Source organism: Lygodium microphyllum, chromosome 19 (genome assembly GCF_053477565.2).
Source record: "Lygodium microphyllum isolate KBCC chromosome 19, Lygodium_microphyllum_v1.1.10, whole genome shotgun sequence".
NCBI lineage: Eukaryota > Viridiplantae > Streptophyta > Polypodiopsida > Schizaeales > Lygodiaceae > Lygodium > Lygodium microphyllum.
This window is the reverse complement of record NC_141153.1, coordinates 102,638,128-102,782,306: the sequence shown is the minus strand read 5'-3', so window position 1 is coordinate 102,782,306 and position 144,179 is coordinate 102,638,128. Positions and strand designations below refer to the sequence as shown.

General features: G+C 41.3%; 3 protein-coding genes across 3 annotated transcripts; 2 read left to right on the top strand and 1 right to left on the bottom strand.

The window, feature by feature from the left end:
• Positions 1-1,726: 1,726 nt before the first annotated feature.
• LOC148020224 (nitrate reductase [NADH] 1-like) lies at positions 1,727-6,157 on the top strand. The gene is made up of 4 exons (XM_087700543.1): positions 1,727-3,142; positions 3,252-3,392; positions 3,491-3,723; positions 4,028-6,157. Exons 1-4 carry the CDS (start codon positions 1,942-1,944, stop codon positions 5,363-5,365), a joined length of 2,913 nt encoding a protein of 970 aa, XP_087556669.1. The 5' UTR covers positions 1,727-1,941; the 3' UTR covers positions 5,366-6,157.
• Positions 6,158-34,134: 27,977 nt separating this feature from the next.
• On the top strand, positions 34,135-110,141 carry LOC148020222 (uncharacterized). The gene is made up of 9 exons (XM_087700542.1): positions 34,135-34,454; positions 34,553-34,748; positions 35,323-35,834; positions 35,994-36,066; positions 61,435-61,515; positions 61,602-61,665; positions 95,532-95,619; positions 109,498-109,582; positions 109,662-110,141. Exons 2-9 carry the CDS (start codon positions 34,650-34,652, stop codon positions 109,725-109,727), a joined length of 1,068 nt encoding a protein of 355 aa, XP_087556668.1. The 5' UTR covers positions 34,135-34,454; positions 34,553-34,649; the 3' UTR covers positions 109,728-110,141.
• Positions 89,093-94,949, bottom strand: LOC148020223 (uncharacterized). The gene is made up of 3 exons (XM_087700789.1): positions 94,794-94,949; positions 90,366-90,639; positions 89,093-89,826 (listed from the first exon to the last, which is right to left on the bottom strand). The coding sequence occupies exons 1-3, from the start codon at positions 94,947-94,949 to the stop codon at positions 89,093-89,095; spliced, it is 1,164 nt and encodes a 387-aa protein (XP_087556915.1).
• Positions 110,142-144,179: the final 34,038 nt, after the last annotated feature.

The window sequence follows — 144,179 nt, the reverse complement described above, 5'->3', positions numbered from 1 at the left end:
AATTCATGAGCCTCCATGGAATAAGGATTGAAACTAATGTCACTTTCAAATATGTGATTGTGACACATAATTTTGCTAAGAACATGGTTTTGGAGAGCTCAACATCACTTTTTGTATAAAAAAGGGAGAACATGTATGTAAGGGAAAGGGGGTATCCAAACATGTAGCTTTGATATGTAAGCAACTGGTGGGAATGGAGAACAATGGATCACAAGAAGTTATAGAGATACAAACTTTGACAAAAAAGTTGAATACTTCAATACAGTCATACCATTTTACCAAATGGAGAGTGGAAATATATCATGAAAAGTACAGGAAGGTATTGGACTCTTAGGAGATTGAGAGGGGCAAAACTTGATGGATTTCGTGTAGTGCTCTATCTAAAGAATGGATGTAGTCTTCATTGAGCACTTGGAACTAGTTACAATATCGTTTTCTTTGAAAAGACAAGCCATAATCTAGGGCATAACTCAAGGATATATGTTCGAACTTTTAAGTAATCAATATTCTTTTGGTTAGTATTAATAAAATAACATCATTATGGGAGGGAATCTTGAACTTTTCTTCACACGAGAGTTCATATAATCTTTTACACTTACTGATCCATGTAGATGTGTGTTCAAATATACATGAAACAACATGGTTAAGGTTTGACACAATTGTAATGAGTCGACGTGTTTGAAAAGCACATCACTACACACTTGCATGACTTATTGCAAGGGGCCCAACAAACAAAGTTCTTATTGCTAAAATTTTCTTACAGGAAGACTATGCCCACAATGACAAACACAATGGTGATCAAACAACCAATCTAAAATATCCATGTTGCTTAGGTATGATTCCAATTGTTTGTGACATACGCACAAAGGGAGGTCCACATGAGAAGTTTCCTGATCTAGGGGAAAATAAATAATATGCAATGCTATCTATTGTGTTGGGTTGGTGTAAACTGGACAAGCACAACACGATAAGTCCTTTGGCCAACCTTTGAGGCCATGGAAACATCTATGTTGTCCTCTTGTCATGGACCATCTTGTGCCCATCCCCTTTCATATCCTTAGTAGGGAGGACATGTCCCCCCCCCCCCCGCCTGGATGGGGTAGAGGACATTCCCACCAATTTGGGACGCGATTTTGTTTTGGGATGATGTTCCAATGTTCGAGGCACATGTACTTTGTGAGGATGGTGGAGGCTAAGATGGCTTTGAGCCAAGTTGAGGTAAAGGAATGGAGAAGAGAGTGCATGGACCGGGTGTGTAGTGAGGGACCAAAGCGAAACTAGCTAGGATGGTCTTAGGCCGAGGAGTGTGAGCGAGAAGAGTGCATGGAATGGGAGTGTAGGCTCTGCCGAGGGACCTACCGAGAGCCTTTTGGGCAGGAGAAGACAAAAAGAAAACATGAGATGGGAAACGTGCCACGTTTGCCGGCGAGATTCTGTGGCAAGGGAGAGAGGGGGGTTAGTTACTTGGTTCCATACCGCCGGCTGGAAGGAGACGCGGTGACCGGAAGCCGTTTTGCTTGCCCGGCTGTGCACCCGGGAGGCGGTTTTGCCACCCAGACTTTAGGGGCCAACCTGAGGTGATTGCATGCGGCGGTGTGGTTGGCCCCGTGCGTGTGGGCCAGGACTCGCCCGTTGCACTGCCCCAAGGGCCGTCAGTTCGCCGCTGCACACCGGCTCCAGCCCGTACGTACTGCCTTGCGCGACAGCCTAGCGCAGGTCGTCCCGGTTGCCGAGCTATAAAGGCTTGGGCGCTCTCCCCGGGAGCTAAAGACTGGATCGTGATATTGACGCAGGGAGCTAGTGCGTCCCCCCTTGAGAAGAAGAAGCTTGATTCCATTGAATCGGATTCGCTCTTCTTCAATCGCACCAGCGTCTCTCAGGTACTTCCCACCCTCTCTCGAATCACGTTCCGTTCTTGTTGGCCATGCATGCAAAGGCTACATGAAATGTATCAGACACAGTGAATATACACATGCACAGTCCCCCGCCTCCAAAAAAACAATAAAGAAGGGCCTGCATCCCCTGTCCTCTCCCGTCAAATTGAATACCCAATTGCCCATCATGGGTCTCTCCCTTGCTGAGAGTCACGTCATCCCTCCCCCCCTCCTCCCCATCAATGGTGAGCACATCCAGCACTTCCTCCCTCCGGAGGATGTCAAGTCAATTGCGGCTACGGCACTGCCCCACAAGGACGACACTGTTGCTGCACCAACGCCCGCCTTGCAGAAGGAAGTATCATCAACTGCGGAGCCAGTCACTCAAGTCAAATTGGATGCCTCTCACGGCAATAATGATCATGATGGGCTTGATGATGATGATGATGATGATGATGATAAAGGCTACATGGGTATTTCCTACCCGGAGGACAGGACTGTCTTTGCAGTTGATCCAAGGGATGAAGGAACTGCAGACAATTGGGTCAAGAGGCACCCTGACCTGGTCCGGCTCACGGGAAGGCATCCATTCAACTGTGAGGCACCATTGTCACGCCTAATGGAGCATGGCTTCATCACACCTACCTCTCTGCATTATGTCAGGAACCATGGCTATGTACCTAAGGCTGATTTCGAGGATTGGACCATCGAAATATCGGGCTTGGTCAAAAGGCAACAGCTTCTGACAATGCATCAAATCATGAACGACTTCAAGCCTCGGCAGCTCCCTGTCACACTGGTTTGTGCAGGGAACCGAAGAAAAGAGCAAAACATGGTTCAACAAACGATTGGCTTCAATTGGGGTGCAGCTGGAGTAAGTACTTCTGTATGGAAAGGAGCGATATTGTGTGATGTGCTTAAGAAATGTGGAGTTTACAGCAAAAAGAAAGGGGCACTGTATGTCTGCTTTGAAGGACAGGAAACACTGCCTGGTGGAGGAGGGTCTGTGTATGGCACCAGCTTGTCAGCAGATGTTGCATTGAATGAGGCATGTGATGTCTTGATTGCTTACATGCAAAATGGGAAGCTCCTCGAGCCAGATCATGGCTTCCCTGTAAGAATGATCATTCCTGGACACATCGGAGGCCGCATGGTGAAATGGTTACGGCGCATTATCGTTACAAGTAAAGAGTCAGATAATCACTACCATTACAAGGACAACAGAGTATTACCATCTCATGTAGATGCAGAAAAGGCGAACGCTGAAGGTGCGGTAATGGAGATAGAATAATTGTGTTTTGGCATGCCACTCCTTTGTGTCAGCAAAATAACACACAGTTCAATTACTTATTTCCTCAATCATATTTTCTGAGGCAGGGTGGTGGTATCAGCCAGAATACATTATAAATGAGCTGAACATCAATTCTGCTATTTCAACCCCTGCACATGGTGAAGTGCTACCCATCAACATGTTCACTCTGCAAGTGCCATACACCATCAGAGGATATGCTTATTCAGGTAACTACAAGTGAAAGCCAGGAGAAAACCAGTGACTTATGACAATAGCTTCAGTAAGACTATAGATCCATGCATGAATCTCTGTCTCAAATATGCAGGTGGTGGACGGAAGGTGATAAGGGTCGAGGTCACTATTGATGGTGGTGAAAGCTGGAGGTTGTGCAGGATAATTCACCCAGAGACACCAACCAAGTATGGAAAATATTGGTGCTGGTGTTTCTGGGAGCTGGATCTGGAAGTAATGCAGCTTATTCAAGCAAAAGAATTGGCTGTTCGGGCATGGGATGCTTCTATGAATACACAGCCACAAGAATTGACATGGAATGTCATGGTAATTGTCTGCAACTTTCCCATGTGTCTCCAGTTGATCACTCCACAATGCTGCATGGTAGACCTTGGAGTGCCTATGATGTTAGGGGGCCAACGACATGGTATTTTTGCAGCTCCACCGCTTATGTGTCTGTGTGCTAATACAGTATTGTATTGTTATATTCCACCCTCTTTATATTTGTGTGTTTTTAGAGTTCTGTGTGCAGTACGACTGTGCTCTGTGTTGTGACTACGACAGGAGTGAGTTATCTATCTTCTTGTACCTTTGTATTTGTGTTTACATAATGTGCTTGGAAATATTGCAGGGCATGATGAACAACTGCTGGTTCCGAGTAAAAATAAATCCATGCCAGCCTAAAGAAGGTGGCTTAGGACTGGCGTTTGAACACCCTACCAGGCCTGGGAACTTATCAGGAGGATGGATGGTACCTCAAAAATCTGAGCCACAAGAAAAGGCTCCCACCTTGTCCAAGAGCTTCTCCAGTCCAATACTGAACCGAGCCATTCGCCAGATAACGACTGGGGAATTGAAGAAGCACAACACAAGAGATTCACCTTGGATTGCTGTTCATAACAATGTGTATGACTGTACAAACTTTCTGAAAGACCATCCTGGTGGATCAGATAGCATCCTGATAAATGCAGGGACAGATTGCACGGAAGAGTTTGATGCCATTCATTCTGCAAAAGCAAAAGCCATGCTTGAGGATTTTAAGATAGGGGAGCTGGCTAGCTTTGGGTCTATGTCCTCTGCAGAGTCAACACCTGACAACTCCATGCACGGTGGGAACAGAGCATTCACAGCATTGCATTCCCTATTCCCCATCAACGAGTTGCAACCAGCAAAGTTGGTTGCCCTTGACCCCAAGCGGAAGATCAAATGCAAGCTGATTAGCAAAAAGGTACTGAGTCATGATGTCAGAATATTTAGGTTTGAATTGCCTAGCAAAGACCATATATTAGGTCTCCCTGTAGGAAAGCATATATTTGTATCAGCCACTATTGATGGGAAGCTATGCATGAGAGCATACACCCCGGTCAGCTCGGATGAAGAAGATGTGGGCTATTTTGAGCTGCTCATCAAAGTCTACTTCAAGAATGTGCATCCTAAGTTTCCAGGTGGTGGTCTGATGTCCCAGCATCTAGATAACCTGGAAATTGGGGGAACTATTGAAGTTAAAGGTCCACTTGGCCACATAGAGTATGTAGGAAATGGACATTACACGATTGAAGGCAAGCCTGGGTTCATGAAAAAATGTGCCATGCTTGCAGGCGGCACAGGCATAACTCCAATGTATCAGTTAATACGAGCCATTCTCAAGAACCCTGATGACACGACAGAGATGTCACTCGTATTCGCAAACAGAACCGAGGATGACATCATGCTGTGGGCCGAGCTTGACAAGTGGGCAGAGGAGCACTCCAATTTCAAAGTTTGGTATGTGATTGAGCGCTCCAACAATCCTGATGCATGGAAGTACAGCACAGGGTTTGTAAATGAGGACATAGCCAGGGAGCATCTGCCACCTGGATCTCCAGAGACAGCCGCATTTATGTGTGGTCCACCACCTATGATCAAATTTGCTTGCCTGCCTAATCTTGAGAAGATGGGATATGACATGAATAGATGCTATCAATTTTAGGCTCCTCATATGAGTAATGTAGAGTTGATTCAAACCTCATATGAATAGATGCTATCAGTTTTAGGCTCGTCATATGAGTAACGTAGAGTTGGTTCAAACCTCAGGGGAAGAAAGGCATTGATGCACATAACTGCACATTCAGGAGTGGTGGTGAACAGAGTGCATTGATGGGCATAACTGCTCATTCAGGAGTGCTGGTGAACAGAGAGCATCCAAGGTAGTTCTGTAAATGCCGGGGGGCAACACTCTCTCAACATTATCTGCCCACATGCCTGTTCAGAACCTTAATTAGTTGATATGGGCAAATGCCACTACATATATATATATATATACATGTAGAGACATTCATATATGCTCGGAAGTGATAAGATGGATCCATGCTGGTAGTTTATATACATGTAGAGACATTCATATATGCTCAGAAGTGATAAGATGGATCCATGCTGGTAGTTTGTATAAATGTTTTAGCCTTCTTAATCATGAAAGGCGAGGAGCAAATTCTTTGTAAAGCAAAACGCCCATGCAGCGCTTGCTGCACTAAAGGGTCATATTTTGTCTGGTCCTAAACCCCTACATATAGTTCAATGTCAAGACTGGCATGGCCAAAGCAAGTGGTACTGGCCTGTTCCATAATTGTATGTGTATACCTACCTGCAGGTATAGCCACTGTAGATGCAATGGAAGATATCTGCACATGTAAATATAATATTATTGCCTCCCGTGTCAAAATGATTACCACACTCACCACAATGGCTGTGTAGAATTGCGATTGGGGCTGTTGAGAAAACGCAAGCAAGGCTTTCTTTTGAGAATGGGCAACCACGCAGGAGCATACATACATGATACTCTGTGTGTGTGTGTGTTTGCAAGGTCCCAAAGTACTTCCAACCAGGCGAGCGTGAAGAGGCGAAAGGCTGTCCTGCCCGAGCGCAACGCAGGATAATTACATCCCAATGGGACACGTGGCATATGTTCAAGCTGCCCATCGCCTTTCCGGTGTCGTGTGTGTCTGTTGGGAACTTGCAGCAAGCACGTCGTGACACGTGTCCAAACTTCCATTTCGACAATCTCGACACGAGCACCAATCATAAAGAATACGGGTTTGTCAACTTGGAAGTTGGAACTTGAAAGCGATCACGGACGACGAATCGGGATGCGGAATACACCTTTCAATGGCGCCTTGTGATAAGGTCTCCACTCTCCACCAATTAACCTCTCTCTAGACGGGACAATAGGATAATGGATGATTGCCCATTGGTTAGCACACACACACTCTCTCTCTTTACACACACACAAACATTTCACGCTATTGGGGCACCTATCAAGTGATGGTATTTGAAACACCCCCCCCCCCCCCCCTCTCTCCAAGCGGAACCCTAGACTGTTGTCGCGCTCTTATTTTTCTCTCTCATCTTTTTCCTCTGTTTTAAATTTCTTATTTACTCTCTCTCTTTTCAAATTCCATATGTCTATTTTTCTTTTTTTTCTCTTTCTTTCTTTGCTTTTTATTTTAGTTTATTTTTTATCTTCTCGTGGTTCTCTCTCCTTTTATTCTCTCCCTTCTCTCTCCTCTTTTTTCATTTTTTTCCTTCTCTCCATTCTCTTTATAAATTTTTTCTTTTTTGCTCTCTCTTTCCCCTCTATATTTTATTTTCTCTTTTAAAATTTTATATTTTCTCTTTATAATTCTCTCTACATGTTCCTTCTCTCTCTCTCTCTCTCTCTCTCTCTCTCTCTCTCTCTCTCTTCTTCTTCTTCTTTCACTTTCTTTCCCTCCCCCCCTCAGTCTCTTAAAGTATGTAAATTTTATCTTTTCTCTATATATAATTCTTTCTTTATGTTTATATTCTCTCTCTTTTTCTCCTCTCTCCTTATATTCTCTCTCTCTCTCTCTCTCCCCTTTTCTTCTCCTCTTTCTTCTAATTTTCTTTTTTTTCTTCTCTCTCTTTTAGATTTTATCTTTTTCTTCTCTCCCTCTCTCTTTTAAATTTTGTATTTTCTCTCTCTCCCTTCCCCCCTCTCTCCTTTCCTCTTCCTTACTCTCTCTCAAAAAAAATATTTAAATTAAAAAGACTTTTCTCTTTTCTCTTTTTTCTCATATTTTCCTATTTCATCATCTTCTTCCTCTCTCTCTCTTTCTCTCTCTCTCTCTCTCTCTCTCTACCTTCTCTCCCCTCTTTTTTTCTTTTTTTTCTCTTTAAATTTTTTTCTTTCTTTTTTTTAAAATTTTTATCTTTCCTCTTTCTATATTTCTATCTCTGTGTTCAAATTCTCTTTTTTCTTCTTTTCTCTCTTATTTTCTTCTCTTTGTCTCTCCCTCCTTTTCTTCTCCTTCCTCTCTCCTCTCTTTTCTTTTTTTCTTTTCCTCTCTCTTAAATTTTATATTTCCTCTATAATTCTCTCTCTATGTTCCCCCCCTTTCTCTCCCTCCCTCTCATCGTTTTTCTTTTTTGCTCTTTGTATATTTCTCTCGGTGTCTCTCTCCTTCTTTTTCTTTTCCTCTCTTTCTCTTTCAAGATTTTTTCTATCGCTCTCTTCTATATATATATATATATCTCTCTCTCTCTATTTTTCTATTTTCTCTCTTTTCCTTTCTCTCCCCTTATTTTCTCTCTTTCTCTTCCCCTATTTTCTCTCTCTTTCAAATTATATATTTCCTCTCTATCTCTCTCTTAAGTAAAAAATTATATTCAAAAATTTTTAATTTAAAAAAGACTATTCTCCTTTCTCTTTCTCCCCTCTCCATCTTTTTCTCTTTCTTCTTTTTCTTTTTTTTTTAAATCATTCTTCTTCATCCTCTTCTTCTTCTCTCCCTCTCAAAGTATGTGAAAACTATATCCAAAAAAAAATAAGTTAAAAAAACTTTTTAAAATATTTATTTAAAATTTTAAATTAAAAATTTTAATCTAACTGTGAGAGAGAGAAAGAGAGAGAAAACCTAAGCCTTATATATGAGAAAGAGGGGGGAGGGGGAGAAGAAAATTGTTTAATGAAAAAAAGACTATTCTCTTCCTCCTCCTCCTCCTCCTCCTCCTCCTCCTCCTCCTCTCTCTCTCTCTCTCTCTCTCTCTCTCTCTCTCAAAGTGTGTGAAAAACTATGTTCGAAAAAACTTTAAATTAAAAAAAGCTTTTTAAAATGTTTAATTAAAAAGTTTAATCTCACTCTGTGTGTGTTTGTGTGTGTGTGACTTTTGATTTAAAAAGAAGTTTGATTTAATTAAAGGAGGGAGGGAGAGAGAGAGAGAGAGAGAACCTATGCCCTACAAATGAGAGAGAGAGGGAGGAAGCGGAGGGGGAAAAGAAAGAGAGGGATTATAAGTGAGAGAGGATAGGGGGTTTTAATTTTAAAAAGGGAGGTGAGAGAGGGCTTTAATGAAAAAAGGGAGGGGAAGAGAAAAGGAGAGATTACACATGAGAAAGACGGGAGGGGAGGGGACAAAGATTTGATTGAAAAAGGGAGGTTTGGAAAAGGGGGTGGGTTCGAGAAGCCCTCTGGAGGTTCGGGGCTTTCCGAACCTACAACGAAAATAATATAGTAGTAAGATATTAAGTGACATGTTATAATATCATTGGCTCCAATTTTTACGTTGATTGACGTTTCTGGGTGGGGGAATCTCCTTTGTCTAGAAATCAAGGCGCACCCAACTCAAGAAGACAACACTTCCACTTAATTGAAGTTAACAACTGTTTTTTTTTTTTGCACCTACACCACCTTGTAACTACACCATTGTATAAGCATATGCCTTAAAGGGCAATGATAACAAAATGAAATGTCCCCATTGATTAAAACTCTCAAGACAATTAGACTATGAAACATACAATATTGAATTGGAGTCGAATTCCTCTATTGTGCTTGCTTCATCAAAACACTCCTTGGGGATGCAAGCGAGGGAGAATTTGAGGTGTCTAATCACTAGGCTCAAGTAGCTTGTAATGATCTTTGTAGGCCATCATGCCATGGTGGTCCTTGTAGTGATCTTGTAAATAAAAAGCACCCATTCATCTTACATAAGCATTAATCACACACACACACACACACACACACACACACATTGTGTGTGTGTGTGTGTGTGTGTGTGTGTGTGTGTGTGTGTGTGTGTTTTTTACTTCAAAGCAAAACAATGTCCCATGGAATTTATAGAAGAAAAGGAGGACCCAAGTAAAGTTCAAAAACTTTAAATTTAAATTTAAATTAGCATCTGAGAGTGTCTACACAAAATCTAACAATAGGAAGCTTCATAGTAGAGGAACGTTGTATTTTGAATACAATACAATAAGGTAAGATAAAAATGTGTCCAAAAGAGAGAGGGACCAATAGTTACCTACAAGCCAAACAAGTGGGTCATTAATTCGAACTAAAAGATCACAATCACTAGTTGTCTCCCATGTCACCTTTGCAAATAAAAGTTTACCTTGTTTTGTTCCATTTGAAAAACACAAGCATCTACTAGTTGAACCATAGATGGAAGATTATAAAAAGGAAAACAAAGTGGTAGAGCAAAATTACAGAATTTCCAAGAGAGGTGTGAGAGTGAATAGAAGATATACTTGCATGGTGGCAAGAATGTGTAATTTATAGCCATGAATATGCTAGTAGCCTCCAATCTAGTACAGTATTGTTAAAGCAAGAAATTAGATTCTCAATCTTCGTCATATCTTATTAGTTTCAACTCAATAATATTATTTATTCAAAAAATTTATGGTGGATGATGTAAACTTAGTTACATCTAGTTGCAAGCAAGATTAGAAGTACCTTCAAAAATCATGAAGATTGTAATCTTATGCATACTTAATGCATTGTTAAAGCGCAAAATCAAATGTATTTTTTGTGTATAGAGTTGCTCATGGTGCCATACACAATCTAGTCTACCCAACCTTAAGCAATGAAGAAGCATTTGATGAAAAGTACCATACATTCTACTATATTAAATGCTTAGAATAATTTTCCCTACACTCGTCAATATGAGCAGGTGCTTAATAGTAGACTTAGTAAGCATAAGTTATGAAGATGTGCATGTATAAGACCATGTACGCATGCCCATGTGTGTGTTTATTATTGGAGTTCCCATATACTGGCCTTGCTCTCTTGGGTTCAAACATCCATAGCCATAGCTCTTGCTCCTGCTTGTGCTCTTCTCACTCTCACTCCTACTACCGACCCCTTTCAATCGATATCAGAGTAGACATTCGAGGAGCTTTAGCCATTCTACTTCAACCTGAGAAAGAGAGCTTCAACCAAGCTTCCACAAGTCTTCATCCATTTGAGGTAGCATCAACTCCCCCACCTTCCCAGCTTTCTTCTCAACTTCCAAAAGACCTAATGGGTGGATTGATCTAGGAAAAATGACAGAATCCTAGAAATTTAAAAAAAAAACATAAGGTCATGGTTGCACAAGCTCATCCAAGTGGACGTAGCAACCTATGACAATACAAAGCATCACAAATCATGGAACAAATGGTATCAAGTTTAAGGCTTGCCGAAAAGCCTAGAACTTTGGTTGAGAAAGAGCCTTCCACGAAAGATCTACCAAGTTGTCATCCGTGGGTATGTAAGACAACTCTATTTCTCAAATTGACATCTGCTCACGAACATAATGATAATGAACTTCCATATGCATTGTGCGAGCATGGAACACTAAGTTCTGAGCAATGGCCAAAGCACTCTAGTTGTTAGAGTAAATAAGTGTCGGAGCTGTCTAGGCACCCATAGGCATCATCCACATCAAGTAAAGTAATAAGAAAACAACAAACATGTTGAAACAACCATGGATACAAGAGGGAATAATACGCCACCAAGAACACTCAAACAAATGCAAGTGAGCAAGAAATTCCTAGGAAAGCAAACTAGAACATGGACAAACCTAGCAATAGGTCTCATTGCTTGAACACAAATACACAGGTAGAAACAAGGGAAACCCACACCTAAACAAAATGAAATAGAGACCATAGAATAACCACATCAAGGGAAAATAGGTCATGTAGGAATACCTACACATTGTGGTCAAACTATACTCAATCTAAACAAAATAAAATGCCATCCAAATTTGAACAAAATATAACACCGTCCATAGAGGAACATGAAGATGGATAGACTCAATAACCCTCACCTTCAATGTGTGATGAGCAACATTGCAGAAGTGAACCATGATTCCAATATGTGAGCATACCCCATAGTGCACCAAAAAGTTCAAATATTTTCATTTGAAAGGTTGGATTTATAGACCTAGACCTCGAAGACAATAAGCTAATGCCTCCTACCTATCTCAAGGTCAAACTTACTACAAAAAGAAAGCATGTTATTGATGCCCTGATGATGGAGTAGACTTCAATATTATGGCCTATGAAGCATGGACTGAAATAGGCCAACTAGAGCTTACATCAACCAACATGATGCTCAATCCCTAAGGGAGAAAATCGTATTCTCTCCTAGGAAAATGTAAAATCATCACAATTATAAAGGTTAAAAGCCTACCCATCTTATTCCATGCACCCCCAGTTTGTGAGGATGTGGTAAAGGATATACTTCTTGGTAGATCCTTCAAGTAAGCAAAAACATGTGGGGTTGATTATGTGGTAGAAGGTATACATTTAACACTCTTGAATGTGAGAATGATCATAACTTTCAACAAGATTAATCTCACCGGCCCCCAAGGGAAGGGGAAGGAACAAATCTCCAACTCAAATGAGATACCAAGTAGTGAGAAAAGTAGGAAAATGCTTAAGGACTTTCTTCAAGCACACGATGAAGAAAGAGAGCCTATCAACACAACCATTCTTCAAATGAGAAACCTAGGAAGTGAAGCCAAGGTTACAATATGGACTTACAAAACTCTTAGAAAGCCACAAACAAGGCCCAAACCCCATAATTCAAGACATTGGCAACAAGGAGCTAGTATGTAGCAATGGGTTCCACAATCCCTTCTCCTCAATCAAAGGATACTATGTACAAAATCATAGGTTATGGCTATCCAAACCACCTACATACATCTCCATCGCACCACACATAAATGCTCCTCAATGGATGAAAAATGAACCTAAACGTAAAATAAATCCTAGAAAGTAACTATTGAAGGAGGCAATACTAATCAAGATCCTCAAGGACAAGTCAACTACAATCAAATAGGATAAAGTCCTAAAGCCAAAAACTAAGCAAGAGCAATCACAACATCCACAATTAATGCAACAATTAAAGAAGAATTTGTTGAAAGGCTAGGCTCTTCAAAAGAAAAGTCAATTGAATCATTACAGCCTAACAATATTACTCAGCATGACCTAGGGCAGGTCCATAAGGAGAAAAAAGAAAAACAGATCCCTAATGAGTGGCCCAATGATGTAGTTGCCAAACCAATGAAAGGAACACAATCTCCAAACTCCAGACCTTCATTATCCAAGATAAATAAAATGAAGAAAAGAAAACAATGGTAGAAATGAGAAACCATGCAGAAGCCACAAAAATGAACCCTAAGGAGAAGAGGGAGAAGTCAATAGCCTTGACATACAACCCATCCATAGATATCTTCATGTTCACTTCTACTAAAAGCACCAAGTTTGTGAATGCTTCCAAAAGTCTCAAGGATTTCAAGCAACAGTTACATCCAAAACTTGGCCCGCCAATAATGAATCACATGATGCCCAATCAAATGTGAAAATAGAACATTCACAAACCATTAGTTCCAACTACATGTCACATTTGATAAGAAACAAGACATCATAGCCATAGAGCCTTTGGATAAATATTTAAACCTCAAAAGCACAAGCAATCTTGCACTCATTCAATCTTGTCCAAAGCCCAAAGAAATGGTCAAAACCCTAAAAGAAATGGCAATAGAACAAGCTCAATTAGAAAATAGGTATGCCACAAAGTGCCTTATGAAATCAAATGCTAGGTTGAAGCTATGAAGCTACTTGCAACACCTACACCCACAAAAATATGGGCACCTTGCCTAAAGAACATGAGGAATACCTAGCATACCCACTAACATTGGAGGAGCAAGAATATCATGACAAGTACTACGATGAGCTTCTAGGCAATCTTATGTGGGACATCTCAAATGAGGAAGCCAAAGAGCAGTGCTTAACTATTACATTCAATGAAGTGCTTGCCAACCAAACGTAAGTGAGATAGAGGAGTTAAAACAACAAGCTAAGACACAAAGCCAAAATAGTTTATATAACTTTCTATTGTTGTGAGGGAATCTCCAGCTACCCTTTGGTAGGTGGATGCTCTATAGAGTGGGCGACAACTCTTCTTAACACTCTAGCGAATAGGTGGATAGGTGTAGTCCTGAATTTTAGTAATTAGGTAACCATCCAAATTCATGGTTGTATAAAATAATGTAGAAGTTATATCTAAAAGATTCCTCTGTTCATATTAATGTGCTAAAAAAGATGAATACTTGATCCTTTTATACCTCCCAAAGTTATTGGGTAGGTTGAGAGATATTAGCCCTACAAAATTGCTTTCTACAAAGGTGGTAACCAAAATTTTATCCTTGATTGAAGGTGACTTTTCCATTGTTCATGCCCACGTGTTAGTACTACCAAAAAGTGCTTCCATAGGTCAATTTTATGACCTTAGGCACATGCTTTTACATCATATTTCCATCGTGATATCCTTCTTGACCTTTACTATCCCAATAGCATTATTCACACATTAGTGAAGAGATGGTGTGAGCTTGCATACTCTAATAATATGGCCCAATTCCTTCTAATCAAGTTGGAAAACACATGTGCCTAGTGAGAACAAGCCAAATTGTCCCTAGTAGCTAATCAATTTGATAAGTATCATATGAGAGATTATCCATACAAGTTCATAGAGAATTTTGAGCAAGTTTGTGACACCAATAACCTCACTAGAAATGCCAAGTAGGCTCTAGATTGTGGGCTTTCTATGAGTGAGAAAGGTTGTGCTTGGTCTACTAGTCTTGATGCAACTAAGAAGCCTTCTCTTTTAGTCTTTACGACTCTCTTCATCACGAGATTTACAAAAGAAAGCTATGAGGAAAATCTCATTGTCTAATTAATAAATAATAAGTAACAAAAGGAAGAGAGCATGCAAGATTATGTATCCAAATTGAGATAACATGAGGTTTGGTTCCATAGAAGCCTTCATATGGTGTAATACCTCTTAACACTTTAGTGGTTGACTAGTTCATTGTAAGTAGGTGGCATTAATTTTCTATTCATATATGTTCTTCAAGGTCTCCCAAGCTTTCTTAGGAGTTGTCACATGCATTATATGGCTAAGAATGTCATCGTGTGGGTAGCAAACAGTCTATTTACCCATTTGGCCAATTCTTCTTCAGTAACCTCATCTTCTTTATGTCGATCAATTGAGACAAGCTCCTAGCAATCTGAGAGAGAGAGAGAGAGAGAGAGAGAGAGAGAGAGAGAGAGAGAGAGAGAGAGAGAGAGAGAGAGAGAGAGAGAGAGAGAGAGAGAGAGAGAGAGAGAGAGAGAGAGAGAGAGAGAGAAGAAGAAGAAGAAGAAGAAGAAGAGGTGTGACTCCATCCTCACTTTCCAAGTGTCATAGTTGGTGCCATTAAGCTTTTTTAACTCTCTCTAAATGTAAATTATGTTAACTAGGTGCCATTTCCAGCTTCAAGAAAACAATGCATTGGATGGGGATTTTCACACAAACAAGGCTCATCCTAGGCATTCAAAAGGAACATGCTTTGATACCATGTGTAAAAAAAAAGGGGATGAGGAATAAGAGAAAAGATGAACCTCAATGAATCAGTTAAACTATGATAACAATAATGTGGAAAAGTACTTTTTACAAAATAAAAATGCTTTTTCACAAAGACAAAAGTGCTCTTACATAGAGACAAAAGTAACTTTTTAGATAGAACTGTACTTTTGACATTGTCAAATGTTTAGTAAAGAACAATATTGAAATGTATTGGGATGAAAGCAAGACACTAATACAAGTCTTAATAAAGCCCACTGGATATAGAACACAAGATTGATAATAACACTCAATTCTTTATTCATAACAGAAGGGTAGTTATCCTTACCTAATATAAGTGATGGGGTAATCCCCAAATCCAAAACTAGTAAAAATGAGGAAGGAACAATTTAGAGAGTGTAGGCTACACTCAACTTCTACTCAATAATACACTTTTTGGTGTCTATTGTCTACACAAAACTAGACTATGCTAGGATTGTACTAAACTAGGCTATGGCTACATTGTGTATGCTTTGGGATTACAATTAAGCTACTAAGAATAGCTTATATAACTTTGTGAGCAAATCTTGAGCTTCAATTTGGTAGATGAATGCTCCATAAAGTGGGAAACAACTCTTCTTCATTGTCCAACACAAGGTTATGGCTATAGCTCCAAATATTCAACTTCCAATGCAAGTAGGTAGGTGTAGTCCTGAATTTTAGTAGTTAGGTGACCAACCAAATTCGTGGCTATATAAAATAGTATAGAATTCAGGTCTAGAATATTCCTTTAGTCACATTGTAGTACTCAAAAAGATGAACATTGTATCTTTGAATACCTCCAAAAGTTATTGGTTGGATTGAGAGATATCATCTCTATAAAAATGCTTCATAGAAAGGTGATAACCAAAGCTTTCTCCTTGATTGAAAGAGACTTTTCCACTAATCATACCCACATGTTAGTACTACCAAAGCGTGCTTTCATAAGTACATTGTACAACCTCAAGTACGTGCTTGCTTTTACATCATATTACCATTGTAATATCCCCCTTGATCTTTGCTATCCCAAAATCATTGTTCATACCTTAGTGAAGAGTGGTGTGAGATGGCGTACTCTAACAATATGGCCCAAATCCTAATAATCGAGATTAAAAATGCATCTACCTATTAAACCATGCTAAAGAGTCCCTAATAGCTAAATAACTTGATAAGTATCACATAGAGATGATCCATACAGGTTCATAGAGCATTTTGAGGAAGTTTGTGAGGTCAATAACCTCATTGAGGATGCCAAGTGGGCTCAAGCTTTTGGGCATTGTATGAGCAAGAAGGGTCATACTTGGTGTACCAAAGTTGATATATCTAAGAAGCCTTCTTTTGTAGTCCTTAGGACTCTCTTCATCAAGAGGTTCATAGAAGCATGCCCTGTGAATAATCTCATTATCTAGTTAATAAATATCGAGTAACTAGATGAAGAGAGCATGCAAGATTATGTGTCCAAATTGAGATACATCAACTTTCACTCCATAGAAGGCTTCATATGGTATTATACATTTTAACACTTTAGTAGCTAACCAATTCATCACAAGTAGGGGGTAGTATTGATTGCTTTAGCCCAACAGCAATTTTCAAGTTGTATGTCTTTCAACATGCATCTAACTTCCTGAAACAAGGTCTTATTCTTCCTCTCTATAACATCACTCTATTGAGGTATGGGGCTACAAGTAACCACCTTCTCATTCCATGTTTTATGAGCTAGTTGAATTCTTTGGATAAGAATTCTCCTCCATTATCTATTCTAAGCAATTTGATTCTTCCTCCATTATCTAGTCCCATGTTTTTTGAGGTATTGGATAAGAATTCTCCTCCATTATCTAATCTTAATAGTTTAATTCTTCCTCCTATCATAGTCTTAAGCACAATAAAAAAGTGCTTAAAGATATCAAATACTCCTTGGATTTCATGAAGAATACCCAAGTATACCAGGAAAAATCATCAATAAAATGGACATAGTATATATGTCCACCTATTGGTGTATGGGTTGTTTCACATACATCAACATAGATGAGATCAATGACTTTTTTAAATCTATTTATACTTCTTGAGAATCTAGTTCTTGACTACTTCCCAAATGCACCATGATTCACAAAACTTGGAATCCTTTATAATGATGGTATGCACAAAACGATACCTTGAGTCTTCAACATACACATGCTTCTAAAGTTCAAGTTTCTATACCTTTTATATCAAAATTCAGTAGGAGAAAGAGGGGCTATCCTTTCATCTTGTGTGGTTGCAAATGTTGAAGGTGATCCATCAACTTTGAAGAACTTTCTATGCTTCTTTCCTTTGGCCTCTACTTTGTAGTGATTCCATCTATATTTAATAATGCATTGTTGCCCTTTAAACTCCACATTCAAGCCTTTTGTAGTCATGGCTCCAATTGACAAGATTTTCTTAGCTAATGAGGGTACCAAGAGAACATCTCCAAGTGTCTTTCTCAGCCTGTATTGAGCTGCATAAGTATATCATCTTTACTTGTAATAGCACTAGGAGTACTATCTACAATGTAGATACTACCATTATAAGTAGAATCCAATTTAGAGAAATATTTAGCATGAGAACTCACATGGGAGGTTGCCCCACTATCAATACACCATGGCTCTTCTTTAATTCTAAAATCTACAATATTGGCTTATGTAGTCACCTCAATAGAGATTAAAGAGTTGTCTTGAGAGAAGTATCAAGAACTTCCTTCTCCATCAACAAAGCTACCATATATTCCCTTCCAATTAACTTGCTTCTTCACAATCCTTCTCAAAATTTCCATATTTTGAACAATAATGATATTGAATGGAGTATGATAAACTCTAACTTTGCATCTTCCTCTACCTATGGAGGAATGTCCTCCTCTTCCATAAGAAAACTCATTACATTCTTGATGTAGTTGATTATTACTGTGGTTGGTTGGGCTCGCTTGTTTGGTGTCTTCCTCTTTCTCTTTGGGTGTTGAATCATCCTCTTCCTCTTTTTAAAAAGAGGGATTTGTCTATTGTACTTGTTGAAGTACTTTTAGAGCTACCATTATAAATATTATTCATAGCTACTTGCCTTTGATCTTCGTCTCTAATAATCTACTCCGTGTCATCAAGTGTGAGTTTTTGACTCAAAATGATAAGGCCTTGGACAAGTTCTTCATATCCTTCCTTCGAATCATGAATGATGATTGTAGATAGCTCATTATCCATCATTTTATCTTCCATAGTAATCAATTGCTAATGTAGATCTGTGACTTTCTTGATGAACTTGGCAATCTCTCCTTCATTTCTCTTTGTGTTGGTTAACTTAACTCTCAAGGCTATTTGCCTTGATGTAATTTTTTATTCATATATGTTATTTGAGGTCTCCCAAGATTTCTTAGGAGTTTTCACATCCATTAGATGGCTAAGAATGTCATCCTTGACATTTCGCTTTATCATGTGGACAGCAAGCATGGCCTTTTTGTCACATTTGGCCAATTCTTCTTCAATAACCTCATCTTCTTTTTGTCTATCCATTGAGACTAGCTCCTAGTAATCTTGTAAGAAGAGGAGTGACTCCATCCTGACTTTCCAAGTGGCATAGTTGATTTCATTGAGATTTTGAGCTCCCTCCAAATGTAGATTGTGTAGAGTAGGTGCCATTTCTAAATTCAAGAAAACAATGTAGTGAATGGAGATTTTCGCACAAATAAGGTTCACACTAGGCAAGATTCGAAAGGAACCTACTATGGTACCATGTGAAAAAAAAAAAGGAGATGAGGATTAAGAGAATAGATGAGCCTCAATAAATCAACAAAATTTGTGACAAATGTACTATAACTGTCCTAGGACTATATTAGACTATACTACTATGGCTATGTTGTGTCTATTGGGACTGCAACCTTGGCTATTTAGAATAGCTTATACAACTTGCCATTGTGAGTGGATCTCAACTTGCCCTTTGGCAAGTGGATGATCCATAAAGTGGAGAAAAACTCTTTTTCATACTCCAACATGTAATTATGGTTGTAGCTCGATATATTCAGCTCCCAAAATAGGTAGGTGGGTGCAATACTGAATTTTAGTAGTTAGATGAGCAACCGAATTTATGGCTATATAAAATAATGTAGAAGTTAGATCTAGAAGATTCCTTTGTTCATATTATAGTACTAAAAAAGATGAGCATTTCATATTTGTACACCTCACAAGGTTATTGGCCAGATTGAGAGATATTAGCCTCACAAAACTATGTTTGACAAAGGTAATAACCAAAATTTTCTTCTTTATTGAAGGATACTTTTCTAATATTCATACCCACATTTTAGTGCTAGCAAAAAGTGCTTTCATATGTCAATTTTATGGCCTTATGCACATGCTTTTACATTGTATTACCATTGTAATATCCTCATTGACTTTTGCTATCCTAATAGCATTGTTCACACTTGATGAAGAGAAGAAGACGAAGTACCCCTAATAGCTAAACAATTTGACAAGTATTGCACGAGAGATGATCCATATGGCATCATAGAGCATTTTGAGCAACCTTGTGAGGCCAATAATCTCATTGGGGATGCCAAGTGGGCTCAAGCTTTTAGGCTTTCTATGGGCAAGAAAAGTTACACTTGGTCTACCAATCTTGATGTAGCTAAAGCCTTCTTTTGTAGTCCTTAAGTCTCTATTCATCAAGATACTCATAGAAGCAAGCTATGGGGATAATCTCATTGTCTAGTTAATAAATATCAAGTAACTAGAGGAAGAGAGCATGCAAGAGTATGTGTCCGATTTGAAAGACTTATAGAAGAGAATTCTGCTAGCTGAAAAACTAGCCGCTAAAGCCATCACAAAAGCTTTCATCAAGGGAATCCATAATGAAAATATCTATGAAGCATTGCTAGCATCTAAGTCCTCGGCAACACCAATCTAAATGAAGTCTTAGAAGAAACAACCATAATAGTGGATCTACACAATAAGAGAAGTGGAGATAAAGACAATAAAGAAAAAAGCATAATATCCAAATCCCAATCTAGTAGAGAGAAACTTAAGATAGAAAATATTCAAACTCAATAAATCATGGAAAATGTTGTAAATGTGCAGTGCAAACATTGCAATGGTGGTGATCATTTTTCATCATCTAAATACTCCAAATAAAGTAGGACCTACACAAATTATGGTTGGTTCTAGCATGAGGCATCCACTTGTAGTGCACTTGGGCAGCTCTGATACTTTTTTCACCATATCCAAATTGAGGAGTCACATATCCAAGACCACAATAGATGGCTTTACCTACTCCCCCAAATTAGAGATGAGCAGCTCCTAAAGCCCATCAAACATCCTACAGCCTCTATGCCTAGATCATAACTCATCCAGCTATTGATACCCCAATTTACTATGTTGAAGAGACCACCAAGAAAAGGATCACACAAATCTATATCTCTTATGATGAGGAACAAAATGCAGTGCTCATGGATTACCGACCAGTACCAATCATGATGTTAGCAAGAGGTAAGGATGAGGCGTGATGCAAACGTGAGAGACTATTGCCTATTGGACTTGTGGCCAACTTGAGTACATCTCCACTCAATTCCCTGAAAAACAAGATTAATCCAAAGAGAATGAAGTTGAAAAAAAGTTTCTTGAATGTGAATTCAAATTGTTTGAAGAGGAAATCTAGCACCAGTAAGGCCATAGTATCCATAGTACCCTTGAGTCTCTTTACTATAGAAATGCTAAAAGATGAATATGTAATTGTGATTTCCCATCAATGCCATTACCAAAGAACAGGCTAAGCAAGGTGAAGTTGGTATCCCTCTAAGCATGTTGCTCTCAAGCTAGAGAGTAAAGGAGTAACCTCACTTCCATAGTTAGGCTCAAGTGTTGAATAAGCTACTTTTACTCCACACATTGAAATGGCAACCTCAACCAAAGTAGTGTACAGAAAGAAGAGGAGAGAGAGATGGAGCAACTAAGATCACATACACACAATGGAGACTTGAACATATAGAGAAGTAGGGTTGAAATCTTCTTCTTCTTCTTTCACACGAAAGAACTTAGTCTATAACATGATAAAATACTAATATGAAAGTACTAGGACATATGTGCATGTAATCACTAAGTGTGAACCCACTAAGGATAGATAAGGCGGCACAATAAATGTGCCACAACAAAGAGTGGACTATGTGCTTATAGTCCAATTGTAGAATCACTGGCATAACCTCCATGTTGATTACTTAACATGCTAGTGAGTAAAGCCATGCCACATCACCAAGGCATATAGTGGATGCTAACTCATAGGGAGCTCAACATCTCAACACTCCCCGTCAAGTTCAGCATTGGCTCATGTACTCCAAGCACATTCCTAATTTGACAAAGCTTCTTAGCTCCCAAGGCCTTGGTGAAAATGCATGTAGCCTAATCCTATGTGCTTACATGAACCAAGTCGATATCACCTACTAGTCCCCGCTCTGAAATGAAATGGTAATGGACCTTTATGCATTTTGTCCAACACATGATACATTCAGTTCTTGGCTAGCTAAATGCTACTAAGGTTATCATAGTGATGATAACCTTCTTGTCCACCTGCACCCCCAAATCATCAAGTAGCTTGCGTAGCAAAGCTACCTCACATGTTGCAAATGCAACATCTCTATACTCTAGTGTAACTATAGGCTATTTCTTGCTACTCCAAGTAACAACATCACTCCCAAAGGAAAATATAAATCCACTAGTAGACCTCTTATTTGAAATACTATTGGTCCAAACCTACATCTATGTAATCATGCAAGTCCAAGGGTATACTTGATCATAGAATAAAGCATAATAAAGTGTAGAGCTAACATAGTGCAATGTGCACCACACTGCATTCAAATGTGGCTTCCATGGAAGTTGCACAAATTGACTCTCTAAACCAACTATGTAGTTTAGATCTAGCCTAATGACCATCAAATAAATAAGGCTACCCACAATCTTTCTATACATAGTGATATCCTCAATCACATCACCTTCATGTACACTAAGCTTAGCATTGATATCCAAAGGTATTGAGATTCAACCAACCATATCATGCATATATGGATATATGAGATCATTGCTTGGGCTAGAGCTAGGCCATATGCACCTCCATGATACTCCAAGTCTTAGATTTTGTACATCAAGTTTTATCATTATCAATTGTCTTAGCTAGGATCTCTTGTTCTATCATTAAATATCATTAGCTTATAGCTTTTAACTTTCTTCTATTGTTCATTTATGTTTATTATTCTTTTTCTAGTTGTATCATTATATAGGTGGTTGTAATTCATGGTCTCATAGGTCATTTTTGCCTTTTGTAAGTGTTCATATATCATGCCATATCACACACGTGCACGCACGCTTCATCTCATTTCTCAATAACAAGCAAACATGCAGGAAACATGAGAAAGAGAAAGCTTGAGAGAAATTTGCACACACATAAGAATGATCTTCTATACAAATTTTTGAGCTTTTATACATAGCATTATTTTTAGAGCTACCCCTTTTTTATGTATCCACTCCTTAAGCCTTTGAAATGACCCTCTTTCATAAGCACTTTGTTGTTCCCCGTAACTTTGCCTTGGATAGCCTACATGATTCTGTAGCTCTACCACTAGTTGTTGATATTCCTCAAACTCAAGTGTCTCTTGGAGCTCTTTGTTGAGTACCAGAGGGAAATGCTCTCGTGGCCAATCAACGGACCAAGAAGTCTCCTAAATAGGCAATAAGCCTTACCCTCCTCCCCACACACACATACGAGGGGGGGATGGAGAGAGGAAGGGAGGGAGGCATAGAGAGAGAGAGAGAGAGAGAGAGAGAGAGAGAGAGAGAGAGAGAGAGAGAGAGATATATATATATATATATATATATATATATATATATATATATATATATATATATATAGAGAGAGAGAGAGAGAGAGAGAGAGAGTGTGTGTGTGTGTGTGTGTGTGTGAATGATAGCCAAGTACAAAAGCAACCCAAAACTAAATAGAAAATAGGGGTACATACAACCATGCCCAATAGTCAAACTCCAAATCCTAAACTTAGCATCAATTGAAGGCCATTAAGTGCTGCGACACCAAACCATAGCACAAACAAAGCTAGAATTTGCAATGCTACAACATGCTTATATAATGATAAGGGTTGGTGCATGGAGCTCACTACTACTAAAGAGTCACTAACTAGGAGTTATTGCTCCTCTAGCTACAATAACCACTATGTGGCATCTCTAGCAGAAAGTAGCCACGTAAGAATAATGGCAACTATAGTGGCCTAAGGATAACCAAATATTTCACTTTGTAGCCAACTTTGTCTATTGCTATAGGGGAGTAGTGTGCACCTCCCTCTCAAAAGTAAAAAGACCCTTTCTCAAAATACTTGTTTCCATGCCTTGCATGTGGTCTGTAAACGATCCATGACCTTGCTAGATCTATGTTACAACCTTGCCTGCAACTAGTCCATGACACTACTAGAGCTACATTATAGCAAACCTCTAGCCTTGCTATAGTGTCCAGTGGATATTATATACTAACATTTACTTTAGCTTTGACATAAAAAGTAATTCATCAAAGTATGTGGTGCACTATCTAGGCTGCATATCACATGTCCCTAAATTGTTACCATATTTTGGCAATGATGTGTATAAAGACATTTAATATCTTTAGGGAATCGTTTTTCCTTCATTGGGAGGCTTTTTCACTCAGTTACATATTTTTATATTTTTTTGTCCATTCATTCTAGGAAAAACTAAGACTTGTTAATCTTATATCGATACTTCTTGATACACTTTTGTGTTGTGTGCTCTCAAGCTTCTTCTCAAAGCTATGTGTGTGCATTCACGCAATCTTGAATCTAACATTTGACATTAGAAAATTTTTGGTTTCATGGTTCATCAATACCTATGTAACATTGCAAAAACTAAATGACAAGGCTATGAAATGTGTCTTTGTTGGTTAGAACTTTGAAAGCAAAGGTTACATGTTATATCATCCACAAATTGAGCATATGTTGGTAGTCATGCTATCATATTTGAGGAAGATGCTATGAAACCTTTACTTTCATGTACCAAGGAGATAGAATTACACTTATAGGAAGTAATTGACAATTCCTTGCCTCTTTCTAGTAGTGGTTAACCAAATGTAGCACCAAATGGGGTACTTTTTAGCCTATGTAGGTTTTGAATGAATCCACAAATCACCCTATTTTTTATGTAGTTGTGAATGATACACTTGTTAATGAGAGAGCAAAGATTGAGGAGTCTAGGATTATGCCAAAATGGCTAATGTAGATGTTTTAAGATGGTAAATTAGATGTACTTTTTCCTAGTTGCACTTATTTGGATCTTCATAATGTGTCTAATGCATCATATGGTTAATTGCCAACATAGGACAACTTTGTAAAACCTTTTACAAAGACTTTTCATTGCAAGAAGTTTCAACCTTATTCACAAAGATTTGGGCATACTTCCCTTTGTGTATTGACCGTGAATGTTAGCTCTTTTGTTTAGCACACCACTCTAGAGGGAGATTTATTACTATATTTTAGTAATAGTGTATGCAAAGACATTTAGGACCGTTGAGTCACTTCTTTCCATCATTAGGAGGTCATGTGCCACTAGATTTGTGTATATGTATCCATTAACTCTAAGGAAAACCAAGTCTTATAAATGTTCTACTTTTTGACACACTTTTGTGTTATGTGCTCTCAAGCTGCTTCTTCTCTAACCTTTGTGTGTATCCTTGCAACCTAAATTTAACCCAAACAAACTCATGCATAGTTATGTAGACCTAAGGTAGTCTCTTTTTGAGAATATAAGGGCTAAATGCGTCCAAGTGTGTGGTTCATTAGTATGGCAAAGAAATAGCCCCTTAATCTTTACATGTGACTCTAGTGTAACTATCTTCATATAATGTAATTAACATCTAATCCTAACCTTGAAATCATTAAAATTATTATTATTATTATCTTTTTTGGTGGTAAATAATTGGCAAAAGGATGTTTGGCAAAGCAAATGTAATAGTGATTGCCTTGCTTGGCCTTTTCTATAAATGTAAGGAGTGATTGTGACATTTCTTGCCTAACTTGGCCCTTTAAATATGACCCTCTTGCTTTTTTAAAAGAGAGCGCACTATTTAAGTTGATGTTACCCTCGACACAAGAAAACTCTTGTTGATTCGACATTTGTAAATGAATGCCTACTTTATAAGCTTTACATAGGGTCTAAGGTAAATTAAGTTGCACCTCAATCTAATGTTTTTCTTGCAATCCTCTCACAAAACCTAAAACCCTTTGAAGCACATTGACTCATTAATAATTGTGAGTGACAACTTTCCCATCTTATAGCCCAAGCCCTCTTGTGCTCATTTATTATTGAAAACTCCATCATATGTTCAAGCTAAAAGTCTTCCTAAGCATAAGATATTGATATATTTACTCACCCACAATTTGCTAAGCTAAAAACCAGAACTGTAGATTATGTTAAGTCATTAATAACTTAGTAGGTGTGCCCTTTAAGTTATAAACATTCTTTGACTTCAAAAGAGACGTGTTGAATGCATCATTATTTCATTCTTTTCCTCTCCATTAAAAGAAGAGGGTTTTAAGTCCTTTGAGACAACAATTTGAGCTATCTCAACCGTGGATTGTCGTTATCTTGTCGTTGCCAAGCATTATTTTAGCATGGCTAGATCCCTAGGAGGATTTAAGCATGAACTTTCATGGGAATATAAAATAGTAGCAGGGGGTTCTTCACTGCCAGGAACACGCTGGTATTGACAGATTGCCACGAGACTGATTGTAGAGCTCGATTGTTCCAGGAGCTCCGCCTTCGCGTGAGATGGTAAGCAATTGAAAGCCCTCGATCTCAGCTTCGCTCTGATACCACTGGTGCACATATCGGATGCTATATGCATGTGTACCGAGCGCCGGAAGGTCCCCAAGAACAAAAGAACTCTAATTTTGCACAAAAAACAAGAGAGAAGACTTGCACGACATGAAGCAAAAGACTAATTGGGTACAATCCCCCCCCATGCCTTGTGTGAGCGCTCCACAAAGCATGAATTTGATATATTATTCATCTCCAAGCTCACAAAATAGCCCAATTTACAATTAGCACGCTTTAGCTTTTGTGTTTGCTTTTGTCCCACTAAAGAATTAAAGCTATTGGGCGCCCAAAGAGTCGAGCTGTGTCCAGTCCAAATACAATGTCCAATAACAAATATTTAAATCGTGCGCCCATGCACATACAAAATAATAAATAAACGTCAGGCGTTTCAATAAATAAGCGCGCCAATAATAAATATTGGCACCATGCCTAAGATGTGCACCCATAAAAAATGATAATTTCTTCTAAATAACTTGAATACACGCTATCGCCCAGTGCTTCCCAATGCCACCGCTGCCTGCTCTACACATCAACTGAAGCATTCACAATTGTTAGAAAATAATAAAATTAAACTAACAAAAGTGAATACCTAGCAGTCTTCAACTACAAAATAAATAAATTGGTTAGAACTCAATTCTAACCTTAATTTATTATGAGTGTGTACTCTAAACTCATAAACGTCTATTAATTTAAATATGTATTTTGCAGAATCATCTGCTATGGAATCATCCACTTGCATATTAAATTAACAAGATGCCCGAAAAGGACAGGCGTCCCCATCGACTTTTCGCACAAGGAATCCACCTTGTGTATGAGCCCGGCAATAAATATAATTTTACAGAATCCACCGCAAAACCTCACGGAATCCATTGTGGAATATGCCTCCTGGCATCATACCCCTGGGGTGGGATAGCAATTGTCCTCAATTGCTATTAGCTCAATGTGGAGCCAGTAGTGAGAGGTAAGCACTTAGGTCTCTAGCGTGCATCCATTGAGCCTCTTCAACAGGATGATTTTTAAACTTAACCAAATATCTAGAATATCTACGTCCAATTCTAGTGGTCATAAAGTCAATATCTAGAATAGTTTTAGGTTCAAGGGTTTCAGTTTCTTCTTCTAGCAAAGGAGAGTTTTCATAAACAGGATGTACAGGTAATTGGCCTCTAAAAGGTCGTAACAAACTGATATGAAAAGTGTTGTGGATTTTCCAATGTTGTGGTAATTCTAGTTTAAATGCATTATCATTGATTTTGTGAATGATCTTGAAAGGTCCATAAAATCTAAGAGCTAACTTTACAACAGGCACTTTGTAATCTTCGCTTTTCAATATGTAACCAAACATAATCATCAACTTTGAAACTCATAGCTTTTCTTTTCTTGTTGGCTTGTTTTGTATATGATTGCTGGGCTTTCGCAATCATATCTTGAACTTCATCAAAAATAGTAGCATGCATGTTAGCAATATCATGAGCAGCTTGAACTTTGCTTGACAATGATATAACAGCTGTAGGTAATCTATATCCATAAATAATTTCAAATGGTGCTTTCTTTGTAGCTGTATGTGGTGTGTTATTGTATGCAAACTGAAGTAAATGTAAATGTGTATCCCAATATGTTTGTGGTTTTGAAATTGTGTATGCATGTAAAAGATCTAAAATGGTACTGTTAGTAGCTTCTATTTGCCCACTTGTTTTAAGATGAAATATAGATGAAAAATCAATCTTGGTTCCTAAATTAGCAAACAAAGTAATCCAAAAATTATTGTAGAATCTAGAATCATGATCAGAAATAATAACTTTTGGCAAACCATGATTAGTGAAAATAGTTTTCAAGAATAATTGAGCAGCTTGAGATGTAGTTAACGTTTTCTTGCATGAAATAAAATATGTTTGTTTGCTAAACCTATCGACAATAGTCCAAATCATATCATGATTAGCTTTAGTGTTAGGCAAACTAGTGATAAAATCCATTGAGATCTGTTCCCATGGTCATTCTGGAATTGGTAAAGGCATTAATAAACCATATTGTTTACCATGGTGTCATTTAACTCTTTGGCAAATTAAGCATTCAAATACAAAGTTAGATACATCAGATTCCATGTGTGGCCAATAAAAATCTTCAATCAGTGTACGCAAAGTAGAAATAATTCCTCTATGGCCTTGGTATGGGGGACAATGAATTTCATGTAAAACAAATTATCGAAATGGAACAATTACACATAATCTTTTTTCATAAAACATAAATCCATCAGTGTAAGACAATGCATCAATGGGAATTCAGTTATTTGCAACTAATTTATTCCAATCAGCTTGAAAACTAGGGTCTTGGTCGTAGGTATCTTTCATAGGGAGAAGAGAGTCAAAAGATATCACAAAGATATTATGGATAGTCAGTCTTCTACTTAAAGCATCGACAACAACATTCTCTTTTCCGGTTTGATATTGTATGAGTGGATGAAAATTTTGAATAAAAGTAGCCCATTTAATGTGTCGGTCAGATATTTGTGGTTGACTAAGAAGATGTTTAATGCTTTGTTGGTCAGTTTTGATCATGAATTCAGATCCCATTAAATAGTGTTTCCATTGACGTAAAGATTGTACTACAGCTAGCAATTCCTTATCATAGGTATAATACTTAAGTTCAGAGGGTTTAAGTTTGCAGCTAGAGTAGGCTATGGGATGAGAATCTTGCATAAGGACTGCTCCTATTCCAGTTCCACTAGCATCAGTGACTACTAGGAAAAATGGTCTATTGAAGTCAAGTAATTGCAATAGAGGAGCATGAGTTAAAGCATGTTTCAGTAAATCAGAGGACTTTTGTTGATTATCGGACCAATGATACACAATGCCTTTCTTTAATAATTTTGTCAAAGGTAATGCAAGCAATGAAAAATTTCTCACAAATTTTCTGTAAAAGCTAGCAAGACCTAAGAAAGAACATAATTCGTGCACATTTTTAGGTATCGGGCACTTCAAAATTGCTTCTATCTTTTTAGGCTCAACTTTAATACCTTCAGATGAAACAATATGTCTTAGGTATTCAATTTGTGTTTGAAAAAATTCACTCTTTTCAGGATTAGCATATAATTGATTCTCTTTCAATAATTTGAAAACCAAAGATAAATGTTCATAATGTTCATTCTCATTCTTACTGAAAACCAATATGTCATCAAAGAAAACAATGACACAATGCTGATGCTTCAAAAATATGCAATGCATCATACAATTGAATGTGGCTAGTGCATTAGTTAAACCAAAAGGCATAACAAGGAATTCATAGTGTCCAAATTGTGTTCTAAATGCAGTTTTGAAAATATCTGATGTGTCCAATCTTACTTGATGGTATCCAGATTTAAGATCTATCTTGCTAAATATTGCAGATCCTTGTAGTTTGTCCATAAGATCATCTACCTTAGAAATCAGATATCTATTCTTAACAGTGATCTTATTTAGGACACGGTAATCAATGCACATGCGATAGGTATTGTTTTTCTTCTTCACTAATAGGATAGGTGCACCAAATGGAGAACTACTAGGTCTAATGAGTCCTCGGGTTAACAATTCTTCAACTTGGGCTTAAATTTCTTTCTGTTCAATTTGGTTATGTCTATATGGTGCTTTACATGGTGGTTATGATCCAGGAATTAGGTCTATTTTGTGATCTTCGAGAAGTATAGCTGGTAAGCCAGGTGGTAAGTCAGCAGCAAAACAATCTTGAAATTGTGAAAGAAATTGTGCGTGCCTAGGATGCATCTGATTTTCTTTAGAATCAATTTCATTCACCCATATTAAATATGATTTGCTACCTTTTTGTAATGCACATTTAGTCTGTGTATGACTAAGCAATGGAAAATTATCGAAAGTGTGCATACCATGCAATGTGATTTGTTTCCCATTAGAATAAATCTTCATTGAATGCGTGGAATAATCTATATTGGGATTGTATTGATGAGGCCAAGGCATTCCTAAGATAATGTCACTAGATTGCAAAGGCACAACTAAGTAATTTCTACGTTCAACATAATCACCAATTTGAATTTCTAAGTCATGCACTTCTTGTGTCCCATTGTATCTAGTGCCTAAGAATGTAGCCTTAATGCGATAATGTGTAGAAACAGTATGTAAATTCAATTCTTTGACCAATTTTATATAAATAAGGTCGTGTGTGCTCCCATCATCATGTAAAACAGTCTTTTCTTTACCATGCACAAGACATTTCGTCGTTAATAAAAAATAAAGATTTGACATACCTGGTAAAGTATCTGAAGTAGTATCGATATCGTCATCGTCTTTCGTAAAATCTGGCATTTTTTCATGTTCTTAATCTTCTGTCGCTTCCAAATAGTTGATGTGAATAGTTGGCTTTTTGGATTGACAATTCGTCGCTAGATGTCCAGGTTGATGACATTTGTAACAGACTATGGGTTTGGCTTTAGATACATTATTGGTAATAGCGGGATGTTTATGAATGTTGGGATTTGGCTAGAGAGATGGCTTAGGGTTTGGATTTGTGTTTGATGGTAAAGCAGATGATCGTGTCCAACATTTACAGAATGAAGATGGAAGGAAACGATTTTGATTGAATCTTCAAAAATTTGAATTGAATTGTTTTGAACCAAAGTTACCATTCGTTTGAAATTGTTGTGGTCGCTTCTCTCATCCTCGAATTTTGTCTTCAACATCATGGGCCAAGGAAATTGCATCTTCGAGAGTCGTTGGCTTGAACGTGTTTACATCCGCATAAAAATGTCCAAGTAAGCCAAACATAAACTTGCATTTATGGGTTGCCTCAGGTACATCTTCGAGCATTCGAAGTTGCAATAAAGCATTTCAAAAGCGCTTGGTATATTGTGAAATAGGCTCACGATCCCTCTGTTGCAGAAGATCCCATTGTTTGATTGCTTTTTTGTGGAATTGGGGTGGAATGAGATTCTGCAAAAATTTCTTTTGGAAAGTCTCCCAAGTAGTAGTACAATCAATGCTCTTGCGGACAACAGTCCACTATAGGGATGCTCTGTCCACTAGATGATTAGTGGCACACTTAATTTTGTCTTTCTCAGCATATTGTTCTTCATAGAAATAATCATCAAATTGACTAATAAAAGCAAGTACAATCTTTCCATCGCGTGACCCATTGAAAGTACGAAAGTTGAAATTTCTTTTACTTATCTTTGTTTCTTTTCAAATAGATTGCGCTTCAAGTGTTGCATTGATCGTACATCGTACAAGATCTTCGGATTGTGGTCCATCTTAATCGGCAGTAGATCGTTGCAGATTGGTCAATTGAGCTTGCAAAGTTTATCCTACTCTTCGTTCCTCTTGAAGCTGCATCATAATCAAATCCAGTTTTTGCTCCGTCGTTGGTTTGGGTAAGTCACCTTTAGCCATGAAATCTTCCATGGTTTGATTGGACATCCTGCAAAATTCCAAAAGACCTCACACACTCGAAATCTTGTTAGCGGGATGAGCATAGCCCAAAGTCGGGTTTACAAGGCTTATTTCTTTTTTTTTAAAAAAATGGCTTTTTGTAGCATTTCTTCTTTGCGGATGCAAAATTTAATATCACGGTCGTCTTCCAAGAAGATAATTCGTGCGTGCAGACTGTGTATAGCAATCTATTTGCTGGAATTTGGCTCTGTTAGTCCATATGTGTGAACATGGGGCTTCGATGGAAGTCAAAACCCGTTCAGGACTAACTATATACGAATAGCCGCTATGGGAAAGGTTGAATCTTGAGAATTTAACCTTTGTAACTTAGTAGACTTGAAACTTTAGTAAGCTTAAAGCTTTAAGCTTTAACTTTTTTGAAAAGAAGCTTAATCAAATAATTTGATTTGTGCCAGGACGAGAGTATGTTGACGTCGACGTCGCTAGGGAGTACACACTTCCGCCACAACGATTGAAATCCCATAATTTTAAGCTTTTTAGAAAGCTTATTAAGCTTTCTAATGAAACTTTATCAATTTGACTTATTTGCTTCTCTGGTCTTGAAAAAAAAAGCGTTGATGAAGAAGCTTCCCGTGTGGTCCTCTGCCTGTAGAGGCCGGTCCTTCGCATCCAACAGTGTAGCAGGGGATTTTTCATTGCCAGGAACACGCTGGTATTGACGGATTGCCACGAGACTGACTGTAGAGCTCGATCATTCCAAGAGCTCCGCCTTCGCACGAGATGGTAAGCGATTGGATACCCTTGATCTCAGCTTCACTTTGATACCACTAGTGCACAGATTGGATGCTATATGCGTGCGTAGCGAGCGTCGGAAGGTCCCCAAGAATAAATGAACTCTATTTTTGCACAAAAAACAAGAGAGAAGACTTGCACGACATGAAGCAAAAGAGTAATTGGGTACAATCTCCCCCCATGCCTTGTGTGAGCACTCCACAAAGCATGAATTTGATATATTATTCATCTCCAAGCTAAAAAAATAGCCCAATTTACAATTAGCACGCTTTAGCTTTTGTATTTGCTTTTGTCCCACTAAAGAATTAAAGCTATTGGGCGCCCAAAGAGTCGGGCTGTGCCAAAATACAATGTCTAATAACAAATACTTAAATCGTGCGTTCATGCGCATACAAAATAATAAATAAATGTCATGTGTTTCAATAAATAAGCGCATCAAAAATAAATATTGGTGCCACGCCTAAGATGCACGCCCATAAAAAATGATAATTTCTTCTAAATAAATTGAATGCACGCTATTGCCTAGTGCTTTTCGACGTTACCGCTGCCTGCTCTATACATCAACTGAAGCATTCACAATTGTTAGAAAATAATAAAATTAAACCAACAAAAGTGAATACCTAGCAGTCTTCAACTACAAAATAAATACATTGGTTAGAACTCAATCCTAACCTTTATTAATTACGATTGCGCACTCTAAACTCATAAACGTCTATTAATTTAAATATGTATTTTGCGGAATCACCTGCTATGGAATCACCCACTTGCACATTAAATTAACAAGACACCCGAAAAGGATAGGTGTCCCCATCGACTTTTCGCATAAGGAATCCACCTTGTGTATGAGCCCCGGCAATAAATATAATTTTACAGAATCCACCGCAAAACCTCATGGAATCCACCGTGGAATATGCCTCCTGGCATAATCTAGTTTGTTGCCATAAGGGCATTTTGATAGGTTGATGTGCACTACCCAATTGAAGCAAATTAACTAAAGTTTATTGTGCATGACATTGCTCCTTCATCTTCTTGAGAGACTTGGATACCTAGACATGTATGTGCTGCATGAGATGTGAGTAGCCATAGGCCAACTTAGGGTCTCCTTTCATCAACTTAAGATTGAGACAGGGAGAGTAGTCGAACTCCCTAGAGCTAAGAGTATCTATAGACTATATGAGGAGGAGGTGGAGAGTGAGAAGACCTACATTTGCAGAGGGCCTAAAGTACAGTATAGGCTAGATACCCCACTCTGTTTAGAGGAGACACCAGCATTAGACAAGTCATGGAATCTCCAAACCAATAATGCTTGGGTTAGTCTGTACTTGACATTTAGAGGCTTTGCACATCATTACTCTAAGTAGGCACCCTACAGAGAGCGGCTAGACAATCACAAGTCATTAAATTTTCCTAGATAGTGACCATACATACTACATCTACATAGAGAGGGGTGACAGTCTTGAAGAGATTAGAGCGGCACGATGATTGAGGATGCAAGGGTACTAGACACAAAGGCTACACCAAAGAGAGATGAGAGAGATTTATCGATGACATGAGCACTACTTGAGAGAGTTGAGGATCAGTTCAAATGCTACTCACACATTATCTCCTTAGGGATGTGCGATGTATTAAACCCACTTGATCGGATGGAGCTAGTCATCGATGTACCATGATTTAATCACATAACTAGCTATGTATTACTCCATAAACCCACAGCACCTTCTTGTTGTATCCCCATATTGGGCATTGCACTATACACCAGTTTATATTTCTTTGCTTTGCATTGCATATCATTTAGCATGTCACACTTGGATGCCGAGTGATGATTATTGTCATACAAATAGGCCATTTTCAGCCTTAGCAACTGTTAATATAATACCTTTATGTTCTCTCTCTCTCTCTCTCTCTCTCTCTCTCTCAGAGATTCATTTAATACGATTGATATAAACCAATGAAAAGTAATAAGAATAAACAAGAAGGACCCTTCAAGTTCGGGAGTATGACGTGTCAACCGCTGCATTTTGCCATTGAAGTCCTCGATTTCGCGTTTCAGGTCTCATCTTCACTCAACATTCAATGCTCATCATTCGTCATCCACAGTCGATCCTTCCAATGAAGCCTCCGAGAGACCATGCGTCTGGTCCCCAGATCAATGTCGTTTGCAATCACATCGATTAAGCGGACCTTGAAAAGCCTTCCTCGGAGCAGAAAAGGTTTTGTCAGAGCGCTTGGATTTTTCTCAAGGCAGATCAGGACCGAGACGGTGAACTTCGGCAGTACAGCCAGTTTAGCAGTCACGGCCGATTGTTAAGCTCGGTGCTTGTCTAAAGCAGGTATAGATTCGATGCACGATAATGCTACAGATATCCTTGATTGGATTGGCCATTTTCCTGTGTTGATCTGTGCTTGGATGGCAAAAATGCTGGCGCAGGGTTGTCATGCCATCGCAAGTTGCGATGATTATCCTCGAGTCGATGTGAAACTGCATTTCTGTGAAAAGGAGGCCTGAAGGGATTTTACGTGTAGTCATGGGATGGAAGGGCAAGATCGTTGGCAAAGTAGGGAATTATCTAACTCAATCATTGGAAGCTCCTCTCAAGACACTCTACAATTATGCGGCTCCAAAAGTAAGCCTATATATTCATCACAAGCTTCAATCACATGTAATGGCATTATCACTATGCTAAGCTGATGTTCCATTCCATGCTGTAATCCTGAAAGAATGACAGAGAGAAAAGGGGCCTGGGGTGGGGGATTCATCTCCATGACGCCAAAACTTGAGTAAAGTTCATGGTAGCTTTCTATGATCGACTGAGAATACATCTACATAGACCACGAAGTATGATTTCTTTTAAAATACTCAAGGCCTGGCTTGCTCACACATGGCCTCAAACTAGTTCTAAATAGCACCTGTCTGCATTGTTTTCCTACACGTCAACATCATCCAGAATAAAAATTTTTAATGCTTGATTCCATGTACGCATAGTTTTTGAAGGTGAAATTCAGCGTTCTCTTTTCCATTGTCCGTATTATATGGTGCTGGTGCTCATGGTTGCCCTGAATCTGTACGCCTCTAGCTTGTTACTGTTCTTTTATTTCCTTTTTGATTTGGGTAACTATCAAAACAATAGAGCTGGGGATTCTTGCATCCTTTTGTGGCATACAGGTCTAACCAATATCTTCTTTGTCCTTAAAATACAGGAGCAAGTTCAAGAACATGCACAGGGGATTCGACTTTGTACAGATCAGACAAATGAAAGTCCCACCAATGATTATGAGCCTGACACCTCCTCTCTTACGGCCTTTCTTCTCTCATTACTTTCCAGTTCTGACACCAATCAGTCGGTGCACATTGATAACCCTGAGGCTTCGGATGATGCATCACATTGTGATTATGGTGCTTCCACTTCAGGGTCATGGGAACCTCATACAGAAGGGGACTCGTTGGGGAATCAAGAACATGGAACATCCAGTGCAAGATTGCATAATTCATTATATGATTTGGAAAATGAGGAGACAAGGATTGGTTCACCGAAGCAGAGTTTGTCCAAGTGTCAATCCTTTGTAGCTCCATTGCCAGCATCACCAATTGCATGCAGAAAGCTTCCACCATTGTCAGATGAATCGTTGCTTCTTTCTGATGAATTTCGTGTTTTCTTATATTCTGCACTGCCAACATTAGTGAAGGATCGACACTGGATCTTGTTGTATAGGTATGTCTTTGTAGATAATATCTTATTTAGCAAAAATGTTAATGCTGGATCTTGCTGTGACGTCTCATCTTGTTGCCTTTTCTTTTCTGAAAATAGCTAGCATATTATTTTTGTTCTATAGATTTGTTGATGAATTATTTTGTTGTCTGTGAAGGGCAGCACAGCAAAGCATGGTATATCTCTTAGGACACTCTATCGGCGAAGTAGTGCCCTTCCTCCACCCCTCTTGTTGGTAATTGAATGTCCTCCCTCTTGCTTCAAGAATTCTATGTAATACAATACACATGTTAATTCAATCACCCAATAATAAAGATTTGATTTGTAATATGCTTGTGAGGACACATTGTGTACAAAGGTCTGCTTAATAAGCATTTTGGATGTGGCTGCTGATTGAGTGGTGATATGAGCACTTGATGTAAGGCCTATCTGACAAAAACGCAACCAAGGAGCAAGACCCCATCTCCATATAAACAGCTGATCAAATGGAAGGCCACCAAAGGGCAATGGAAATGGAGAGGCCTTGAACGGATCACTCTTGAAAACTCTAGTCGGGGATGGGCGAGCCATATAAATAGCCGATCAAATGGAAGGCCACCAAAGGCCAATGGAAATGGAGAGGCCTCGAACGAATCACTCTTGAAAAGTCTAGTTGGGGATGGGTGAGCCAAGCCTCTAACTCAACTATGAGACGATAGTGAGGAACTATTGAAAGTGCCATAAGTTGCATAGAAACACTAGGGACCAAGGGCTAAGGAGCAAATGACGAAGAAAAGGGGTAGCCGCATAAAAGAAGGCCCAGAATAGACTAGAAATCGTGAAGCAACTTCTCACGATCCTAGGAAGCCCCCTTTGAAACACAAAGGGCCAGAAAATCCATAGTTGCATCACCAAAATCGCCCCCCTTTGAAAGGGATGGGAGGTATGAGGGAACCACGGAGATGGCGGTGGGGGATGGGATGGAACCTATGGGATAAATGGAACACAATCAAGATTAGGTGTGGCAAGAGAAAGTTTCCTTCTTGGAGGGCCTTGCACAAAGAAAGGGGAATGGAGCATAGATAGCCCACTCTCTTACCAACCTGTCACAAAAGGAGCTCTTTAGAAGAACCCTCAACAAAGACTGCTGGCTCGGTGTAGAGAACATGGGTGCTGAGACCGGGAAGACTATGAATTGAGACGAGAGGGAAGCCCAAGTCGAGAACAAGTAGAGCCTCAGAAATGGAGCTTGATGGACGGTCTGACAATAGAGGCAACGTACCAACATCACTAATAGGCACCGAAGGAATTATCACCAACAGTGATGATATCCTCGAATGAATGGAGATCCTGTAGCAAATGGAAATAGTGGGCGACAAAGTAGAGGTAGACGAAGCCTTTGATGTGGATCCACCCTTCGCTCCTGGATAAAGGTGAGGGTATATTCTTTAGTACTTCTCGTTGAGGTACGAGGTCTTCTTACAATGAGGACATGTGGGATATCCTCTATGCTTCCCCACAAAAATAACTCCAACTTCTTCTTCTCTTTCTTCTGCTTGGCTTGTCTTGTACTTGTAGATAAAGTTGCATAAGCATGGCCATGTGCACGAGCTTCGCAAGAATTTGTCTCACTGTGATGTGCATCTTGCTCAAGCAACAATGGAACTAGCTCCTCCCAAGTGATTGTCTCCTGACTATGAGAAGTGAGAAGACTAGTGTAGAACATATCATATGTCGGTGATGGAAGATGTGTGAGAAGTGTCATAGCTAGATTCTTCGAAGAAATGTTTGTATCAAGGAATAAAAGCTCATCTCGAATCTCCTCCATCCTTTGGATGTGATCCCTCATCGTAGGGGAATCTGCGACAAAGAGCTTTTGTAGCTTCTTAGGGTAGTTTCCATCTAGCTTATCGGATGCGGAGAGAGAGGGTAGGACTAGCACCTGCTCAAGAGATGCCATTAATGCCAATCAGGAACTAGAAGCCGCAGAAGAATATAACGGGAAAGAGTAATAAGATGTTGGTTAGTCTGAATGATCCCAACCCACACGATCCCTCATAGCATACACTTCGGCCCATAAATGTCCTTCAATAAAGTACCTACAAGAAAACAAAGATGTTGCCATTGGAATAAAGGTGACCAATAAGAGGTGTCCTTTGGGATAATCAGGGTCTGTCGGGCCATGGTAGAGAAGAAAACTGACAAAGGCAAGAAAGACGGGGAGTATCTGATGGTGAAGGGAACACACAATGTTGGGTAGAGAAAGGGAGCAGTAAATGGTGAGGAAAACATGGCTTCAACCTAGAAACACAGCCAATCTAGGGGGTGGTAAAGGACCAAGAGTGCCTGGAAATGGTGCACATGCAACCAATAAATGCAAATTTGCCCTGCTATTGGCTCTGAAAAAAGAGGTTGCTCAGCACCGAAAAGAAGTCACCGTGGTCAAAAGAGACCGGCCAGTTTGAAACACAGCAGAGAAAGAATGCTGTTGACGTGTAAACAGGCCACCCAACAGAGAATAGTGCCACCCAGCTGAGAAGAGCTGCTGCGAGCCTTAAAGGCTGCTGCCTAGTTGAAAGGAGGTTGCCCAGCAACAAAATGCAGATTTAAGGGGGTTGCTTGTAGAAAACGTAGGCATGCAAGGCCTATTCTTGCAGCAAGTGTGCAGGGGGTTGTCTGCATAAAAATGCAGATGATATAGGGCATGGTTCTACAACATGCGTGATGGGGGACTACTTGCAGAAAACGTATGTTTGTTTTGGTGTCGCGCAGCCGATAGAATGGCCACCCAACCTGTTTGAGGTCACCCGGGTGCAGTAATGGTGCTGCCCAGCTTGGTAGATGAAACCAGCCTTCCTTCTTGGAATGGGTGGTGACCTGATTTAAGAGTTAATTACAGCAATAAATAAATGCACATAAACTGAAATACACACTTTACCATAACATTCTTGGACAGTAGACTCCTTGTTGGCCCCAAAACTGGCGCCCCTTTTAGTATTTCTTTAGCTTGATTCAATTGGCAAGAGTACAACTTGAGATTCTTCAGTCTCCTCTTGCTAACCAATTGCTCTTGCTGTCATAAATGACCAGCAAGCCTTTTGGGTCATTTGCCCCTTGATTCACCTAAGACTTCTCCAATTTGACCCTTGGTTGGCCAAATGCTGCCCCAAATCAATTCGGGATGGGCTGGCTCGTGAAATCCCTTGATAATCTTCAATTATCAGCTACTGATTTCAATCCCTTCAGCCTTCAATCTTTGGAATGGATCCCAAGGTGGCTGCTAATATTTCTGCTGTAAATTAGGGTTTACTGCAGAAATTACAGATCAGCCCACCAAAAATGGCTGAGATCTTCTCCGAATGGCTAAGAATTGCTGAGAATGGCTGAGCATAGGTTGAAGGAGATGAGAAAACGCTGTAGAGAGAGAAAATTCTGAGATTTGTCACGAAGAACTGATCAAAATCAGTTCTGCCCTGTTGTACCAGCCCCAAACGGATGCACCAACAACAATAGGAGCATCAGAGACTGTGATCTTCAGGAGAAAGTGCATCAGCAGCAATTGCCAGCTTCCCAAGGTCAACAATATGCAATCTCCATCACCAAAATGGTCTACAATGGCTGGGAAATGGCCCCAAAAGCTGGCAGCAACAATTCACCTCTTTCCAACAGCTCCAAAATGAAAAAACGAGATTTTCCTCTCCCTTCAGCCCTATTTAACCTTTCCCCCACTTGCATGGGAAAGTTTTGCCAAGTGGCAGCTATCTTAATCCATTTTCAGCAATTTCCAGCCATTTAATTAATTTTCAGAATTAATTAATTCTGAAAATTAATTCAGCCCTTAATCCATGCCCAGAAAATTAACCTTGCCCATCCAAAAATTAATTGGCTAGGCCATTTGCAACCCAAAGTGGTCCCATGCATTAATTGACCCTTGGACAAGCATTAATCCATTAATTAATGCCTAGTCCCTAGTGTCATCACTGATACTTAATGGCCAATTAATGGTCCTAGGGACAAACTGACACCAAAATTCACCTAGAATCTAACAAGTCTAACTTGTTACAACTTTTGCCTTTGACACCCATCTTTTTCACAGGGTCCTTCGGCCTTCAACTGTGAAAAAGTAGCTTGCACCTCACATGTGCGGCAGATGTGCATCTTTTAATTGCACATTTGATTAATTCTTTAATCAAATGTTAATTAAACATAAGCAAAGCATCAAATTTTCACGTCCTCGTGACAGTAGAGGTCGCCTAGGAGCGAGACGCAAATCTGCCCTAGTAAATGCAACCTAAAAAGGGCTAGAAATAGGTTGCCCTATCTTGTTTGACTCCAAGCACAAGGTTAGTAGCACGTGGGGATGACGCCTGGCCAGTTTTGTTGTGAACAACACGCTTCTCTTCGTGATCTTTGGCTCCCATACGTGGCTCTGATACCATGTGAGAGTGTGCAATGGAAAGAGGAAAGTGAATATGGAGAGGAGGAGACAAAGAGAACACAGGAGGGAGAAGGAACAATGTGATTGCATTGGTTGAAGGTACAAGGCTACAATAGTCAGCCCCAATACACAACTCAATGTGTTAGTGTGGGTACTAGATAGTAGTAAGGGGACGAGAGAATGAGGAGGGATGGCTGATCATGAAGGATGGGGTGAACATTACAAGCCTTTCCTTTGACAGTTTTGGGCCTAAGAGAGGGTGTTGATCTAAAATACGCTTTACAGCTGATTAGCATTTTTAAATAGCCCCAAAACATGCTTAACTAATGAAAAACACAAATTTGGTGTGCGGTTTGAGAGAGTTTCATTGGTTTCCCAAAACCCTAATTTTTTGGGGTACCTTTCAACATCTATAAATAGGCAGGTTGCCCACCATTTAGTCTCATTCTTTGGTGCAGGTTTTCCACTCTACGGTGTAGATTTCAGCTATTAGCCACCTACCATTTGCTGTCTAGTCATCATCGACTGCAATCCATCACTATCTAGCTCTAGGAGGCTTGTTTTCAGTCATTGCCCTACTATTTGGAGGTCTCCATCTGTTGCATCATCATAACACCTGATCAGCTTGCGTTTTCAGCATCTGTTGCTAGGCGATAAGCTGCTGCCATTTATCCTACCAAGCAACTACTACAGTACCTGCGTTTTTGTTGTCCAATAGGTCTACATCAGCAAACACCTCTCTTGTTGTCGCTTGATAGTTCTCTGCCTCGGGTGATCAATTTTCAACCTTCTTTTGGTAGTACACTGCCGTGTTTACCAGATTTCAGTCTTTGATTGTTGTGTTTTGGTGCTAGCCCGGTGCCCTTCAATATTCAGCACTCTCTTATCTTTGATTGGTGGTTACTGCACTTGGGATCCGTCTTCAGTGCATGTCACTCTTCGATCCTGCATTGCTTTGTCCTTGGTGCTGTACACTCTCACATTTATTTATAACATTCATTCACTTCAAAGTTTCTTCTCTCTCTCTCTCTCTCTCTCTATGTTTCTCTGTGTTTGAGTTTTGAGTTTTTGCGTTTTGCATTTTGCGCAAACACAAAGACAAACACAGAGAGAAGAAACTCTAAAGCGAATGAATGTTGTAAATGAATGTGAGAGTGTACAGAATGGTCAAGGAATAGAGCAATGGAGTGTTGGAGAGCGACGTATACCGAAGACAAATCCCAAGTGCTATGACCACTAGTTGGAGTACGGAAGACGAGGAAAACACCAAACACTGATCACCAAAGGGTCAGAAGACTGAGGTGATAGTAGTGGATAATGCATGATGCAGTGTACTGTAGTAGAAAGTTGCAAATGCAACAATGATGCAGCCGCCAAGAGGATGGAGATGGTCTCCAGCTATTGCTAGGTAAAGGGAGGGATCAATGTTGACAACTAAAGTCGCCCGGAGTTGAGGAAGGGTTGCCACCAACTGTCGCTTGGCTAATGGAGTGTTGAACGCAAGCAGGAGGTAGTTTGTGAGTTGGTAATGGTAGATGGACCAAACATAGCAAAGAAGTGAGAACTTGCATAAATGGGATGAAGTTGAATGGTGGGTAGCTTGTCTATTTATAGATGTTGAAGGGTGTCCCAAAAATTAGGGTTTTGGGAGACCACTAAAACTCTCTCAAACCATGCACCAAGTTTGTGTTTTTCGTTGATTAAGCGTGTTTTGGAGCTGTTTAAAGGTGCTAATGTCACGAGGACGTGAAAATTTGATGCTTTGCATATGTTTAATTGACATTTGATTAAAGGATTAATCAAATGTGCAATTAAAAGATGCACATGTGTTGCATATGTGAGGTGCAAGCTATTTTTTCACAGTTAAAGGCCGAAGGACCTTGTGAAAAAGATGGGTGTCAAAGGCAAAAGTTGTAACAAGTTACACTTGTTAGATTTTAGGTGAATTTTGGTGTTAGTTTGCTCCTAGGACTATTAATTGGCCATTAAGTATCAGTGGTGACACTAGGGACTAGGCATTAATTAATGGATTAATACTTGTCCAAGGGTCAATTAATACATGGGACCACTTTGGGTTGCAAATGGCCTAGCCAATTAATTTTTGGATGGACAAGGTCAAATTTTTTGGGCATGGATTAAGGGCTGAATTAATTTTCAGAATTAATTAATTTTAAAAATTAATTAAATGACTGAAAATTGTTGAAAATGGATTAAGAAAGCTGCCACTTGGCAAAACTTTCCCACACAAGTGGGGAAAAGGCTAAATAGGGCTGAAGGAAGAGGGAAATCTCGTTTTTTCAGTTTGGAGTTGTTGGGAAGAGGTGTTGGACTGTTGTTGCCAGCTTTTGGGGTCATTTCCCAGCCATTGAAGACCATTTTGGTGATGGAGATTGCATATTCTTGACCTTGGGAAGCTGGCAATTGCTGTTGATGCACTTTCTCTTGAAGATCACAGTCTTTGATGCTCCTATTGTTGTTGGTGCATCCATTTGGGGCTGGTATAGTAGGGCAGCAGCTGATTTTGATCAGTTCTTCGCGACAAATCTCAGAATTTTCTCTCTCTACAGCATTTTCTCATCTCCTTCAGCCTATGCTCAGCAATTCTTAGCCATTCGGAGGAGATCTCAGCCATTTTTGGTGGGCTGATGTGTAATTTCTGTAATAAACCCTAATTTACAGCAAAAATTAGGGTTTAGCAGCCACCTTGGAATTCGCGCCAGAGATTGAAGGCTCAAGGGACAGAAATCAGCAGCTGATAATTGAAGATTATCAAGGGATTTCAGGAGCCAGCCCATCCCAAATTGATTTGGGGCAGCATTTGGCCAGCAAAGGGCAAATTGGAAAAGAAGTCCTGGGTGAATCAAGGGGCAAATGACCCAAAAGGCTTGTTGGTCATTTATGACAGCAAGAGCAATTGGTTAGTAGGAGGAGATTGAAGAATCTCGAGTTGTACTCCTTCCAGTTGAATGAGAGCTAAAGAAATACCGCAAGGGGCGCCAATTTTGGGGCCAACAGGGTGTCTACTGTCCAAGAATGTTATGGTAAAGTATGTATTTCATTTTATGTGCATTTGTTTATTGCTATAATTAAGTCTTAAATCATGTTATCACCACCCATTCCAAGAAGGAAGGCTGGTTTTAACTAATCAGTTGTAAACCATGTTTTAGCTTTGACAACTAGAAGCCCATATAATGAGTGGTTTCAAAAAGTGAAACCAAGTGCTCATGATTAAAGAAACAAACCATAAATTGGTGAACACTGAACCTATATAATGAAGCTCTCTAGAATCTAAATTTGGCGACTTCTAAATTCAAGAGGTTACTATTTTTGGGAGTTGCTCAAATGGAAATTCTGTTCGTGTCAAAAGCTCCGAAATTTTGCAAGGAATAATTTTGTTTTCTCTGTAGCTATCTCAAATTCTTAACCATTTGAGAGATTTTAGAGTAGAAGGTTTGGAAGCTTCTTTCTCTAGAAGAGTGACATGTGGCATCTAGAATAGGACATGTGTCATTTTGAAGAGAGAAGTGGTCATGCACTTGTCATTTTCAGCAAACACTTGTCATTTGTAGCCTCTACTCTCGACTTTTGAGCACCCAAGTCCTATATCTATATATTGGAGGTCTCTCTCTTCATTTGGAACAAGCCATCATACTGAAATTGTAGCCATATGCTTTCTAGTCTTCTATTTGTTAGAAGTGGTGTTGCAATGAAAGTATAAACAAGTGCTGAAATAAACTATTGAACACAAGACAGAAGAGAAAGGAAACAAAAGAATAAAAGAACAAAAGAACATTTCAAAGGAAGAGAACTTAGAGATGTGCTCGGGAAATGGAATCTATATACCAAACACGAGAATGACTTATACAACACTGAGTCATTGGCTGCGTGGGCATTGGCATTGGCTCCTCTCTCTAACGGGAAGACCACTTGAAGAATGATGATGATTAAATGAGAGGAAAAGTCGCCATTGAATAAATAGGCCCAAAATATACCAAATATGACAGCTCATCGGCCGGCAATAAATGCCTAAATAATCACTAAAAAGACTACTATGAAATGCCTAAATTAGCTAGTAATGTCAAGCATAGCCTAGACTCGCACATGAGCTAACTAGACTGCTAACACTATTTATCCCTCATCCAAGAAGCACTTTCTACTTAGCTTGATCTAGTCCAAGCACTAAAGAAGAAAATCAATTTGTTGTTGGGAGTTTGTAGAAATCAAGGATTGTGTCATGAGAGGACATGTATTTTTGAAACCTCAATTAACATGTGGATTAATTTTTAATCACATGGTTAAGTAAACATTGCACGTGTGACGTGTAATCGGGGTTAGAGTAAATTTATGAGCCCGAGACCCGAGGAAATCATAGGATGTTAAAAGGAAAAAGTTGCTATAAGTTATACCGCACATGTGCTTGGTGGTACCTGGTGCCAGTTCGTGGCCTAGGTCATTCATTTGGCCATAAGTGTCAGTTGGTGACACTAGGGAAGCAGCGTGTAATGGTACCTAGCACCAATTTGATGGTCAAAGATGGCGCAGAGACACTCGAGAATAGAAGTTGCCTTGCCAATTTAATTATTGGCTAGTCAGATTATTTTTTAGGGCACTCAAATAATTATTAGATTAATTTTTAGTATTTAAAACTGAAAATTAATATTTAATTATGGATAATATTGAAAAAACCATTTAGGAAGGCTGCCACTTGTCAAAAATGCCCATGCAAGATTGAAAAACGTCTTTAGATGCTGGAGAGAGGCATTTTTAGTATATTCAGCTTGCGAGAGAGAGTGAGGAGATGCTGTTGGACTGATTTGCAGCAATTGGAGGACCTTCTGAGGCAGTCAAGGGTAGGAGAAGACCAAATGACAGCATCTACAGGCTATTGAGACAGAGCAGCATCAATAAATGATTGATTTTCTTTAGTTCTTTGCATCTACAAGCTGTTGAGAGAGGGTAGCAGCAGTAAATGACAGATTTTCTTGAATTCTTTGCGAAGAAAGTCTGAATATTCTCTCTCCTCAGCATTCTCTCTCATCTCCTAGCCTTTCTATAGCCTTGCTCCAAAGATTACAACATTGAGATAACTAGAGACTGAGAAATTTCAGATTTCTTTGTTGTAAATCCTAATTTGCAATAGAAATTAGGGTTTACTAGCAGCTTCGGGAAGCGTGCCAGAAATTGGAAGCTGCAAGACTGGCATTCGATAGGGCTGAAGCTGTTTTCAGTCAAATTTAGGTGGAGGGACCAACAAATCAATGAATTGGGGCATTTTCCATCTCCATCAATGCAGGTGAAGGCTAATTGATTGCTTGAATTAAGGAGGAAATTAGATTGAAGACTTGCTGGTTATTTTGGATAGCAAGGGGAGTTGGAATACCGAAAGGGATTGGGAGAATCCCATTGTACATCAACTTCTTCAATTAAGTTAAATAAATATTGAAAGGGACGCCAATTTGGGGGCCAACAGGGTGTCTAATGTCCAAGATTATATGGTAAAGTGTGCATTTTAGTTTTGTGAATTTGTTAATTTCTGTAAATATTGTTGAATTAGGTTATTTACCAGCCTATCCGAGGAGGAAGGCTGGTTACATATTGAGAACCATAATTTTCAGAATTGTAGTAAATTAGCCCTTTTGTATATGGCTCAGTTACTCATGCTTGTGGTTTGTTTCAATAAATTTGTGTAAAGGGGGAGGGGTTGGTTCCCCTCTCAACGTGGTGTCGACTTCTCTCTCTCTCTCTCTGTGGCGTGACGCTGGCGTGAGGGAGGCTGATGAGACTGACGTGACGCTGGCGTGACGAGATGGATGCTGACGCGACGGGTGTGATAGCGATTGGCGTGACACTTGTGTGACGGAGACTGACGAGACTGGCGTGACGGGCATGATAGGATGGATGTTGACGCGACGGGCGTGACGGGACGGATGCTGACGAGACAGGCGTGACGCTGGCATACATGTCTGACGTGCCTGGCGTGTCGAGGACGTGTCTAGCGTGTCGGGGACGCTTGTACTGACCATTGATAGACGTGCTGTGAGGACTTGACATGACGTACCTGGTGTGAGACAGACCTGTCGTTCGCAGTTTAGTGTTGCAGAGATGTACTGAATGCATTGACGCAGGCGTATTGTATGCAGTAATGTATTGACAGCAAGGTATTGACACAGACCTAGATGCCAATGTACTGAGATTGCAGACGTAATCAGATTGATATGTCACGAATGTACTCAGAATGACATGAATGTAGACCTGGGTGAATGTACTGATGCATTGGCTTGTGGACTAGGCAATGATGCATTGACTTTGATTTTGATCATGTCCTAGAGTATGCAGTAATACACTGATTGGGGCTACAATTTGTATTTCTGCAGTTACTGTAAACAGTGTGAAGGCATTTGGGCTCGTAAAAGATTACTAGGACTACAAAAATTTAGTGAGGGGTTAGGGAAACCTTGGAAATTTGCAGGAATCACAGAAATTGCTTTGATTTGACAGTACAAAGTACAAGTTGAGTGGCTTTGCACACAATGTGTGAGAGATGGATAATGTAGACAAATGCAAGTATTAAACCGCAGAAAATGAATATTTGGGAGATGAATCTGATCAAGAACTAACATAACCGTACATGGAAGCAATGTTCAACACCCCTTCTAAGAACACACGGTACAAGACGTATGGCCGTAGGGTGCCGTGATTGGACCGTCTCCCCAGCATATCATAGGCATGGAAAGACCTCACGCACCATGAATGAAAAGAAGTACGAAGAAATTCATCTCATGATTTGCTCTGAACTACGAATTATGAGACAAGAATTGGAGAAAGAAATACGAGAGTAGATCAAAGCCGAACTGATGGTAAATCAAAGGGCAGAAATGCAAGACATGCACATAAATATTAAGAATGACTTACAGGCACAAATGCTGTCCGAAATGCACACGCTAAAAACTGAAATGCTGAATGTTGTAGATGCCTACAAATCTGGAATCTTAGAATTGAGGGAAGAATTGAATACATTTAAGAAAAAAGAAATGAACGTGCAAGAAGAATTACAAAAAGAGAAAGAGGCTTTGAAGGCATGTGAAAGGGAGGTTCACTCATGGGCAGAAGTGGCAAAGACAACACAAAAGTAGATAGAAGAAGCCAGCCCATAGATTGAGGTAGTAAAAAAGAATAAGGGAACATTAGTGAACAAAACTGAAGTAATGAATGCTACCTTGGAAGAAGAGGCTAGGAGATGGGCTAGGGTTTTACATGTACGGGTAGTAGGATGGAAGGAGAAGAGCAGCCCACAAGAAGATGCTAAGACTGTAAACGCCCCGAACAATGTAGTATGCTTAACAATTATGATATTTGCTTGTTTTCGAGATTTAATATAAAAGAGAATGAACACTTAAAGCTGAAAATGAAAATTACTCACAAAATTACAGCCATGAAAATGTAAAAGTAATGGAGACAAGATTGAGGATTGAAGATGGGCAACCCCCCCCCCCCCCCTGAAGGAATGTATTTCTGCTCAACCCAAGTCCCTTAGGGAAGAGCTCAGTTACAATCAACCTGAGAGTGAGGAGAAGTAATTCTCACTCTCACAAGATCATGCAAAGATGTACAAACACACATGCATTATCTATTATACAATGATAAGAACTGATTTCTTTACAGTATGAGAGAAGAAAGAGGGGAAATCAGCCTTTCTCCATTGTTGATCAGCAGTACATGGATAGGGCTTGCTTCTTGTTGCTAAAATGGAAGAAAGAGCTCGAGAAGGAGGTACTGTAATGAATTTACAGGCTTGCTGTCCTGTAAAACAGCAGTGATAGAAAAGGGAATATGGAGGAATTTGATAATGGAGAAGTGGCCAGTTTCTGGCTATCTGTGGGTGCTGTACATGAGTTTACAGCAAAGAAAAATGATGCTGAATGAAGAAAAACGAGCTCTTATTTATAGGAGAGGGAAGAGCTAGTACAAAAGGGGAAAGTGGAGTAGCACAAGACAAGTGTCCAACCACATTTCATGAGATGTGACAAGTGGTGGGACACTTGGAAACTTGTGTGACAAGTGTCTTGACACTTGTCTCTTCTCTATGGCCTTCCTTTTTGGGCTGAACACTGTCAAGAATAGAAACAACCAAATTTAGTAAGCACAGTCAGAGTACAGAATTTACTATTTTTAGAATGACATCTCTATTTTTTAGGACTAGCATTTTTAGGCTAATTCGAGGCTCCTAAAATTTAGGGACCCCCCAATATGGGTGTCATATGAAAGCTTTTTCCGTGTACATCGCAAAAACGGTATCAAAATCTTCATGTGACTTTCCTATGCAAAGAAATGTGCATTTCAAGCTTTCAACCCACACATGCACATTGTACAAGCATTTCATAATCACGTCATCTTGTAGATTGTAATTGTCTGTTTTGGCGGATCTAGCCCACACTTCAAGGCATCAATCTTTTCTGTGTGCGAGTCTAACCCTGATATGCGTGAGTTCTGGTCATAGGTGCCCAATCGGGCCATATAGATGGAAGTGTGAACTATCTTTTCTCTAACCCACCGCGTGGATCCACCATAACCTGTGACCACTCATCAGTGGCCAGCTCCAATGCACTTTTCTTTATATCTAATTAGTGCAAAGGAAACAAATTTAATAAATCATTATATAGACAAATTAATGAAAAAGGATACAAATTCTGTTTCTATAGAGTTGTGACAACCCTCTGGCTTTTATTCAGCTGTTCTCAGCTGAAAAGCTTCTTGATATGGTTGAAGAATGTCTGGGTAATCCTTCATGAATTTTTAATCTACCCACTGTGCATTTGTTGTGGGTAGATTCTTGAATTTTAGTAAGAATTTTCGTGTCACAAGGCCACTTCTCGTGGTTCGATCCTTGTGAAACAAAATCTGTTCAGGTTCCAAGAGTTGCTCTGTTTCTTCAACTTCTGGGGGATCTTCAGTAATGGGTTCCTTTGGTTCTGGTCCTATGTAAGGTTTTAGCAAACTTACATGAAAAGCATTGTGTATTTTCCAATGAGCAGGAAGCTCAAGTCGATAAGAAACTTCATTTATTTTCTTAATCACTTTGAAGGGTCCAAAGTATCTACTGGAGAGCTTTGGAAAAGATGAATTTTGACCGGAACCTTGTTTGAGCTTGCTTTTATCAAACTTTAGCAAGACATATTGACCTTTTTCAAAAGCAAAGATCTTCTTCGTTTATCTGCTTGCTTCTTTTGTCGCTCTTGGGCAACTTTGATAGTGGCTCAAACTTGATCCATTGCTGTTTTTAAATCTGAAGCAAACTCATCAGCAACAAAAATCTTATCTTTAGTGCAAATAATTGGAGGAGGAATCACTTTACCCTGTACTATTTCATTTGGAGCTTTCCCTGTGGATGAGTGCACTGTATTGTTGTAAGCAAACTCCAATAATGGAAGATATTTCTCCCATTGTGACTTATGTTCACTAACATAAGCTTTCAACATATCCAAAAGAGTGAGATTCATCATCTCTATTTGGCCGTCAGTTTGAGGATAAAAAGCTGAGGAGAACTTTAAAGTGCTTTCCAAATTCTCAAATAAAGCACGCCAAAAGTTACTTGTGAATTTGGAGTCTCTATCTGAAATGATCTTAGAAGGCATACCATGTAATCTCAAGATATGTTGAATAAAAAGTCTTGCAGCTTGTGCGGATTTCAATGTTTTATGACATGGAATAAAATGTGATTACTTGCTGAATCGATTAATTATGACCCAAATCATATCATGACCTTGAGGTGTTCTTGGAATACCTGAGATGAAATCCATTGTGATAGATTCCCATGGATCTTTGGGCACTGGAAGAGGTTGCAACAATCTTGGAGTCTTCTGCCTATCATACTTGGATTTTTGGCATACTAGACAAGCCTCAATGAAGTTATGTGTATCTCTTCGTAATGTTGGCCAATAAAAGTAGCGCTCAATTGCACTTAGAGTGGCTGCCCTCCCTCTATGCCCTGCATAAGGGGGTTCATGACTTTCTTTAAGCACCTTTTGTCGAACAGGAAGAGTGACACAAAGGCGATTGTTCATGAGAAGGTAACCGTCTTTGATGGAATAATCTGGATGAGAACCTCCTTGCTATAAATTTGACCAAATTGTTGCAAAGTCAGTATCTTCATTGTTTGAAAATCTTCATGATGAGCCACCGTAATAGTTGCAATGCGAGGCACTCTAGAAAGTGCATCAGCAACTACATTTTGTTTCCCTGGAGTGCACATAATTTGAAAATGAAACATAGACAAGAAATTTTTCCATCTTGCATGTTTCTCTTGCAAATGCTTTTGAGTCTTGAAATACTTCAAGCTCTGATGATCAGTTTTAATAGGGAATTCATTGCCTAAAAGATAATGTTTCCATATCTTCAAAGCATGAACCACTGCTAAGAGCTCCTTTTCATAAATGTCATACCTTTTCTCCACATCATTTAGACGGCGGTTTTCAAAGGCTATGGCATGGCCTTCTTGATTTAGCACTGCACCAATACAATCACCGCAAGCATCTGCTTCTATCACAAATGGTTTTACCAAATCTGGAATGATAAGAACAGGTCCAGAAGTAAAAGCTGTTTTCAGCCTTGTGAAGGCTGCTTTCTCTTTTTCTTTCCATTGGAAAGAGGTTTTCTTTTTTGTAAGGTCATGAAGTGGAGAAGCTATATGTGCAAAATGCTTGATGAAGCAGCGGTAATAAGAGCATAAGCCAAGAAACGATCGCACCTCATGTACATCATGAAGATGAGGCAATTCTTGGATTATCTTGATCTTTTCAGGATCCATCTGAATCCCTTCAGAAGAGATGACATGCCCAAGGTAATTTATTTTATGCATGAAAAATTCACTCTTTTTACCATTTACCAAGAGTTGATTTTGTTGAAGTAATTGTAGAACAATCTCCAAGTGCTGATGATGCTCCTCTTCATTCTTGCTAAAGACAAGAATATCATCAAAGAAAGTACCGACATATTGTTGATGCTCTCTAAAGATACGCTCCATCATTCGATTAAAGGTGGCTGGTGCATTGGTTAATCCGAAAGGAACCACCAAGAATTCATAAAGACCGTATGAAGTGCGGAAAGCAGTTTTGTGTACATCTTGTGGTATTATCCTAATTTGATGATAACCACTCTTTAGATCAATGCGGCTGAAAACCTTTGAGCCTCCTAGACGATCCAAAATGTCGTCAATTCTGGGAATAGGAAACCGATTCTTCACAGTGATTTTGTTGAGGGCTCGATAATCAATGCACATCCTGAATGTGCCATCTTTCTTTTGAACAAGAAGAACTGGTGAACAAAATGGTGAGCTACTTGGCCTAATTAGCCCACGGTTGAGTAGGTCTTCCACTTGCTTTCTGATTTCTTCTTGTTGAGGACGGCTCACACGGTATGGTGCTATATTAGGAGGAGAACTGCCCGGAATAATATCAATATGATGGTCTTCTAGCCTTTCTGGGGAAAGCTGATAAGGAAGATCTTCCGAAAAACAATCTTTATACTTTTCCAAGAGCTGAAGTCGCTCTTGGTTTTCAGCATTCATATTATCTTTTACATCAGTGACATAAAGCAAACAACATTGAACACAATCCTTAATTGCTCTAGAGACTTGCATATGGCTTACCATAGGTATGGTGTCTCCAGAAACTCCAGCTTGGATCTCGTACTTCTTGCCTTTGTTGGTGAGTTCTACCTTCTTTTTCTAAGAGAAGATGGTTGAATCTACTCTATGATTCTAGGGCATGCCAAGAATCACATCGCAACCATCAAGGTCTCCGATACAGAAGATATCTTCGTCACTGTAGACTTGAATTTGAAACTTGAGCTTGCCAATGTAGGGTATCATAGTCTTCACTGTGTCACCTTCATTGGCATTTAAAGCTTGGCGAACTTCTGCCGGAGTGTCCATCTCTTCATTCTTTAATCCAAGCTCTTTAGCTAACTGCAAGGAAATGACATTTTCATTCGCCCCAAGATCTATCAAGAATAGTGCTTGCTTACCTTGCAACTGTCCCCAAGCTTTCAATAATTTGCGCATCTCTGGAGTGTGAGTTGTGTTTGCAACTACATCACTGATAGTATCGATTTTCACTGGCGACTTAGGCTTGTTGTCAGAAACCTTGCTTTGTCCTTTGTTTGGACATTGCTTCGCTATGTCGCCTGTTTGTCCACATTTAAAGCACTTCCCTTCTTTCATGAAGCGCTGCTTTTCTTCTTCGGAAAGTTGCTTTGCTTGTGGGTATAGATTGAAGCGAAATTGAGGAGCATGAGGAGGTGCATAGGGCTTCATCTTCTTTTGATTTGATGGCTGCTGTTTTTGCCGCTGTTTTTGTCCTTCATTTGGGGCTGAATACTCCTCATCATCAGCTACTCTCTTCTTATCATTTTTTTGGAATGATTTGTTGCCATTGTGCTCCATTTCCCATGTCTCAGCATGGTCCATGAGTTCCCTGAGACTAGAACAATGATAATGATTAAGAGCATACGAAGTTTAAAATGCAAACCTCCTTGAAACTTCCTAAGCTTTTCCGAATTGTTGATCTTCTTGAAATGTTGGACCTTCAAAAGTAGCTCCCAAAATCTCTTGGTATAGTCACCAAGTGACTCATTTTTCCTTTGCCAAAGTCGATCCCATTTCATTTCTACATCTCTTTTGAAATGAACAGGAAGAAATTGGCTTTGTATCATGCGAACAAAGGACCGCTATGATTTTGGGGCAGCATGATTATATTCCAACCCCGTCCACCAAGTATGGGCTAAATCGGTCAAATGTAAAGTTGCAAACTTAATCTTTTCTTTTTCTTTATACTTGTCACGACCATACAAAATTTGAAATTGACGAATAAACTTCAGAAGAAGATTAGGATTTCGGGAACCATCATACATACTGAACTTGATCTTCTTTTCAAGTTGAGATAGTGACTTAGTCTTCTTCTTCTTCTTATGCCTTCGTCCATGCCCGGATCTTGAGGTTGAAGATAATAAAGTGCTTGATCGGGATGAAGATGGAGACGAGGGTGAAGAATGTCGACGCCCTTGACGATGATGAGGTCTTCCATGAGAAGGGTGCGACTATTCGTCACTAGAAGAGGATCCATCAGAGTAGGTGCCAGATGACTTTGAAGAAGAGGATGAGCTTCGACGCGATCTCTTTCTTTGTCTTTAACTCTGCCTCTTAGAAGTAGTTGGACTTCTTGATCGGCTCATTTCATTGGTATGGCTTTGTCTCCTTGAAGCAGATGGGCTTCTTTCCTTAAATTCTTTGGGATTCTCAGCTTTTTCTAGTTTGAGAAGTTGCTCACGAATTTGCTGATTCTCCTCTCTAAGACTTTGAATGGCTTGAAGGATAGCACTCGATGAATGGCTTGAAGGATAGCACTCGACTGATCCATTGAGACTCTAAGAAAAATATGCTCAAGCACTCAATGCAAGGGCTGAAAACAAACAAACTTATAATTGTAAGCACTACCAGTGTTGGGGTGAGGACCGAGCCAAAGCTCTGATACCACTGTAAACGCCCCGAACAACGTAGTATGCTTAACAATTATGATATTCGCTTGTTTTCGAGATTTAATATAAAAGAGAATGAACACTTAAAGCTGAAAATGAAAATTACTCACAAAATTACAGCCATGAAAATGTAAAAGTAATGGAGACAAGATTGAGGGTTGAAGATGGGCAACCCCCCCCGGAAGGAATGTATTTCTGCTCAACCCAAGTCCCTTAGGGAAGAGCTCAGTTACAATCAACCTGAGAGTGAGGAGAAGTAATTCTCACTCTCACAAGATCATGCAAAGATGTACAAACACACATGCATTATCTATTATGCAATGATAAGAACTGATTTCTTTACAGTATGAGAGAAGAAAGAGGGGAAATCAGCCTTTCTCCATCGTTGATCAGCAGTACATGGATAGGGCTTGCTTCTTGTTGCTAAAATGGAAGAAAGAGCTCGAGAAGGAGGTGCTGTAATGAATTTACAGGCTTGTTGTCTTGTAAAACAGCAGTGATAGAAGAGGGAATATGGAGGAATTTGATAATGGAGAAGTGGGGGATGATGATGGGGATGGATGGGGCCAATTTTTGGCTATCTGTGGGTGTTGTACATGAGTTTACAGCAAAGAAAAATGATGCTGAATGAAGAAAAACGAGCTCTTATTTATAGGAGAGGGAAGAGCTAGTACAAAAGGGGAAAGTGGAGTAGCACAAGACAAGTGTCCAGCCACATGTCATGAGATGTGACAAGTGGTGGGACACTTGGAAACTTGTGTGACAAGTGTCTTGACACGTGTCTCTTCTCTATGGCCTTCCTTTTTGGGCTGAATACTGTCAAGAATAGAAACAACCAAATTTAGTAAGCACAGTCAGAGTGCAGAATTTATTATTTTTAGAATGACATTCCTATTTTTTAGGACTAGCATTTTTAGGCTAATTCGAGGCTCCTAAAATTTAGGGATCTCCTAAAATTTAGGGACCCCCCAATATGGGTGTCATATGAAAGCTTTTTTCGTGTACATCGCAAAAACGGTATCAAAATCTTCATGTGACTTTCCTATGCAAAGAAATGTGCATTTCAAGCTTTCAGTGCACACATGCACATTGTACAAGCATTTCATGATCATGCCATCTTGTTGATTGTAACTGTCTGTTCTGGCGGATCTAGCCCACACTTCAGGGCATCAATCCTTTCTGTGTGCGAGTCTAACCCTGATATGCGTGAGTTCTGGTCATAGGTGCCCAATCGGGCCATATAGATGAAAATGTGAACTATCTTTTCTCTAACCCACTGCGTGGGTCCACCATAACCTGTGACCACTCATCAATGGCCAGCTCCAATGCACTTTTCTTTATATCTAATTAGTGCAAAGGAAACAAATTTAATAAATCATTATATAGACAAATTAATGAAAAAGGATACAAATTCTGTTTCTATAGAGTTGTGACAAAGACACTTGTTGACAAAATTGGGGCTTTTGACGTATCTATCATCAATGCTTGGAGAGTGGGGAAAGAGGACTCTAAGTCCAAGGCTCTAATTCTTCACTTTGGAGACATAGAGAAAAAAAAGGCCTTCCTCTCCAAGAGGAGAGCCCTCAAGGGTGAGAAGATTTATTTGGATGAGGACCTTACCCCAACACAAATAGCGCATTGCAGAGAACACATGCCCAAGGTTTTGGAGGCTCGCAAAGAGGGAAAGTGGGCTGTTTATAGGGATGGATGAGTCATCATCACTAACAAAAAGACTTCATGATGGTACGAGGCCTATGAGACACTTCAGATGTCAATATGGAATTGTAATGGAGCCCTACGCTTGGATGCTGGTTACTTTGAAGATAGCTTCCGAAACATAGATATAGCAATGTACACAGAAACACACCAATGTAAAGGCAGCCGACTACCAGACGTGCGGGGATACAGGTGGGAAAGTGCATTTCGTTCAGCAGTTAGAAAACTAGGAAGCACTAGGGGTTCTGGAGGTGTGGCCATACTATACCGGGAAGACCTCAAAGGGATAGTGTAAGTAATGAAAAGAGATGATGATGCACGATATTTATGGATTAGGATACATGCAGGAAGACCACGGGATATATTCATCGCAATATGCTACTTTCCTCCTGCAAATTCTACCTATGCCACACGAGATGGATCTCCCTTTGATGTACTTTATGAGGATATCATGAGATATGCAAGCATTGGGGACATATTATTAGTAGGAGATTTCAATGCACGCATCGGAGATAGACAGAGTGACTTTTATATGGATGATAATGCTATGTTCTAAGAGATCGACATAGATGAAATAGGCCTACGCAGGAGAGCCCAGGATAAAGAAGTGACTACCTATGGAACAGACCTATTGACTTTGGGAAGTGCACATAGACTAGCCATCTTTAATGATCTGCCACAATGGCCAGGATCTGACAATTTGACATGTTGGAATCACAAAGGAGGGGCAAGTACTGTGGACTACTTGATAGGCTCACCAGCATTGATACCAGACATCCAAAGCAGATCATGCTATTTTGACACTCATGCTCTCTTGTATACATATGAAACATGAAACACCATGCCTCCCTAAACATCCTAAATACTACTTTACAAAAGACACTTCACACATCTACAGTGGTTCTTTACAGACCAGTTTACATACATTGGACTTGAGTAGATCGTTGGAAGAATGTACAAAGGATTTAGCATAGGCCATACATGGATCAGCCATATATGCATTCCCACACACCTTGCTCTGATGTAGATCCACACGATCTAGTACTCCCCAAAATAACTGGTATGATGATGAATGTAGTGTCACCCGAGCTCGCCTACAGAGGGAAGTGGAGCTAGGCACTCAGACACATCGCCAAGTAAAGATGTTCTTCAAATACCTTGTGCGGAAGAAGAAATGAGACTACTTAGCGAAAGCAGAAGCAGAGATATATCAGCTATTTTTGGGGCGGGATAGCAAAAACGCATGGAAGATGTTCCATGAAAGACAGCTCCTATACAGATTACATCACCAGATGCGTGGCTTGACTATGGGAGACCACTGTATAACCTGCCAGGACAGCCACCTATGCAACCCCCACAAGCTTGTAGACCAACACAGCGGTCATGTAATAAGGTAGCTTCGTTATTTCAATATAACTCTGACCAAAAACAAATGTAAACAAAGGGTGAAGAGAAAAGGTCAGTTTCTTCACATGGAAAATGGTTTGGAATGCAATTTATAGATTATAAAATGGAAGGGCACATGATGAAGATGGACTAGTAGCAGAACATTTCTCACATGCTTGTGATATATTAGCACCCATATTAGCACATATGTTCAATAGAGCAGTATGTGAACGTTTCCCTATGAGTTGGTTAGACAATACTATAATTCCGCTATTTAAAAGTGGTGATTCCCTGATTCCTAGCAACTACAGGACTATCATGATCGGTCATACTTTGGCCAAGATATATGGATCTATATTGGAGTATGAACTCAGTGAGTGGGCTGAAATGCAAGGTAAGAGAGCACAAGGACAGACATGTTTTGGATGAGGATATACCATGTTGGACCATATTCTGAACACTTAGAGCCATTATTGAGGAGGATCGAACCCGAGACAAGAGGATCTATTGTTGCTTTGTAGACTTTCGCAAAGCTTTTGATACAGTGCCTCGTACACGTATCATGCAGAGATTGCAGGACATTGGAGTACCAGAGGGTATACGATGGGGTGTCTATGCATTATATGAGGCAGTGACAGGTCATGTACGAGCACCTGGGGGGACTATCAGAGAGGATTGGTAGTACCATAGGAGTGAAACAAGGATGTCCACTTTCACCCACATTGTTTGGTCTATACATAGATGAAGTGTCTGATTATATAGATCGAGGAGGAGGAGCTGGAGCCAGCCTGGCAAGGGTGCTGATATCGATATTACTTTATGTAGATGATATTGTTCTCATTTCAGATTCACCGGAGGGATTGTAGTGCCATCTGGATGCTTTGCACATCTTCTGTAGAGATAAAGATCTCACAATGAACCTTGGGAAGACCAAAACCATGGTTTTCAATACTTTAGCAGCATGGGTGACTAGATCTATGTACTAGTTCACATTTGGGGGAGACATATTGGAGCATGTGAGGGAATATGTCTATTTGGGAGTCACCTTCTCTGGCCCACGTTTTTCGTTGAGAGGGGCATCAGAGGCACGTCTGGCACGTGGATACGCAGCACTAGGGGCACTCGAGAGTCAATGTGCTCACATATAGTTCTAGGAGCTCCGCACCAAACTCTGGTTGTTTGACACCCTAGTCACACCTACATTACTATATGGAGCAGAGGTATGGGTTGCAGCTTGTACCATAGGCGTCTTAACGCACTCACTGATCAGATTGGAATAGAGAGGGATTATTATGATGGTTGGGATAGCGTGGAAAGGCCATTGATCATGATGATAGCATGCATGATTAGGAGTAAGCCCTCCACCCCACATCCCATTGTCAAAGCAGAGCTAGGGGCAACACCTACAGTTATGCAGGCACTCTTCAAGGCAGTGACCTTTTGGCACAAACTATGGGAACTTCCACGCCATAGATACTCTAGATTGATACTAACCTCATCTAGACAACTAGCAGTTGGAGGCGAGAACTGTTGGTTTTCATAGATGACTATTTGGATGAGCCTACATGTTTTGGATATTAACTGTCTTTCACCTTTGGACTATAGCCTTGACTGCCCTACACTTTCTCTTAGCTGATCAGAGTTGAACCAGGTGATCAAAGCTGATATCTTGAGGATTGAGACAGCAAGGATATGTATCCATCTACCACTCCCTCTAGCATCGAGGATGGAGTTCTATAGGAGTCATTTCTTGTCTCTCTGATGATGGTTTCACTATTCGGCTAGCATATATGGACACCCATCTCTCCCATAGCTTATGGATTGCTACCGAACAGATTCTCATCTCCTCACATAGGCTTCAGATGGAGACAGGCAAATGGACAAATACCCTAGCAGAGGATAGGACTTGCCAGCTTTGTGGTCGAGAGCGTGAGACGGAGGAGCACTACATATATAGATGCATAGTATACTATGACATACGAGGACGGTACCACTGCCTCTTCTGTGATGGATTTGGAGCCCTTCATCGCGTCATGGAGTACGAGGACCAGAGATGCCTAGGTCTTTTCCTCCTAGAGCTCGAGAGGCACCGAATTGCACTATTGCGAGACAGGAGGCCAGCTCACCCAGAGGGACACACACAGAGATCAGTGACAGACTTTTTCTACAGAGCCGACCCTACTGACACTACCAACCTAGCAGAGACAGAGCCACCCCGCCAGACACCTTACAGGCCACACCGTGGTGTCACATTGGATAGAGCCACTTCCCTTTATCGATCAGGACGACCCCGTCTACCAAGTCTACGTCTGAAGAGGCCACACCATAGTCAGATTAGAGCCATTATCACGAGACGCCGCAGACTCACCACCAGGCATATCAGTGAAGCAGCTAGGGACCGCATCATAGCTGAGATCATGTGCAGATCTTGAGATTAGCTACAGCCCATAGTCCCCACCACACTTTTGTACATGATTCTATCAGATGTGGTTCTCCCTTCCTTTCCTTTTCTTTTCTATCGATGGAACAACACTACACATGGTTCAACCCTAGTATAGTTCCATCATATAGTTATTTTCAGTATTGTTTCATAGGCCACCCACCTATTTGTAATGTTATCTTTACCTTACTGATGAGATGACATTAGACATGGATGTACTTTGGATTTTGTCTCATAGGCCACATTGGCCTTATGTAGATGTTAATATATCTTTCTTTCTTCTTTCTCTCTCTATCTTTTGATTTTCATGGGGATAATTGGCCGAGTTGGTAATGTTTAAAGTACTGTTATTAATTTTGAGATGCTTTAATCTTGTCGATAACGTTTGATTAAGTTATTAATCAAATGTTAAGCTATGCCGATTGGTTTTTGTTGGTGAGTTGGTGCGAGTACCTGATTTAATGGCAGACAACAAGCTTTCAATTCGATGTAGACCTTGATTCGACGCACTTCTCGATCCAAGCTTTCAATCCCATACTCCCATGTAGCATTCAATTGGCTAGAAACCTAGTGTATCATGCGTGGACGAAACACATAGTGTTTCATTACCATTTCATTTGGGAGCGGGTTCTAGGCTTTAGCAGGTGATATTGACTTGGTTTATGTCAGCACAGAGGATCAAGTTGCTAACATTTTCACCAAGACCTTGGGAGTGAGTTCACGAGCTCATGTTGAGCTCAAAGGGAAGTCTTGAGATGTCGAGCTCCACATGAGTTGGCATCCATTATGCACCTTGGTGATGTAGCATGATATTATTCACTTGCATGTTAGGTGGCCGACATGAGGATACACTAGTGATACTACAGTTGGACTATACCCACGTAGTCCACCCTTGGTTATGGCACACTTATTGTGCCACCTCTTCTTTCCTTAGTGGGTTCACACCTAGTGACCGCGTGTATATACGTTGTGTAACTTTCATATTAGTTTTTTTAATCATGTTGTAGACTTAGTTCTTTTGCGTGGAAGAAGAACAAGATTTCAGCCCTCTCTCTCTCTCTCTTTGTTCTCAAGTTTCCATTGCATATGTGTGTGTGCTCTTGGGTTCTTCACCTTTCTCCCCTCTTGTTTGGTTTCAAGAGCAACATAGCTCCTAAAGTCCTCATATGAATTAGAAGAAGGCTCACAAGCAGATGTATACAAAGAAGACAAGGAATGACATGTTTGCTAATAGCCTCAAGGAAGCTAGTGAACTACAATAGGTCATGGCTTTCCTTCTAGGTTTCTCAGCTTTTAAACAAGCTTTGATTCCGAGCAAGGATTAATTTAGAGTATTGAAGCAAGCAAATGGATCACAACAAGAAGCCTAAACCTTGGTAGAGTTATCAAAGGTCTATATGCTAAAACTTGGCCTAGTGTTGGGTAGTGATATAGGCAAAATTTGGGAATAACTCTCAATCTTGATTGGCTTGAGGGTGAGGGTTATACTCACAAGAAAAAGGGGCTTACTAAACTGCACCTTCCCTTCTTCTCTATATCTTGAAGATCATCAATAAAATATGTTCAATTATTAGCTTACTAGAGATATTTTATCCTTAACCTGTTACTTTGTTTCAATTGTGTTGGTTCTCCAACACTCATGATCGAGTGGTTCTTACAAGTCAAGGACATTCAAATATCACCAAAATCAATCAAATTAGCCATCATTTAGTCTACTGAACTTTCTAGCAGCAGTTGATGTGTTCATGTACATCACATATGAATGCTGGTCCTTACTGCAATTCGACATCATATGACTAAGACACTTACTAGATTTCTAATGAAGCCTCCTGTTGAGTACCCAAGATCATGAGTTGTGTGGATTTTTTCTTTTGAATATTCTTGTGACGTTCTATTATTCTGGTCTTCAAGATTTTTCTATTGAGGTGGCACTATAATGCTTGAAGATGCTGAATTCATATGCTGCAGCGTAAGCCTTCCCAGAGGCACTAGTACAAAGTGTACAGCATTTTAGTTCAAATTTGGCTATTTTTGGAGATGTGCTACCATGGGACTGAATACTAAGAGGTTTAACAGATGCACTTTTTAATGTTTTTATTGATCTCTGTTTTCAGGTGGCTGCTGATTTTCATGGGGTTATATGTGGTGGCCTATTAACAGCACCTTTGAAGCCCACTAGTAAAAGAAAGTATCAGGTACTATGAGGTTTTGAGTTTGGGGTTAAGATTAATTACATATATGTATGGTTTGAGTCATTCGATTGTTGCCTTTTCAACATCAGGGAAGCAATGACACATTTGTTTTCACTAATGTCTCTGGAAAACCCCAAATATTTAAGGCTACAGGTATTTGCTTAAAACTCTCAAACCAGACATACAAGTTGTACTTGAAAAAGTCACACTAGTATTGAGAATATCAGCTCCATATTTTCCCCATTTCCATGTCTGGCACTTTGTCTTGAACTTGTAGTCTAGTGAGATTATGCATGCTGCATGTGTCTATATTCATACATGTGTACATTCGTTTGAGCATTTGTCAAATGGTTGTGTTTGTGCCCATTGTTGTGTGTTGGGTTTTGTTTCGTCCTTCAGTCTTAGAGAGAATGCTTAGGCACAAGCTTATCATTATTGGTGATTCCCATGCATGCTTCTTGAGAATGTTGTGGTCTTGCTTGCACCTTTCTACAAAAGGGAATAATTTATCCCTTTTTATCACCACAAACTCTCAAATCTCATGAATCACATGGAAAGCAAGTACAAAAAATGCCCAATATGTCTGCATGTTGACCTAATTCAAATATCGAGAAATCATCCTATTCATCTATCATAAACAAATCAAACTCTCCAAGATCAAAATAAATTGTATGCATAGAGTTAGGATCCCTCTATAAAAGGTACTAAAAACATAACATTTCCTCTAAAGCCTTATTGTTGAAGGAACCAACATTGAATCCCTACTAATCATCTCATCCATGAGACAAAGACCATTGGTCAAGTCATACTCATTTAGTAAAAAACAGTCATATCAACCTTCAACATATCCTCACACTTAGTCAGGGAGTGTCCTTGCGACCTTAGAAAAAGAGAATAAAAGTTCAAAATAAGTAGATCAGATTGATCTTCCACAGCAACTTCAAGAAACACCATCCAAGCACGACCCCAACTTATAACGTGCATCTAATAAATAATTGCGACAAAAGGAAAAACTAGTGCAGGTCTTCATCATCCATGAAAGTTCACAATCTGCAGCTGTTCATTGTGAAGAACTTGGTGAACCAGCTGTGCTGACTAGCAATGGCTGTTTAGTGTCAGGCTAGGCCAATGTGGTTTCTGTTGGACCAGCATGTGTTTCATGCAGGACATATATGCAGGGTTTGCTAAGACTCTAATTGAGTGGTATGACTTGTGAGAGGGCAAACTGTTGTATGCCAAGTATCAATGAGCATTGAACAAGTAAATTAAGGCCTAAAATTATCTCAATTCTCTGGTCTAATTAAACTTTAAAAATTGTGAGACTGCAGTGATGCACAAGTGTTTGCATGGACTAATCGTAGATGCTGAACACGGAGAGAAGAGAGAGAGAAAGAGACAGAAGAACACTGATAATGCTTAACACTGAAAGCTGAATAATCAGGGCAGAATGAATAGAGAGGGCTGTGTGCATATGATGGCAGCTGGAAACCTCACAAAACTGCATACAAGACTGATTGATGGTGACCAGTATGGGGCCTAAAATGGCCAAAATTGGGGGCTGGAAGATGTGCAGTTGGCCAGCAAAAAGCTGGTCTGACTGGCAGGCCTGGTTGGACCTGCCACGTGGCAGGCTGATTGGTCTTGCCCCATGGGGCATACCTACTGCTCGCGATCCTGCCCTGCCCGCAATCTGCCCTGCCCAGTGTCCCTGTTGTGTGCCGTCCTGGCTGGCCATGATGGTGCTGCCCTGCCAGAAACTAATGTTCGCCCTGCCATGTTCCCCATCCTGCCTGCCTGCTTGTCCAAGAGGTGTTGATTGCTAACACTCCCTCTTAGGTTCTGGAAGCAGGATAAGGCTTAGGGATCTGGAGTGCTATTTGAGAACGACCTGAGGAAGAGCCTTGGTGAAGAGGTCTGCCAAGTTGTCTTCAATCTTGCAGTACTCCAGTTAATGGTACGATCCAAGATCTTCTCTCCGATGTAGTGGTACTACAGCTTGATGTGCTTTGTTAGTGTGTGAACGGTGACCGAGTTTCCATGCAAGAGCTACGCAACTCTCATTGTTACATAGGAGAGTGGTAGCTTGGGTCTTAGGTAGCCAAGCTCTCCCATTATCCACCAAAGCCACACGTTCTCACTTGTGGTAGAAGATGCTGCTCGATACTCGACCTTCGTAGAAGATATGGGAATTGTTGGTTGCTTCTTGCTGCTCCATGAAATAGGACCTGAACTAAGTAGAAAGCAGAAACATATTGTTGATCATTGAAGATAGCCCAATCAGAATTTGACCATCCCTGTAACACCAAGTTGGTATCTCTTGAATTTGTGGGATAGAAGATACCAAGGTCTGGTGTTCTCGTAAGAAAATGGAGAATCCTCAAGGCAGCTTACCAATGAGTTTTCTTGGGCTCACTCATCAACACTGCAAGCAAACCAACCGGAAAATAGAGATTGATCTTGGTGTCAAGTAGCCAAATGAGGGATCCGATCATGTGCCAATAGCTGGAGGCATCAATAGTTGGTGAATCTACATGGACTGAAGCCTTCTATAGGAATGGAGGTGGGATGACATGTTTTCATCTCAAAGGTGATTAGAAGCTCCTGCACGTATTGCCTATTGTGAGATCCCTCTCACGTTCTACTATACCTTGTGACCTAAGAAGAAATATAAAGACCCATGTGGGTCATCTAAAACTTCTCATTAAGGGCATCCTTTGTTTGCTTTGATCATGTAGGCATGGTCACTTGTTGGTATCAAGTCGTCCACATATACCATGAACTCATATGACTCCAAGATTGTTATGTCCTTGGACATCGAGATGGGCGCTAGTAGCATTGGTCATAGTGGTGATGGAGTGACTTAGTGCGAATGTACTAAGGAGACTTCAGGTTTAGCGCAATGGATTCCTATTTATAGGACTCAATGCCCTATTGTGCACATTCACCGTGTGATCACTAGTCTTGAACTCTTGGCCCATTGACTGATGCATTCGTACACGGAGATGGTGTGGGTTTGTGGTATGTGACACCAATCCTTGGAATGTGGTCATGACCCGGAGTGTTGCTAGCGCCCAACCTTGGGGGTGAGCTCGTTTGGCTCTATGATTGGGAGGTGAGTTTGATATCCAGTCCCTTTATTGTGAGTTTGGTTTGCATCATGTCTTGTGTAGGTTGGATCCTAGGGGAATGTTTCATTGGTATCAGAGTGTTAATCTGCAATTGGATGTGAGATCTGATGATGTGCACAAAACTACTTTTGCTCACAAATCACAATGGTTTGTGCTTGACACGTACATCTTTATCTCGTTAAGAGTAGTATAGAACATTGTTAGCAAGAGAGGTGTGCATGGGAGGATACGTGTTGCAGGTGGTGGGTACAAAAGCAAGGTATGTTTCTTATTTTGTACTCATGCTGGGGTTTTGTATTGGGGCGATGCTTGTGTGTAATGATTTTCAATGGTTCTAACAATTGGAGTCCAGGGAGCTGCCACTCCAAGGCTATGGTAGACCCACACAAGAAGTTGAAACCTTGTGGCCTGGATAACCATAAGAATGTTAATTAACAATAATTTTTATTCAATATTTAATGCTAGCATTAATTTTAATGTTAATGCAACACTAAATATTGGTACCATTTCACACATAATGTTTATGCTAGTGTTATAATTAATTTTAATGCTAATGTTATGTTTATTGTTAGAGTGAACTTCATTATTAATGAATGGTGAAGTCGTGGAGAGAGAGAAACAAACATATTGTGTAGAGAGAAACAGTTGTGGATTGAGAACAGCAAGTAATATTTGTGGAGAGAGAGATGTCGTGACAAGGAAGAAGAGAGAGACCATGTTTCTACCATCCCTCTGTCTACAATTCAGACAGATGAATTGTTTTGCAAGCGGGCAAGATGGAGTGGAAGAGAGTCCTAGTAGGATAGTGTATTTGTCTATCGTGATGGATGGGACAATTGTAAGCTCATGATTCGGGCACAGGTGTCATTTTGGACTGTTGGGTCCACGATCCGACACGGATGTCACTTTGTCCGGAGTGCTAATCCACGGACTAGACAAGGTGGAGGTAGTCATTAGTTGAGGGGGAGGGAATGTTTGACTTTTGCTAGGTGTGTTGGGGAGTGTCAAGTCCCTTCCTAGTGTTTGAATGTGAAAGGCAGGTCATTTCTAAGACATGCATGGTTTTGGTCACGTATAGATTTCTTTTTTGAAAATAATAAAGAACCTACTACACTTTATAACTTTCCTTTCAAGAAATTTGAGTAATACACTTGAACCCACTATCCGACCAAAGCTGCCTCTTGCCTAAATAAAAAAAGGAGGTTCGAATTTTGCATTAAATGTGGATTGTTTTTCAATCTTGTGACTGCTTCTCTTATAATTTCCTCTCCTCTCTCGTGCTCCTTGATCTTCAAATTATCACCTCTCTCTCTCTCCCAAATCTTCTTTTTTCTCTCTTCTCTTTTCTCTTACCGATACCATGACTTCTCATGGGGTGTCTGCTTTTGATGCACCCGTTGCCATTGAACCTCAACACATGGAGGATGCCTGTTCATCGAACTTGATCACACCAATGAGCAATATCCAAAGCTTTTTCTTTTTTCAAATCGATGGAGATTTGTCACTTGTGGCAATTCTCCAAGCTCAAATTAAAGAAATGTAATGATAGTTGGCCGAGCTTCACACTCTTTATTTTCCATTTGTGCCTGGTAGCCTACAGCCATGAGGACGTTGCCTCTTTAGCTCCAACATGATCGCTTTAAAGGAGAAAAGAAGGAATGTGATGAGACGAACAACGATTCATGGTTGACCAAATTGATGGTATACTTTGATTTGTATCGGTTCGATGACGCTTAGCACATTGGGTAAAAACAATCATGTTACAGGGGAAGGTATATGTTTGGTGGGTGGGGCTACGCCTCAAGTTGGTAACATGGGCTGATTTTCAATCAATTTTTTGAAAACTTTTCGTGACCAATGATTGAATTGAAAATTTTTGAATATTATTTGAACTTGATATAGGAAAAAGGAGCTTGGATGTGTATTCAATAGAGCTTAAATATTTGTTGCACAAAACAAAGGCCTTGGACGATCCTCTAACACTGCTTTGTATGCAATACCTTTTCAGATTGTCACCAGACCTACTAGAATGAGATGCTTTGTAATCCGCTTCATTTGCTCGAGGATGTTTACAGATATACGAATAATTTTGATAATACTTTGGGCTGCAAGTAGGGGCAGCTAGTTGACAAGGGGGTCCCATCAAGCTGCCTCTTTCTTTAAGTCAAAGAAGTCAACTATCCTACCATCAACTCGTTAGTTGTCTTTGGAGTTGCATAAGAAGGATGGTAAGTGGGAGTGAGGATCGCAAAGGGCCCTTGCTTTGCTTGCCATCAGATGAATAATTTTCGTGGTGATTGAGAGTGCCCTTAGAACAAGAAAACAAAGTCTATTTCTAAGACTTCAATAAATAATCTTGATGCTCTAGGTATATCTTTAAAATTTTATTCAAAGATTGTTTTGTTAATGCCAGTAATAGTAATAGTAGTTCCATTAATAAAACAATTTTTAGTTCACATGATCTTTTAAGATCACTGGGCATATAAATGGCGAAAATGTTACATTTTTATTTGATAATGGTTCTACTCATAATTTTATTTCTTCTCGCATGTGCAGAGACTTGTCAGAGTGCAGCGGTGTGGAAGCATAGGACAAAGATTGAGAGAGAGTGAACATAGAGAGAGAGAGAGAGAGAGAGAGAGAGAGAGAGAGAGAGAGAGAGAGAGAGAGAGTATATTAACGTCTCTAAAAGGCCAATGTGGCCTATGAGACCAAAGCAATACATACAATGATGGTGTGTTTCTTATCTGAAACGAGAAAAGATGAAAAACATGCCTATAAGACTGAAAAAATGAAATAGTGTCCTATAAAAGGGAAACATGTCAATGATCTAAAAGTGAAAGTAGAAAAAGCAAAACTCTCCACCAATGAGATGTTTGTCCTCTAAGGAGGTGTATCTCTGCATGGCAGAGGCGTCTCGGCATCTGTCTCCTGTGGTGCTCAATGATGGCTTTAATTTGTCTGTGGTGTGGATGTCTAGGCCTTCGTCCGGGTGGACGTGGGCGCCTAGACCGGCTAAGTGCCACTGCTCTATCCAAAGGGACACCTACAGAAGATGAGGTCCAATGATGATGTACTCCTGTAGACAGTGTGGCAGTAGTAGTGGTATCTGCCATACTCTGTCGTGTATCAGTGAAAAAGTCAGTGACTGCTCTCTGTCTATGTGAGCCGAGCTGTGGGGGCCTCCTACTCCGTAGAATTGTTGCTCTGCGCCTCTGGAGCTCCAAGAGGAAGAATCCCAAGCATCTCTGATCGTTAAACTGCATGATCCGTCTCAGGGGTCCAAAACCCTCTCGAAATAGACAGTGGTATCTACCTCGTATATCATAATATAGAGTGCATCGGCAGATGTAGTGTTCCTCTTTCTCTGGCTCTCTATCGCATAGTGGGCATATGCGTTCCTCTGTCTGTATACCCTCCCATATGCCTGTCTCAATTCTCAGGTGGTGGGATGAGGTGCGGATCTGACCAATAACTGTGCGTAGTCCATGAGGCAGCTGTGTGTCCATGTAATTGGGTCGGGTGATGAAACCATCCTCAGATACCTGAAGTGGGTCTGGTAGTGTGCCATCCTCGTGCCATGGGGGGAGGGGGGTCGGATCCAGGTCTTCTCCGTATCTAACTTCAGTATGTCTGCTCTGATCACATGGTTTAGCTCTGATCGGCTTAGGTCAAGTGTAGGGCAATCCAGGCTATAGTGAAAGGGGGGGTAGTCTGTCAATCTGCAGCCCATGTAGACTCATCCATGTACTCATCTAAGCATACCAACAATGTCTGTCACCATCTGTTGCTAGCTGTCTAGAAGAGGCCAGGGCTAGCAATGGGTATCTATCTTGGGGGAGCTCCCATAGTCTATGTATGAAAGTCACTGCAGGCCAGGGCTAGCAATGGGTATCTATCTTGGGGGAGCTCCCATAGTCTATGTATGAAAGTCACTTCTTGGACCAAGGCCTCAGCCCATGCTCCCAACTCAGCTCTAATAATCTCATGTGGGGTCGAGCTCTTCGCTCGTATCATACGTGAGATCATCATGACCAGTGGTCTTTCCATATGCTCCCACCCGTCATAGTATTCCTTCTCTGGTCAATCCTGGTCTCCCAAAGGCTGTCTCCTCGTGTGAAAGAGACTCGGACCCCAAATAGCTGCCCCATATAGGAGTGTGGGTGTAACTAGGTTGTCAAAAAGCCACAATTTGGTGCGCGGCTCATGAAATTGTATGTGAGCACATTGCCTCTCCAATGCACCTAAGGCTGCATATGCTTTTGTCAAACGAGCCTTTGATGTCTCTCTCCAAGAGAACTGTGGTCCCTTCAATGTGACCCCCAAATAGACATACTGCCTAACCATCTCCACTGGCTCTCCATCAAAAGTAAACTGGTGCTCAGCTCTTGTCACCCAAGCAGCTGAAGTGTTAAATACCATAACTTTAGTTTTCCCAAGGTTCACCTTAAGATCTCTATCGCTGCAAAAAGCTGATAATGCATCCAAGCGTCTATTTAGTCCCTCAGGTGAGTCAGATATAAGTACAATATCGTCGGCATAAAGTAGTAATGGTATCAGCACCCCAGCTAGGCTGGCTCCAGCTCCACCAGTTCTGTCCACATATTCTGAAATTTCATCTATGTACAACCCAAACAGTGTCGGTGAAAGTGGACAGCCTTGTTTCACCCCAATGGTGCTATTGATTGTATTTGAGATGCCCTCAGGTGTTCGTACTCTGCCCGTCACTGTCTTATACAAGGCATAGATACTCCACTGTATCTCTACAGGCACATCAATGTTTTGCATTCTTCTCATGAGTCTAGCACATGGCACTGTGTCAAAGGTCTTGCGAAAGTCCACAAAACAGCAATAGATCTTTTTCTTGAATGCCTTGCCTTCTTCGATGATTGCCCTCAATGTAAAGATATGGTCTAGAGTTGTATATCCCCTCCTGAAGCCAGCCTGGCCTTTTGATCTCAGGCCATGTATCTCGGCCCATTCACTCAATGCTTGTTCCACGATAGAGCCATATATTTTGGCCAGCATGTGTCCAAGCATGATAGTTCGATAGTTACTAGGTAGCGCGGAGTCTCCACTCTTAAAAGAGCGGCACAATAATATGGTGTGACCAACTAGTTGGAAATCCCTCACAAACTGCCCTATTAAAGATGTGAGCCAGCGTTGGTGTCAAGATATCACAAGCATGCGCGAAATGTTCAGCTACTAAACCATCACGATCTTGGGCTTTTCCATTTTTCAGTTTCCATATGGCATTCCTCACTTTTTTTTCTGTGAAAAATCTGCAATTTGCTGGTCTTGAGGTTGAGGGGAGTGGCATAGGCTCTTGGCCAGGAACATCATAGAGTGTACAAGCATATCCATGCCAACCATCCGGTCTAGTAATCTGTAAGGGTGACTGGTTCTCATGCATCTTTTTCCATGCTCTCTTGCTGTCCTGTCCCAAGAACATGGAATACATTTCTGTTTCTAGTTTGCTCAGGTATTCTCGCTTCTTTTTGCGTACCAATCATCTAAAGAGTGTTCGGGCATGCTTATGTGTACATATGCCAAGTGCCACCTCTCGCTGAAAACGTGCTCGTGTCTCTCTGCACTCATCATCATACCAGCCATTCTGTGGGGCATTACCTCGTGGAGGTTTATCTGACGGTGTAGTGTGTGGGAAAGTGTAGGCTGCTGAAGTGTGTATTATCTCGGCCAATTGTCCTGTAAACTCATCCAGAGAGGCCTGTGTGTCTAGCTCCCTCAATGCATCTCGCACAGTAGTGCTGTATATGTGTGAGGTCGCTTCCACAAAATCATAGCGTGGTAATTTTGGTATGTGTGGCTGTGCTTCATTTATATGCCCATATTGCATTGTGAAAGCTAGAATAGCATGGTCTGCTGCTAATCCAATTGGTCTGCCTGAGATTTCAAAGCTTTTTATGTCATGTAGCAAGTTGGGTGATCCAATCAAATAGTCCACTGTGCTTGACCCTTTCTTGTTATTCCAACATGTGAAACCATTAGATCTTGGCCGCTGTGGCAGCCCGTTAAGGATGGCCAAACCATGTGCACTTTCCAATGCCAGTAGGTGTGTTCCATATTCTGTTCTCTCTCTATCTTGGGCTGATCTAACTAATCCCACTTCATCTAATGCAATATCTCTGAACATCTCATCACTAGTGTCAAAGAAAGCAGATTGGTTGCATGCATTAAAGTCTCATGCTAGTAGAACATCCCCCATTCTCATAAATCTCATTATGTCCTCATATAGTGGTGTATACGGGGATGACTCTTTAGGGGCAAACTTAGAGTATGCAGGGGGAAAGTAGCATATGGCAATATACATGTCTTGAGTTCTACTTGTACGTAACCTGATCCACATGTATCTTGCCTCTACATCTCTATGTACCACTTGGACTGTATCTCGGAGCTCTTCTCTAAATAGAATTGCCACACCTCCTGATCCTGTCGTCCCTCTAGGCCGCCTAGGCTGAGGGCGATATACACTTTTCCATCTATATCCATATACATCAGGTAGACGGCTGTCTTTACATTGATGTGTCTCAGTATACATAGCAATGTCTATCCCTTTGAAAGTATCCTCAAAATAACCTGCATCTGTCTTAAGGAAGCCATTGCAATTCCACAGTGTGAGCTTCAGGGTCTCATAGACCGCGCACCGTCATGCTGTCCTTTTCTCTGTGATGATGACTCTTTCATCTCTGTAGACAGCCCATTTACCTGCTTTCCGTGCCTCTAGAACACGTGGCATATTTTCCCTCCTGTGGGCTATCTGGGCTGGGGTGAGATCTTCATCTAGGTAGATCTTTTCTCCTTTGAGAGCGATCCTCTTGGAGAGGAAGGCTCTCTTCTATTCCAAGTCTCCAAACTTCAAGATGAGGACTTTTGTTTTTGTGTCAGCTTTCCCGACTCGCTAAGCCTCAATGATGGGTACATATGTAGCCCCAATTTTGGTGGCAAGAGCTGTAGCATCTTCAATTGGGGAGCTTTTCTCATCTAGTCCAACCACTCTTACGTGGAGTGCGCGTGCCCGTCTTTTTGCCTCTTCTTCCAAGGTGGCATTCATAACTTCCACTTTGTTGCCATGCATTCCTTTGTTCTTTTTTTTCACATCTATTCATTTTGCATTTTCTTTGACAGTATTCTCAACATTCTCCATTTTCTTTTGGGTGCCTTCCACCACACTTGCATAGGTGTGCATATCCTTTTTTAAAACATCCATTTCTTTTTGTAGTTCCGGTGTGATTTGTGGTTCCTTTTGTCGTCCAGTTTCTTTTTGCATTCCTCTAGTTCTTCTTGTAGATTAGAGATCATTGAGTCTTTCTCTGCTATGTGTGCATCCAATGTTTGTTGCATCTCCTTTTTTAGTTCTTCCATCATTTCAGCTCGAACCCGCTCTTGTATATCATTTTCCATTTCCTTCCTCATGATACGCATTTCAGTACGGAGTATGGTCAACATCTCCTCATATAGCGTTTCATTAATTTTGCGGAATGTCTTCCCATATCTACTTGACCCTGGAGAGACATTCCAATCTCGGGTTTTACGCCCATAGGTTTTGTATCTCATGTTCTTTGGCGGTGTATGGAACATTGTTTCCATGGTTGGTTTTATGATTCCTTCATTGCCTGTTTCTTCCATCATGATTATAGTATGTGCTATAGCATAAAACTGTTTACAGTCTGACTAGAGTAGTAAACCAGTAACATAAACTATCACTATAGCATGAACTGTCAGTATATCATAAACTGTCAATGTGACTGCATCATAAAATATGACTGTAGCATAAGCTGTCAATGTAGCATAGAATTGTCAATCTCACCTAAACTGTCACTGTAGCATGAAATGTTAATGTGCGTCAGTCTGAATTCACGCAGGTCTCCAGTCTACACAGCATGGCAAGGTTCACATCAGTCTGAGTACATCTGCAATCTCAGTACATTCACACAGGTCTGCATTCACGTTAGTCTGAGAGAGTTAACAGATTTCTTATACAGTCACAGTCACGACACAAAACTGTCCCCTCAATCACTGCGCATCCCTGCAGATACTGTTCACAAGGCCCACCACTGTTTACTGCAGGTACATCCCGTCACTGTTCACTTAGTGCTCCTGCGTCAGTACATTTACAGCATTCTCAGTGCTCCTGTGTCAGTACCTTCGTCACGGCATTCTCACTACAGCATTCTCCTTTGTCACAGTAGATTCGTCACAGCATGTATTTTTGTCACAGGACATTCGTCAGTACAACATTACTGTCTTGCATCACGCTTGCATTATTGATGACCTGTCCTGCATCAGACTTGACAACCTATCCCATCATGTCAGAGCATACCCGTCACGTGAGAGAGAGAGAGAGCGGATAGACACATCCGTCATGTCAGAGCATACCCGTCACGTCACAGAGAGAGAGAGAGAGAGAGAGGAGACAATGAAATGCAGAAAATCTGCAGTGTAGTATGCTGTATAGGAGTGCAGAAATATACACGGGTGCAGAGAGAATATATGCGTGTGTCTCCGCCTTGAGGACCTCGATCTCCGTCAGCCCACGTGCTGTCCGTCTCTGCATTGTCTCTGTCAGATCTCAAGATCAGAATGTGATCAAGTGCTGGACCAGTCTGCTATAAATAGCAGAAAATATCACGAAAAAATAGGCAGAAACAGGTCGGCTGCATTTTATGCAGCCGATGCAGCCGATTGCACAGAAAACTGGCCGACTACATCAACTGTGCCACATGGCACCTTTCCGACCTGCTGATGTGGCATCTTGCGCCATCCTCTGCGCTGTCCGTACTTCTGACGTGGCTAGGGAATGACTCACTAATACCCCCTCTCAGATCCTGGACAGGGCAGAAGATTGAGGGATCTGGAATGTTGCCAAAGAGGAGCCTAGGGAAGTGCCTTCGTGAACAAATTTGCAAGATTATCCTCCGTCTTGCAGTACTCCACATCAATGGTTCCATCCAGAAGCTTCTCCTGAATGAAGTGATATTGAATCTCAATGTGCTTGGTCCGGGCATGGAATACAGGATTCCATACCAAGGCAATGCAATTCTCATTGTCGCACTGCGGAAAAGTAGGATGAGGTTGGGGGCAGCCAAGCTCCTCCAATAATCTCCTAAGCCACACAACCTCACATGTGGTGGAAGATGCGGCCTGATACTCCGCCTCAGTAGAAGAAAGTGCTACCGTGGGCTGCTTCTTGCTACTCCAAGAGATAACACGTGTACCCAAGGTAAAACAGAAGCCTGTAGTAGACCGCCGGTGGTCCACATCGCAAGCTCAATCCGAGTCGCTCCAACCTGCAAGAACAAGATTTGAAGCATCTGTACCTGCTAGATAAGAAATCCCTAAGTCAGAGAGGTCACTCTCAAATACCGAAGAATCCTCAGGAGAGCGTGCCAATGCACCTGTTGGGATTCACTCATGAACCTTGCCAAAAGGCTCACAACAAAACAAAGATCAACACGAGTGTTGAGAAGTCAAATCAAGGATCCCAATCAACTAACAGTAGTGGGAAGTATCCGTTAAGGGAGAATCTGAGTGTGAAGTGGCCTTCCAGTTCTGATCCATAGAAGTAGAAATGGTCCGACAAGTCTCCATCTCAAAAGTCACCAAGAGCTCCTTAATGTATCTTTGTTGAGAGATTAAAAACCCCCTCTGAGACTGATAAATCTCGTGACCCAAGAAGAAATGTATTACAACACAAACAATACATGACCAGCCTCGGAAGTGTGCACATAAAGCTGCAGATTGACCGTGGAGCGCCGATATCCCAACTTTGACTGAAGAAACGAGTTAATCTTCTTGTTCCATGCACGTGGAGTCTGCTTGAGACCATACAAGGCCTTCTTCAACTTGTAAACTTTCCCATCCGAGGATCCAAAGCCAAGAGGTTGCTCAACATAGATCTCCTCCTGTAAGTCACCATTGAGAAAGGCCGACTTTACATCCAACTGATAGACAGGCTATCTCCTATGGCCAGCCAAGGCAAGAACAACTCGAGTAGTCGCCTCTTGTAAGTCACCATTGAGAAAGGCCGACTTCACATCCAACTGATAGACAGGTTATCTCCTATGGCCAGCCAAGGCAAGAACAACTCGAATAGTCGCCATACGAGCAGTGGGGGCAAAAGTATCATGGAAGTCAATGCTCGGCGCATTGAGCAAAACCTTTAGCAACAAGGCGAGCCTTGTGGTTGTCCAAAGAACCATCGCTAAGGTACTTGGTCTTGAAGACCCACTTGACACCAATCACCTTCTTGTGAGAGGGACAAGGTACAAGAGACCAAGTGCCATTCCTCTCTATAGCCTCCAACTCTGCATCCATAGCCTTCCGCCAATGGTCAGACTGCAAAGCCTCCTTCACTGAAGTGGGCTCTTGATCCTGCATAACATAGGTCATTAAACAATAGTTGGAGCAAACAACCTCTGTAGAAGGTGCTTGATTCCTTCGTGACCTCTACGCTCCATCTTGCGGTTCCCACTCCTCAGGGACCCCCTCGATCCCTAAATCTTGGAGTGTGTCACGAGCCCAACAAGGAGGAGGCCAGACCTCTCCCTGTTGCTCTCCATCTGCTGAAGACTTGGGTACATCCACCGGTGGAAGCTCCACTGGGGTGGTTGTTGGAAGGGAAGACTCTGAATCAGAAGAAGAATCTCCATCAAAAGGCTCTGGCTCCAAAGGAATTGGCTCGGGAGTCCAACTCTCTCCCAGAGCTCCAAGGATGGGGTGCTTCTCACCCCTCTTTGTGGCCGGAACTTCCATGAACGGTAGATCTTGGCTCGTGTAGACATCCCACTTGACGAGATTAAACAGACGATAACCTTGGGATTGGGAGCGGTAGCCAACAAAAAACTGTTGTCGCAAAGCCGTCTCAAACTTGTCACGTTGCGTCTTCGAGATGTGCACATAGGCGTCACACCCAAAGATCCTGAAGTAGGAGACATCAGGCTTAGTCCCAAAGTAAGCCTCAAAAGGTGTCATCCTGTCAATGGCCGAAGTGGGAGATCGATTGAGGATGTGAACTGTGGTAGCCATTGCCTCGGCCCACAGAAACTGAAGTGTTTGTCGGTGCTCCATCATGGTGCGTGCCATCTCGATCACACTTCGGTTCTTCCGCTCCAAAATGCCATTCTCTTGAGGAGTGTTGGTGTTAGCAAACTCCTGGTGAATGCTCCTATCTGCACAAAAACGAGCAAACTCATTAGATATAAATTCACCACCCTTGTCTGAACGCAAGGTCTTCAGTCGCCTGCCAGATCGGTTCTCCTCAAAGAGAAGCCAATCCTTGAAGTGAGAGAAAGCCTCTGACTTCAATGTTAAGAAATAGGCTCAACTCATCCTGTTGTAGTCATCTACGATCAACATGAAGTACAAGCTCCCCTTTAGGGACTCGGTCCTCATCGGGCCACAAAGATCCGTAGATACAAGCTCCATAGGTGAAGTAGACCGCTACGAAGCTTTGTTGGGAATCACATCTCAATGTAGTTTCCCACAAATGCAGGAGTCACATGGCTGATGGCTCACCACTATGTCCGGCAAACCTCGGACAAACGATCCTCGTGACGCCTTTCAAAGGTACTCATAGTTCAGGTGGCCAAACTGAGCATATCATAGCTCGGACTATGTCTGAGAGGTAAGAAAAAGAGAGGTAAGAGCTGTAGAAGACTTCAATTTGTAGATGCCATTCTCCTCATATCTTGCAGAAAAAGCCTTCCTCGATCCACGATCAAGGACTCGAACAGTATCACTATCAAATTCCACCAAGAGACCAAGAGCACAAATCTTATGGACCGAAAGCAAATGATACCCCAAGCTTGACACTTGCAACACCTCGGAAGTGTGGGTACCACCACATCCATCTGGAATCAACTGCATCTCATCCCGTGCAGCAATAGACACAAAAGATTTGTCTCCAATGAGAATCTGCCCATGCAGAGGTCGCAAATAGGCAACACCAATGTGAGAAGGAATCATGTGCCGTAAGACACCAGTGTCCACGATCCAGTCTCGAGCTTGGGGAGCTGTCATCGTAGCGTCAGAAGTCTTCGATGTAGAGTCCTGAATGACTGCTAAGTGTAGAAAAGCAGCTGGTGAGGGTGCAACCACTGCTCCAGAATCCTTCATGTTCTTCTTCTTGTTGTTCTTCTTGTCTTTGTCGGGGCAATCCTTCTTCTAATGACCGGTTTTACCACAAATATGGCAAGTCGATTCCTTCTCCTTGTCCTTCTTGGATTTGTTGTCCTCCTCCTCCTTTTGGTCCTTCCTCTTCTTCTGACAGGATTGATCAACTAAAGCCTTCGATTTGGAAGCATTCTGTCCCTTCAACTGTTTCTCTTGGTCCAAGACCATAGGAACCAACCCTTCCCACCGAATAGTCGACTTCCACCCTGATCCAATAAGAGCCGAATAAAAGGTACTGAATTGTGGTGGCAACTGGGACAATAAAGTAATCGCTATGTCTTTGGAGGAAATAGGCTTTCTCACATTTTGAACTTGCATTTGAAGTTGCCGAAGCTTGTTGCTGTGTTCCGGAAGTGAAGAAGACTTATTCACGGACAAGGTTTGCATCTGTACCTCCAAAGAAACCCACTTCATCAGGGTCATCCAGTTGTACATCTGATCGAGCTCCAGCCATATCTCTCGAGCCACTATCAAGTGCTCGATGTGAGCTATCACGGCTGTAGTATGAGACAGAAAAAGAAAAGAACGAATCTTGGCATTCAGTTTGTCCCAATGAGATTGGGCCTTGGTCAACTCTGCATGGGCACTGGAAGAGAGTTTGGACTCATCTCTCACCGAGGGACGAGTGATCTCCTCCATCACAAGCTCCTTCAAATCATAAGACTCCAAGATGGCCAACATCATCACTCGCCAGATATGGTTATTGTTGCCATTAAGCTTCTGATATGATGGAAGAGCCGGTAGGACAGGCATCTTCCTGTCCATAATCGCCTCGAACTCCAAGTCAGTATTTGTAGACATGTTCACTTGCAATGCTTGCCAAAAATGCAAAATCAGCCCCCTCTGACTGTGTAAATGCAGCTTGCTAGGGCTCTTTCCTCCGCTTTCCGAACCTTCTTCAGCCGCTGGAGGCAATGAAAAGGTAAAATCTGCAATGGAAGGCCTAAAACGCAGCCTTCCTACCCTTCAAACAACAACCACTTGTAGCAAATTCACCAATTGGACTCATTTCTTGCACGCCCATGCTCGCTTTAGCGTTGATTTGATGCGTAGCCCTCCCGCTCGCCCTCGAATACTGGAAACGCAGCCTTGTGTCACGCTGAAATATCCTCTTTAGGTAGGTTCAACACTTAGTCAGTCCGTCTTCACCGCTCTGATACCATGTCAGAGTGCAGCGATGCGGAAGCGTAGGACAAAGATTGAGAGAGAGTGAACACACACACACACACACACACACACACACACACACACACAGACTGAAATGCAGAAAATCTGCAGTGTAGTATGCTGTATAGAAGTGCAGAAATATACACGGGTGCAAAGAGAATATCTGCATGTGTCTCTGCCTTGAGGACCTCGATCTCCGTCAGCCTGGGTGCTGTCCGTCTCTGCAGTCTATCTCTGTCAGATCTCAAGATCAGAATGTGATCAAGTGCTGGACCAGACTGCTATAAATAGCAGAAAATATCACGAAAAAATAGGCAGAAACAGGTTGGCTGCACAGAAAACTGATTGATTGCAACTGTGCCATGTGGCACCTGTCCGACCTGTTGACATGGCATCCTGCGCCATCCTCTGCGCTCTCCGTACTGTTGACGTGGCCAGGGAATGACTCGCTAACAAGACTGTGGCTTCACACAGTATCCACTAATTGAATTTATCGTGTCCAATATGCAAAGGACCCTATTGTGAATTGTTGGGATCATATGGTATTGGATTTAGATCTTTTGATCCAACAGTACTATTAGCCGATGGATTTCTGACTAATGAGCCTTGTCCATGTCAAAATCATTCTTGGCATTCAGTGGTTCTTTGATAAATACTTATTCTTGTATATTGATTATAAAAATCATGTACTTTTTTTTGAGCTTGATGGTGTTTCCATGTGATCGAGGGCTGTTTGTTCTTTGGAATCATAGAAAATAATGTACATATGATTTCAACAATGAAGTTTACTCAATGTTTTTTTGGTCCAAGTGTTGCTATTTATATTTGTTCTGTTGAAAAAGGTCAATCATTTGATTCTTAATATAATTCAATTTCTTTTGATAATAATCTTAATATGAATTCAAATGTGAGTGAGTATTTGGATTCGATATCACATAAGTATACTAATGTCTTTCCATTTAAGCTACTTGGTGGACTTTCATTGTCTCGTGGAACCTTAGATCATAGGATTGAGACGTTGCCCGCTAAGCATCGTGTCTCTTGGCAACCTTATAGGTTTAGCCGAAAAGAGGAGGACACGATACCTAGGAAACTTCAAGACTATTTAGGGTTTTATTGAGTCGAGTAAATCCCTACGGGGCGCGTGTGTCCTTGCTAAAAAGAAGGATGGTATGATGCGCTTCTGTGTTGATTACAAGGTCTCAATGAGGTGACCATCAAGAATAATCATTAGTTATTTAAGACAGATGATCTTATAGATCAACTTTGTGGTGTGCAGTATTTCACCAAATTCGATCTTAGGTATGTGCATGTATGAATGACATATCTTATTGACACATATCACATTTGAGTAAACTACTTAGTGCTAAAATTGCTCTAATTGTTTCTTAAGAGACAAATAGTCAATAGCTCATATTTCTTTCCTTGGTTTGTTGCATTTGTTACACTTTTTACAACATTCAATATAATTACGTTTTAGTACTCTTTTTTGTATATCTTGTTTACAAGAATGCAAAACCACATATTTTCCATAATAATCTTCTTTGCTAGGTAAGCTTAATTTCATGATCATTGGTTTTACTTTTTATGCAAAACCTATAGCATTCAGGTTGGACCATGTCGACAGCTCCCATTAGATACGGATAGCTTTGGAGGATATCTTGAAAATTGCGTTTCAAATGCGGTATGGAAATTATCAAAATTTAGTCCTAGCTTTTGGATTGACCAATGCAATAGTCGTTTTCCTTGACGAGATTCTTGTTATAGTAATTCGTTGGAGGAACATGCGAAATAGTTGCAAATTGTTTTGTATCTTTTAAGATGAGAGTAATTGTTTACGAAAGTGTGAAATTTTTGCATGGAGGTGTTATATCTTAGTCATGTCATCTCTATTGGTGGCGTTCAGATTGATTCCAAAGAGATTCGAGTAGTACTTGATTGACAATTTCTAGGGACCATAAGGTAGGTAAAATCTTTTTTAGGTTTTAGTGGGTTTTTCTACAAATTCATAAAGAATTATGCCTATATTGCTGAACCCTTAACAAGTTTGCTTAAGGGTATTCGAAGCAAGAAGAAACACATTAGTCCATTGGTTGTTTGGACTAGTGAGCTCGATCAATGTTTTTAAATATTGAAATGGATGGTTACCACTAGACTGATTTTCCAGATTATTGATTTGAATAAATCTTTTAAGGTTTATATAGATGTGAGTGATTATGCTCTAGTTGTTTTCCTTTATGAGGATGACTGATCTATTGTATTTGAGAGCCGTAAGTTCAACAATGTCCAAATGCATTATACTACCATAGAGAAGGAATTATTGGTGTGCGTACTTAAAATATGGTGTCATTATTTGTATGGCGCCCAATTTATTATTTAGATGGACCACTAGTTGTTGAAACATCTTTATGATCAACCTGATCTCTGTGGTTGCAATGTGTGATGGATGGACCTTATGCAAGATTTTGACTTTGAAATGTGCTATAGAAAGGGCATAACTTATATGGTTGCTGATGCTCTTAGTCGAATTCCTCAAGTTAGTGCTTTATCTTTTCTCGAAATCTCAACTGATTTCTATCTTTCTCTCAAAGAATGTTACTAAAATGATCTTCATTTTAGTAAGATCTAGCAACTAGTTCAAGAGGACCAAGTAGCTCAGAAAGATTTGGCAGTTTGGATACTCGAAAGCTGGCTATTGAGGAAAAGTTGGTAGAACAGTAGTTCATTCATAATGAATTTCTTTTTAAACAAAGCAAAGTATGTGTGCCTGATGTTTAGGATATTTGCAAGTAAATTTTATATGAGTGTCACGATGCGCTAAGGGCTGGATATCCTAGCATACATTGGACTTTGGCCTTGGTTACTCACTATTTTTATTGGCCGTATATTAAGACTATGGTTGAGTCCTATGTGCGTGACTACCCATAGCATTAGCTAAATAAAGCTGAATGACATACATAGATATTGCATTATTTACAAATTCTTGATAGAAAGTGGAGTAGTATTTCTATGGATTTTGTAGTAGGATTGTACCATATGAATCGAGGTCATTATGCAATCGAGGTGGTGGTTATTCGATTGATCAAAATGGCTCTATTTATTCCTATAAAGACGATTATGAAAAGCCATGAGTTGGTTGGCCTCTTTGTCGAACATCTTTACAAACTTTTATGGTTTGCTCGATGAAATAGTCCGTGATCGAGATCCTAAGTTCTCAGGCCATTTTTGACAAACAATTTTCCAAAAATTGGAAACTCGATGATCCATGCCGTCTCGAAGTATCTTGAAACTGATGGACAGACCAGACGAATGAATCAAACCATGGAGAATATGGTGTGTGCATATGTCGCTTGTAGGCAATCTGATTGGGAGCATTATCTTCCTCAGATTCAGTTTGCTTAATAGTGCTAAGTCTTCGGCTACTGGTTATAGTCCGTTTATGGTTATGTATGGTTATGAGCCGAAACCAGTGATTGCCATAGAGCTCAAGGGGGCGGGGGGTGAAAATGTAGTCCATAGTTGACTTCCTGTACAATATGCAGGAGATATTTACGATTGCTAGAGAAAGTATTAAAATGGCCCAAGATCATGCCATGGTTTATGTTAATCAACACCTTACTCCTTGAGAGCTCCAAGAGGTTATGTGGGTTTATCTTAAAGCTCCAAAGAGCTTTGATTCACTGACTACCGACAAGTGTTATAAATTATCTTCAAGGTATTGTGGTTCTTTTCAAATTACGAAAACGATAAGTAGCATATCTTATGAGTTGGATTTACCTTTGAAAATTTGAGTTCACGCCATGTTCCACATGAGTCGTATGAAAGAACGATTGGGACAAGGTGAACTGATTGTGTTGATTGAGAAAGTCTCACGGCTTGAGGACACTGCTTGTTATGTTCCACCCAAGTCCGAATTGGTTCTTGACCTTAGGACTAAGTGATCGTGCCAGACCATTTATCTCGAGTATTTGGTCAAGTGGAAAAATCACCCGAAGGGAGAGATTACTAGATCAGGCATTCCATTTCCTTCATTCCCATGTGAATATTCATACAGAGAGGCATCATCTCACTGTTTGATTTCATCTCATTGTATGAAGACATATTGCTGTAATTTCTCAGCTGAGGGAAAAAATCAGCACTAGCTTTGGCTTGCACTCACGTTTCTTGGGCCCACCAAATCAAAGGATTGAGTGGTATCTCGGCAATGGAACCATGAAACCGGTCTTTCCCTTTGGATAGGGTGGTAAAACTTGATCAAGCACTTGGTTACGACAATTAATAATTGAGCATAAGTTGTTACTGATCCAAAAGCCCCTTGTTGTACATACAATTAGCAAGCAATTTGGGCCAATTGCCCCTTGATTTTCACCCAGGGCTTGCACAAATGAAACCACCAATTGGCCAAATGCTACCCCAATTTACAATGGATAGATTGGCATTTGAAATCCTTGTCAATTCCATGAATTTCAGGTGCTGATTTCAGAGTACAATGCCTATTCCTATTGGCATGGGTTCCAAGGTGGCCGTCAAACCCTAATTTCTTTAGAAATTTAGGGTTTATAGCAGAAATCCTCCTGCTATCTATCAAATTTGCTGAGATTGGTTGAGAATGGTAGAGAAGTGTTGAGATCTTTTGAGAAATTACTATAGAAGGTGAGAGAGAGCCAAGATGAGAGAGAAATCTAATTTTCTTCGCGAGAAAACTCTAAAATCTGCCTGTTGCCTACTCCAACTTGCATTTAATGCAGCCACCTACTACTACCAAGCACCTTCAAAATGCTGTTAGTTGATTAGTAGTGCTGTTGCCAGCCCTTGGAAGGTCTCTTCTTGCTGTCCCCTGCTTGCTAAGGGCCCCACATGGTTGTTTTTTGCAGCAAATTGCTGTTCTCTGATTAGAAAATGGACCAGTAGCTCCCTCTCTCTTTCTCTCTTCTAGGCTATAGACTAACTAAATGGTTGAGACCCAACCCCCGCTAAAAACGTTTTCTCAGTTTGCTTGGGCATTTTTGCTAAGGAACAGCCTTCTAAACCCATTTTTCAGCATTGTGCAGCCATTTAATTAATTTTCAGGATTAAATCATCCTGAAAATTATTTTAACTTCTTTTGACCCTACTCAAAATTAAATATGCCTATTCATAATTAAATTGGCTAGGCCATTTGCAACCTAGAGTGGTCCCAACCTTTGTTAACCCTTAGAATGGCATTAATTAATTAATTAATGCTAGTCCCTAGTGTCACTACTGACACTTATTGGCCAAACAACTAAGCTAGGATCCAAACTGACACCAACTGACCCCCAAAGCCAAGACAACATAACTTATCACAACTTTTGCCTTTGACACCCACCACTGCATTTTTCGGGTCCTTGGCTTGTTACCATGAAATAACTACCATATGCATCACATGCGCTAAACAAACTTGCACATTTAATTAACTTAATCAAACGTTATTGGCAATATTAAAGCATCTCTAATTTCATGTCCCCGTGTCATGCCTAGTGTCTATGAGCCATGTTGGCTTTTAACCAGCCTCTGAGCCATGCACATTGCACATGCATCTTTGAACCATGTCTTACATTGGGTCCCTGAGCTTGTCGGTAGACCGTGTCATGAACTACCTCGTGTTGTATCTTCTTTTCTAGAGTCATTGTATGGGATTGGACCTTACCTCTTGGAGGTAAGACCTTCCCTTTTCTTATTTATATGTTTCATGTCACGGGTTTATTTACCCATGACCCGGATGGGGTTTATTAGACAGTCCAGTCGGACTGTGCAGTCGGCTGCACAGTTGTACTGCCACGTGGCAGTCCGACTGCCTGCAGTCCAATCAGCTGCATTTAATGCAGCCGACCTGCCCTGGTTTTCGCCCAGTTTCTTGGCTATAAATAGCTGAGGACTTCAGCAGTCTCCTACACTTCTCTGCTCGCAGATTACAGATTGTTGGCACGCGCAGATTCCGTCTCTGTTCGCAGATTTCAGACAGGAGACAGTGCAAACTGCAGCGGACTTTGAGTTGAATAGCAGGTTGCATCGTCGAGGTGGAGACACGCAGTCCAGCGCACTGCGCCCGTGTATATATCTGCATATCTTTGTATTCAGCACACTTTATACATCAGATCTTCATCTTCCACTGTCTCTTTCTCTCTCTTCTCTCTCTGCGTTCTCTCCCTCTCTCAGTCCTACGCTTCTGCACCGCTGCACTCTGACATGGTATCAGAGCAGTGTTAAAGGGCTGACTGAGCGCAGAACCAACCTGAAGAGGAGTTTCTATTGCGACACAAATTTGCGTTTTCAACGTTTGAGGGCAGGCAGGAGGGCTGCGCCTCGGAACAAGGCTGAAGTGAGCGTGGGCGCGCAAGAAAGGAGTCCAGGTGGTGGATTTGCTGCTGTTTATTGGTGTTTGACGAGAAGAAAGTTTGAGTGTTCAGCTTTCAAGTGCAGGTTTTGCTTTTTCATCGCCTCCGGCGGGTGAAGAAGTTTCAGGATGCGGAAGAGCCCTAGCAGGCTGAGTTATCACAGTCAGAGGGGGCTGCTTTTGCGTTTGTGAAGGCATTACAGGTGAAGATGTCTACCGAGATTGACTTGGAGTTCCAGACGATTATGGACCGGAAGGTGCCTGTCTTACCGGCTCTTCCCGCAGATCAGAAGCTTGATGGCGACAACTACCGCATCTGGCGCGTCATGATGTTGACCATCCTTGAGTCCTATGATTTGGCGGAGCTTGTACAGGAGGAGATCTACCGGCCCTTGGTAAGAGATGAGTCCAAACTCTCTTCCGATGCTCGTGCGGAGTTGGCCAAGGCTCATTCTCACTGGGACAAACTGAATGCAAGGATTCGTTCCTTTCTTTTTCTATCTTGTACTACAGCTGTGATAGCTCACATCGAGCACTTGACGGTGGCTCGGGAGATATGGCTGGAGCTTGATCAGATGTATTACCGGATGACCCTTATGAAGTGGGTTTCTTTGGAGGTTCAGATGCGGACCTTGTCCGTAAACAAGTCTTCTTCGCTGTGGGAGCACATCAATAAGCTACGACAGCTTCAGATGCAGGTTCAGAATGCGGGGAAGCCGATTTCCTCCGAAGACATGGCGATCACACTCTTGTCCCAGTTACCGCCACGATTCGGTATATTCTACTCCGCCCTTATTGCTTCGGAGCGGGAGTCTACTCTTTGTTGGGAAGAGTTGGTTCCTATGGTCTTGGACCAAGAGGAACAATTAAAGGGACAGAATGCTTCCAAGTCGGAGGCGCTGATAGGTCAAGTCTCTCAGAAGAAGGGGAAGGACCAAAAGAAGAAGAAGGGGGATAACAAGTCAAAGAAGGACAAGAACAAGGACAAGGACAAAGAATGCACATGTCATATTTGTGGAAAGACTGGCCATTGGAAGAAGGATTGCCCTGACAAAGACAAGATGGACACCAATAAGAAGGATACAAAGGATTCTGGAGCGGTGGTTGCACCCTCATCAGCTGCATTTCTTCATCTAGCTGTCATTGAGGACTCTTCACCGAATGCTTCTGATGCTGCGATGACGGCTCCCCAAGCTCGAGAGTGGATCGTTGATAGTGGTGCCTCCCGGCACATGACTCCTTCATCAGATGGTGTTGCCCAATTGCGACCCTCGCGTGGGCAGATTCTCATCAGGGCCTATACGGGACTGCATAGTCCAGTCGGACTGTGCAGTCGGCTGCACAGTCGGACTTCCACGTGACAGTCTGACTGCCTGCAGTCCAGTCGGCTGCATTTAATGCAGCCGACCTGCCCTAGTTTTTGCCCAGTTTCCTGGCTATAAATAGTTGAGGACTTTAGCAGTCTCCTACACTTCTCTGCTCGCAGATTACAGACTGTTGGCACGCGCAGATTCCGTCTCTGTTTGCAGATTTCAGACAGGAGACAGTGCAGACTGCAGCGGACTTCCAGGTGAACAGCAGGTTGCATCGTCGAGGTGGAGACACGCAGTCCAGCGCACTGCGCCCATGTGTATATCTGCATATCTTTGTATTCAGCACACTTTATACAGCAGATCTTCATCTTCCACTGTCTCTTTCTCTCTCTTCTCTCTCTGCGTTCTCTCTCTCTCAGTCCTACGCTTCCGCACCGCTGCACTCTGACACTTTTACACCGCTTAGCATTTAGTAATGGTCAAAGGTATAGGTGGATACCTCAACCTATATATTCAGGCTCTATCACTTGAACCATCATCACAAACTATCACATCAATCTATTCAGCTTGTGTACTTGCAAGAGTTCTCTCTCTCTCTCTCTCTCTCTCTCTCTCTCTCTCTCCTCCCCCCCAATGGAGCTTCCTCCATAGCTTGGTGGCTCACATCAGCTCCATACCTAACAGAAGAAAGATAACATTGGAGTGAGTTAATGAATGCTATAAATGAAGGAAAAACTGTACAAGAGAAAAGCTATCCAACAGTCGATGGCTCTCGTGGAAACGGGCTGAGGGAGTAGTTGGAGTGTGATGTCCAATAGAGATGGATCGCGAGTTTTGTAACCACAAGTTGGAGTTGAGATGACATAGAAAGTGGAAGTACAATAGGTTTGAAACTAGTAGTAGTGACACAATTTATTAACTTAATTGTGTCCACACCATATTGAGCTAAAAATGCATTAGCTTCACTTAGACAACTCCAACGCATGCTTAATTAAGGAAGAAACCTTTTTTATTTAAAAAGAAATGCATTCCTCGAGAGTGTCTGTATCCCATAAGCACAAACCCACTTGGGAGGGCCCAAACATTCTATAAATAGGTTTGCTGCCCTCCATTTAGCCTTAATCTCGTTTTTGCAGGTTTTAGGTGTTTTCAGCTCGCTATCCACACCCTGTTCGAGCCTGCCACGTCAGCATACTGCTATGTTTGCAGACCCCAGCTGCTGCCGTGCAGATTCTCTCTCCTCCAATTGTCGCCATCATCTCCTCAGCCTGTCATCACTGCTGTTTTCTCTCTCCTGCAGCCCGTGTTTGCTGTTTTCTCTCTCCTGCAAGCTTACGTTTGCTGTTTTCTCTCTCATGCAGCCTATGTCTGCTGTTTTTCTCTCCTTCTAGATGCGTTCACTGTTTTCTCTCTCCTCACCTGCGTTTTTGGTCTTTCTCTCTCCTCTCTTGCGTTTTGTCTTTCTCTCTCCTGCATTGTCAATTGCAGTAGATCTAGCCTTCCTTGGCTGCATTTGCTCGTGTTGGACATCTTGAGGCTGCCTTGTTGCGATTCGGGATCCGTTTGGAGTACGCTCTCTAGCTTATAACCCCTGCGCTGATCCTTGAGATATAGGAGTTCGAGATGTAGTATTTATTTGCTGTGTAGTGTGTTTGCTGCATGAGCATTGTATATTTAATAGTCATATCATTTCATTCATTCTCTATGTTCATTGTCTCTAAGTTACTATAGCCCTAACTATGTTCTTCTATCAGTCTGTGCTTTGTCGTATAGTGTTATTTGTGTTTCTGTGTTAGGGTATTTTTTTCACATGGTATCAGAGCCGAGTTCTTTGAGAGAAACCTAGGCCTTGATCTGAAAGCTCTACACAGAAGCAGGAACAACAGAAGGGTAGAGGCCTTTGAACACTACTTCTGTACCACTTCTCACACCTGAGCTAAATCCATGGAGGAACGAGTTGGAGTAGGCCTCATAGCTTGCTTCACAAGCTCCTAATGTGGCTAGACAGACATTGGCCTACCATGGAGTTCCATGACCTTACGAGATTACTGCAATTAAGTACGATCTTATTTTGATGCATAGAGTCCAACAACAAATATAATGTAAAGTTTGAATTTCACACTTTAGATTCGGTGCACCAATCTATTGACCATGCAGAAAGGTCAGAATTTCCACTTAGGATGGGCCATCTGAAACCGGTCTATGACTCACATAAAGTGGTAGTTCCTTCAATTAACACCTGGTCTTTTCACACACACATACAAATAGAAACCTCACTCCCTTACTCAACACCAGATTGGCCTTGAAGACCGGCGTCCCTCTCGGTATTTCTTTATCAATTAAAAGATGGAAAGTTACAAAAAAATGAAATGTTCCAAGATACATAACCTGTGAAGAGTTGGTTTTCATCTTATCTGAGTAAATCCTAGCTGCATAAGGACAGTACAGCATGACCAGAACAACATCCCTTTTAGGAAAGCATTTTTTGTGACCATAACTCAATGATTTATGTGCAAAATTGCAGTCTGCAGAACTCTGTATTTATTGTTCTTACTGTCCAGCATATCCAGAACACATAGATTCTGGGATTCAAAAACAGTAACTCCCTAAATTTTAGGGATAGTGACCCCTGCACTCCTCAAGTTGTTTAGAGCAACTTTTATCATTGCAACCACATCAAAAAGTGTAATGTGGCTCAGTTACATTGACTTTAATTCCGTGAGCATTCTCACATGTGCATCTTCTGTCTTTGCCAGGCTCATTGTCCTGCACCATCTCTAGTGGCTAAGTAGACAGTCCCAAACCACTGCCATTCTATTCTTAAGTGCCCATTCAATATGGAACCAATCTTAAGGCTTAGACAAACCATTAGTCCAATTTGTCCCAATGGCTGCCTCTTCTTGCCATGCAAAGATCCCGGCTTAATCCAAGAGAACTCTGGGAGTAAAAAGCAACAACAACTAAAGATAAGAAAAATAAAATATTTTTAGAAGTAACTAAGGAAAGCAACTGCCAAAAGTATCACGACCTGATGAACATAACCCCACTCTTGAAAGAAGCAAGCGATCTTGATTGCATGCAACACATGCTGACGGATGACACAAGACGATAACAAGATTCTCCATGTTATAAGTGCCATCGCATAGGTGGAGGATCACATCCTATATCCAACTATGATTACTTGGAGCCTTTCTAATACACATGTTTCCGCATGCAACATAGGGCGATAGCATGTATCCTTGAACTATTAGTGTCACAATGTATAATCATTCAACTGAAGTGTAATAAATACAACTTCAAAGCATTGAGATTTCATTCAATGATACACATGTTAATGCTAAGTGTAAACCATACATTGTGCATAATTCAATGAGATGCAATATTCAATTGTACAATAGAGGATGCATATTTCTTCGAAAAGCATTCTAAGTCACTGTAGATTCCAGTAAGAAAGCTTCTTGGTAAAGTTGCAATAATTGAGGCGAATCTACCAATTGAGCCTTTTCCATCCATTTGGCATCCATTGGTGAATAGTTCTTGAACTTCACAAAAAATCTTCTTATAACTCTACCTTTCACTTTCCTATCTTTATGTGCCAGGATTTGCTCAAGAACTAGAATCTCATCTAATTCCTCTACTTCAGGTTGTTCCTCTTGAACCATATCTTCTGGCACTTCACCAATAAAAGGCCTCAATAGGCTCACATGGAACGCATTATGAATTTTCCAATTCTCTGGCAATTTCAGCCTATATGCCATGTCATTGATCTTCTCTAAGACTTGAAAAGGGCCATAGTAACGCATACTCAACTTTGGAAACAAACGTTTCTTGCCCTTCTGTTTTCTCAAACGTGCCTTTTCAAAACGCAATAAGACCCAATTATCCTTTTTGAACAACAGTTTTTGACGATGACTATCAATAGCTCTTTTCTGTTTAGCTTGTGACTTTTCTAAGGCATATTTGACCTTTTTATATGCTTCTTCCCAATCTTTTACATAACGATCTGCTTCAAAAATGTTATCTTTTGTTTGCAAAATGGGAGGTAGTTTCTTTCCACCTTCCACAATCTCAAAAGGTGCTTTGCCAGTAGATGAGTGCACTGAATTATTGTATGCATACTCAACCAATGGCAAGTAGTGTTCCCAAGAAGTCTTATGATCTAAAACATAACACGTCAGTAGATCTAAAACAATCGAATTTACTTCTTCAGATTGCCCATCAGTTTGTGAATGGAAAGAAGATGAAAATTTCAGTGTAGTGCCCATGTTTTCAAACAATGCTTTCCAAAACAAGCTAGTCATTCTCGGGTCCCTATCACAGACAATTGACCGCGGCATTCCATGGTACTTGAAGATATCATGCATAAATATCCTTACCATGTGTTCTGACTTAACCTTTTTCCTTACAGGAATGAAACGTGCTTGTTTGCTGAATCTGTAAATGATAGTTCAGATTCCATCATTCCCTTAAGAAGTTCTTAGAAGATCAAAAATGAAATCCATGGCAATACTTTCCCATAGCCTTTCTAAAATAGGCAGTGGTTGCAATAACCCTGGTGCCTTTTGTCTATCAAATTTGACCTTTTGGCATACAAGGCAAGATTTGATATATGCATCAACATTAGATCTCAAGGCTGGCCAAAAGAAGAAAATCTCTACCGCTTTGACTATAGCATCAATACCACGATGTCTTGCATACCACGAGCATGACTTTCTAATAAAACTTTTGGCCTCAGTTGTTTTGTAACGCATAGTCTTCCATTCATCATGATAAATCCTTCTTTGAACACATAATGATCATGATGTTGGCCATTGATCAACCATTCATAGATTTCTGAAAAATCTTTGTCATCAGCATGCTGCCCTTCCATATCATCCAATTCATGGTGATAAGATATTGAAACAGTTGGCTCCTGTGGTTTGCGAGATAAAGCATATGCAACTCCATTCTTCTTGCCTTCCACATGCACTATCTGAAAATGAAATATAGATAGGAAATTTACCCAACGCATGTGTTTCTGTGTCAATTTAGCATGTGTGAGAAAGTATCCAAGTGTTTGATGATCCGTTTGCACTACAAAATCAGCACTAAGCAAATAGTGCTTCCAACTAGAAAGTATCCAAGTGTTTGATGATCCGTTTGCACTACAAAATCAGCACTAAGCAAATAGTGCTTCCAACTAGAAAGTGCATGGATCACAGCCAATAACTCTTTCTCATAAATTTGGTAAGTTCTTTCAGTGATAGGAAGTACTTTACTCTCGAATGCCACAACTCAGCCATTCTGCATTAATATAATACCAATGCTGTTTCCACATGCATCACACTATACTACGAATGGCTTAGACAGATCTGGCAAAATAAGTACTGGATCTGTAGTCATTTTCCCCTTCAACATCTAAATGCTGATTTCTCTTTGTTAGTCCATTGCCATTTGACATCCTTATTTTCAAGCGCATGTAAAGGAGAAGCAATCTCTGCAAAGTGTCTTACAAATCTTCTGTAGTAAGAGCATAGGCCAAGGAAATTGCGGACATCATGAACGGTTTTTAAGTTTGGCTAAGAGACAATCGCTTCTATCTTTGCAGGATCCATCTTTACACCATCTTTAGAAACTATGTGCCCAAGAAAGTGAATCTCTTCCAAAAAGAATTCACCCTTCTTGCCATTAATGAGCAATCTGTTATGCTTAAGCTCTTTTTTTTTTGCAAGTAAAATGTGGCTGATTATATTACTAAAAAAAGTGATTACAATAGAGTGCTCATGCTCAATAGACTAGATGGAGCTGATGCAAAGTCACTAATACATCATGTATACAAGCCTCTCAAGGTGGTCTGGAGGGGATGGGGGTAAGAAGCCATGGGAGGGGGGTATATTGCCAATAGGGGCTGCTTGTCTGCATCGCGAAGCAAAGACCTTGGCCACCCCATGTGTGCACGAAGTGACCTCGGAGCTCCTTACGAGCCCTGGACTCGCCCTGCACCTGGTTCCATCGGCCGCGGAGCGAGTGGATAATGGAGGTCTAGAGCTCTGCTAAGGTCACATGTGCTGAAAGTCTCTCTCCGGCAAAGGCCTCCTGACACCGCGCCTTCTAGATATGCCATCCAGTAAGACTATCTATGATCTCCCATATCTCCGAGTGGTCTGCGGTGGGTTCCAGTACCTGGCGGATGGGTAGAGTCTCCAAACCGACCACTGCGCACGACCCTGCCTCGATAATGAATATCGTGTCCTGTATCCCGGCCTGATACAAAAGGTGATGGCCCTGGCTGACTGCCTGCCAACAAAAAGCTCCCCATGAGATATATCCAAGGTTGGGTGCTATACGGCGAAGGATGCGGCATGCTCCTCTCCACACGAGCTGTGCCTCCTCACATGACCAAAGGCAGTGCTTTGGGGTTTCCAGAGGTTGCTGTGTGCAGCGCTTACAATGATATATGGTCATGGTTTATGCTTACAAGGTTATATTGATTCTGATTAGGTAGGAGATCCCAATACCTGGCATTCCCAAGGTAGCTACCTCTTTTTCTTGGGCATGGGTTCCATCTCTTGGTCAAGTTGTAAGTAGGAGATGGTGGTGGCTTCCAAAACTGAGGTAGTGTATTAGGTTTTTGATAATGATACTATCGAGACTATCTATGATCTATCTCAGGAGCTTACTGATGGCACTTCGGTTTCTTTGTATTGCTCACTGCGACAACTAGTGCAATTGCACTAGTTGGAACCCTCATAGGGAACCCATAGATGAGGCATGTAAGGGTCCACTTTTATTTCACTAGAGAGCAGGTTGAGCTATATTTGCCTATAGATTGTGCCATCATCTGACAATTTTGTAGATATTTTGACTGGTGGTCAATCAGCCGGTTCTTCAATACTTGCTACTCAGGATTGTCTTGGGTACATCGTTCTCTACTTTAGATTGATGGGAGAAGGTGACTCCCTTCAGCTTTTTCTTCCACTTTAAGAGGGGGTGGCATTCTTCTCTTGATGATGATAGAGTTTTGATTATAGTTTGATTTAGACCTCATGTATTTATTTTGTACTTTGTATTATCATTTGCATCATCAGGATGACCATGATTGTAAAAGGGTGCTTGGATAAGTGAACAAATCCTTTTGTGAGTGCACTATCCAAGTGGCATTGTTGCATAACATTTTGCATGAGCATGATCACTTGCATTTTGTCTCTTACATAACCCTAGTGCATCACATCTGTGCACATTTATCCCTTTTCAGTCTTTAAAGTGGTCGACTTTGGATCTGCCATGTTTGTGGCATCTCCCATGGTAGTCTCCCTTGCTTGTTTAGCTTGCCTAGCTTGCTTCCACCCTTTTTTTTTTTTGGCTCTACCACATTCTCCCCATAGCTTCATTCTACCACTTTTCCTTGTCATTAATACCCAATAATGGTAGGGATAGCTTGTTTGTTTTGTGGAGGTCTTGGGTTAGATAATCCCTTATCATTCTTCCTTTGGGGCATAGATACTCAATAAGACAGAAAATTGCAAATCCTCACTTAATGCTAAATCTTGAAAACAAAGAAAAAGCCCTCACAAAAAGAAAGAGAGTTCAATCTGCCTTTGTAGGATTTAGTAGGCCATTGGGGCGTGGGCAATCGACGTGCATCCTTTGCTCGATGCTCTGGCCTCTCTAGGGTGAACACTTGGGCTTTCTTTGTAAGATAACCATTACCTCTATAGTCTTGGTAGGTCATTGGGTAGCCGATATGCACCTTTGCCCATGCCCTAGCTGATTTGGGGTGGGACACCTGGGGGTGAAACAAAGAAAAAGGGCTTGGGCTTGTTTGTAGTCCCTTCTAGTACCACTTTTGGGCCTAAGAGTGGGTATTGAGCTAAAATTGCATTAGCTTCTTTAAATCAGCCCCAAAGCATGCTTAATTAATGAATATTACCAAACTTTGTTAAGAGAAATACTATCCTAGAGAGAGTTTGTGTTCCACATGCAAACCCTGAATTGGGAGGACCCAAACTTTCTATAAATAGATAGGCTGCTCTCCATTCAGCTCAATCTCGTTTTTTCTGTTTGCAGATGCAGAAGCTTCATTGTCCACATCCCATTCATAGAGGATATCTCAGTCAGAACTGTCCATCATCATCATCCATCATTTGGCCCTACTGATCAGCCTTCTTTTGTTCTTCTCCACCCCTACCAATTGTCGCCCACTATCCACTAGCCCTAGAAGGCTGTGTTTGCTGCTGGCGGCACATCTCAGCCTGCCTTTACTGCATGGGAGGAGTCACCTTCAGCTGGTAATATCCCTACTAGCTGGTTTTCAGTTCTCTGTTGCCGCCTACAACTTGACACATCCCTAGAAGGCTGCGCTTGCTGTTTTCTCTCTCATCTCAGCTTGTTTGATAGTGATCAAGCTCCACTATGCTGTGTTTGCTGCTGCAAGACATCTTCAGAGGCTGCCTTGCTGCATTTTGGGATCTGTCAAAGTACAACTTACTCTCTTACTTATTATCTTTGCCCTGGTCCTTAAGATATGGAAGTTTGAGGTTCGGTATCCATCATTGCATAGTGTGTTTGCTGCATTGAGCATCGTATTCTATTCAGATTCATTCATTTCATTATTCGTTGTGTTCATTGTTTCTAAGTTACCCTAACCCTAACTGTGTTTTATTATTAGTTTGTGCGTTGTTGTATGATTGTATTTGAGTTTTTGTGCGAGGGCATTTCTTTACAAAGGCGTCTACTTGTAGGGCCTCTCATAACATCGTTGGGCAAGACCAAGTATCTTATGCTCGTGGTTGATGCTTTCTTGAGATATGTTTGGGCTTACTTCTTAGAGCTCAAGTTGGAGGCTTATTCTTGATTTTATGAGTGGAAGCCTTTTGTAGAGAATGAATTTGCTTTTAGGGTTGGAGGAGTTCGAGCTGATCTTGGTGGAGAGTTCTTTGACAAGTTGTAAAGGCAGCCTGGCATTCATATGGAGTTTGCCAATATTGAAGTTTGATACACCATCAAAGAATGGTGTAGTGGAGTGACAAAGTAGGACCATGTGGCCGGTCCATGCTTGAGAGCAGAGGGTTATCCCATATCCTTTGGGCTAAAAGGGTATCGACGGTTATCCCACACTCTTTGGGCTAAAGGGTATTGGTGGTATACAATTGCAATAGGTTCCTGATTGTTGTGTTGCAGGATAGAGAGCCACCTCTGTCTAGTGCTGCCCAGGACAGTGCCACCCACTTCTAGTTGAGCAACTCTAGTTGTTTGCTCAGCTGCCTGCTGCTCCCAAGGTGCTGCCCTGCTGAACCTAGACATCATCAGCTCTAGGGCCACTTTGCCACCTTGCAGGCTAAAGGTTACGACGGTGGTACACCATTGCAATAGGTCTCCATTTATTGCTTTACAGGATAGAGAGCCATTGAGCTTTACATTTGTTTGCTGTCAGGTTAGGATTTCGCAGGCTTATCCAGGAGAGGGCACAACAACATGCAAGCTATCACAGCAATCATAGGATCGGTGTCTTGTGGTAGTGATGAGTGAAATTCTTAATAGAAGGTTTTTCGAAGGTGCTGCCTCATTCTGTTAATGTAATTAGTTAAAGTGGGATGAACGTAAACTTTCTGTACTTAAAACATCCAGTTAAATATTTTTGCCCCTCCAAAAAGTAAACCTAAAGTTAGAAGCATGCACTCATACTTCTGTGTATCATGCATAAGAATGGGTATCTGTGGGAAAGACCTTGGCAAGTTTCTCTCAAAGTTTTCTGAGTTCTCAGGTTCTTATGCTTTCATGCACAGTTTTTTAAGTGGCTGAGGACTAATAAGCTTCTCTCTTTGCCAACTGGGATTGTTTCTTAGCTTTTAATGCTACCTTTTCTCATGTGCATTTTGTTCTCAGGTATTAACAGGTATTATTTTCTATGCATGAATGAAGGGCTATCCTTTGGTGGAGGCAATCATTTTGCACTTCATCTTGATGAAGACCTGTAAGTTGAATGTTATATTGAGATTTTGACCTTTGTCAGGGGCTTAGAAAGGGTTGGCTTGTTTTTTTTGTGTTGGGATTTGTGGGTTTGGTTGATGGGTTTTTATATAGTTTTCATATTTTGTCCACCACTTAGCATCTCAAAATGCCATGAGATTGAATAGCTAAAGATTTGGAAAAGCAGCTCTCTTCATGGAATTTTGTATGAGATTTTTGGAGCGCTTCCATTGTATGGTAGTGCTATTGGAAATGCAGATATTTGATCCAATGGTACTGTTAAATCATGATTGGAGAATAGTTTTCAGGGTTAGTAGAAACTGAATCATAAAAGAGAATGCAGTTAGATGTTTAACAAAGCACATATAAGGTTCCACATTTGGATTAGACAAATATTTGTTCAATTCCAAGGCTAGAACCACATTTACACTATAGTATAGATAATCTAGTATAGTAAGAAATCAGGATGCCATACATTTAAACCATGGCACGCCTAGAATGATATCAACATGCTTTAGATCCTTTAGTTTTGAAGTCAATCAGCCCATGTTACAACTGAACTTTTCAGATCCTGCTAAGGCACGAGACAATTCCATTCATCCATGATCTGGCTCTCAACACAATGAACCAGATATTAAATATCATTTACTGAGGGCTTTACATTTGGAGGTCTTTGCCCTCTTGTGTGAACCATCCTTGTTTGTGGCTAATTTCTTGGCAATCCAAGGTGTTGTGGTTGTTCTTTGCATACTTATATATGTCCTCCATCACAAGAATATGGTAGCAGCAACACAAGAGGGAGATGGGAGGGGAGAGAAGCTCAAACAAAATATTGGATGCCAAATTGTTTTTCTTTCTTTCTTATACATGATAATAGGTAGCACAGTAACAATGTCAGCTGAATATGATGTGTAACAGACTAGTAACTATACTAGAGGATCACCAGGACATATCCAACATGATGTCCAGACCTGTGCCAGTGTCACAATTGTGGGGACCATCATCTTGGTCAATCCATTATCCTGTACTCTTAAGTATCCTCTTAGAGTTTTTGTTTACCCAAGGCCTTGGTAAAGTGTTAGCTATTGGTTCTCTTTTTACTGATATAAATCGAATCGATATCACTTGTAAGGACACTGTCCTTCTATGAAACATTGGGTCCCATGCCACTGTATATCAATTATACTGTCACAAAGTATGACAAGCTCTCTATTTAGATGCTCGTTAAATTAGCCAAATTAGACTGCCCCAAAAATGGCCACACCAGCATCTCTATACTCGATAATGCAACTGTATGTTGCTTTATGCTGTTCCATGTGACACACTACTCCACAGCAAGAATGTAAATCCACTGGTATATCTTATAACGTACTACTGGCCTAATCAGCACTCATGTGACCATGTAGCTCAACATGTTTCTTGGTGTTGTAGAAAAGTCCATGGTGCAAGGCTGACTTCACACATTTCAGCATCTATTCATGGCTTCTTCAAGGTCGACATAAATTCACTCACTAGTCCCGCAACATAACTCAAATGATCAATCATCACATAAATCAAACTCCCTACTATCAGTTCATATGATGTACAGTCTTCTGACAACTCTTCTGCAACTTTACATTAAACTCTGATGGTATATAGATTGGTTTTTATTTTTATTTGGCAAGTAAAAAGTGGCTGATTATATTACTCAAAAAAACTGATTACAACGGAGTGCTCATGCTCAACAGGCTAGCTGGAGCTGATGCAAAGTCACAAGTACATCATGTATACAAGCCTCTCAAGGCGGTCTGGAGGGGATGGGGGCAAGAAGCCATGGAGGGGGGGTGTATCGCCATTTGGGACTGCTTGCCTGCATCACGAAAAGAAGGTCCTGGCCACCCCACGTGCGCATGAATTGACAACGTAGCTCCTGACGAGCCTTGGACTTGCCCTGCACCTGATCCCATCGACCACGGAGGCAGTGGATGATGGAGGTCCATAGCTCTGCTAAGATCGCCTATCCTGAAAGTCTCTCTGTGCCGAAAGCCTCCTGACACCGCGCCTTCTAGATATGCCATCCAGTAAGACTCCCTATGATCTCCCATACCTTCGAGCGGTCTGTTGTGGGCTCCAGTACTTGGCGGGTGGGCAGAGCCTCCAAACCGACCACTACGCACGATCCTGCCTTGATAATGAAAATCGTGTCCTGCACCTTGGTCTCATATAGAAGGTGACGGCCTTGGCTAACTGCCTGCCAACAAAGCTCCCCATGAAATACATCCAAGGCTGGGTGCTATACGTCGAAGGATGCGGCATGCTTTTCTCCACCCGAGTTGCGCCGCCTCACAGGACCAAAGTGAGTGCTTTGGGGTTTTCAAAGGTTTTCAACCTTCCTCCTACATCTGGTCAAAGCCAACTTCCCACCGCCAAGCCTCCATGTGCCACCGGCCATAAGAAATAAGAAACCCTCCTCGGCCTCTAGCTATCCCATAGGCGACACCAGAAGGTCCGTCGGAAAGGCTTCGTAATGCTGTGCTCCACCCAGTGCTTGTTACGTGATGGCATCCAATCCATATCCTCTTGCATCAATACGTGTTTGCCAATCTTGCCAGTGTACTCTAGGAACCTCGGTGGCTTCTTAGCGACCGCAGTGGCCGGGCATAGCCACTCTCTTGGATCCCACTCCAGCTCATCAAGTGGTCTGCCCTCCTTGATCTAGAGGCGCCACTCCCTGAGCTCCTTTCAGAAGACATAGGGGTCCAGTCGCCATGTCTTCCCTGCAAGCCCACCACCCGAATCCTCCTCCACGAAAGGGGAGCTATCCCCTCATCCTGCTGCCCTTTGTCCAGGGCTAGATGCCCCCCTTCTTGAACAATGAAGAAAGTCCCTTGCGGGGCACCGCCCACTCTACTTGCCACCTGTAGGGGGATGCCTGTTGGTGAAAACCTAGCGGCCCATACCTCCCTGGGCTCTATCGGCTCTGGCATCGGAGGAGCAAGCCACTCCAGAGGTATTGTTGCGTCTATCTCCCTTCTCCTTAACGCCACTCCTCTCTAGTAGCCTGATACTCTCTGCAGCACCTCCTCGTCCGCCATCCTGTACACCTCCTGCCATGTCCTGATGGTACGAGCGAGACCGGCCTCCCAACCAGCCCATTGGATGTGGGGGCACTCACCAATCTGTGCCCCTTCCCTATCTTTGACCTGGGGGTTCCAGATCACCGGCTGACGGTCTATCTCCTCTTGGCAGCTTGAGGGGCTTTGGATTAGGGCCTTATGGAGGCCCTGCCACACGTGGAGTATGTTGCGTAGGAAAGGTGATCTGGGGGGGGGCAGGGTGATGTGGGCTGACGTGAAGTTCCATCTCAGGGACGGCCTCCACTCATCGCCAAGCCTTGGTCTACAGTCCTGAAGACCCTCCTACAATAAGACCTTCCAGGTCTGCCTGCCTGGTGTGAGGCCGTGGACAACTAGCTTGCCCAAGAGGGCCATACTCTGATACTCTGGGTCTACGATCCCAAGCTCTCCCTCTGACCGATGCTGTATGATGGTCGCCTACGCCACCTTGGCCCTGGAATCTTTGGAGCCATCTGACCCTGACCAAAGGAAGTTCTGCACTAGGCAGTGAAGCTATACTACGCAGGATGAGGAGAAGCACCAACACAAGGCGATGTACCAGGCCGTTGCTAGGAGGATCTGGTTAACCACCAGGGCTCAACCAGCAAGTGAGAGACGAGCCATGCTCCAGTAGGTCCGTTTCCTCCGAATAGAATCAAGGACAGGAAGAAACTGTTAGGCAGGAGTGATGTTGAGTTCCACCTAGAACCCTAGGTACCGGACGGTCTTCCCTTTGCTCACCCATCTAAATCCCAGGTGGACACCCCACTCCGTCCTAGAGTTCGGGTCTGTGAGGAAACCAACCTACTTTCACGAGTTGATTTTCGCTCCTGCTGTAGAGCAGAACACGTCAAGAGCCAGCCTCACTCTCTCTAGCATCAACTCATTGTCCTCTATGTAGAGTGCTGTATCATCTATATACTCTGAGTTTAACAACTTAGTCTCCTCTCTCACTGCAAGTCGGAGGCTGCGTAATTCGCTCACCCGTGACCTGAGGAAGTGAGACATTACCTCTACAAAGGGTAGAAACAAGTATGAGGCCAGGGGGCAGCCCTGTCGGACAGATCTCTCCAGCTGAAACTCCTCCCCTTGCCTTCCATCTATGAGAACCCTGCTAGTGGCCGATCTGTAAAGCGTGGAGACCCTGCGAATCCAAACCTGGGGGAAACCCAACCTCACTATGGTGCCCTCTAGGAAATCCCAGTCCACCTCGTCATAAGCTTTCTCGAAATCCAGAAGTAGTACTACCAATATTTGCACACTGTGATGAGCCCACTCTGTCGCCTCAAAGAAGGTAAATACATTGTCTAGGATGCTCTTGTCCTGGACAAAGCCTGTCTGTGTGTCATGGATGATGTCTGGAAGCACGGGGCGTAGTCGCCTACCAATCATCTTTGCTAGTGCCTTATAGGCCATTGACAATAAGTTGATTAGTCTCCAGTGGGAAAGCTCTAACCGGTCTCCCCCTTCGGGGAGAAGGCTGATAAGGCCTGCTGAAAGACTCCATGGCATCTGTCCTGAAGTGAAAATCTCTTGGAAGGCCATCAATAGGGGGTCGTTCACCACTTCTCAGTAGGTAGTGAAGAAGGCCTTAGAGAGGCTATTCTCTCCTGGGCATTTCTGCCCATCGTGTGTTTGGAAAGCCTCCTCTAGTTCCTTCTCTGTGAAGGGTGCTAGGAGGGAGCGTCCCATCTCTTCTGTGACAAGGGACGGGATGTGATCCCAGACCTACTGTCTACATCTTAGTCCTCTAGCTGAGGCTGTCTCCTGTTGGAAAAGGTGCGTGTAGTAGTCGGTGGCAATCTCTATCACCTCGTCTGGGCTAGAATGAGTCCTTCCATACTGATCTTGAAGGCTACGCATTTGCTCTCCTGCAATGCGAGGCTGGTGCACCTGGAAGAACTTCTTGCACATTGTGTCCCCCTTTCGCGCCTAGAAGGCTGCTAAGGTGCGGAAAGAGAACTCCAAGCGGCTGTCCTCTAGGCTAGTAATGGCTGCTCGCGCACACACCTATTCGTGGAGGGTGGGATCCCTTGGTGCCTCCTCTAGTAATCTTTGCATGGCTGCAAGGTCCCGCCGGAGTGCTCTCTTCTCCTCCCAGCATTGCTGCCTGGCTTGTAAGGTTGCCTCTTGGCAGATTCTGCTCGACTCGGCTAGGACCTTAGCAACCTCCTCTGCTATCCGGTCCCTCCTGCCTCACTCTTTGGTCCACATCTGCTCTATTTGCCTCGTCACCTCCTCCCTTCTATAGATCGAATTAGGGATTTGACAGGATCGTGTGTCTAGAGCAGATGCTGGGGGATCAAGTGTCAGGAGAACCGGGCAATGATCGGACAATGTGGTGCCGGCCAACTGCTCAATCTGGCCTCCACGAGAGCCTCCCCAGTCTCCCACATAAAACCTGTCCAGCCGCTCCAGCGACCTCTCCCTCCTGTGGAAGGCAAGGTCTCTCCAGGTATCACGTGCTCCTACTGCCAACAAAAAGACCTCCCATGCCTCTTGCTCCTCCCAGCCATGCCCTGGTAGTTTCTGCCTCTGCCCTGCTGGTCCTCCAAAGCCTGCAGATTGTTGAAGTCCCCTCCAACGATCCAGGAGTCCACCTCTGGGAGTCCATCCGCAATCTCCACCCAGAACCTGCTGCGTGTCCTAACCTCCGTAGGGGCATAGACATTGAGGACTGCAAGGCACGAGTCCCCAATATCCAATCTAATCCATAGAACCCTCCCTGCCACTATCGTCCCGTGGTCTCGTACACAGGCGGTGAGACTCAGGCCAATAGAGGTGCATACGTCTCCACTCTTGCCATGGGCACCTATGGCGTGCTCCCAGTACGTGTGTGAGCTGCCGGGGAGTACCTTCCCTACCCATTGGGCCTAGGTGGAGGTGAGCTTGTGCTCCTGTAGAAGAAGTAAGATGTCGATCTGTCCGGCAAGGGTAGGCTGTAGCTCTTGCCGAACAATCAACTTCCTGGAATCACGTGCTCCACTGTAGTGGAGACTATTCACATTCCAGGATGCAAGGTGTAAGCTCATGGGGAAATCTGTGACTGACCGAACATGCATCTGCTCGGTGTGGAAGCTGCTGATGAGGAGGAAAAACTATGAGGTATGCAAGTATGCTTTGCCGCTGGTCTGGATGGCAAACTCTAGTCCCCCATGGTGGCCCTCAGCCGGGACCATAGGGGTGATAGATGCTCCAGGTGGTACTATCAATGCATCTATCTAAGAGTCGTGACTCTGTACATTGGTAGAAACGGGCCGCTTGTGCCAGGGGCCACTTGATCACATCCCTCGGAGCCCTCCACTGTGGAGGGGCTCGAAAGATAATGCTCAAGTGTGGGACCTCGGCACCAGCCCACCAAGTAATGTCCATCATGCAACTAGGCCACTGCTGTGCAAACAGTGCTAGTTCTTCTTCTTCCATCCATTGGGAGATGTGGTCCGCCACCTGGCTCTTCAACTCCTCTATCTGTGTAGTCGTTCAATCCCGTGAGTGAGAGGACCGAAGAAAGAAGGCGTAGTTTGGTCCATTCGGTGGTGCTAGTAGATGGACCTTGCTCCTCCTTGACTTATGAACCGCGAAGATCCCCACCTCTAAAGGTAGTGGGAACTCTCTGCGCCCCGCAACTCTCAGGTAGGACTGTGGGCCACTGCGGAAGAACTCCTATGGTAATAGCTATGCCTCTCTCGCGAAAGTGTGATAGGCGGCAGGGGCGGATGAGCTGGTGGCTGTGTGGGAGGGGGAAGACTGTTGGTGTGAGGAGGATGTAGGCGTGTGTGGCTCACTATCTCCTGTGGAAGGAGGGGGGTGGATCTGGGGGGGTTCACTTGAATTGGGTGCGGATCAGGAGGGGTGCTCGGTAGGGGAGGTGGTGGGGGGGAAGAGGATCGAGGGATGGTGGGATGGACGGAGGTGCGTAGCGGGTATTGGGGGGGGCTGATGGCCCTAGAAATGGGGGATTGTGGGCTAGGGTCAATGGGGGGGAACATGGGATGTGGGGGGGCGGGTGGGTGTGGGGGCTATGGGATTTCAAGTGAGGTGGTCTGTGGTGCGGGTGGTGGATGTGGGGGGGCTATGGTCCTGCCGGGTGGGGCGGGCAGGGGGGATGTGGAGTGCTATGTCGAGGGGGCGTCGCGCGCCCACCTGCACCCTGCTGATGAGGCTGGGTCTGAGGAGTTGGTTGCACCCTCCTTCTCCCTCTCTGTCGACTCTGGACCCGTGTGAAGCCGTCAGCGTCCACCTGCAGGCCTGTCGGCAAAGCCGCCTTGGCTCCGAAGTGTGTACAGTCTGCTACCTGGTGTCCAAAGTCGTGGCAACGCAGGCATTGCCTTGGTTGCCCAGTCACAATGACCTACTGCCTAAAGGAGTGACCTCCTGACTCGATCTCCAAGAACTTTGGTATACACTTTGTGTCTTTCACGGCCACACGAACCTTTGGGACTCTTGCAGCTGTCACTGCATCCGCGAAGGAGGCAGGAAGAACTGTGCCGAATAGCTGTCCAAAGTTCTCCACTAATTGGCGGTACTCTACCACCAGTCCGGGGGATAGTAAAGCGACTGGGTGTCTGAGAAATCTGTTGTGGAGCATAAATGTCTCCACTGTGAAGCTGCTATACCAAGGAACCATGTAGATGACCCCCTTCGTGGAGGCATAGGGCGAGCTCTCCACTAACTCACGAGCTGTGTCCGCAGAGGTGAGTCAAACCATGAAGATTTCTTGGCCCATGAGGACTGCCTCCACGATTTGCACTGTGCCAATGCGCAACGTGGAGTGGAGCCAATCCCGCAGCTGGGCCCTTGATTGGGAGTGTCCTACGACCTGACCAAAGATCGCTGTTTCTTTCAACTCCAACTCTGTGGCCCGAATGGCCAGGAGTTGTTCCTTAGAGAGGATGATGCGCAAGGTGTTTGACTGGGGGGCACTCGCAGAATGCGCCAGCGTCTGACCAGAGGTTTCCATTGCGCGTCCCTACTGGGAACCTGCCAATCACAATGATGTGCTACCGGGGGGGGGGGGGGGGGGGAAAATTCCTGTTTTCCAAACAGTGGTGTGATTGCTTGGCCTGGGCCTCAGGGCGGGGGAGTGCGCCCGGGAGGGGGGGGGGGAGCTGCCTGCAGCTAGAGGAGAAAAGGCGGAGCGCAGGCAGGTCCAGATCGGGCGGCCGGGTGTGGGCAGGCTCAGGGTGGGCGGGCAGAGGCAGGGTGGACGGGCAGGCAGCGGATTCAGGGCGAGCAGGCGGTTGCAGGGCAGGCGGCCGCAAGGCGGGGGGGGGGGGGGGGGGGGGGAGGGTTGGCGAAGGGGGAGACTGGCGAACGGGGGTTTGGGGGGGGGGGGGGGGGTTTGTCGAATGGGAGGGAGGAGGACTGGCACAGGGTGGGGGGGGGAAACTGGCGCAGGCGGGGGCAGGGGAGGACTGGCACAGCGGTGGTTCGAACGGGGATGGGGAGCAGCAACGACGCGATGGCGGGGAGCAGCTTTTGAAAATCCAGGAGTTAGGTACTACAATGTCACTATAGATTGGTTTATGAGCTACTATCTTTACATTTTACTTCAATGGTACATATTGGTTTGTAAGCTACCATCCCAATGGGATAATCTTGAAATGTGTTTCAGCTGGCCATATTGCCTATGCAAAGCCAAATTTCCTCATCATGTCTCATAACATCAATGCCCAACAAGTATTGTAGCTCACTCAGGTCCATCTTGCTTTACATACAATAGGTTATGCATGGGTTTTGGATCAGCCTAGGCCCCAGTCATACATTCCCAGAGTGTACCATTGGATGTTATTATGCTAGATTTTGTCTCATTTGATGGATCAGAAGTCTATTCCTGTTCCTAGGGTGAGAGGATCTTTGTCCTTATAGGAATTGTTTTCATTGTAATTGTTCATCAACTTAAACATGCTTGGTAACTTGGATCATTCTACCTGGACTCCTAGACAAGTTCACTGTGTACATAAAAGTTTTTTGATTATTGAATTAAACAGTGTCCTTAGAAGCAACAATCATAAAGCGTTGTGCTTGATACTGTAGATCCTTCTTCTGTGATTCTTGGACAAGTTCATTGTGTCTAGGTGCTTTCTTTGGGTTTCTCAAACTCTCAGGAGGTATCAATTTATCATATTAATGCTTTCTACAGATGCCAACTTACCTTATTTTTTCAGCTTAAGGATTTTGTTGTTGTATCACGCGACTTCTATTGCATGGACGTCTTCAAGGACATAGAGTACACATTAACATTGATGATAGTGCCCATATTTTAACGACCTATTCTTTGGTTCATCATGAGCAAGAATCACTATGTGAACTTTGCATCAACAAGGGTTTTAGATGTCGAAGGGGATGCTATTGTAAATGGCTTCGTATACATCATGAGGCATCAAAACTACCTCAAACTTCGCTATCTCTCCATTTTGAACTTGATTGCTTGCACAAGTGTTGAAAATCTTCACCATTCAACAACAAATTATTAACTCAAATTTAAAAGAAACACGTATTAAATAATTTAAAAATAGAGATAAGAAAGAAGAGAAATAGAGAAATCATACACTACACAATATTGGGCATAATCTCCCCCATTCATGGGTGAGCATCTCCCCTAGATGAATATATTTACAATATTCAATTAAGTCCTTAGTATCCAGTGCACATTGGTATCTGGTGGACCTAAATCTAGGTAAACAGAACCATATGTTGAAACCCAAGCAGAGGGGGTGGCTGGAAAATCAAGTTTATCAGGATACAGTGGTTTTGATTCTGGAAGGATTGTAAGATCTTTGGAGAAAAGACAGTGAAAGCTGAGAATGTGCCTCAATGGAGTCCAAAAGTGGGAAAAGGCCAAATGCTTTGCTGCCACCATCACCTTGACACCTGTGACAGGCAGCCACATCTCTCTTGCTTGGGTTCCCACCCTGATTTTCTCAGAAAGACAATGAAATGCTACCATGGGGCAGTGGCTAGCATCAACCTCTAGACCCTTGCTGGGTAAGAGAGAGAACTCACCATAGTCATCACTTGCTTGCATTTGTCCCCCATGCCCATGCTTCCTACTAGTACTGTCCCATACCACCCTATTCAAAGATGGAGTGGATTCGTCTTGTTGGACCATCCCAGTTAGGTGAGCTTCCAGTGGCTTTATGCATCTCATCATGTTGTGTAGTAGAGAGCAGGTTGTTACTATGGTACCAACGAAATGACCCCATAGATCCAACTTGTAACACACCATGGGTCAAGTCCAATGTCCAATACCACCACTGCAGACATAGGACGGCGGTCCCAGGGCTTAGGGTCAGTGATTAAATGAACCCTTGTGCCCATTGTGTACAACTCCTTGACTTAACAGTTAGGGCTGTTCACACCTAGTGGCACACAGGGCATTTTCTTATCAACATTTTAAAAAGAACAAATCCCTCATGTTCATGCTGTGGTCTCTTGCACAGCATGTGTTCAGAAATGTTTACATCAAGTGGCAAGAGAAGTCATTATGTTAGTTGTAGCTTGACAGGCTACAATCAAGAGTGTTATGCATAGAAGTGGGAAATGCTCTGAAATGCCTCTTGGAAGGATCCGAAACTCTGAAACATGAGTGGCAAGAGAAGTCATTATGTTAGTGGTAGCTTGACATGCTACAATCAAGAGTGTTAGGCATAGAAGTGGGAAATGTTGTGAAATGCCTCTTTGAAGGTCCCGAAACACCTGAAACACCAAAACATAAGGAGATGGGCCTGAAACATGTTTCCCCAGGTGAGACTTGATGTGGCATTTCGGCTTGGGCAAACATTTCAGGTTTTCATTTTTTCGTTTTTAATGTTTTGTATTAGTTGTTTTTAATGTTATTGTTGTTATCCTTTTAATGTTTACTTTCAGCTGTTTTTAATTTATTGTTTTTATTATTTTAATGTTATCACTTTTAATGTTTCGACTTTCTTTAAGTGCTGTTGTTTTTGATGTTTTACTTTTATTTGAGTCAACGGGTTTCGTGGTACGAACCAGTCCACAGGCACACGATCTTTTCTAACTTTTGGAAGTTCGTGCCAAATTGCGATTGCTTCTCTCTACCATTATAACAGCCTCAATCAGTTGCTATGCTTAGAATGACCAGAACATATCCTCTCTCCTTCTTGCCTCAATGTGCCAACAGAACAAAAATAAGCATAAAAATTTTAATAAACAGATTGTCACTCAGCCTCTGGACTGCACTGACACACCTATATCTCTCTTTTTCACAGCACTTCACACTTTGATGTCTAGTGACGACCAACATTGTACATGGTTTTGTCTCACAGGATGATTTTGACCTCAGAAGACGTTAATATTTATCTCTCTCTCTCTCTCTCTCTCATATCTATATTAGAGTCCACTTGCCAACAAACTTCAGTTATTAGCATAAAAGCAGGCTCTCTCTCTCTCTCATGCATAAACTAGATACAGCAAATTCAACAGATACAAAAGGGTGAGAGTGTAAGAGGCATGCTGGAGCTAGATGGGCCACTTCACAAAGGATTGTGTTTTGACGAGATTTTGTTGCGTGGGCATGGGCCTTTGTTGCCAATGTCTCCAGTACACTATCTTCAAAGAAGCCTCCTAGTATTGCAAAGGGATTGGGTCTTTGATGTTCGGCCTGCAAGGAAGAAGGTGCGTCGGTAGGACCTGAGATACTTGTGATCTTCGCTTCTTTGCTATTGTCACGGTTGCCATTGGGGGGTAGTGTATCCTTGGTAGGAGCAGGAACTCAAGTAGCAGGCGCATCGGGTGATTTATCTTGGCAGTGCAAATAACTGTGGAGGGGGTCCTATGAAGAAGAAGGCTCAATAGGTGCTGTGGACAGGGATGTCTCCTTCACCTCTCCCTTATTGGATTTTGTCCATCCCTATGTTTCCCAAGTCCGAAGAAAAAGCTGGCTACTTGCCTTTAGATTGTCTAGGCTGAATAATCTGTTGGCTGGGCAGAAGACGGAGCCATGTTTTGGTCCTTGTCCACAGGCTGATCCACCAGGGTGCTCTTTTGGTCTGGCCATTCAACCATGAAGTGACCCAATTGACCGCACAAGAAACAGTGACTAGTAAAAGTACCCCACTTGAGCCAGAACCAAAGAGGCCGCATGCAGCTACAATTGAGGTGCAACGAGTTGGGTCTCTTTGTGGCCGTATCCCATAGCTTACACAGTTCATTTTTGTTGGCTCCATTCAGCCATGAAGTGACCCAATTGACTGCACAAGAAACAGTGACTAGTAAAAGTACCCCACTTGAGCCAGAACCAAAGAGGCCGCATGCAGCTACAATTGAGGTGCAATGAGTTGGGTCTCTTTGTGGCCGTATCCCATAGCTTGCACAGTTCATTTTTGTTGGCTCCTTTTAGATGCGGGGGTACCAGCACATGGCCTATGGCAGCCATTGCATCCTTGAGAAGGGTCTAGTAAACAGCCGGGCAACTCTGCACTTCTACTCATATTGGGCATGGCTGCTTGAGTAAACATTGGAAATCTGCCATTGGATGCCATGAGACGATATGCGGCAACTGTTTATCAAATAAAAGGGGCTACTGATTGAGGAGGAGATCCTGTGCGGAAGTAGAAAGAAACATAACCTCATAGAATCCACGCAAAAAAGCAAAGATCTCCTCCTCACAATCAGTTTGAAGGGCAGATGTCAGCCACTAATGGATCTTGGCAAGCACGAGAATACCGCTGGTAAGGAGAGAATAATGTCTCACTCGTGAAAAGTAGAAAAGGAGCGAAGGACCTCTTGAGCATGCACTTGTGTATCCAAAATTTTCTCCTATGCACTGGCAGGAATAGCTCAATGGTTATGCTCGACATATTCCTCCAAGAGAGGATTTGCAAACTCCAGAAACTGTTCTCAATTTGGCTCTTGCAAATCCTGCGAAATAAAAGCCACTTGAGCATACGAGCGAGGTAGAGAATCACCCAAATTAGGGGCCTTAGGAGTAGCAGTAAATCCATCATGGAGACGCTGCATGGCTGAACATTAGAAGGGAGTGAAACCATCTCGTCGGTGCAGGGTGTCATGTCTTCTTCCACTTCTACATCCACGTCCGGTGGACCCAAGGCTGCGACAGGCTGGTCAACACAGTCCATATTCAGGCCTGCCATAAGGTAAGGGAGCTGTCAGCAGCAGGTGAGCAAAAGGCATTTGACAGGACAGGGGGGCACCAGCAGGCCTATCACTTGAGTAGGCTGGGGAAAGCGAGGCCAGGCAAGAGCTCAAAAACAGGGCAGTGGGGTAGAAGAAACAGGGAGGGGGAATGCAGAACAGGGGCAGAGGGGCCCTGAACAGGCCTCGGCCTGAACAGAGCAACGGGGCCCCAGGGCAGGACAAGGACAATGGTGCCCCAAGCAGGGCATATGGGACCCAGGGAAGGGTGATACGGCATTGGGCTGGGCGATGAGCAGGGTAGGGCAGGCTCTCTCTCTGTCTCTCTCTAACAATACAAGAGTCACCTCTTTCTCTCTCTCTCTCACATAAAACTTGGAAATTAGAAAGCTTTGATTGGCATGAAACTTGTATTCTAAGTTCTAGCTTCTAAGTACCTAGGCTTTAAGCTCCTGCCCCCCCGGGCGACGACAATGTGTTTCTGTTCTGTTTCCCCCTTTCCCTCAACTATGGTGTTAGGCCAGTGTTCCCGCCCACTGAATTAGGTTCTGTGCAGATCTGCTGCCTTGTATTGTCATATTATTCATTTGCATTTTGATGCATGAAGAGCAATGTTTTCTATGTGTGATATTCAATTTTCTGTGTGCTTAAAACTAATGTTTCTTTCACAGACTGAATGGATCAAGTGGATCTTGTGACACCTTTGGAAACAGTTGCCTGGCTGGATCAACAGAATTTCCCCTTTCAAATGTGGAGGTGAGTTTCCTTCAAGTCAAAGTATGCTAATGATTATGACAAATTATCTATGCCTGACAACGATTGATTTTTGGTTCAGGTTTGGGGCTTTGCTCATTTATCAAGATATTCTTCTAGTCAAGCAGCTTCAGGCGTCCAACATTAATGTAATTTGTGGTGTCTGCATGTAAATTCAATATTTCTGCTTGTCTGTAATATAAATCCTACAAGTGGTAGTGTCTCCATGAAACTAGTATGGTTAGTGGATGAAGTGGTCAATGTTTAGTGGATGATGATGATTAGGTCTATCAATTCGTAACGTTTGTCAATATGCCTAGGTCCTATTAGTGATCTGTATTTTTGAATTTAGTGATGTGAGGCCACAACACAACCTCATACAACTACCCCATGGAAATGTTCAAACTCATGTGAGCAAAAGGATGTTTGAATCTGGCAAGTATTGGAAATGTTCAAACTCATGTGCCCAAAGAAAAAGATCAGTATTGGAAATGTTTGAATCTGACAAGTATTGGAAATGTTCAAACTCATGTGGCCAAAGAAAAAGATCAGTGCGAATGTGGCTAATGTTCTGTATTAAAAGATGAGAATAAACATGGCATGTTCAATGAAGTTACGTTTGATGCTGAAATGCAAGTACCAAATATTCTATTGCAAATGCATGCATGCACACCAAACAAGTTTGCACGCAACTTTCTGCACTTACTAAGTAAGTTTAAGAAAAAAAAAGCTAATATGATTACAAAAACCTTCAACGTAGGAAGTAAGCTATAACGTAAATCCAAAAACCAACAGGTAATGTAGTTACAAGGGGGGGGCGGGGGGTGTTCTGCATGCAATTTGATAATTAAGCTTATGGCACTACATGCTTTGGATACGTTGTATGGGATTTGTTGAGATCGGGACTAAAGCATGAGAGTTGGGCTTAACCATTTGCTTGCGATACCATGGCAGAAACCTTTGTTACTTATTAATGACCATGAATCTATTAACACTCGAAAACCTGATTAATTTGTGTCCATAACTAGTATTGACCATCATATCTAAAAGCATGAAATACTTGTGGTAGTGTTTTGAGCATTGGAATTCCTATTTTCAGCTATGGAATCTCACGGATGGTGAAATATGTCTTACGCATGGTCAAACCATTTGCGGAAGCCAATCCAATATAAGTCCTTACAGATACTTGTCGACAACCTCAAGAGGAATATGGAAGAGAGCTCGGAGGGGGTCACCAGAACAGTTATTGTGCCTACCTATGGAACCTTTTGCTCGATATTGCTAATGGCTTGGGTAACCCCTGGCAAGTCTAGAGTGTGTCTTCTCCAAAACACAAAGTCATTGAGTTGGATGGGCTTGCATGGAGCACATTTGTAGGGACAATGGGTGATAAATTGAAGCAACAAAAGTGAACCATAAGGAAGAAGCCAATTGGGTCAAGCAGAAGGACAGCGAAGGTTGGTAGGAGGTCAAGAATGGGAAAGGAAAGCCCAATCAGATAAGAAAAAAGGTGCATGTTGGTGAGTACAATAGAAAAACTTTGGCACAATAGAAATTGAGCCAATGCCGTCATTCGGCTCATATACAAAATCTCTTTCGAGCATCTGGGTAGTGAATACCCAAGAATGGATGCCAAAACACGGATGGTGTTGGGCCAAGGAAGCAGGGGGGTGGCACTCAGGTATTGATGAGTGGTTCATGGCTAAGACTAACTATGCAATGATTGATAAAACCCTCCCCCCCCCCCCCCCCCAACAACGAAGCAGTGAGAATTCTCCATGCAGCCTCCTGCATGGATAATTCTCACTGCTTCGTTGTTGGGGGGGGGGGGGGGAGGGTTTTATCAATCTCTATGGATATAACAATAGCTCTCTTTGCTAGAAACAATGGCCAAAGCTCGCTGCCTTGCCTCCCACAACTTGCTTAGTTGGAAGAGACTATAATATGGTGGTGCAAAGCAGGGACGCTGTCACAAATGCTTTAGTCATAGAAGGGGAGGAAAAATCGGCATGGGAGGATTGGTGTATGGCATGGGATCTAATAGATATCAATGACTTGCTAGATGGTGACTCCCCTACATGTACAACTCCCTCAACCACCCTTTCTGTAGGCCCTAGTAATGCGCAGGCTCATGTTTCAGTGAATGGGAAGCTTATCAATGAATTTTCAATTTATAGAGCAGGCAAGGGGGTGCCCTATAAGCCCCCTATTGTTCACCTTGGCAACTCACCCCTTTTTGCCATGCTCAAGAAAGCGGCTTACCACAGGGAGCTAGCAAGTGTCGACATTAAAGGCAAGTATCTTCTAGGGCAAGGTGTTATGGATGACCTATTAATGATGCTCAAGGCTACAAGCTCCAATCTGGAAAAAGCTATGCATTGGAGATGGTTGAGGTCTATGGTTGGCCATGAGCTTCTCCCTCAATATCACCAAATCAACATTCATCAGTGTCATAGAGGAGGACTTGAGCCAATTGGGGTGGAAAGGGAAGGTGATTGGGTGGGCCAGGTCTAGAGGGACCTAGGATACCCCATGGGATTTGATGTTATAGAGAAGGCTAAATCTAGTTGTATACTCAACAAACTCACGAAGAAGTTCAGCTATTGGTTATCTACTGCATGGCCAATCCACATGAGACGCAAAATTCTTCAAGTCATCATTTTCCCGGAAATGAGATTCTAGCTTTCCTTCACTCAATGGAAAGACCAAGCCTTAAAGCAATGGGTGCTTTCATTGGGCGGTTTCTTTGGGGCAGACTTGATAAGGACAAATACTTGGTATCGGTGGACATGGAAACTCTCAAAAGAGACAAGTTTGATGGAAGCTTTAGCCTATTGGACATCAAAGAAAAAGCCAAGATCCTTAGGACTAAGCTTCTTCATAGAAATTAGCATGTTCTTGAGTGAGCTTCCTTTTGTGTGTTTGGTGTGCATAGCAGCTCAAGCAAATCTCCCTACCACGTGATTCATGACATGGTATCAGAGTGACACTATTGACAGAGGCTAGTTTTGAAGGCTAAATTGAAAGAGAAAAAGCAAGGATTTGAGCGACCAAGCAACGTGTAAAAAGCTCTCCTATTCTTCCACTCTCTCTTGGATAGTGTCTATTGGGGTAAAAGGCCTCTGGGCCTGTCCGTGTACACTGTGATCGCCCATTCTTTATTCATATATAATATGATAGTGCAATAAGGCTGTCAGTTCAGTTGGACAACACCTACATTGTGTGTGCTCTTCTCTCTTGCATCTTCCTTTTCTCCTTCTCCACTGCCATTGCATCCCCTTCAATTGGTATCAATGCTTAATCATGGAGCTTGGCCCGGCATTACTTTAGCCCGGATTGAAGACCTAGAGCTTGGAGCTTCAATGCTAGCCATGGCTTTTTCCCCTTGAGATAAGATTTCATCTCCCGCCTCTCCTCGATCCTCATAGGCTCTTTGCAGGTGTTCCTTGGCTTCATTGGGCACCTTGTATGTCTCCATTTGCCCCCTTATCCTTAGCATAACTAGCACGCCCCACAGTAGTAGCTTACGTTTTTTTGCGCATGTTTCAAAATCAGGCTAAAAAATTCCATTTTTTCTCATATCTCGAGCATTCGGAGCCCGATTTAGGCAAGGTAAGAGTCTAACTTGGGTTTTGACATGCTCCGAACGCAATGGTGATGTCAGATCCGTCAAATTCTGATAACATGATTTTCTGTAACAGATCTGAGTTGATTTACAGCAAGAAAATGCCATGCTCTTAGCTCATGTGATGCTCTCGAGGCTTAGTATTTGATACCCAAATGCTTTGGAGATGTTTGCTCAATGTTTTGAGATACTTTGGAACTTGGTTTGAGCTTCTATAGCTCGATTTATGTAGGGATTTACTGTTGTACATTGTTTGGGTAGTAAGGTTTTATCGGGGATAGCTTATGCATAATGCTCTTTGTTGACATTAGGGTGTCCTGTTGGATGTATTGATGCTTGGTCATCATAGTTTATGCGTGGATATGCTATTTGAGAGCTATTGAGCCTTGATTTGGATGCGGACACTTTGTTCTTGGTTGGGATTTATATTACCTTGGTTGACAGGTTATTTTACCTCCAGTTTGGTTATGCCTATGGTCTACAGGTGCTCCCGACTACTCGGGATGATATGATGATGTATTTGGATGATGTCACTTTGATGTTTATACTCTCGCATGCTTCTTGAGCAAAGAGTAGAGCTCAATTCTTGGTTCACTGTCATTTTCTTTGTAGTTGGCATTTCACTTGATAAGGTTTATGCCACGTGCTACCCATTATGGGACTGATGTTTGATGTGGATGCTTTTGGGTTCGGTTACAGTATGGTAGATGTTTGGGCTTGAATCGACTTGCATTTGAGAATTTTGTGGAGCAGTTTGCATTTGGTTGGCTTATCACTTATGCAGCTTGGATGCTATTTGGCCCGTAATGCCCCGATTATGGATCTTGGATTTACTTGGATGCAGATACATGTTTTGAGCAGTGTGCTTGCTCCATTGTTTTAGCAGTTGGTTATTGAGATTTCATTGCTCATTGATGCTTGATTATTTGCAGGTTACTCTTTGATCACTAAACTTATTGACAGTGCTTGGGTTTAGCAGTTATGGCGTTGTTGCTTCTGTGTTGCCTAGCTTCTATGCTAGTTGGGTTTCTTTTGTCCATATAGGTCAGAGAACATTTGCTCTTGATGCTTACCCGACTATTCACTTTGTCTATTGTCATGTACTTTATAGAGCTACTTATTTAGATGTTGTTGTATAGATACTTGGGCTTCTCCTGGAGCTTGACCATTGCAGGATTTTATGCCACTTACCGGTCTTGCATTGACTTGGATGCTACTATGTGGTATTATGTACTACAGAGTCATGTTTGCCATTATGGTTATGGGCTGATTTCATGGATGAATAAAAACACATTGAAGTGTATTACCATTTTGTGAGAGAGAAGGTGCTTGGATGAGAGATTGACTTGGTATATGTTAGTAAGCACATAGGATCAGTTAGTTGACATTTTCGCAAAGGTATTGGTGTGTGCATAGAAGCTTTGAAAATTTCGAAGCTTACTTGAAGTTATGGAGATACAGTTGTGAGCTTGAGGGGGAATGTTGAGATGGCAAGCTCAACATGTGCATATATTGATGATGGATTGCTTGGTTAGATGGGTTAGCATGTTTATACTTAGCACATCAGTGGTCATTATGATCCTCACATGGCCACTAACTTATCACTTATTATTTTTGGTTTGTTGCACCTATCTATACTAGCATAGTTATAGTGCCAATCGATTAGTATAGTTAGTTATGCACTATTTGACTTAATGGGCCACTTTCCTTTATGTTGTATCTTATTTATACTTTGTGTATATTGTATTGTGTGTGAAAAAAGAAGAAGAATCTGGCAAGAAAATATTTTGACCTCCATCTCTCTTCTTGTGTTCTTGAGTGAGCTTCCTTTTATGTGTATGGTGTGTGTTTGTTGTAACACCTCAAGAAAGTCCCTCCACCATGCGATTCGTGACACTATCATGCTCACAAGGAGTCTAGAACAATGTCATGGAGGGTTGTGATACTCTTGGAGCCTGATGGGACAGAACATCCATCACTCTCATAAAGGGCAGTGGCATAATCTCTAACATGGTATCTTCCTGGGCAGCACTACTGCAAGAGATCTCATGGGAGACCACCCTGATTAAAATCAAGATGGGAGATAATGTCTACTAGTCCTGGGCTACTAACCCGCATTAAGCCAAGGTCATTGGAAGGAGTAGAATGTACTTAATTAGAAAAGGGGCAATAGGGTATCTCACTAGCTCGATGAAGAAGAAAGACCTTTGGCAATCGAAGAAGCAAAGATCAAGAAGCTGCTCACTCAAGTAAACATCACATGGGAGGTGGTTGCATATAAGCTCGAGGCATTTGAGGCAACACAAGGCATTGCAGGTTTACCTTTTGGAAGTACAAAAAGAAAAGTGTCAATTCCATTCTCAACACATTTGCCATGAGAAAAATTTAAAAGGAAATGAGGCATTCAACTAGCCACCTCAGCAGCTCTTGGAAGGAACTTGCCAGTTGAAGACTAGTGGAAGATTATGTTAGAGATCAATTGGCACACCACTCTCCCCCTAAAAAATCGCATCTTTCATGGGAGGGTTTTAACTAGGGCCATCATGTCCATCCATGAGAAGCTAAGGAAAAGAGGACTAAATGTATCCTGTTGTAGATGTCAAGGGGATGAAATGTTTTACTAGGCATTTTAGCTTAGTAGTCAACACCATGAAATAAGTAAGAGCCTACATCCTAGGGCTTCAAAATGGATGTAAGCAAAGTCATCTATCTCAGTTTCAAGTTTTCATGTCTTCACTCTTAGGGAAATTTGGGAGGCATGATGCAATGAGGCCTTCTCTAGCTCTTGGACTGACTCCTCTTAGCAAGAGTTCAAGTTCCAAAGCCAAAGGTTTTTGAGCCATTTGGACAACTTGGACAAGTCAAAAAAGTCATTGCTTACTAATCTTAAATTAGAGTAGTTTGTCATCTAGCTAGGAAGCCGAACTTATAACCAACTTATAACCAGTAGCTACTTCTTTTAATTCAACTTGCTAGGGGTAAATGCGAGTGTGCCTAACCACCAATGCATTTATTACATTGACAATACCTGCACAATTGTACATTGTAAAGTGGTGGGCACCCATCATTGTTACTTCATTATTTATTCTTTTAGTGACATTTGAACCAGGGAAGGCCAGTCACACATTGTGACTATTAGAGTTCCCATATTTTATGTCTCTTACTCTTTCTCTCTTACTCCTTCCACCATAGCTCTTACTTCCGCTCATATGCTTTCACTTATGGCTTCTCCCTTTAACTAGTATTAGAGCCATCATTGAGGAGCTTCACCCACCATTACTTTAGCCTATGACAATACCTATAACACTCATTGTTTAAAGGTAGCCATGGTTTCCCCTTCTCAAGGTATGTTGTGATCTGTGCTTCCTCTAGGGTGGTTTCAGCTTACCTTGTGACCTTTTAAGGGTCATATTTAGCATGGGTGAGCCCTTGGCTCTTGTTCATTTTGATGTTTGTGGACCTATGACCTGCAAGTCATTAGGTAGTATGAAGTATTTCATTACTTTCATTGATGATTACTTACATAAGATCTAGGCATATCCCATAAAGCAGAAGTCAGAAGTCTTGGCTATATTTTAGTGTTGGCTTGCTTTTGTTGAGAACCAGTTTGGGTATAGGTTGAAATGCTTACAATCTGAAAATAGGGATAAGTACATATCTAAAGCCTTTAAAAAATTTTGTGATGAGAGGGATATTAAGTGTCAATTGATCGCCTCGTACACCCCACCCCAAAATTGTATGGCCGAGCATATGAATAGGATAAATTAGGAGCAAGTTCGTAGTATGCTTAGCCAAGTAGGCTTACCATAATACTTTTGGACTCAAGTAGATATTATTGCTATATATTTGATTAATCAATCCCATGCACTGCTTTTTTACTATCAAGTTATAGAGGAGGTATGGTATGGAAAACCTCCATTATATGGTCATTTGCATATTGTCACGTGCTTGCCTAACAATTCCATGGTACCATGTTTTAGTAGTTCATCAAGGAGCTATCCTAGATGGATTTTCCCGGCACTCGCGAGAATGCATGGGGTCTATTGTCTAGGTTTCCCAGAGTCCACCCCGTAAAACAAAAGGTACCGGCTGTCCCCACGGGGATCAACTTGCAAGATCGGGGTCCTAATTCAATTAAGGTTTTGATACATCAACTGGCTCCATCCGAGGTGTCCCATAAGAGCTTCTCGTCCCTGAGTGACTGGAGCGATTATAGTTACCCTTAGTTCATGGAGTAGTGCAATACTTTTTTCTAGTAATTGGTTAGGATTTAGGGAACCCTAACAGAATCTAGCACAGCCGTCGCACCTTTCCCCTAAGATAATTTGTGATCAGGGTTTTAAGACCTGACCCTAGGTGAGTCAACACTCGGCTTTGCCTAATTTTTCCTAATTAACGTTTCGTTCAATTCTTGAGAGAAGCTCCCAGCTTATCGGGACTACCCATCCGTAGGATATATCTGTCAAGAATCTCGCCTACCCGCTTCCCACAAATGGTCTTCTTTAGTTTTCTAATTACCTGTCACATTAAGTTATGACATATAAAAGCAACTTCGTTAATTAACCTCGTTATCACAGGTTCCTTCACATAATTTTAGGGCATAACACAAAGACAAAGAAAACAGTCTTTTGGAAAAACACATTTATTTATTATTTCGCAAAGTTATTTACAATGATTTTTCCCTTCTACTTACGTAGAATATAAAACCTTCGTTCACCGAAAAGTCCCTTCTGTTTGCGTAGAAGAAAAGAAACCCTCCAAGATTTTCGTCCCTTCACTAGTACACTCCGGACTCTAGGATCCCATCCTAATTTGTGTGAGGGTTAGACAGTTCTTAGGAGTGATTGAGAGGTTTACGACCAGAGCTCCCCTTGCACTCCCGCCTCCTTCTGCCTAATGGATTCCTCATCGTGCAACCTCTCACTGTCAGGGCCGGTTCAAATCTCCTCGCGACGGTACAAAACAATTCCCCTTGGAGCAGGGTTCCGTGTCTAGCCGTGGGGAAGGCATAGCACAATCTTTCCTTTTATTATCTTGATTATATATTTACAATCAGATCTAACTACTGCAAGCACAATCAATCTTTCATGTGCAACCATCAATGAATGCACAAATAAAAAAGAAATAACAGCAAGTGTTTTTAGTATAGGAAGCAGCCCCACCCAAATCTAGGGTTTCTCTTTTAAGGTTCCACCTTATTCTTAGGGTTTTTCTTACTACTTGCAACTCTTTTCGCGATCCGCAAGTTATTTTGCGAATTTGATTAATTATGGGAACTCTATTTTATCATTATGAAAAATTTGGTATTTCCGCCCTAAAAGATAATATGGGCATTTATGCCTATGGTAGGCAATTCATCTGCTGCCCTCTCCTAACCCGCGCTTAGCAAGATTTCAAATGCTTTTTCAAGTCAGTTTAGACTTTAGAATTTGTATCGACAAATTTCTTATCAATGTCCAATAAGTCCTACAAACTTTCAATATTTATTTAATTTCATGATATTGATAGTTTAGGATTGTTAAGTATTTTATAGTTATTTTCGCTTCAACATTCTCAATATGTTAGGTTAGGTTATCTCGCTGATTCATATATGGGTCAACTCATGATATTGACGCTCTCGCTAATATAATCATTAATATTAACATTACATGTGTTTTTAGTAAGAAAATAAATTTCATTTTATTCTACTCATATTCTATGGTTTAATAGATGATATCCGATCATTTGCCAAACTTTCAGCGTTATCTAGAAAGATCAATTTTCATTTAGCTATATCCTAAGTGCAATGCATATAGTTTTTTTAAATTATTTATTCCAAGCAATGCAAAAATCATAAGTGCAATTTTTCTTTTATCTTTCAAACATCGAAGTATATTTTCACGCACCTAATTTATGTGTGTCTAGTATATATTTTCCTGTACAAATTTCCATTGATTTAATGCATCGATTATTTCATGATATTATCTAAATGATTTTTTATAAATTATCATAAATTTCATATATATTTGTTTATAATTAGCAAAATGAGATAGAGATAGTCACTTTTAAGAAAAAAATTATAAAATATTTCCTTCCCTAACAACGTCTATCATTTTTCTGTTATTATGATCACATGTATCTTTAACTAAATAACAATAAATATCACGAAATAAACCATAGTTAAAATATATTCTTAATGATAGGCATATAATCATTTTTCAAGTTAAAGAGTCTTCTCACTTAGTATTTAACTATTATATTACTTAGGTTATTTTTCTACGCGGCAGTTCATATGAATTTTCATTAGAATGTGTTTATAATAATTTAAAGCTAAATAAGGAGATAAGCTTATAAAATATTAATTTTTTTCCAAACCAATGAGATGTTACCTCTCTCAGGTTTGCTATGACAAGGGGCTCGCCAATTCCTATCGCGTCATTTTCTCCATCAGCCGCGTTCCTTGCTTCCCTTGCTTCAAATGTGCTTTTTGAATTTCTGTGACCTTGCGGAGCCATCGAATGTCAGGAGAAATTGATGTGGTAGTTAGGGAGAGTTGGTGGCTGTCCAGAAAAATTTCACCAGCGTTTTGCCTAGCGATTTGGTCACATGGGATGAAGACATAACAGGGGGTAGAGAAAATGAAAATGAGGTAGAAGGGGGGGTATTATCCTCTTTCAAGGCTCAAAGCTTCAATACATAAGAGAAGCAGAGAAAAATTTCCATCATCAAGAGATATTTCTTCTTACTTTTTTAATGAAGGAGGGGGGTGTATTTATAGGCATGAGGGAGAGTATGCAGTCGATTGATTCATTTGGCTACTTGTCAATAGCCAATTGAGCTTTATTAAACATTCATTTTGATTGCTTACCTATTGGATGGTGGCACGGGGTTAATTTTTTAATGCTTTCTCTCCCTCCAAGCATAAAAAATTCATGTATTTTGATCTTTTTTTAATTTTTTTCTTCAAAACGACTTCTTCAGGTGGTTTTTGATCTAGTTACTTCATGACTTATCTAGTATATAAAGTTATGCCATACTCTTTTATACTTAACTTACTCAATATCATGCTCATTCTTGCACGTTTTTCGTCTACCGATTGAGGGTTTTGCGAATTGTCTTGCGGTTACGAAATCAATGTGATCCTTGATGCATTAGATGGAATCAGAAATACCAAATCAAATATAACACAAAAAAAATTATATGATCCAGTTGTCGTAATATTATTTACGAGGCGTCTTTGTTTTATGTTGGCTAGGAACATTGAGGCATCTTCTCATGTCGGATTGCGGAATTGATTTAATGCGATACTCAATATCAAGAAAATTACATGTGGTTACTTATGTGACAGCTCGACGAGTAAATTTTAAAATGCCTTAAGCTTGAATTCATTTGTTGATATGAAGCATTTTGGCACGAAAATTACACGTATCTTTGGCTTTGAGGCTTTCTACCATAGTCAGAGGCAATGAGACCCATTGACCTAGAAGATGCCTTGATGAGGGCACAACCACTAGTGGCCGCTCTTCCCAAGCCATATAATAGGTTCATTGGGTTTCCTTATGACAAGGAGCTCAAGTGAATTACAAGTATGGAAATTATAATCAAGACCATGTTAATCTTATCATCAGTACTCCCCAAAACTAGAAAAATAATAACAATAACAATAAAATTTGGAATAATGAGCTGCATGGCTTCAAGTACAACCAACCAAACCACTTTCATGCCCAATGTCCTAATAGGGAAATGAATGCCTATGCTAATGCTCCTCATAATCCTTCGAGAGAGGAAAAGCTTAATAATCAAGAATATGGATGTAGGACAAGGCATGGAACTAGGCCAAGAGCTAGACAAGGTGTAGGGCAAGGAGTAGGACATGGAACTAGAGCATGCATCTATGTTGTTGCAACCAATGAATTAGATCCATCTCTCGAAGAGAAAGTTGAAGGAGACTCTATTTATGCATTAGTCAACAACCAAGGCATTGGGTCATAGTTCTCTATTATCCAAATTCAGGCAATCATAAATTCCTAAAGGCATGGCTCTAAAATATACTATAGTGGTCTCTACCCCTAATTGAAAATGGACATTGCTAATGAATTGGGTTAACATTGTTTCTCTTCTATTGGCTAGTTTTACAATGAGTTTCCTAGAGTGTTTAGGATTTAGCTTGAGATTTTTTGCACACTTAGGGAAAATAAATGAATGAGTAGCTTCATGATCAATCAAAATTTGGAAATAAATACCTTAATATTTTGTTTATTAAACTTGTAAAAGCCCAGTATTGTTATTTATTGTCACTACCTCCCCATATTGGGATTGGGTAACTTGCATGCTCGCTACAATCTTTGATTTTAACCATCTGAGGTGGTTTTGGCTTGTGATCTTAAAAGTTGGTCAAAAGAAATTTCTAGATATACTATAGATTTGGTTGTGTTTGCCATTTACAAACATAGAGGTTATAGATTTTGGAATATAATGTTTTAGAATATTGCTAGGTTATAGACATAGGGTGCATCTACATACAGATTACAAGTTGTAGTTATTGTTGTGAACTTAGTGAAAAAGACTACATATTTTTATTGTAATGTACATAGTATTGGCTTGGTTTGTAGATTGTAATTTTTGTAAGATTGCCTCATCAAAATGTTTAACAATTTTAACAAGATTTTCAATGAAAATCTTGAAAAAATAAGTAATATGCATGAAAGTTCAAGACGAGAAATTTCTTGAAGGAAAAAGGTGTTTGGAATTACATTAAAGAAGACATAATAGTGGCAGTTAAAGTCCCTTAGAAAAATGCTACTACATAATAGATAATGTTTAAGAAGGATTAGGAGAAAATACAAAGTACAATGATATAGTGGCTATTTGTGAGTGTCATAGATAGTATAATGGGCTATTTGCAGGAATCTAAGACCCTTGCTATTGCTTGGAAGAATCTAGCAAGGTTGTTTGAGGTAAAGATAAAGGCCAAAACACTACAACTCAAGTTATAACTAAATCAAGATAAAAGAGGAAACTTATCCATAAAATGACTATATATTAAAGATCAAGAGTATTGCGGAAGGTCTTAGATCTATCAATGTAGTAGTTGATGATGATGATGATGATGTTGTGCGAGCATGTTTAGATGGACTTATAAGAGCTTCAGGTCATCTATGAATGCTACGAATGATATCCCTTGCTACAAGTAGCCTATCATCATGAAACAATCATCTATGAATGCTAGAGATGATATCCCTTGCCACAAGTAGTCCATCATCATGAAATGGATTTTTTACTTTTAAAAGGCATAAGACACCCTCTTCTTAAGTTAAGATAGTCCAATTTAAGCAAAGCCATTCGTACATGAAGGATCTTCCTAGGAACCAAGGCCCTCAAAGACTTCTCCCATTCAATTATTTCTAAATTGACACCTATTCATGTGTAGAAGATAGAAAACCTTTGTAGCTTTCCAGTACCCTTTTCAAAGGTCTTATTCCTATTTACTACAAAGTTTGTCCATGTTCAATTTGTGGCAATATGTTAAATTTTTAAAGTTGATGTAGGACATGAGAGTGCTTTCGAATGATGACATTATGGGTGCAAACTTCATTAGGCAGCTTCATTATATTGGTTAACAAATACTAATAATAGATTTCCATTACTTGCCACCATGGTTACATAGGGAGGATCAGTTTGAGATCTCATTACATGTGCATATAGTGATTTTTTCAATGTATATCATTATGCAAGCTTCTTCTCATAGAAAGAGAAATCCTTGCTCAAGGAATGTTGAGACCAATCAATTGAATTTAGAGGCATTGTATTTGATGTCACAATATGTGATGCAATATTATAGCATTGATAGTATAGTTGATATAAATAATAATATATTCATCTAGTTTGTAGAATATTTGAACTCTCCTGATCTTGGAGGTGAATTTACTCCGCATTTGTTGCTATTAAATGTGAATGTGACAGTAATTTTGCTTTGAAACTTAAATCCTATAAAAAGGCTATACAATGATATAAGGCTGATTTCTAAGGCTTTTGTAGCAAGGTTTTGGAGGTAGAGATAATTATAGTACCAACATTGGGATTATAGTTTTCATTTGAAGAATCACATCCATTCCCACAACCTTGTACTTTGCCTTTTCAATGAGGCATATATAATTTTCTATCAAATTCGCATTTGGAATGACTATTAACAAGGCCCAAATGTAGACCTTGACTTTATTCATATCCCCCCCCCCCCCCCCCCCCCCCCCCCAATTGTTTGCACATATGTTACAATTACATCCAGATGTATTAGTACTTCAATTGTGCACACATGAGCCAAACCACATACACTTACACTTACACATCTCTCTCTCTCTCTCTCAAGCAACACACTAGTAGCCTTCTCTCAACTTATTTACATCACTAGATTTAGCTTATTTTTTATAATATTATCACAATGTTAGTGGTTCAATTGCCCTCTTTCCTTGACTAGGCATACACTGACCTTGGGCTTGCTTTGGAGTCCCTTTTGTTTTGATTCCAGAGCCTAGTATTCCTTGTCTTTGACTGAATCTCCTGAACAAGAGGTGCTGCACGAATCAAAGAATCTTGCAAATCGGTTGGGCGCATAGATTCAAGGCATGTGTTCAGAGGAGCATTCAATCCGTGACAAAATTTAGACACCTGCTGAGCAATAGTCATGGAAGGTGCATTTTTAAGCAATGAGATAAACTTTGAGTAATATGCCTCCATGCTCATTCCCAGATTTCTTAAGTTAAAGAACTCGTTCATTTTTGGTGTGCGATAAGCTAGTGGCAAATATCGACCACGCGCAAATTCTTTCAGCTTTTCCCATGCAATAGCTGTCTCAACAAGTCCTTGGTCCTTACACCACTATTTACACCACAGGCTTGCCTCACTAGTCAATTTCAACTTGGTGATTGTAGCCTGGTTAGCAAGGGTAGTTTCTGTGGTAGTAAAGTAGTCCTCCATGGTCTCAATCCAAATCTCTGCCTCGGTTTCAATGTCTTTGCCTTTACCATCGAATTATGGTGGCTTAACCTGCTTAATGGGATACTTCTTCTCCTGAATTTCAGTTGAACTAGCGATAGCTATATTACCTTGGGTTATCATAAGTTTCACAAATTAATTTAGCGCTTAAACTTTTCAACTTCGTTTCTAGATTAAAATATCTTACTAGTTTTGTAAAACAATGATGGGCCAAAAAGCACAATATTTTTACAAATCCTAGCCACTATTATCTTTTATTATCAGTTAGCCATACACTATGATTTTTACAAGTAAGGGATATTTACAAATGGTAGATGTTTACAAGTAGAGATACATCAACATCGATAGTATAGGTTGGATGCTATGTACGATTACCAAAACATGATATCATTATATCTTTCTTTTTTAAGGATGGATATCAGTTACATTCATGTAGAAGAAAGTAGGCCGATTGTTGTCTATGTCCAAAAACCTATACTATGAAAATGGCAGATCTAGAAAAACATGGATACGGTAATCTTGATACTTGGATGCCCTTATAATTATAATCCTGTCGGCTGGGATTACCTTCAGTACCTTGTCGTAGACATAACGGTCTAGACGTATCTGCCGACCACTAGTAATCATACATGGATTTCTTCTGGGGACTGACAAAAGATAAAGGCCTCAATTACTCTTAAATTTTCCATCCATTCAAGGCATTTTGGATTAGTCTGCATGTTGAAGAATCGATCACAGCCTCGATGTAACAATAACACTCGTCTCAAAACCATCTTCTTTCGCGATTCACAGGGGATGGATTGTATAGGCGATCGACTATCCTCATCATTTCTCTTCTCCACTCATGATCCCTGGAGTTCAGTGCAAATGTGTACATTGCTCGAAAAACAAGAAACTCATTCCAAGCTTCATTATTCTGCCAAAGTTTATCCCTTAACAATTAGCATGCTCATTACTCCTTACAACTGTTGGTCTTAAAACCATATATATTTTTAATTTCAATTATGCTCTGATACCACGTGTCACATGCCTACCTAACAATTCCCTGGTAGCACGTTTTAGTAGTCCATTGTGGAACTATCCTAGATGGATTCACTTGGCACTCGTGAGAATGCATGGGGTTTATCGTCTAGGTTTCCCAGAGTCCACCCCGTAACAGAAGGTACCGGCCATTTCCCACAAAGATCAACTTGCAAGCTCTAGGTCCTAATTTGACAACCGAGGTCTCGATACATTAAGTAGCTCCATCAAAGGTGTCCCACAAGGGCTTCTCATCTAACTGGAGTTATCATAGTTACCCTTGGTTCATGGAGTACAACACTTTTTTCCAGCAAACTGGTTAGGATTCAGGGAACCTTAACGGAGTTCTGGCACAACTACCGCACCTTTCCCCTAAGATAATTATTGATCAAGGTTTTAAGACCTGACCCTAGGTAAGTCAATGGTTGGCTCTATCTAATTTTTCCTAATTAACGTTTCGTTCAATCTCTTGAGAGAAGCTCCCAGCTTACTAGGACCACCCATCCGTAAAACGGATCTGTCAGGGATTGAGAGTGGAATTTTGGTGCCGAAAAGTGCTTAAAAATAGCTAAAAATTATGAATATCAAGGGAAAAATATTCACCATCAAAGGCGGCGGCTCGATCTAGGACGATTTTAAGCGTCAAAGTGCTTTAAAGGTGCCCAAGCGACACTTGTTGATTTTTCATAAATTTTTAGACAGTCGTGCAGGTTGACACGAGAAACTGGCCAATGTGGGATGCCAAGCCGGACGCCCAGGATTTTTCAGAGCTCAATTTGGAGTCCGGACGGGGAAATGGCCAAGAAAACGGTCAAGATATGAAAAGGTGGACATTTGAGAGGCTAAATTGGGTGTGGCCTTTGGGAGTTAGACCCCCCCACTAAAAATTTTATGCAACATTAATAAAAAAACGTGGAGAGAGAAAGGAGAAGAGAGCGTGGGAAAAATGGCGCCTATTTTTGCACCCAATTCTTGGAGATGGAGGATGGAGCCTGCAAACAACCCCCATCACTGATCATTGCCCTTGCTTCCCTCCTGGATGCTGACTCTATCGCCACCTCTCGCCCGTCAAATGATGGTCTCTTTGAAGATCTCTGATTTCAGTCTTTCTCTCTCCTCCCTCTCTCTCTTCTAAGGGGGAATTCATGTGGGAAGAAGAAGGAAGAAAGAATGATGGAGGCTTGTCCGATCGGATTGCTTCCCGGGCTGGAAATGGTGATTTGTGATCGTGCTGAGCATGAAGTGCTGCTGACCTTCAGAGTTACAGCCATGGACATGAAACCCGAAACACGCAAATAAGCGGTAATTCAATTTTTTCAAAGGAAATTTGAGATTTCATGGCTTTTGATTGATGAAACGTTGTTCATGTGGGCTAAAAATTATTTTTGTTGCTATTTTCCATGAGTACTTGCTGATCATAATCAGAAAATCAGAAAAATATGCATCTTGTGGCTCAAAATAATACACTAAAACACGTAAAATATGGAAAATCAAGGGAAAATGATGTTTTTGGGCATAAAAATGGGAAAATGAATAGGAACACCAACTAAATTTTCAAATTTGCTGCAAGAAGGAACTAAGGGCCATAGCCCATAACCTATTTTGAATTTTCAGTAATAAAATAATGCGGAAAATAAGAGAAAATACAAGGAAAATAGAGAAAAATCACTAAAAATAGGAGAAAAATGCATATTGGGTGCGGAAAATTAATGAAAATTAAGAGCAATGTTTGTGAATGTTTGTGGGGACTGAAGCATGAGGATTTGCCTCAGTTCATCCCCACCTTCTTGTTCTAGTGTGTTTTTTTTGCTTTTTACACATAAAATGATGGCAAAATGCCCTATAAATCTATACAACAATGCAACAATTGATCGATGGGAGGGTAGAGTGGTCAAAATGTGTCGAAATGTGGAGTCAAATGATGAAAAGATTACTGGTTCTTTTGTTTGCATGCCATATAGGTCGGTGAATAATTATAAAATAAGAGCCTAGTAGCACGAGGGTTTCCTCGGTGCTAGGTTTGTGCAACGACGGATAAGAACGGTAGTTGAAAATCATTGAAAGGATGTTTTCCGCATGTGCACAATATCGATTTCATAATTGTTTGAGCACTTGGCATCCACAATATGCATAAATCATGGAAATATTTAAAGGTATCAGAAATCCTGGATGCACAGCAATTGCTTTCATTGGGACCTTGACCCATGTTGAGTGAGAGACAGGACATCCTAAGCCATAGGCTAGTCGTGGGGTCTAGGGAAAAGAGAAGTAAGGACAATGGTACATTCCTGTATACGATTAAATGGTACCTTGAGTGGATTTTGTGCGAAATGTTTATATGTTGAGCGACGCATCGAGGGGCCAATCCCCAAGGTGTAGGAGAGTCGCAGAGGGTTGACGGCATTCAGTCGTAGGAGGAACCCCCTATGTCAGTGCTTCGTGCCATTAGGCAATGTGTAAGGGACTCCCTCTGAAGAGTAGTGGGTGAGAGAAGAGTGGACTACAAATAACGTATTACAAACGCAATGTTTAGGAAGGCAGAGATTTTGATAGACGCTCCTGGCCGCGAGGCCGAGGGGTTGTCTTGTGCATAGTGACGAGGCCCGGCTAGTGCATGAGCAAGTGCCGGCCTAGTTTTTGGTCCATCAGGGATCTCGCCCACCCGCTTTTCACAAATGGTTTTCTTTAGTTTTCTAATTACCTATCACATTAAGTTATGACATATGAAAGGAACTTCATTAATTGACATGTTATCACATGCTTCTTTGCATAATTTTACGGTACGACATAAAGACAAAGAAAAAAGTATTTTGGAAAAATATATTTCGCAAAGCTATTTACAATGCTTTTCCCCTTTAGCCTACGCAAAAGATAAACCTCTATTCATCAAAAAATCCCTTCTGATTATGCAGAAGAAAACAAACCCTCCAAGATTTTTGTCCCTTCACTAGTACCAGGAACTCCAAGATCCCATCCTGATTCGCGTGAGGGTCCGGAAATTCCTAGGAGCGATCAAGAGATTTACGACCAGAGCCCCCTGGCACTCCCGCCTCCTCCTGCCTAACGGATTCCTCACCGAGTGACCTCTCGCCTTTGAGGCCCGTCCAAGGCTCATTGTGACGGTACAAAACAATCCCCCTTGGAGCAGGATTCCGCGTGTAGCTGTGGGGGAGCCATAGCATGATCTTTCCTCTTATTATCCCGATTATATATTTACAATCAGATCTAACTGTTGCAAGCACAATCAATCTTTCTTGTGGAACCATCAATGCATGCATAAATAAAAAAAGAAACAACAGCAAGTGTTTTTAGCATAGGAAGCAGTCCCACCCAATTCTGGGGTTTCTCTTTTAAGGTCCTACCTTATTCTTAGGGTTTCACTTCCTACTTCCAACTCTTTTTTTAGTTTCACAATTTACTTCGCAAATCTGAAGTCTATTTTATCCTTATGAAAAAGTTTGGTATTTTTGCCTTAAAAGATAATATGGATATTTATAGCTATGGCAGAAGGTATTGTCCATGTACAACATCTTTCAGCTGAGCCCAAGTGATAGCGACTTCAGAAACACCTTGATCCTTGCACAATTGCTTCCACCATATCCAAGCTTGCTAGCCAACTAACTTAAGTTTGGCTATCATTGCTTGATTGGTAGCAGCAGTTCCTGAAGTAGAGAAATAATCGTCCATCGACTCAATCCATATCTCTACCTCTACTGCGACGTCTATCCCTTCTCCATCAAGCTTGGGTGTCTTAATTTTCTTGAGAAGGAATTTCTTCTCTTGCATGTCAACATTCGTGGGTGCAAAAGGTGCCTGACAATCAAGTCATACCATTTAGTTTATTTCCATTTAAGATATGTCTATGAACCATACATTAATCAATCACATATCATTACGAAGTTTCACTCTGATACTAACTATAACATGCCCGCCTATCGGTTTTCCAAGCACATTTTTAGCAGTCCATCAAATCTATGCGATGCTGCCCGGCACTCCCATGGAATGTCACAGGGTTTGTCGCCTAGGGTTTCCTGAGTCCGCCTCGCAACAGGACGTTCGCAGAGGAACCCACTAGGATCAACCTAAAGTCTCTGTTTCAAGTGGTTAAGGTCTCCTGAGAGCATTCTAGCATCGGGTCTTGAATATCCTACTTTACGCAAAGATACCCAAGACAAAGCAAACCCATGCCACACTTGGTTTAAAGAGAATGGAACATGAGAGGGATGTGCCACTCAACCTCTCTGCCTGTAGGGCATAGTCCCATTCCGATCCCCTAAAATGGCATGAATTGGATTCTAACCTAACAATATCTAAAGGTCGTATGACTGTAGAACCTTGTGAGAAGCCTCCCAGTCCTCTAAGACCACCCTTCTCTGTAGAATGGTGGACCCATCGGGAGTTCCTCCCACCTGCTTCCTTGATATATTTAGTTTTCTAATTAGGTCCTATCACATTTATATGTGACATTCAAAATCAGATTTCTTAATAAGGCATTTTAGTAAACATGGTTTGTTCGCGTAATTTATGGCACAGACATGAATACAGAGCAAGAAATCCTTTGACAAATAAGTTCAAACAAATTCCTTAACTTATCTTCACGTTGATATTTATCTCCTGCCCGTACATGAGAAATAATGTATCCCTTTTGTCCAACAGAAGTACCCGGTTCAAATCACATGGCACCATAGTTTCCATCCATGATCTAGAAAAGGATCTTCCAATGCCTCATACGTTGGGTTCACGGCAGTCTACAACTCCATTCCGGACTAGGCAAGGGGTGTCCAGAGCTCCATAGACCCCAAGCGACCTAAGAGTGAGACACAACTTCCGTGGTTGGCCTTTTCACCACTCGACCTTCGGCCTGTGAATCGAGCACAGTGCCCTCTTGGGTTGGAATGCAGAGTGACCTTGGGGATGATCCACCCACACAAAATATTCTTTCTTAATTAATCCAATTAATAATCAAGCACAATCAAGGCGATCAGCCTAATATCATCTTCCAAGAAAACATTCATTTATTCCCCGTGGCAACTTGTCATCATTGACCCCTACCATACATTTACAATCAAACACAAGCACTTGGAATAATCATCCAAATCACATCCAACAATCATTTTAATGCAAAAAAATTTCGGACATTGTTTGATCAATCATAAAAAACAATGGTATCCTTTTCCAAACATTGTAGGAATAGTTGCGATAAACTTTCCATCTCTCCCCCTTGAAATCAGGAGCGGTTCCATGTAAAATTGACTTAACACACCCTTCTTTTGACTAAGGCATATGTTAAGGTTTCAAATACTGTACAAGACATAAGTCGTAGTAGTCACTTATGTTGATCAATAACCCAGCTTTCTTCCCAACAAGTACAAAAGCATCGGTCTTTCCTTTGATTTAGGGTTTCCCAATCCATGGGCTCTTCGTTTGCCCTAGAGTTGTTGTTGCATCTAGCCCAACCCCAAATAGGATTGATAAACATAGTCACTATAGGACAGATCTCAAGGCGTAGTATCAACCCTAATGATTATTGTCTACAGTAGCTACGCACAACATCAAGACTCCCAATCTATCAATCATGAGCTATTAATGAGAGCTTGGCCAAAGGTCTAGAGCTTCAAAAATGATTCTATTCTAGGCTAAGTTCTTATCCCTCAACAAGCAAGTTTATTATAATGTTGTCACAGATGGGTAGTCTACATGGGATATTTGGGAGAAAATCTGTAATCTCTATGATAAGTAGAGCCTTGCTTCTCAGATGTATTGGCTAAAGCAGCTTATGGGCCTTCGTATGAAGGAAGGTACCAGTGTTTCTCAGCATTTGAGCGAGTTTCATGCTACCATTGGCCAGCTGTCATCACAGGGTATTGACTTTAAGGAAAATCTTACACCTTTCTTCTTATTGATCACATTGCCTGAGTCTTGGGACACATTCCATACTGTTATATGTGCAAATATACCCGAGAATGGGCTGAAATTGTCTAATATGTAGAGGGTGCACTCCTAATAGAGAGATCAGTAGGAAGAACGTGGATGCTTCTCATACTTCTCATGCTTTGACTGTTCAAGGTCGCCATGATGGCAAGAGCGAGAATGACCGTTGTAGTAGAGACTCGCATAAGTCTCATTCTAAGTCTTGTGGACAATTTCACAGTAAGTCCAGTGGTTGGATGTAAGTCCAATTGGACATGCCATTATTGTGGGAAAGCAAGACATATTAGGTCACAGTGCCATAAAATGTGCAATGACAAGCACAAGGAAAAGGGCAAAGAGAAAGCATAGGACAAGTCTAATGATTGCAACATTGTCTTTGCTAAGTCTAATGTTAAGATTGAAGAGATCAATGTAGTGCAATAGCCTGACTTTGATGATGATTACATACTTGCAGCTTCTTCTTTGGATGAGTCACAGTTGTCCGATGCCTTGCTAGTTTTACTCAATGTTGGTTGATGGATTTAGGGGATTCCTTTCATATGACCCCTTATAGAGAGTGGTTCCACTCCTATCGTAGTAGTATGATTGGATCTATCCATTTGGGGAATAACTTGGCATTGCAAATAGTTGGTATTGGTGATATTTGACTGCAACTTGGTTTAGGTATTATGTTTACTTTGCATAATGTTCAACATGTACTGACTCTCATGAAGAGTCTTATCTCTATTGGCACACTAGATGATGAAGGTTACTTTGTTTCCTTTGGGGATTCTTCTTGGAAGATCACCCATGGGAACCTTGTTCTGGCATGTGTGCCAAGTATGGCACTTTATATCCCTTGGTTGTATTTGGATCTATAGATCGTGTTTTGTCTGTGGTTGTAGCTCCACATGTATCTCTTTGGCATTGTTGCCTTGGGCACATGTCCTTAAAGGGAATGAAAATGCTTACTCGTTTGCAATATCTTTCGCCCCTTGACTATAAGTGTTTTGAGTCATGTGATCATTGTTGTATGGTAGGTAGACATGTAGTACACATGAGAAGTTTGGCACTCTGCGCATGGGTAAGCCTTTGGCTCTTGTTCATTTTGATGTCTGTGGACCTATGCCTTGCTAGTTGTTAGGAGGTGCCAAGTACTTTGTCACATTCATTGACGATTTCTCACATGAGTTTTGAGTATGATGTTTTGGTTACCTTTCATCATTGGCTTGCATTGGTTGAGAACTAGTCTGAGTATAGGTTGAAATGCCTACGGTCAGATAATGGGGGCGAGTATGTCTCTAAAGCCTTTGAGTAGATTTGCAATGAAAGGGGTATTAAGCGACGGTTGATTGCCACACCCCACCCCCGAATGGTATGACTGAGTGCATGAATAGGACAATATAGGAAAGGGTCCATAGTATTCTTAGCTAGTCATGCTTACCACAATAGTTTTGGGCTGAGGCAATGACCACTACCATACACTTGTTCAATTGATCTCCTTGTAGTTCTATTAACTTTCAGGTTGTAGAGGAGGTGTGGTTTGGAAAACCTCCCTCATATTATCATTTGTGTGTATTTGGTTGTGAGGATTTTTGCCATGACCCAAGGGCAAGCACACAAAGCTAGATTCTAAGTCCGTGAAATGCATCTTTTTTGGTTATGGAGATGCAGGTGAGATCGGCTACTATCACCTATGGGATCCACAGGCTCGGAAAGTCATTTGCAGCCATGATGTAGTTTTTCATGAGAAAAATATGTATAAGTAGCCTCAACAGATAGTCGAGATACGTAGGGTTATCTTTTAGGAGGAGCCTCGTGCTCCTGTACAGTCAAGTAGACAGCCTGCAATAGCAAGCTGATGCTCCATAGCCCTTGGCCATGATGTTATTAGAATATCAAGCTCTTGTTACTCTTCAGTTAGTCTATCTTTATGTGTGTGAGTGACATTAGTTGGATATAGTTGCACATGTGTGTGACATTCAATAAGTTGGTGTAGTCAGTGACTTAACCACAGTTAGTCTTGGCTAGTCATACCTATGTGTGTAAGTCTCTTTTAGTTAGTATGATGGAAGAATAATGAAAGAAGAACAACAATGAGCTGAGGCTCATCTTCCGCTCCACTCTGTCTCTCTCCCTCTCTTCCAACATGGTATCAGAGCTTGAACGCCTGAAGCCTAAAGGCTTGGTAGTGGCCATTTGACATCAAGACATTAGATCTGAAGAAAACGTCATCAAAGGAGACTGTGCCTACAGCCCATTTTTTTGCAGAAGCTATATCTTACAGAAATGGTTTTTGGAGAAACGGCTCTCACTTGTTGACCGTTTCGACGTGGTCTACAACTTTGTAGAAGAAAGTTTTTTCAAATTCCTCAGAGATTTTGAGATATTTAGCACAGACATGTGCAGACTGGTTGTTTACTACAGTAAACAACAGGTGATTCTAGGGCACTGGTAGCTTTCATCCTAACAATGTATATGCCCTTATTATCATGCATTTGAGTATGATATTGGAGTGTTAAATGCTTGGTTTTGGAGCTTATTGCAGGCTAGAAACAGTGAATTGGTTGCTATCCTGAATTTGGAAACAATATACCTACAGGGTTGAAGTATTTGTGATGCTTATTTGCTAGTAACACCATATTGGGGAATATGGAAATTTCCCATAAGTTTGGGACATGTGGTCAAATCTTTGGATTTGTCATGACTTGAACACTGTAACTCCAAATCGAGTGCTCTATAGCTCAGTAGATTTCATTTTTCAGGCGCTTTCCAATGATAGGTCACATCATATGGTTTTGAGAAACTTATGGGCATGTTATTCGAGTGCCACCTTTTTAGTATTCAAAAAATGGAAATTAAGAGATTCCCAAACTCACTAATATTGTGTTTAGTGACAAATGCTTGGATCATACTACTTGAGTGGTAGATGCTTTTTGGGATATATGAGTAATGAAAGTCTAAAGTTTAGATTGATTTGTTGCTGGTTATACCAGGGTATTGACTGGTTATTGTCTGCAGGAAGGATATCTATCATCTTCACTTGACATACATGCAATATATTCTGACCGGTTGGACATGTATCAACTCCTACATAGAGTGGCAACTGAATGAGATGTTATGGGGCTATTTTAAGGTCTGTATACTCTTTTTTTAACAAAGAAAATACTACTGGTTATAGTAGTGGGCTGACTGTATTTGGTACTGCTACTTGCATATAGTATAAACATTGATACTTGCATGGACATAGTTTGTTGTTGAGATGTTTTGCCACTACCATAGAATGTTTTGAATTGATTTGAGCTTGGTTTTTGCTCAATTGACTGTGTTTTTTCATTGTTGGAATACAGTTCACAGCAAGCAGGTTGTCAGGAAAACTGTCCCGAAAAGCAGGAAATTGGTTCAGAACTGTAGGAAAAGGAATCATATACTTACAGATTGTATACATCACTGAATACCTAAGCTGCAACTATGGCAAATGCTCAAGGCACTGACCATATCACTCAAATTGTGGAAGAAAAGCTGGACAACAAAAATTTTTCTTTATGAAAGTTCCGTATGAAGAATTTTTTGGTTGGCAGAGGTTATCGGGACTTATGTATAGGTGATTAGGCTGAACCTGAAATACATGAAAGGAATCCAAAAAATGATCAGAAAAGGGCTCATAAGCTATGGACTGAGAGAGCATGCAAGGTGTTATATTGGTTTTTCTTATGTATATCAGATGCTATGGTTATACAGATTACTGGATGTAGTTCACCAAAGGATGCATGGGACATACTCATGAAGAATTATGGAAATGTAACACATGCAAGAAAGATTTAGCTGAAGCAACAGTTCAATAACATGTCTAGGAATGATAGAAGCATTCAGGCCTACGCTATAGAGATCAAGAACATAGCGGATCAGCTTGCTACCATTGGATTTTCAGTGTGTCTGAGGATGATATGATTGCAATGACATTGAATGGACTTGGCAAAGAGTATAAAGCATTTGATACATCTATTTCTGTGAGAGCTGAATCACCTAATTGGGATGAGCTGATTGCTTTGCTACTGCATGAGGAAGTTAAGCTTGGGCTGAACATAGGTTCCAGTAGTACGTCTCAGCAGAGACACTGTTCTTTACTCCAGCCAGTGTGGTAGAGGTGGCAGAGGCCGTGGCTCTTTTTGAGGTCGAGAAGACACTCGAAACACTTATGGATAGCATCAGCAGAATGCATGGCATGGCACAAATACACAGGGCCAGCATGGATTTGGTGGACTTAGAGGTAGGAGGAGATCACTCCATGGTAGAGGTGGTGGATCTAGTTCATGGTACTCAAATGATCAGTCAAATGGAGATAAGGACAGTCATTACTATGGAAGATATGGATATATTGCAAAGGATTGTTACAAGAAGCAGGGAGATATGAAGGTAAAGGGTAAACAACATAGGCATTATGCATCTTCTAGCGGTGCTCATGATGAGTAGGTTGGTAGATTGTTTGCCATGCAGCATGTGTCTAAGAATGCATCTAGGCAGAATAGAGATGAGAGATGGTACATTGATTCAGGGGCTTCAAATCATATGATATCCCATGGAGAATGGTTTAATGAGATTGTTGCAGGTTCACATGGTTATGTGTGTATTGGGAATGACACCCAACATGACATTCATCACACAAGAATTGTTCTGTTGTTGATGCTTGATGGTAAGAAAAAGAGCCTCCATGATGTACTACATGTACCTACAATAACCAAGAATCTTTTGTCAGTTGGACCGATGGCAGAACTGAATCTATAGGTGAGATTCAATAGAGATGGATGCTTTGTTGAAGAATATGGTAATGGCTGCAAATTAATTGCTATAGGCCGAAGAGATGGCAAAATGTTTACTCTTGATGCGCCAATTCCAGAATTGAAAGCAGCCATGTTTGCACATGATGATGGTGCTATATGGGATGTTGAGATATGGCATAAGCGGATTGGCCATGTGAATGTACAAAAGTTGAAATCTATGCAGTAGAATGAGATTGTGCTTGGACTGCCTAAGTTCAAGTATCATGACTTTGGACATGTATGTGATGCATGTCAGTTTGGAAAGCAAGCACGGTTTCCAATTATGAGACATGTGCGGAATAGCTCACGATCCTTGCAATTGGTACATTCAGATGTATGGGGTCCATCTCATAGTGCTTCGTTTGGTGGTGCTCGTTACTATGTATCCTTCATTGATGATTTCAACAGGCATACTTGGCTTTACATATTGAAACATAAGGATGATGTGTTTGATGCATTCAAGGACTTCAAGAAGCATGTTGAAAATGAGTTGAGCTGTAAAATTTCATGTCTTAGATCAGATGGAGGTGGAGAATATGTCTCTAATTACTTTGGGTTGCTAAGGGTTGCTAAGCTTGTGTATAAGGCTAGATTTGTTGCTAAGGGTTTTAAATAAAAGCATGGTGTTGAATTTAAGGGAGTTGTTTCTCCTATAGTCAAGATGACTACCCTACGCCTGGTATTATCATTGGTTGCTTAGCTAGATTTGGAACTTTATTAGATTGATGTTAAGATAACTTTCTTACATGGGGACTTGCATGAGGATATTTATATGTAGAAGCCTAAGGGCTTTGAGGAAAAAGGGAGGGAACACCTCGTGTGCAGATTGAGAAGGAGCCTTTATGGCCTTAAGTAGCCACCTAGGGAATGGTACCACAAGCTTGATGCTTTTATGCATTCACAGGGCTATACACGTAGGGATATGGATCTGTATTTATACATAAGAAGACTTGTGATGGAAACCTTTTGATTTTGACACTATATGTGGATGATGTTTGATTGCTGGGAGAGCTCTTGATGAGATGGATACTCTGAAAAGTTAGCTCAAGAAGAGATTTTAGATGAGGACATGGGACATGCCTCACATATTCTTAGGATGTGCATTATGCCACCTGATCACTCTTAGGGACTTCTTTACTTGTCACAAAAGGATTATATCCAGAAGGTCCTTGAGCGGTTTCATACGCAGGATGTTAAATCTATTGGCTGTCCTTTGCCTTCTCATGTGAAGGGGAGCCAAGTTGATTGTTTGCAGTTTGATGAGAAAAAGGTCGAGATGGCCAAGATCCCTTATGTATCTACAGTTTGATGAGAAAAAGGCCGAGATGGCCAAGATCCCTTATGTATCTGCAGTGTGCAGTTTGATGTATGCCATGATAACCACTCGTTTTGACATAGCTTTTGTAGTGAGAGTTGTGGCACGCTATATGACTACACCTAGTAGGTGGCATTGGGATGCTATCAAGGGTATCATAGGTACGTGAAGGGCACAACAGATATGTGCATATCTTATGGTGGCCAAGATATGGGAGCCATAGGGTACACTAGCTCTGATTATGCAAGACATGCAGATAGTAGAAAATCCACCTCTAGCTATATCTTTATCTTTTTTGGGGGTGTTATTTCTTGTATGTCTAGGGTGTAGAAATACACGGCACTCTACTAAAAAGGCCAAGTATATTGCAGCCATTAAGGCTTGGAAGGAGGCTCTCTGGCTAGGTCATCTTGTGGTAGACCTTGGTATGAGTGACATGGTTCCTACACTACATTTGGATTCTATGAGTGCTATCCAATTAGGCAAGAATCTGGTCTTCCATTTGAAGACAAAGCACATTAAGGTATGATATCACTTTATCAGAGAGGTTGTTGAGGACAAGTCTATTGATCTTGGCAAGATCTCAACAGTTGACCAAAATCTTACAAATCTGCTCATGAAAAGTCTCTCAATAGAGCACTTTTTCTTCCTTAGGAGGTTGATGGACATTGGATGAGATGACCTCTATTCCTCATCCTATTGTACTCTATGTACACATTACAATTTGTCAAAATTTTTTCCTTATTCCCTCTTCACTTGAGGAACATTCACCTTTAAGTGGGAGGTTATTGGGGGTAAATGCGCATGTAGTAGCTCGTATAATACTACACTGACAGTATCCACACCTACACACTACAGGTAGTGGGCGCTCATCACTGTCACCTCATTCTTTATTCTTTTAGTGACATTTGAATAAAGGGAAGGCCAGTCACACATTGTAACTGTTGGCATTTTCACATCTTGAGTCACTCTCTCTTGCTCTCTTTCTCCATCTGCCATAGCTCACACCTCTCTTGCTTCCGCGCTTGCTCATGCTTCCACTTGGGCTTCTCCCTTCATTGTCCTCTACCACCTCCTTGATGAAGTGATTGTACACCTCAATGTTCTTTATCTTTGCATGGAAGATTGGATTATGGAAAAATTAAATGGCACTCTGTGAATTCAAATGTAGTGTAGGAGTTATAGTCATAGCAAGATTTGCAACTAGATGGCCTAACTATAGAGCCTCCTTGCAAGTCTCAGTCTGTAATGTACTCAACCTCAGTAATACACAAGGCTATGCATTTTTGTGCAAGTCTTAGTTGGCTGCAATGTACTCAGCCTCCTTACAAGTCTTAGTGGTTGCAATGTACTCAGCCTCCTTGCAAGTCTTAGCGGTTGCAATGTACTCAACCTCGGTAGTAGACAAAAGACCTTGCATTTTTGTACCATAGATATCCAAGAGATAGCATCTCCAACATAGGTAAAGACATATCTAAAGGTAGACTTCATATTGTCTACATAACATGCATAATCTGAGTTAGTGTAACCCATGACTCATATATCTTGGCTACCATAGCAAATGCACTTTTCTATTGTTCCTTTTAGGTATCTCAAGATACTCTTCACGGCCTCCCAATGTGGCCTACTATATGTATCCATGTAGCATGTCACAACTTTCACTACAAATGCTATGTTAGGACAAGTAGCTATCATGGCATATATCAAATTAACCACTGTGGATGAATATAGAACATTGGCCATATGACAATAGATAATTAGATTGACTAACCTTCATATGAGAAGGTAAAGGATACCCCATAGGTTTACCATCTTCCATATGGAATCACTCAAGCACTCTACAGATATACTTCTTCTGGGACAAGTAGAGAAGTCTCTTAGTGATTGCACATAATATGCATACCAAGTATATGTAAGGCTTGTCCCATGTCCTTCATCTCAAAGCTCTTCTTGAGATGAGTCTTTAAAGCATCCAAATTAGCATGTGTACTTCCAAATATAAGCATATAATCAATATAAAGTACAAAAATAATAAGGCTACCATCACATGCCTTCTTTATATATAAGCATCAATTCATATCACTATGATGATACTCCTATAAATGCATGGAGTATCAAAATTATGGTACCGCTTCTTAGGTTTCTTGTTAAGTCCATAAAGGCTCTTCTTGTACACTATCCATGTGGTAAGGATCCAAATCTAACTGAGTAAGCTGAGGCCAAGGCCTAGCATAGGATAGTTATTTTAACTATAGGAGAAAAGACTTCATCGAAGTCAATACTGTGCTCCTACCTTAAACCCTTTTCAACCAATCTACCCTTATATATTGGCTTACAATGAGCAGGGGTACTCTTCATCTTATATACACCCACTTACATAGAAATGCATGTTTCCCATTAGGCAAGGGAACTAAGTCCCATGTACGGTTTTTCCACAATTGATCAAACTCAGACTATATATCCCTCTCCTAAGAATAAAAATCACCTTTATGTGTAGCCTTGTCATAGTAAGTAGCTCAAAAAAGTCCATCGCCATGACATAATCTATAGAGGGCTCATAATTATTGAAGACATGAGGCTCTAGTAGAGTGCCTCAAAGTCGGATGTAGGGCATGCACATCATGTCCCCTCTATTTAATAGCATGATTCTGCACAAAAGCGCATCAGATCATGGGCCACTACATTATCAACAACAACTGTACCAAGCTATCTCATTGGGATTGGCTATATGGTAACAAGAGACTCCTCTTGAAAGTTCACCTTCTGTATCTCAATCACTTGCTCTAGCCTCATATGCATCTTATCCACATGGAAGATAACCTCATGGCTGCAAAGATAACCTTTTGAGCCGCTATCTCACCTACATCCCCATATCTAAGCAAGTTACATTTGACAGAATTTGGATCCAACTTATTGTGCTTCTCTTTGGGAATATGGTAGAAAGCCTCATACCCAAAGACTTGCAAGTGTGCACACAAGGGAGGTTTCCCAAACCATACCTCATGTGCGACTTTACCACCAAGAGTAGTGCATGGGGATCTATTAATAAGGTACATAGAAATAGTAACTATCTCAATCCAAAAAATTACAGTAAGCCTACTTGACTAAGCAGACTCTTTCTTGAATAGTCTTGTTCATGTGCTCTACAATACCATTCGGGGGCGGGTTGTATAGGGTAGTCAATTAATACTTAATACCCTCTCATCACATGGCTTCTCAAAAGACTTAAAGACATACCCCCATTGTCAGAATTCAACCATGGTGAGAAAGCATAGAAACGTAGGCAAAACAGTCTATTTTTGCTTAATGGAATATGCCCAAACTTTATGTAAAGAATGATCTATGAATGTAACAAAATACTTTATGCCACCCAAGGATTTATAGGACATGGGGCCACAAACATCTAAATAGACAATAGCCAAAGGCTCACCAACACGTATAGAAGCAAACTTTTTATGCAAATTAGGAATTTTCTTTCCATAAAGACAATGATCACATGAATCAAAATAAGAGTAATCTAAGGGTGGGAGATATTACAAGGAGGTCAAGACTGTCATTCCTTTCAAAGTCATGTACCAAGGTGACAATTCCATCAAGATATATGTGGAAGATTGGTCCCAACAAATACTTGGTCAATAGACTAAGAAACAATCAAAGGGTAGTGGTTTCCAACCTTTGCACCTCTAGTAAAAACTAACACAAATGATCTTCCATGAAGAATCACCAAAGGATATATGGTGCCTAGCATCACCCAACTATCGAGTGGAAATAAGACTTTTCATAAAATCCAAGACATCAATGTGTACATCATCAAGAAAAAATGGAGCACCAGTATCAAACTATAGTCTAACATCACCTATGCCTACGATATCCAATGCAATGTGACCCCCCAGTCTAATAGAACCCATAATAGTACAATAGTTGTGAAACCAATGATGATGTATGGTAACATGAAAGGAAGCCCCTAAATCAACAAGGCAACACTAAGACTGAGCACACAGTGCATCAATCAACTAAGCAGCATCAATAGATGAAACTATAAGAATATAATCATTAGAACTATACTCCTATGCATTTATCTCCTCTATCTTCACACTAGACTTGAGTACAATATTAGTAGACTTTACATTTTCCTAAACTTTTCCCTTGCCTTTCTCATTGTGCTTATCATTATACATTTTATGGCATTGGGGCTTAATATGACTCTGCTACCCATAATAATGACATGCCAAAGATGGCTTATATCAATGGGACTTACCATGAGATCGCCCACAAAATTGAGACACGCCTATTGGATTGTGAGTCTCTACCAATGTTTTTGTTACCACTTCTACCATTTCTATCTCTAGCAGTCAATACATGAGAAGTGTTGGTTACCCTTGATGGATTGTGAGTCTCTACCATAGTTTTTATTACCATTTTCACCATTTCTACCACTAGCAGTCAATGCATGCAAAGTATTGACTGCATCAATATTTTTCTTGTTTACCTCCTTTGCCAATAGAGCACTCTCTATATTTCTACATTTGAGACCACCCTCAAGGAGATGAGCACTCATAACAGTACGAATAGTATCCCATGGCTTAAATAGTGTGACAAGCAAGAACAAAGACTTGATATTATCCTCCAACTTGATATCCTATGAAATAAGTTGGCTAAAAATAGAATGAAACCCATTCAAAGGAGTAGACATATGTATACTCGCCTTCATGAGAAGGTTCACAAGCTTCTTCAACCAGTACAACCGAGATGCATGACTCTGGTTGTCATAAAGATCACAAATCTTTTTTCATAATGCATAAAGGCCACCCTTAGTGTCAATGAAATTGAAATACACCCGTTTTGATAATGATAAAATGATAGTGGATTTTCATAGCTCATCAAGTTCTACCCAGTCCTTTGCATCATAAAGCTCATGCATTATACCCTCTTATTTTAATGGCGTAACCTACCTCTTTTGCACCAAGAGTTGCCATATCTGCATCTTCCAATATTGGAAGTTATTGTCATCAAACTTTTCAATGTTGAAAAAAGACGACCATAATGACTGCAAATGTTTGGAAATGACAAGAGAATAGGCTATTGTAGTTATAGCAAAATAGCCCCGAAATTGATCCAAAAGGGTAGACAAAGAAGGGTATAGTAGTCCACAAATTCCAATCAAAAGAGTGCCAAAACAAACTATTTACTCTCTAAATGGATGTTGAAAATTATAGTTATAGCAATGCTAAAATAAAGATAGCATTATATATCAATCCAACTATAGGCAAATAGCCAAGAAAGCAAGATTCCACTACCAGAGATACCTAGGTAACAACCAAGATATAAAGAATGTAACTAGCAATGAATGAGCATAGACCACCGATACCAAATACTATCATGAACTCAAAGTGTGAGTGAAGCATACATCCCATTGAAAGGTAGAGCTTGAGTAGAAGTACACAAGCAAAAGAAAGAGCAAAGCAAGAACTATGGTAGATCGAGTAAGATAGTAAGAGAGAGAGAGAGAGAGATCGTATGTGGAACATCCAACAGTCACAATGTGTCACCACAGCCGTCCTTTACTCAAATATCATTGAAAGAATAAAGAATGAAGTGACAGTGATGGACACTGCCACCTGCAGTGTATAGGTGTGTGGATATTGTCAGTGTAATGAATACACGAGCAGTTAGGTAGAGGCACCTTTATCCCAAACAACCTCCCACTTAAAAGCAAATATGCCCCTAGTAAGGAGAGAATAAGAAAAAAGTGACAAAGTATAAATGTACATAAAGTACAATAGGATGAGAAATAGACATCATCTCATCGTATGCCCATCATCTTTCTAAGAAATGCAAAATGTTCCACTAAGAGAATTTTAGTTAGAAGATCTATAGGATTCTTATTAGTCAAGATCTTGGCAAGCTCAAGAGACTTATCCTCTACCACCTTCCTGTTGATGAAGTAATGGCACATCTCAATGTAGTTTGTCTTTGTATGGAAGACTGGATTCTTGGCCAACTAAATGGCACTCTTAGAATCTAAATATAGTGTAGGGACCACATTAGTAATACTAAGGTCTATGTCCAAATGGCCTAACTAGAGAGCCTCATTGGCTACAACATACACTGTCTCTTTAGCAAATAGGGCTGTATATTTTTCCAATAGTCAGATTTGGACTTCCTAATATTTACATTTCCTACATAATCAAAGTCAATGTACCCCACGACTCTTGTATCTTGGCCCCACCATAACATATGCACATATCTATAGTGCCCTTTTAAGGTACCTCACGATACCCTTCACGACATCTAATGCCACCTGCGAGGTGTAGCCATATAGCATGTCATAACTTCAACTGCAAATGCTATGTTAGGACGAGTGACTATCATGGCATATGTCAAATTGCCCACTATAGATGCATAAGGGATCTTGGCCATCTTGGCCTTCTACTCAAGGCTGTGGATAATCTGCTTGACTACCTTCATAGAGAAGGTAAAAGACCATCAATAGACTTAACATCCTATATATGAAACCACTTAAGAAAAGAAACTTTTGGATATACTTCTTTTGCCGGACTTAGGATCTAGCTTATTGTGCTTGTCCTTGTTGGGAATATGGAAGAAAGTCCCACAATCAAAGACACTTAAATGAGAATATGATGGAGGTTTTCTAGACCATACCTCCTCTATAACTTAATACTTAAGAGCAATGCATGGGGATCGATTAATCAAATGTACAGTAGTAGTAACTACCTCAGCTCAAAAGTGTTGTAGTAAGCCTATCTAGCTAAGCATATTATGAACTCGCTCTTAAATTATTCTATTCATATGCTTGGTCATACCATTTTGGGGAGAGGTATACAAGGTAGTCAAGTGATGCTTAACACCCATATCATCACAAAATTTCTCAAAGGCTTTAGATACAAGCTCACTCCCATCATCAAATCATAGGGATTT

What these genes read in the sequence shown, in the direction of transcription:
- LOC148020222 (XM_087700542.1), top strand. Translation starts at nt 34,650, where the DNA reads ATGGGATGGAAGGGCAAGATCGTTGGCAAAGTAGGGAATTATCTAACT. An exon ending in CACTGGATCTTGTTGTATAG is followed by an intron (nt 35,835 to 35,993) that starts GTATGTCTTTGT and finishes TGTGAAGGGCAG; the next exon opens with CACAGCAAAGCATGGTATAT. An exon ending in CTTCATCTTGATGAAGACCT is followed by an intron (nt 95,620 to 109,497) that starts GTAAGTTGAATG and finishes TTTCTTTCACAG; the next exon opens with ACTGAATGGATCAAGTGGAT.
- LOC148020224 (XM_087700543.1), top strand. Translation starts at nt 1,942, where the DNA reads ATGAAATGTATCAGACACAGTGAATATACACATGCACAGTCCCCCGCC. An exon ending in AGAAAAGGCGAACGCTGAAG is followed by an intron (nt 3,143 to 3,251) that starts GTGCGGTAATGG and finishes TTTCTGAGGCAG; the next exon opens with GGTGGTGGTATCAGCCAGAA. An exon ending in AATTGACATGGAATGTCATG is followed by an intron (nt 3,724 to 4,027) that starts GTAATTGTCTGC and finishes GAAATATTGCAG; the next exon opens with GGCATGATGAACAACTGCTG.
- LOC148020223 (XM_087700789.1), bottom strand. Translation starts at nt 94,949, where the DNA reads ATGTCTAGGTTCAGCAGGGCAGCACCTTGGGAGCAGCAGGCAGCTGAG. An exon ending in ATCAGGAACCTATTGCAATT is followed by an intron (nt 90,640 to 94,793) that starts GTATACCACCAA and finishes TTTCATTTTCAG; the next exon opens with ATAGTGCATGTGGAAGGCAA. An exon ending in ATTAGAAAGTCATGCTCGTG is followed by an intron (nt 89,827 to 90,365) that starts GTATGCAAGACA and finishes GTTATGTTTTAG; the next exon opens with ATCATAAGACTTCTTGGGAA.